General features: G+C 38.8%; 9 protein-coding genes across 9 annotated transcripts; 6 read left to right on the forward strand and 3 right to left on the reverse strand.

Annotated features, from left to right (window-relative positions):
- Positions 1 to 8,743: 8,743 nt before the first annotated feature.
- On the forward strand, positions 8,744 to 34,636 carry LOC140935607 (exocyst complex component 6B-like). The gene is made up of 31 exons (XM_073385171.1): positions 8,744 to 10,170; positions 10,297 to 10,462; positions 12,068 to 12,115; positions 12,238 to 12,328; positions 13,489 to 13,534; positions 13,648 to 13,710; positions 13,948 to 14,029; positions 14,350 to 14,409; positions 15,135 to 15,200; positions 15,462 to 15,536; positions 16,341 to 16,427; positions 17,245 to 17,291; positions 17,532 to 17,585; positions 19,779 to 19,851; positions 20,393 to 20,464; positions 21,240 to 21,289; positions 21,486 to 21,533; positions 22,122 to 22,227; positions 24,594 to 24,650; positions 25,265 to 25,317; positions 25,768 to 25,832; positions 26,099 to 26,145; positions 26,712 to 26,791; positions 27,222 to 27,276; positions 28,867 to 28,939; positions 29,460 to 29,566; positions 30,398 to 30,478; positions 31,047 to 31,107; positions 31,638 to 31,711; positions 32,353 to 32,465; positions 33,059 to 34,636. The coding sequence occupies exons 1-31, from the start codon at positions 10,079 to 10,081 to the stop codon at positions 33,189 to 33,191; spliced, it is 2,325 nt and encodes a 774-aa protein (XP_073241272.1). The 5' UTR covers positions 8,744 to 10,078; the 3' UTR covers positions 33,192 to 34,636.
- A 2,372-nt stretch (positions 34,637 to 37,008) lies between these two features.
- Positions 37,009 to 53,262, reverse strand: LOC140935608 (uncharacterized). Its single transcript, XM_073385172.1, has 18 exons — positions 52,908 to 53,262; positions 51,346 to 51,520; positions 50,647 to 50,782; positions 49,662 to 49,774; positions 49,013 to 49,073; positions 48,115 to 48,176; positions 47,161 to 47,594; positions 46,268 to 46,876; positions 45,117 to 45,187; positions 44,435 to 44,532; positions 43,080 to 43,143; positions 42,881 to 42,969; positions 42,133 to 42,195; positions 41,518 to 41,696; positions 40,859 to 40,947; positions 40,062 to 40,109; positions 39,855 to 39,909; positions 37,009 to 39,304 (listed from the first exon to the last, which is right to left on the reverse strand). The coding sequence occupies exons 1-18, from the start codon at positions 53,137 to 53,139 to the stop codon at positions 38,226 to 38,228; spliced, it is 3,657 nt and encodes a 1,218-aa protein (XP_073241273.1). The 5' UTR covers positions 53,140 to 53,262; the 3' UTR covers positions 37,009 to 38,225.
- Positions 53,263 to 53,700: 438 nt separating this feature from the next.
- Positions 53,701 to 60,971, forward strand: LOC140935609 (alpha-L-fucosidase-like). Its single transcript, XM_073385173.1, has 9 exons — positions 53,701 to 53,760; positions 54,695 to 55,056; positions 55,975 to 56,081; positions 56,438 to 56,568; positions 57,419 to 57,549; positions 58,135 to 58,235; positions 58,852 to 58,984; positions 59,455 to 59,625; positions 60,607 to 60,971. The coding sequence occupies exons 2-9, from the start codon at positions 54,725 to 54,727 to the stop codon at positions 60,848 to 60,850; spliced, it is 1,350 nt and encodes a 449-aa protein (XP_073241274.1). The 5' UTR covers positions 53,701 to 53,760; positions 54,695 to 54,724; the 3' UTR covers positions 60,851 to 60,971.
- Positions 60,972 to 64,380: 3,409 nt separating this feature from the next.
- LOC140934881 (alpha-L-fucosidase-like) lies at positions 64,381 to 70,865 on the reverse strand. Its single transcript, XM_073384443.1, has 8 exons — positions 70,478 to 70,865; positions 69,802 to 69,908; positions 69,276 to 69,406; positions 68,134 to 68,264; positions 67,001 to 67,101; positions 66,055 to 66,187; positions 65,540 to 65,710; positions 64,381 to 64,624 (listed from the first exon to the last, which is right to left on the reverse strand). The coding sequence occupies exons 1-8, from the start codon at positions 70,816 to 70,818 to the stop codon at positions 64,381 to 64,383; spliced, it is 1,359 nt and encodes a 452-aa protein (XP_073240544.1). The 5' UTR covers positions 70,819 to 70,865.
- A 680-nt stretch (positions 70,866 to 71,545) lies between these two features.
- LOC140934955 (uncharacterized) lies at positions 71,546 to 76,131 on the forward strand. The gene is made up of 2 exons (XM_073384510.1): positions 71,546 to 71,614; positions 74,869 to 76,131. The coding sequence occupies exon 2, from the start codon at positions 74,914 to 74,916 to the stop codon at positions 76,087 to 76,089; it is 1,176 nt and encodes a 391-aa protein (XP_073240611.1). The 5' UTR covers positions 71,546 to 71,614; positions 74,869 to 74,913; the 3' UTR covers positions 76,090 to 76,131.
- A 4,479-nt stretch (positions 76,132 to 80,610) lies between these two features.
- Positions 80,611 to 93,561, reverse strand: LOC140934034 (ectonucleoside triphosphate diphosphohydrolase 8-like). Its single transcript, XM_073383717.1, has 10 exons — positions 93,454 to 93,561; positions 91,136 to 91,257; positions 88,505 to 88,634; positions 87,212 to 87,371; positions 85,813 to 85,984; positions 84,526 to 84,747; positions 83,319 to 83,582; positions 82,243 to 82,353; positions 81,701 to 81,832; positions 80,611 to 80,998 (listed from the first exon to the last, which is right to left on the reverse strand). Exons 1-10 carry the CDS (start codon positions 93,506 to 93,508, stop codon positions 80,768 to 80,770), a joined length of 1,599 nt encoding a protein of 532 aa, XP_073239818.1. The 5' UTR covers positions 93,509 to 93,561; the 3' UTR covers positions 80,611 to 80,767.
- Positions 93,562 to 114,154: 20,593 nt separating this feature from the next.
- Positions 114,155 to 115,171, forward strand: LOC140934110 (melatonin receptor type 1A-like). The gene has a single exon (XM_073383793.1). It carries the CDS (start codon positions 114,155 to 114,157, stop codon positions 115,169 to 115,171), a length of 1,017 nt encoding a protein of 338 aa, XP_073239894.1.
- A 14,217-nt stretch (positions 115,172 to 129,388) lies between these two features.
- On the forward strand, positions 129,389 to 130,435 carry LOC140934113 (melatonin receptor type 1A-like). Its single transcript, XM_073383794.1, has one exon. It carries the CDS (start codon positions 129,389 to 129,391, stop codon positions 130,433 to 130,435), a length of 1,047 nt encoding a protein of 348 aa, XP_073239895.1.
- A 5,692-nt stretch (positions 130,436 to 136,127) lies between these two features.
- On the forward strand, positions 136,128 to 137,174 carry LOC140934114 (melatonin receptor type 1C-like). Its single transcript, XM_073383795.1, has one exon. It carries the CDS (start codon positions 136,128 to 136,130, stop codon positions 137,172 to 137,174), a length of 1,047 nt encoding a protein of 348 aa, XP_073239896.1.
- Positions 137,175 to 142,102: the final 4,928 nt, after the last annotated feature.

Genomic DNA, 142,102 nt, shown 5'->3' on the forward strand with positions numbered 1-142,102 from the left:
AAACAAAATGTTCTCATGCCCCCTGGGCATCCTATTATACTCCTTAAATCGAGTTAATTCAATATGGCCGCCGGAACTGCCGCGAAATAAAAAGCAACCGCTTAAAACATTGATTAACCCTTTAAGCCCCAATATCCACATACAAATTCTCCAAACTGATCTCTATATATTTGCTTAAAGAATGAGTTGAGAGAATTTGATAAAAGATCAAAGCATTTTGTCTTAGGTGATCATTTTATTAATTCTCATAACCTAGTCTCTTGACAATGTACGTATATCATTGGGAGAAAACTGATGTTGGTCACTATTGGGACTTAAAAGGTTAAAAGAAGGTATAATACGCAAGGAGGCAGGGATGGATAAACTTCAAGAAGATTACATGTAAGACGGATTGCAATTGTGAATTTGTGAAACCTTGTTACACTAAATGGAGTTAGAAAAATCTCTATACGCTCCCCCCCGGGGGCTTATCTACTTCAAGCCCATTTAAGGGAGAGGGGGAAGCTTATTTAATAAAGAAAAGACGATGGTATCAGTTCTCTGTAAAGAACTAGAATACAAATGGAAGAGCTCAAGTGCAAGAAGGTTGGAGGTCATACAGCAGAGGATCAGAATCAAATCCGAGCTTCCAGTTGGTAAATAAACCCTCACGGATAAGTCCACACGAAGTTTTAGAGTCGTGATTGATTAATAGAGTCTATCATTTATTAGTGAAGAATAATTAGGGAGGGGAGGGGAGGGGGGCTTATTAACTTTCTCCCCCTGAAAAAAGGGGCGGGGCTTATTAGAGGGAGGGGCCTTATTTGAGAGGGGGGGGGGGCTTAATACAGCATTTACGGTATTAACAAACTTAAATACACAGCCGTGACGCAGCCCCTTAATTTTATTATGTACTGCTTCTCTTAGCTGCTGTTTGTCCAAGTGGTTCTTGTTAGAATTGTTTTCTACACAATCTCGGGATGTCTTTGAAAAAAAAAAAAGCTGACTCACCTGGGCAACCCTTATAATTTGGCCCCGAAGCTGGCATAGCGCCATCTTTACAGCAGCCATGAACTGCAAAAACAAGACGTAACGTTACTACACTTTTAAATTCAGATCTAATAAGCAAGGCCGATGATGTTTCGAAAAGAACGCAACGCGTTTCGAAGAACTCAAAGGTGGTGATTTATGAGTGACTTGTTAGTCAGTTATAAGGCACCTGAATTCGTACCCTGGGGTCCAGAGGTTTTTTCTCGCGTTCGGCGAGATGCGTCGGTGTCGGCCCGCGGTCGACACATCTTCGGTCGAAGGGCGAACCGGAAACTGCGCATGAAAAGTCTCGGCACACAGGGATAATTCGTGGAGGATTGAAAATGGGGAAAATGACAATTTCTGGAGAAAAAGGAATAAATAAATGTCTGTTAAAAATGGGAGCAAAGAAGAAGGAAGAATTTGAATCGGCTCCTGACTCTGGAGCAAATTTTTGCGGGAAGAATGTTTTCGGTATCTTTTTAGGCGGGAACCTATTTTTGCGGATCGCTGGAAAAATAGCAAAAATCCTAAAAATTAGAACCCACAAAAAATTCGTGCCATACTGTAGCCAGTTAAGTGAGCGAATTACGCGCGCGGTAAAATCGTCTTTCATGCGCGCTCGCGTAATGCGTTCACTTCACTATCCCCAGGAAAATGAGGGACTACTCGCAGTTTACCTATACGGCGGATATAATCTTAACCCCCCTCTCCCGGGGGTTTCAAATGTGACTGCGTAGTCGTAATGTCAGCCCGCACAAATGGCCTGCTCATCGCTAGAGTTCTTTATAGTAGCTCAGTGGTTAGAGCATTTGGCTAGTGTCTAGAATGTCGTAAGTTCAATAGCCCACGGTTCGATATAGAAAATTCTAACTTGACTTCTAGGCTTTCTGGTCATTTTTGTGAATTTGCTTTCGTTTTCTTTGTGCCAAACGTCTCCTCTGGGAATAGCGTGATAAGGAATAGTGGAAAATTTGCAATTTGTCCCTAAAGACCTTGGAGCCGTGTTAGAATTTTAATATATCGAACTTGGGCTATTCCCATCTGAAACTTTTCTGAGTTCATCTCTTCCCATACGCCCTTCTATTTATTTCATTATAGTACGTGGAGACTCACCTGAACCGCATCTTCCTCTGTATACGAAATTAGTCCAGTTGAGGCCAACAACGTCTCTGAAACACCTTTTCGAACGCCCGTAGACATTGTAAGTTTTACAGCTCTTATCACACCAACACTCGGCGAAGAATTGGACACCAAAGCAGGGGCATCCCTCGATCTGGGCAGCCGTTGAGCAATCCATGACTACGCTGGAGAAATCCTCCCAAGTGATGTTCCAGTCGAGGTTCCCTCGTTCATTTCTGTATAGATTTTTTAGTGCACGAAGTGACTTGTTTTTCCAGGCGGCGGGACCCTTATCCTCGAAGCAACCCACCCGTGCGAACCACGCTTTTTTCTCTGACAAAATAAAAAAACAAAACAAAAATAAGCTATTATCATTTCCATGCAAACTTTTCTTCCTTTACATTGGCCAAGAGCCTTTCACGTGTGCTGCAAATAATTGCCTACACATAAAAGTATGTTCATGTGTAGTGTCGTCCAACTGTGTTTGGCTGTGCTGCTCATGCGTAAATAAAACCACGCTTTTCTCCCTCTTGAGATCGCTCCTGCCTGAAAATGGCAGATGGCTTCGCTTCCCGGAGATATTCATTAAAAACAAACTTAATTGGTGATCGAATGATAAAATCGAGTTCAATAATTGTTATTGAACTCGATTTTCGGTTCGCTCTTTCGTGATTTGTAAGTGTCTCGCGATCAATTATTTGCCTCAGCCTTCGCCTGTGGCAAATAATCATTCTGCTCGCCACTGAAAATCAGTATATTTTGCTCAACCTCGTCCAATTATAGTAAGATATTTAAATAGTGACGACGGGCTACACCCGAGTTCCAAAAACCCTTTCTTTCAAAATGGCCTAAAGTGCAAAACTTAACGTATCCTTTCAAAAACAGAAATAGAATATTATTTTCATATCAAAGACTTCGCACTCGAAAAAGGCTAGCAGCAACTTGGATATTGCTTATTAACGGCAAAATATAATTGCCCTAGAAAGTTAACTTTTTTTGCATTGGACCAGTAGGCTTCTAGCCCGCGGAGACAAACGTATTTGCGGTCGTCGCTTCTTTCAGGTGGAGAACAAAGACGACCCGAAATATTTCTAAGTCCGCAGGCTAGAGGGCTTCTTAATCCAGTGAAAACTCAACCGAATAAGGCCATTTTAAGCCCTGTAACTTGCGACTTAGTCGTATTTCTGGTCGTTGCTTCTCTCCGCCCCGAGAAGAGACAATACGGAAATACGTCAGCGTTTAAAGCCCTGCTGTATGTAATGCAAATGTACTGGAAATTATACATGACGGGAAGCTTTAGATTATGCGCGCATAGTTCATGAAGAGAACAAAAGATAACTGACGAGATGAACAAGCCAAACCCTGCCTCTTAACCAGGTGGATTGTGGGTATTTCGAAGCCCGCAAGCCACGTTGGGAAAAGCGAGCGGTTGAGCATCACAAGGTCCTTTGTGTTAAAATGCAACCGTGCCATGTTCCATTGGCTGTAGGCCCTCGGGATCTTAAAAAGGACCTAAACCTGCACTAAACGAACATTGGAGTAGTTTTTGAAGTGGCCCATTTCAAAGAGAATTATCAGCACGGTAAAAAAAAAAACTGTACGATAACTAATCAAACAATGGCAACGATTTATGATAATAAAAATCCCTTAAGACAGTTTAATGTGAGAAAAAAAATTAAGGTTATTCTTTCCTGGTTATTTTTTGATGTACAAAGCCACCTTTTTTTGGTAAGCGCCTCTGCCCCTCCACGCCGCCCCCCCCCCCCCCCACCTCCTTGGGGGTTGGGAATTCTTGGCGGGGGTGTGCCGTCCGGTTCTCTGAATCTTAACTCTACTTCAGACCAAAAAATGCCATTTTCACTTCCGTTATCAGACCTGGCCTTTAAAATCCGTACTCGTACTTAGATTAGAACGGCGATAAAATTCGAATTCGCATATTTTCCCTTTCTTTCTTATTCATCTGGAATTGAAACGAGGAATACATTCATACACTTCCATAGCTCAATCGAAAACCACACCCGATTCAAGACTAAAATGGGCAAAGTCTAAACCCGTTTTCAGACCAAAACGGTGCAAAAAGCATACCATTTGGGAGTGGCACATACGATACGGCTTATATAAGGGAGTACCCCCGGGGGCGCTGTCCCTCTTGGCCCTAGAAAGAAGTGTTTACAATCTACATCAATCTACCTTTTTCTGTATATTTCCTTGGTTTCTTTTTCTTTTTCTTGTTTTTCTTATTCTTGTTTTTGGCTTTCTTTTTGCCCCCTTTTCCTTCGCCTTTCTTTTTGTTTTTCTTCTTTTCTAACTCCTTCTCTTCTGGTATCTGGCTGGCGTTTACTGACCTCCGTTCACGTTCCGCCAGATAATCGTACACCTCCGGAGCCAACCACCTGTTCGTTTCATCGTCATCTTCCATTTCTTCGTCGTTTTCTTCTTCGAACTGACCCGCGACTTCATTGTCGTTGGAAGAGGCATCGGAGATAAGGCCACTCTCGTTTTCATCTCCGTCAGCCAGTGCGAATGTGGCAGCACAACTGAACAGTGTCATCAACAGAAAGAACTTCATGCTGGCTTCAGGCGAGGAGAAAACGCAAAGTTTTAAGGCCGTTATGAGGCTCATTTATTTCTACGCAACACTTTATTTTTATTAATTTTTGCGAAATATGTCTTCGTAGATATTGCAAATACAAGACTAACACGTAACAAACGCATTAAGCTTTGCTGGAAAGGTAAAAAACTGAAACGACGAGGCTTATGTATTACATTTCAAAAGAACTCAACAAAAACACATCAAGAAGTCAAAGGAAAAGAAGACTCAGAATAGCCTGCGTGGAATGGGAAGGGAATATATTGATTTGCGCGAGTGCATAAAGGGCGTGGGAGGAGGTTCCTTTCCCTTCTTCCTCGCGCGCAATTCCCTCTTACTCTTTCTCCAAAACAAAATACTGAACGACCTCTTTATGGGGTACAGGTTTTAATTTTACATTGTAATTAGTGGTCTCATATATACGGGAGGTTGGACGGTATTTCTTATTTTCAGAAAAAAATGGTATAGTAATTGAACTCATTGAACGTACAGTAATTGACGACTGCTTTTCACACCTTGAAATTGTAAAAATCGATAATTAACTGTTGATCATCGCAATCAGTTTTTCTACATCCTCCATCGTCCTTTTGCGTTCATCCCTGAGGGTACCTTGTTCAATATTCAATTTCCCTATTTTTTTAAACAAGAAAACCAGGCTCTAATTGTTATTAGTATTTTTTTAAAAAAGTGTATCCCTCCACACGAAATACCCACGGAAAGCTAGCTTAAAGATCATAGGGAATAGTTTATATTTTGAAGAAACGTATATTTAGCGTGCGGTCCGGCTGTGGGTGTACCTCGGAAGCTCCTTAACATTTATTTTTTTCTAATTTTTGTTTTTTTCCATTACATCTCCCAGGCAATTTGATCGCTGTGTTTTAGATGAAAAGTGTGCCGTTGACAGGATGGCAGCTTTTGTCTAGTCATCTCTACGTGAAAGTATTAGGGTTAAGCAACGACAGGGAACAACGTCGGTACTGAAAACGTCGCCAAAAAGGAATGATTTTTCGTCCTTTAAAACTTTATCGCGCCTATTTGGACTCGTTCAGTTTGTCAAATGAAGGCGATTTTCAGTCCAGGACTTGAATTCTTAAGGAGTTTATCCAGCTTCAAAAAGAGAAAGGAAAATTCATCCAACTATGTTCACGTCCTCCGTAAACGTCACATTGGGTGGTTTCGCGTCGTAGTCGTGAAGTGGACGTCAAAGAAATGTACTAAAAAGCGCCATGCACGTGTGGAGCTGTTGTTTTGACTCATAACAGCGATGAACTTGCTGTATTTTGGCATGTATCAGTACCTCGAAGGTCGAGTTCTGCGCAGTTTTTTCTTTCCCCACAAGTCTTACAACTATTACAGTCGGTCAAGTCTTTCTTAACAGTTTAGTTCCCGGAAGCCGGGCGGTTATCCCTGCTGTTCCTCCCCGTTTTATCACAAGCACTTATATAGTTTAGTTCTTAACGCTTTCTTTCTTAGGGGGAGTTAACGTCACTCTATCATTTCGCGACGATCCCTTCTTTTGAAACAGGAAAATTTGTCAAGTTGTTCATAAAATAAATAAAAAAATTCTTTGCTGATGCGCTGAAAGATTCTTTGCTGAAAATCAGTTGTATCAAAGAATGGACCTGGAATGACTATGATCACGATTATGAAAAATTCCCTTTTTCAAAGAAAAAAAGGGAGAGTTTACGTTTTAGCTAGATGAGAAACATTCACAGTTGGTTCGATCCCGCACAAGTGAAAAACCGGTAAAAAAAAAACAAATACTTTAGATCCAAAATTTCAGTGCAAAATTTGACTAACCTTTTGCTGGTCCTTTCCTGTGACCACTGACGACTATCTGCAAATGTAACGCCAAATCGTTTGCTTTAAAATTTCCTTTCGTCTCCTCGAAACTGAATCGTCCCTTCGAGGTATTTTAATAGCATCTCCTTTTGTATTATATTTCTTCACTTTACAAAAAGATTGATTAATCAGTGACAATTAATTTTGAATTGTTTTAGAAGCATGCGAACTCTGAACAATTCATTTTCTTAAGAAAAAGTAAAAATAATGCAGTTAATGTATAATAGACCACTGCTTTTCACACCGTTGTAAATGGCAATAAAAGATAATTATGACTTTATTACTTACAAAATAGGAGTAACGTTTATCACCATTTTTTGGGACGAGGATTCGTTACGTAATATTCACATTGCTCCATTTTTAAACGAGAGTTTTGCATAATATTTTAACAGAAAGTGAGTGAAACGACGTAAGGTTTAAATGACAAAAAGGATTTTGGTTTTTTACTCGAGTTAATTTCAGTTTCATAATTAAATTTTTATTTTTATTGTGAGTTTCTAATATTTCGTGCTTCACAAAGAAACGATTTGAATCATTTCGCTAGGAAATTTTGAAAATTTATATGATTAATGATACCAAAAATTAACACTTTGAAGATTGATGCTTGCAAAGAAAGGTTTTTTAATCAAATAACGGTTGTAAACAATTTTGTCATCTGGCTTAAAAAAAACCGAAAAAGAAGGTTTTTCCCGGAGGCGACGATCAATTCATTGTGGGTCCCCGGCCAAGGATAGCCTCTCTTTCAAAACGAGTTTCACCGCAAAATTTTTTGATATTAAAAGAAAATTAATTTATTTTTTCATTTGAATAAAACTCATTTTCATATGAAAGGTTTTACACTTGGCCTTATTATGAAAATGAGGATTTTTGGAACTCTAAAATGGTGTATTTTATCTCAACTTCTTGGTAATTTAATAGGTGAGAAGTGTGTCTTTTAGTCAGCATTTTTTTTTCACTAGCGAATTCTATTTTCATTGGATTTTCACACCAATGCAGTTCCTAGGCAGGGAGAACGAGTTCTGAGGACAATAAGCAGCCTTATGATCTAGGTTGATTATTACATGTAAATGTAATAGCAGCTTTTCCAAAAATTCTGATCAGAAATTGTGAACTCCATTTTTAGCAAAATTATAACTTACAGGCAGAAACATTCCAGTTTATTTGTAGCCTAACTAAAATTGGTTTCCTACTGCCTGCCTAAATGATCAAAATTGACCATCAAAAACACCTCTGACCCCAGCTTGTCAAGTTGGTGTTCACAAGGTCCCTGTGAAAAATAACACAAAGCTCAGGCTTTCTTGGTAAAGCAGAGGAGAAATAATTACTTTCATGTCTGTAAAAGACTATTTAGTACCAAAAAGCTGCCACCCAAACTCCTTCCCCTTCCCATTTCAATGCCTGCCTCACAGGGTATCTACAAAGTTTCAGAAAGGATAAACACAGTACAATTTATATGAATTATTGACCACGACTGAGGTCAAGATAACACTGATAACTAGCCGTCTCGACCAAAAAAGCTTGGTCAATAAAGCAGGGTTGTCAAAAGTAGCGGGCCGCTGGTGAAAATCGCCACCTGCTTGGTTAGTATCAGCCGGCTACTCCATTTAGCATTTCTCTACCAATGGCGTTTTTAAAATAAGATATCCCTGGACTGGACGCTTACTTTGACAACTCAGCCATCTACTTCAAAACTTTCTGACAACCTTGTAAAGGATTTATTAGATGGCAAGAGAGAATGATTCTGTCTTGTATATGGCCAAAAGGAGAAGTTATTCTTGCAGGAGTAATGCGGTGAAATCCCAAGTGGGTAAGATCGGCCAAACACCTTGCCCACTCATAAAATTCAGCCAGGTAATTATGTCTGATCTGATGTTTAAAAAATGGCTTACACTTCCAAAAGTAGCCCTCCTTAAGCTACGTGCAAACGGACACAACAACTCCCAATATTGTTGGCCTGAAAAATATTAGAATTTTATGGATAGTGTTGGCAGTGGTGTGCAAATGGATGCAACAACTCCCAACAATGTTGGGACATGCAGTGCATTATACCATAATATTGATAAATTGAAAGAATTTGCACAACTATATTGTGACACATATGAATGAAGTTCAAGGAGACCATGTGTAATGCACGTGTGTGGTCCCAACAATGTTGGCAGAGCTGTGCAAACGGATCTAACATCATTGCGCTATGCTTCGGCGATCACGCAACAAAAGAAATGTTGGGGGTTGCTGGCTCAAAAGTTTGACCGCTTTCAACAACATGCAACAGGCTGTGCAAATGGATGCAACATATAACATCCAACACTGTTGCACACATTTGCATGGGGCTTTAAGTGTAGACACCCTTTAATGTGTTACAGAGAAAATAGCTAGTATAGGAGGTGTCTGCATACATGCTAATTAAAAGTTTCCACTGAAATAAAGAGGTAAACAAAGCTGCCCATCAACCATTTGAGGACACTAAAGAAGTATTGATTTTAGATTTTCCAGAAAAATTGTGATTGGCAGCATGTAATGAGCAAAAGAAAAAAACAATTGTGAGTGCCCAACAGGATTTGAACCTTAAAATTTCCAAAATCCAGGTGGGCATTCCATTGCATTAACTTACGGAGGGCAAGCCATATACTAGGTTAATACACTAATTCAAATTTAATTGTAGATAGAAAAGTGGAGGGAACTGTACTAATTATTTATCAGTGTCAAATACAAAGCAGATAACCAAGAAATAAAAGTTTTGACTAACATCAGCCTCTCTAAAATTCAATGACAAGCATGTGCTGACTTTTCCTGACTTCTTCAATAATTTTTTCATATAAAATTAATTGCACACGTTATTTGTTCGACAAGCAGCAGTATATACATTGTTCAAAGTCATCTTGATTCCCCAAGACTTGCTGGGTCATGTTGTCAACAAAGGTGCGCTTACATGACGTAACAATTGGGCGAATTGCATCAGTATGTACCAACATCAGCTTCTACAATATCAAGTCTTGACCAAAGATTGTTGATTCTGTTCATTAAATTACCATCCATTTCAGACATTAAATCCCATCTTCCTCATGCATTCTTTATGTGCTTCAATGAGATCGCCACAATTTTCCTCACCGCGTTCGACAATGCAGGCGTCGCGCACTTTTTTCGTTTCTGGACAAGCACAGCATGCTCTCAGCTTCTTCTCCTCTTTTGGTTTTTCTTCAGGGGTTGCAGCAATTGCAGCACTCAATGCCTTCCCCGACATTATTCTTCCTTGCGTTCAAAAAATGAAAAAGACGATAGGGAATGGTTTTACGCAAACTTTCACTTTCACGAGGAAAAAAATTATGTAAGTTTTGTCGAATTCGTTTCCAAGTCTCGCGGGTATTTTAACTGGAAACGAGGCAAAAATGTAGCAGGAAACAGCTGTCACGCATGCTCATGCCTACCCTAGATTTTAAGATGGCGGATGTGTTAGTATGGGTTTTCCTGCAGCCTCATATAACGTGAGCTTGTCAAAATCAGCTCTCTCAAACTACCATGGCGGCAGAGCCAACAGTATCAAGCTCTCATGTGGAACACCTCCTAGCTGAGATTGAATCAAGTGACGGGCTCCTTGGACCAACGTTAAGGTGAACACAGTTGTTTTTTTTTTCTCGCAGAAAACTCCAGACTTTCTGTCGTGAAATGGAAACTTGTAATCGAGAAAGTGTTTCTTTGTTCATTTGGCTGAAATTCATTTTTTAAAACTAAAACAGAGCCGTGTATGATGGAGAGCAACATACAGAATTCATGGACAAGCTGGAGGAACGAATTCGAGTCCATGATAAGGAGATCGAACGAATGTGTAACTATCATTATCAAGGCTTCATTGAATCCGTAAACGAATTACTCAAAGTGCGAGGAGAAGCAAGGAAACTCAAGGTATTTGTGCATGTTATCAATGTCTTCAAAGTTTTAATCGTAATATTTATTCGCGGTAGTGAACTTTTTCACTAAGCTTTATTTCCACACCTTGTCCTTGGCGTTTGTTAACGAAAGAATTTCCTGGTCCCCTCTCCCAACTAAACAACGTTGGTTTGCAACCACTTGACAAGGCGGCCATGTCGGGGTTCAATACAACATAATTTTTTCTCTAAGAATTTACTTGAAAATAGAGTTTCGTTCCCAGAGGAGAGAAATGCTTTTGTTATTGACCACTAATATGGTCACCGTGCCCGGAGGGGGGGGGGGACTCTGCATATGAAAGGGGTGGGGATGCTCGTCGTCTCGCTTAGGGGTGTAAATTTTGGATTTTGGTCTCACTTAGGGTGTTTTGGGCAAAACGCCATCATGTTTAGCTGTGAAGGTCTTGTTTAGGGTTGCACACGAAAAAATATAAAATATATAACAATTATTCACCGAAGTGGAGGTGGCTAGTCCGGGATATTTACCGAACTGCGAAGCAGTGAGGTAAATATCCAGGACTAGCTACCGACACTGAGGTGAATAATTGTTTTAGTATATACTAAAACAGTGAGATAATTGAGCACAAAAATGACGATTTTTAACTCAAATAGTGTTGCCGATTACAATTTTGGCGCGTAATGACCGGGCGGCCGCGGCCGTCGCTTTTTCTTGCCGACAACTAAAACTTTTGAAGGCATTTGTTTAGCTCTTGCGGGGAAATTTCTTCAAAAGGAGTTGTGAATTCTTTTTGTATTTAAAATCATTCTATAAAAAAAGATTATTAAATTTAGTTTTAAGCTTATTTATGAACAACTCAACTAAATAAAGTAAGCAAGACTTAAGCTTAATTTGCATTTGTAAACAAAAAACTTTTTCACCGGTTTTATCGATAAATTCGTGTAAAAAAGACAAAGCTTTACCTGTTAAAACTTCCAATCCGAACTTCGTCACCTTCTTCGTGTATTTCGGAAACAGCTTGCTTGATTAGTTGTGAAATTTCTTTGTTTGTTTACGGCAGCAAACCGGGAAGGCATTTTGCTTGCAACTTAAGCGAGTTTGGCGTCGGTCGCTCGGAGGAACTGGAGGTGAATCAGTGAATAGTGCAGGATATTCACTGATTGAGTAGCCAATCAGAGCGCGCAAAAAACACTATCCACTGTTTTAGTATATACTAAATAATTATATATTGTCTGTGTTTTAAATGGTCCCTGTTAGGGGTCCAAAAAAGGTTGGGCCACGCCCAGATTGGTCTCCTTTAGGGGTTTAATTCAAAATTTCCAACGAGCATCCCCACCCCTTTCATATATGCGGAGGAGTCACTCTCCCCCCCCCCCCCCCGGACCGCCATGACATCACATGCAAGACAAGACAAGAACAAGCAAACCAGCAATACTGCACCTCCCTGATTAGTGATCTGTTTCTTGGAATGTATATACATAGATCCTTAACAAGTGTAGTTGTGGTAGTTTGTGAAAATATTCCTCAAACATTCTCCATATAAAATGCATGAGTATAAACTAGTAAGACTTCCTTCCATATTGTACAGTCTAATAGATTAAGAGACTTCGTCTTTTTAATCAGATGAAAGTAAAAGAAGTCAATGCAGCTATGCAGGAATCAGGACGTGAGGTCTGTATGATTATACCATGTATATTTACGTTGGTCCACTTACCAAGCATATGCTTCCTACCTACCTGTTACCATTATATCTTTCAGAGGAACTAAATGCTAATGTTCATTTTGATTTATAGCTGAGTAGCAAGTGTGAAAATTTAATTCATTGCCGCACAACTCAAAGGAACATTGTGTCAGCTATAGAAACTCTTAGCCTTTGCTTACCAGGTGAGCAGTGAATCCCAGGGGGTGGGGGGGGGGGGGTACTCCGGATTTCAAGTGACTGGGATAATCGAGTGGGTGCAAAAATTAAGACCCAAAAAAGTCCGTAGGGCTTTGAACAAAACCCCCAAAAATCTCTGGACCAAAAATTAACCCCCTTAAAAATCCCATGACGAATTTTCAAGCCTTTAAAAATTTCCAGAAAGCAAGAAAGATTTGGTTGTTCTTTATTTGCAGAATTGTTGCAGCCTGAATATGCGGGCACTACCACAAATCTTCAGATTGTTTTTAATACCCAAAAATTCCCTACTTAAATCAAGCCATCCAAAAAATACCAGCCAAATTTTCCTATCCAAAAAAATCCTGGAATCGAAAATTTCAAACCCCCCAAAATCCTTCTATCATCCCCGTCACTTGAAATCCTGAGTACTCCCCTGGGCAGTGAATAAAACAGCTAGGGAGATTTCCCTTTTTAATTAATCTCTCTTTTCACCATCAGGTTGCATAGAAAGTCGGTTTTATAGCTTGCCATCTGGGCAACCTTTAGCCAGCATGTACTAGCCCAAAAAATTTTTTGATGAGCAGGATTGATTACAGCTCTTCTGTAATTTTAATTCCCACCAAAAAAGAAAAACCCCTAAGAATTCACTAGCCTAATAGAAAAATCCAGTAGCCCCAGGCTATCGGAAATGACTTTCTTTGTACCCTGCACCATGTGGTGCATAAGGCCACACCTTGGGTTTAAAAAAGGCTTGTTTATAGTGGAAAGTGCACATAGATTATCCAGCTAGTTAACAGGCACTCTACTCTCATACTTAGAAACAAATACAAATACAACATAACAGGATTAAAAGCCCCAGCTGGCAGGAGGCAACCGGTTGGCTATTAACAAGCGAGGCTGAGGATTTGAACTCGGTATGACCCAGAGCAAATCCCAACAAGTGGCCAGAGCAGGACTTGAATCCGGGACCGCTGGATTGCGAGTCTGACATGATGATTAACTGAACCAGTTTCATTGGGCTCTTTCATAGTCATTATTATTTCATATCTTTGAGTATGTATTTATAGATGGAAGTACTTGTAAAATCTAGTATTTACATGTGGTTAAGAGAATGAATGTTTTGGAGACTTGAGTGAAAAACATGTTTGGTGTATTTCTCTTGCAGTGTTAGAGATGTATGCAAAACTCAAGGACCAGATGAAAAGCAGAAGGTTAGCCACCTCTCTACATGTATACATACTATTAAACAGTATTTTTTGCGGCCAATGAATTGTTTTAATTAAAATTGATTTTTGTGAGTACATGTACTTTCTTTTGTTTGCAGGTACTATCCAGCATTGAAAACTCTGGAGCAACTTGAACACACATATCTTCCACGGATCAAAAGGTGCCCTGTTATTAATTTTAATACTAATATTAATAGTCAGCCAAGGTAATAAAAACCTTCAGTTATTTTGTGGTACAGGTTTGTAAAAGTGAGGTCCTGTCCAGCCAGATGTTTTAGATATTCTGACAAAAACCAAAGCATCACCACTGTTTGGCCTCACTGTGACAACAATGTTTTTGCAGAATTTATTTCAATGAACTTCTATTAACCATAAGTATACTGTTGTGTGATTAACAGATTTAGATTTGCAGAGATTATGCAAAAAAGTATTCCTGTTCTACGGAAGCACATCAAAGAAGCATCAATGGCTGATCTGAGGGTAAGCCTCCTTGTAGACATACCGTATTTCAGATCAGTTCAAACTAAACAACTTGTTATTACAGTACTTATTACAAATAATTTAAGTTCAGTGATGTTAAGGAAGCGCTGTAAAATGATGTGGCATATTCTGGTGTTATTAATTAACTAAAATTCATTATTAAATTCTCACATTTGTTTGGCTTCTTCTTTATTAGTATTATTTCTGATATTGTTGAAAATAGTAAATCTGGAATAATATTGGTTGTCACAAGGATTGAGGCAGGTTTACAGATTTACCACATATACCATAATGTTGATATACATATTCTCATCTTGTAGGATTTTCTTGAGAAAATCAGGAAGGTCTCTGAGAAGTTGGGTTCAATTGCTATGAAGCAGGTTGGTTGCTAATAAACTATTTTTTTCATGAATTTCATGTCCAGAAACTGAGTGAAGCTTTTTAACATCAAAACCATGCACATTTCCAATGCAAGGCAAACCCACAATAATAGTGCTTACCCTGCCAATGGATCAATGACTGATTTCAGCTGTGTTGTTTTGCCGTTGAACATGAATTGAGCTAAATATGTGCGAACTTGTTGTCAGTGTTTTTGGCTATCCGTCAGCTGAATTTATGCTAAATATTATGCTTCCTAATAATAATTTATGCATTTAAGAATAAAACAGGACTATGAAACAAAAAAAAAGAAGAACAAGAAAAGAAAGAACGAAACAAGTAGGGGTCTTCACAACAGGATATCCACGGCTGTTCACACATCATTGTACTTCCTTACCCTGTCCAACATCCTTAACGTGCTTTTACAGTGAGTTTCCTGTGGGTTTGCAAACATATTTCTAGTCTCTGAAATACTCATATGTAGTTGTGTATTTTGGTGATGCAGCTGACTCTGTCTCAGACAGACTCCTTTGTTCTTAGTACTTCATAGGGTCCATTTTAGCCAGGTGCCTGTTAGGAGCGAATCTACTGCATTAATACTTTTTATTGAGACAAATAAAAGGCATTCAAAGAGCGTCACTACAAAAATGATTACAGCAAGCACAAAGGATTTTGTTACTTAACTAGGTTTTTATTGCTAAGTCAATGATGATCTTGTGTACTGTAGGCTATACAAAAAAACAACTTGACCCTCACGTCTGGTGTTGGCCTGAAGAAAAAAGGAGAGGATGAAGTGAGTACAGATGAATACCGAATTTATAGTAATGATATAAATAGGTTATTGCCCAAGTGTGTGGCCAAGATGGCTGGATATTTTGCCAAGTTTTTTTTTTTGCACTTCTTATGGACTAAGTGTCTTCTTTCAAGCAGTCTTATGTGGAATAAGCAAATTCTTTGGGGTTTTTCTATGACCATAATAGATAGATTATAGTTTGTACTGTCCTGTGGATTGTGGTTCCCTGTAATACATAATTATTATGTTTTTGTTTTGAAGGAGTTAGACAAGTCTGCTCAAGATTTGGTTGATTTTTCTCCTGTCTACAAATGCTTGTACATTTTTACTGTTGTTGTAAGTCAATTTGTTTATTTCTTCAATGTATAGAACAACTGGCAGCTTTTTTTCAGGACAGTGTTCAAGCAGCTAGAACTGAGAAAAATGACTTAACAAAAACTTATGTCTATGGTGTATTAAAGTTAAAATGAAATTCAGGTTAAAATGGTTGGAACCATTTTAAGAAGAAATTTTATTTTGATCCACAAAACCTACATTGACCATTATTTTGAATCTTTTTATGGTAGCCAGTTACTTTGTTGTAACAGTTAACCAGCTCCCTTGCTTTATAATGGAAGGTGGGTGCCTCTACTGGGCAGGGCCTTTACATTTGGAAGCCACCCCCTAGATAGAATCCGCCCCGATGGCTGGTAAATGCCCACAACCCAGCCATGAGCGTCCATTTCAGGCACCCATCACTCTGGGGAATCAGTGGAAGGAGACAGAGGGTAGGGAGGGTAGGGGAACACTAAAACATTTGCTTTAATTTGTTCCACATCAACACACGTACAGCCACTATGTAAACCACTCAAGAAAGAACTTGACATCCTGGCTTTGACGAAGCAACAATATTCTATGTGAGCCTAGATTTGTGAGTTTGGCTGCTGATTATGACCGCTGGAGACTGCTAAGCTCATCTGGTGGATGACTTTATTAAATTTATTATTTAACTAAATTTAAATGTACATAAGCAAAGAAATTTAGGCTGTTTACAGAGTTACATGTACAAATACATTACCTATGCATATGCAGACTACATTTTTAAAACAAAATAATATGATGAAAGATGAAAAGTTTGGCATGTTGTCTTTGTTTTCTAAGGGAGAACGAGAAACCTTTGACACTTACTACAGGAAGCAAAGAAGAAAACAAGCTAGACTAGCCTTAGAGCTCAATCATGGAACAAGGGTAGGTTTAATTGACATCAGTTATGTTTTGTTATAAGAATAATATTATAAGTCATAACAAATACTACTGTAACAGTAGTAGTACGTTGGGTTGGAGGTCAAAAATAATACCATACATTTCATGTATACTGTAAATCTGGTAGTTATGATATATGGATTTAGCCTAGGCTAAAGGCCAAGCTCCCGTTGGTAAAAGACTATTGCAAATCCACTTGGAGTTGAGCCTGCAATCGATTAAAAACTACTAACTTGTTAGCGGAGAAGTTAAAAAAACGTAACCGCGATGGGTCGACACCTGAGCCTGCAATACAGTCATGTGATACTAGTCAGTGGATACCCTGTTTTCATAGCTGGCAATAAAATTGACCACAACATGGATGTGCAATATTAGATTGCAGGCTCCCATACTAGCTAGAAAGTGTGACATTTTATATTGCTTTCCCTGTGGTCGGGACAGACAGTTGTTTGGCAGATGTATGGTCATGTGACTGGCAAATAAAAATTTCTCAGATGGATAGATTTCCAAATTTCCTTAGCTATGGGGCTCTACTATAAAGAAGATGAAATCCACAAAATCACTGTGATATTTAAACAGATGCTCAAACTAGTAGTAAAGCAGTAGGTGACCTCCGATAGTCTGGTGTTGTTCCAATTTCAATGGTTATACATCGTAAATCAAAGCATGTAAAACTCAACATTACATGTATGTTAGGGGAGTCACTTACAGTAGGCTATGACCTTATTCCACAGATCCCTTCAGTTGTATTTCACATGTCTGTGATGTGTAGAATTATTTTTCTTTGACTTTGTTTTGGCAGGATGCAAATATTGAAGCATATAAAGCTTATTTTCATCAAATTGTAGGGTAAGTCAGAGAAAAGAAAATGTCATTACATATTTTACATGCATAGCATGGCACAGCTAGTGTGTTTCTCTGGATGTTATTTTAATTTGTAATTGTAAAAAAATCGTTGATAAACAAAACCATTTTCCTTTTTCATTGCTCTGATTATTCATTTATCACAAAATGTGTGTTTTTAATTGTTTTTGTTACAATTTTATTAAATCATACTAGTACTTATTTCAGTTTTGTTTTCTTTGAAAGGTTTTTTGTTGTAGAGGATATAATTCTCCACACAACCAAAGGTCTAGTGACCAGGTATTGTAAAATAAATGATAAATATGTTATAGTTTATTTTTTATCTCAGGTAATTTTTGTTTTTCTTTTGTTTTTGGATATGTTAAGGTATGCTAATGAAGTTGAAACAAAGGAAACATAAAAATTACCTGAGATGAAAGATTAACTACAGCCTGTACGACATAAATACACAATGTATGTTATATTACTAACTGTGTATCATTACCTGCTCTGTTAAGGTATTTGCACAGGCAAATTTTCAACATTTTATTTTGCCCTCAAAATCTTTCTACAGTAAGTTCAGATGATGTAATATGCATATCTGGTGTTCTTTTTTGAATATACCTTGGCATTTAAGAGAAAATCTACTCAAAAATTGACTGATTTACCGGAAGTTAAAGAAAAATTTTCATTTCCGTTACTAAGGAAAAGGACGGCAGGAGCGCAATTTGACTCCTCTTTCCAGCATCAAGTTCTATTGATGCGCTGAACAAAATCTATTCACTGCTTGGATTCATTGACAAACTACAGCCGCTGTGTGTCCATCTTGATTTTTCTTGCTTCTGTTAAAGCTGTGATGACTAATATTACTTGCTTCTTGTCAAAATTTGTTATGTTCTTGAAATACACTCCGTTTTCCAGGGCTTATTATTGTTTTAAATTTACATTACATCGGTGTGTCTTCTCACCTGATATTTTCCGACAATTTTGCCGGGAGGGTAAAACGTTTTCTTGGCCCCTAATCCTCTGGTCTGTTTTTCTGCCAATTTCTTTCACTTTACAGAAGCAATTCTTTTCAATTTTGAATAAAACTCTTCTTCAATCTTCATACTTCGGCGCGCTTCACTGCATTAAAGCTGACACTGAGTAACGCATCTTCCGGAAATGCGTCACACCTAGCAACTGGTCACGTATCAAAATCCAAGGGGGCTATAGAGAGGTCATTTGGCATTTTCTTAGGCTTCCACGAGCATTTTACACAGCGGTGATTCAAAATGGCGGGCAAGAAGGTCTGTGATGGAAGTATCGAGGAAAAACAGTTGATTTTGAGAAGAAAATAAGCTTTTTCACACTGGAAAAGCGTTAATTACCGCGTGACCGATTTACCTTGACTTACGGGAACCAGTTTTTTGGAGGAATGGATCATTATTACTTCGTGAAATTTGGCAAATACACAAACAGCATGTTAATGAACAGATCTGTGTTTGACTAAAGGTTAGAATTGTCGTACAGCTGAGTTATTGATGTCAAAATATGGGTCAAATTACAAAATAGCAAATTGTGCCCTAGAGGCTGGATTAATTGGAGCTGTGTCGTGGTCAAACACAGAATTATTCTATCTTATGTCCTTATTTGTGTTACATTTCTCTTTTAACAATAACTCTAAGGATTCTTCTGAAATTTTGATTTTTCTCTTTCCGTGCCACCCTAGGGGGTAATTAAATTAACACCTTTTGGCTGACATGACATAGTTTATTTTGATATATTCTAGTTCCTCAAGAACTGAGGAATACTGTCAATGTAGTGACATATAGATATTATCCATAAAACAACCACTAAAAATGATGCAAAAGTGTGCAAAATTTGCCTGTGCAGATACCTTAACCCATTAAGTCCTAATAGTGACCAACAGCAATTTTCTCCTAATGATATCCATACATTGTCATGAGATGAGGTTATGAGAATTAATAAAATGATCACCTAAGAGAAAATGCTTTGATCTTTTATCAAATTCTCTTAACTAATTCTTAAAGGAAATGTATAGAGATCAGTTTGAAGAATTTGTATGTGGATATTGGGGCTTAAAGGGCATCTCTAAGACGTCCTTAATGGGGTGGAGTGGGAAGTGAGATTTGAAGTATAATAATTATTTGAACTGCGAAAAATGAGTCACTGAGACAGAATTTTTCCCCAGGAGTTGATTATAGCAAAACTTTAAAATGAAAGCAATCTACAAAAAAGTTAGACTAAGATTAAGGAAATTTGTTCCTTCTACCCTCTGGGACACACCCCTAAGTGCATGTCGTAGATCAGTTTACTTTTCCTACAGTTTGCAGGTGAGTTGCTTTGGGTTTTAAAATTAACAGAGAAGGTTTTTAAAATTTTTAATGCATTATCTTGCAAACTGGTTTTGGCACCTAGGTGATTCAAATCATGTACTGTTGTGATTTAATTTTGTTCTTAGTTTTAACACTATTTTCTGATGTTTTACAGATCAACAGTTGATGATCTTTGGGAAATGGCAGCTTCTAAAATTGCACCTGTCTTGCTTACATGTACACAGTCGGTAAGAGATAGATGTACTGTACAATGAATGTTGTGAGAACAAAGCCAGTAATTCTTAGTTTTTAATATAATTTAATCTTAGTGATAGACCACAAGCGGTTGTCCTTTGTTCCGCAGAGCCACACAGAGGGCGTGTGAAAAATTAAAGTAATGCCAATTACTGGCAAGAACGGAGGAGAGATTGGGGCGAGAGAGGAAAAAGGACTCCTCACATGTTATTGCATAAATTTTTCCGTGGCGCAAAAGAAAAATAAGAGACTGCTTGCAGTCTCTCTTAGTGTGGACCTCCGTCAAATCCACTAAATGTGATGGGGGCTTTCTCTATAGAGGTTATTTATTATTATTATTATTATTATTATTACTATTAACATGTCACTGCAACATGTCTTCTAGTGTGTCCTGGCCTTTAGATTTTTTAAGACACTGTACATGTATGCAGATGCCAATAAAATTTTTACTTGTTAAACATAAAAAGCGTGGCATATCTCTCTTCCTTGTGATAAATCCTTTACAGTGTAATCAATACACTTCTTCTTTTTCAGGCTTATTGTGAGGATCCGTCTCTGTTATTAAAAGTAAAAGAGCTCATTGTATGGTTTTGTCACACACTTTCGGTAGGTATCACACTGTTGAAGTGTTTGTTGACCTTCCATTTTTATCCTCTGAGTCTGTTCATTATTTATAGGAGGGGGTATGGGTAGGAAATTAAAAGAATTCTTTATTTTCACCTCTCCCCTTAGTTAATGTGGAGTTTTTTCTTCTCTTAGCTAATATGGGGAGGAATTTCAATATTCCCCAACTGTTAATGTGATTTCTATTAAAATTAAGTTACTGCATGCCTTTCCTCTGTAAATGGCTCGACTCTCGCATGGCTCAGATGACCTCGTAAAATGGCGATCCTGCTCCAGAAGAGATGTAAAAATAGTGTCCCCAACAGCACTTTTGTGGTAAACGCATTAACCCTTGAATTGCCTTTAACCCTTCAAGTCCCAAAAGGAACAAACGTTGATTTTCTCATTAACAATATCAATACATAATCAATAGAAAGGGTTAGTAGAAGAGCCACTTTCGAGTTCCAAAAACCCTCACTTTCAAAAAGAAGGCAAGTGCACAACCTTTCTTGTGTTAATGAGTTTTATTGGCTTGAGAATGAAAAATCATTTCCATATCAAAGGCTGAGCACTTACATGTAACCTTGTTTTGATAAAGAGGCCCGGGGGAACTCGGAAATGGCTTATTGATCACCATAGCTGGGAAAATGCTTTGATCTTTTAACAACTTCTCTCCACTAATTCCCCAACAAAATTTGCGATGAACAGTCTGGAGTAATTTTATGTGGATACTGGGACTTGAAGGGTTAAAGATGTTTTGTTTTCTTGTTTTTTTTAGGGGTTTGGATTTAATGTAAATAAAATTTTTGAAGTCCTTCTTGAAATGAGGTGAGTGAGCTTGAAAATAATGCAACAGTGTTCCAAACTCGTTGATCATGCACTCTACCTTTAACTAAAGTTTTTTTTTATTTCTGTATCCTGGTTTATTTGTTGATGTTGTGTTGCTCAAGAAAATATCCCTAATATTTCTAAACTACAGGACATGTACAGTCTGTACTAAATATGTTTCCTGTCATCTCTCTAGGCATCAGTACAATGAAACTTTATCAAAAGATTGGGAAGCTATATTCAAGTAAGTTGATTTATTGAGCAATGTGTTTTTATCTTATCTCTTGTGCTTTCATGTTCACGATCATTCTTTTATCTTATTTGTCCTAATGTCTTTATTGTAGTTCGTTCTATTTTTCTTCCCTTTCTTACTCACTCTTCTCTATTTTTTTTCTTTTTCCATATCCTCATCTTCTTTGCCCTTTAATTAATTTTAGGTGTGTCCCTCAAATTCATTTGCTCACGGTTATTTTTTGGATCAATGTTGTACATTATTATCTTTGGACTTTCAGGGAACCAACCAAAAGTCAGAACTGGTGGTTTGGACTGGTCATTTTGAAAACGAAACAGGCTTTTGTTGAGAGTTTTCATCTAAAAGCCCAGCACTCTCATGCATACTATTTGGGAACAGACAGATCTAGCTGAAGTACTTCTGATTAGTAAATGGAATTCTCTTTCCTGATTGGAGGGGGGGGGGGGGGGGGGGTCTGGCCAGTCTTTTCTGACAAGTGGAAAATGCCCGAAGTGTTTACTAGTCTGCAGACAACAAGGTGCCAGTTGATAATGCATTTTTAAATTAAACATTTTTTTGATGTTGCTTGTACTTGTGTAGGCAAATTTTTGATGAAGATAATTACACGCCAATAAGCTGCAAGGATGAAAGTGAATACAGTGCTGTTTTAAGAGAGTTTCCTTTTGATGATCCAGAGATGGCTCAGGTGAGATCTGTTGTTCAAAACAGATAACCTTGTTCCTCCAAATAGAAGACACTTTAATGACTCCAGATCAAGGTGTCTTGTGATCTAAAAACAAAAATTAAGTTAGCAATGTTAAGAGCTCGTAAGTGAAAGATCTGCAAACTTGGGTTACTACTCTTCCTTCATTTTAAGGTGGCTCGACTGGATTTTTTTGGGGGGATACCTCCCAAGTTTGAGCATTAACTACGTCGCCATAAGTAACGACATGGGAAAAAGATTACCACAACTGTATTATATAAAGATGAAAATTTCTTATGATCTGGGTTTTATTGCAATCGGAGTCGCCATAGCAACGTAAAGACGCCATTACGTTTTTTATTTATCTTTGTGTTTCTCTGTACCAAGAGTTTTTTTAAGAAATCGCTTTAGGGAGTATGTACCTGCTATAATTGCCTCAATTATATCAAAGTTTGAACAAATTCTATGAGAGCGTTTTCGAAATATTTTGAAACGAAGATTTAAGCATCATAAAAACAGTGAAATAGCATGCTATCCACACAATAAGCTATTTTTTTAAGAAAATGATAAGCTTTGGAAACGCGGCTTCATCTTATAGTGGTTTGATTCCATTGAAAACTGCGTACAAGAAAAGAGGGGAATTGTACTGGGCGATCGCGTGTAAGAAGAATTTTATTAACTTGCATTCCGCTGCTTTTGTTACAGTTTCTGTACGTAATTTGGTCCATGCCTACAATTTTCGCATTTTTCAAAAAGCCGCTCGATAAATTTTTTTTATAAATTTGACAATCCCTTGATCAATTGCCAATAAATATACCCTGCAAGTTTCAAGAACATTGAAAACAGAGAAGGCTTTTAAATAGGGCCTCAAATATAAACAATTTTTGCCCCAGGTTTTGTGTTTACAAGTGAGCGTTCTCATTATTCACTGGCATTGTTTCCAAGTTTCATATGCACGTGCACATTTAGCAAAAAGAAATAAATTTGCATCAAAAAGAGCTCTCGATTACTTTCGGAAGAAATATCCGGAATATGCTAATAATTGGCTTGTGTCACAGATAGCAGTGAGAGCCGAGACGGTGAACGTCACGGCTCATCTTGTAGGATGCAATACTTAGTTATCTTCCTCGGGTTACAACATCACAGCAACTCTCACAAACAGTTGATGTGATGTTATAATATATCACTAATTTCTTTACCTGGTATTAGCATATTCGGGAGATTTAACCGAGGGTCCTTTTTAATGCAAATTCTATCTTTTTGCTAAATGTGCACGTGCATATGAAACTTGGAAACCATGCCAGTGAATAATGAGGACGCTCACTTGTAAACACAAAATCTCGGGGGGAAATTGGTTATATTTGAGGCCCTATTTAAAAGCCTTCTCTGTTTTCAATGTTCTTGAAACTTGCAGGGTATATTTATAGACGATTGATCTCGGGATTGTCAAATTTATAAAAAAATTTATCGAGCGGTTTTTTGAAAAATGCGAAATTTGTAGGCATGGACCAAATTACGTGCAAAAACAGCAACAAAAGCAGCTGAATGCAAGTTACTAAAATTCTTCTTACTCGCGATCGTTCGGAGCAATTCTCCTCTTTTTTTGTACGCAGTTTTCAATGGAATCAAACTACTAGGAGATGAAGCCGCGTTTCCCATGCTTATCATTTTCTTAAAAATTTAGCTAATTATGTGGATAGCATGCTATTTCACTGTTTTTATGATACTTAAAACTTCGTTTCAAAATATCTCAAAAACGCTCTCATAGAATTTGTTCAAACTTTACCATAATTGAGACAATTATGGCAGGTACAAACTCCTTTAAGCGATTTCTTAAAAAAACTCTTGGTACAGAGAAACACAAAGATAAATAAAAAACGTAATGACGTCGTTACGTTGCTATGGCGACTCCGATTGCAATAAAACCCAGATCATAAGAAATTTTCATCTTTATATAGTACAGTTGTAGTAATCTTTTTCCCATACCTTTACTCATGGCGACGTAGTTAATGCTCAAACTTGGGAGGTATCCCCCCCAAAAAATCCAGTCAAGCCACCTTAAGTTGCAAGAATTTGAATACCACCGACATGTGCATTTATCAGCAAGTTAAACTGGAAAACTGCCTGCTGGACTGCACGTTGCAGCTTATATGTGGTTGCGATACCTGGTTGTTTTTTTCTAAAGAAGTTAGTTTAGACACACATTTAACCATTCACAATGTAGTTTTTATTTGGTCATTATATGCTTCTGTGGCAAAAAACTCTGTTTTTGTTCAAGATTTTTGCATGCATATTACAAACCAGCTGAGTAAGTAACATTGACTCACTAAATTTGAGACATTTCTCTAATTTTACATTCAATTTTCTAGGATAACTTTCCAAGACAGCTGCCATTTTCTGAAGGAGTGGTAAAGGTTTATAAAGAGGTAACACTGATTTTTCTTTGTTCTAAATGAGAACGAATCCAGTGAATTGTACAATCTCTCAGATGGGAGTGGGGCATGTTGGGGCTATTTTTTTGACCAGTTGTTGATCTCAAGAATGTCAAAAAGCAGTAGGCTTAACATCCATTACAAGAACTGTTCATGTTCAGCACAGTCATTTGTAAACTTCTTTAAAATGATGGTTTCTGGGGTCTTAAACGTACAATAGTGAATTTTTCTTTTTCTTTTCATTAATGGTTTTGCTCCCTAGAAGAATTCAACTCCAAGAAAATGCATCTATGCTTGAAATGCTATGCCAGTTGAAATAATCGCAATGAAATTAGCTTTAGATAACAGCCGACATTTGGCGATAGCACCAACTGTTTTCCCGTGAAATGACGTGAGAAATGAGCGCAGAAATTCCATATTGATGACGTGTCACTACCCAGATCTGAGTAGTGCTTCTGATTCGTCGTGCTTAACGGGAAATTTGTTTCAACCAATCAGGAGCACTAACCAGATCTAGGTAGTGACTTTAGTGACAGTGCATTTAGCAAGGGTATGATGTTGGGACAGATGCTTTTAGATTAACCATGGTGATTTGTTTTCTGTGACAGGTTAAAAGGTACATCAATTCATGTTTAAAATTCAATGAAAACCTCAATGTCAGGTAAGGTTGGTGCACTATGCTGCTCTGTATTCTGAAATGGAGTCATGTGGCACGTTGTTTTTGTTAATTTTTTAAACGTGGCTTTCATTGGGCAGTTATTGTGTACATTTACACAGTTGTTTTACATTAATGGGTTTGGATGAAGTACTAAAATAATTTAAAGGAACCATTTCCATAACCATGACTTAAGGACATGAAATGTTGTTACATTATTAGCATATTAGACATCATTAATATACGGTAGGCTATTAACCCCCAACCTCCCCCCCGAATTTGTAAAAGTAGGGTCTCAACGGCTTTTTTTGTACCTCAAATCACCAGGGAATCTTTCACAATGATCTTCTTTTTAATGTTGTTGAAGCACTATGCAAACTTTAAATGTTTGCTTTAACTGCAGATATGATAATCCTTTTAATGAGCCTGATTTCTATTGATTCTATTCTTTTCTAGTCAAACTGAGATTGGTGATTCAGTGCGGAAATCTACCAATTTGCTGCTAACAAGAACTTTAAATGGTGAGTGTAATTTTATGCAAAGATTATATGTGTGACATGTGTCTTATTAGCCCTTGTGTACAAAACTTTTTTTTAAAATAAGAACCTGTTTCAAATATTTGGCTAAACAGGTTTTTGTATAGAGAAGGCCTGACTGGCAAATTTAGCCTAACGGGTTCTTCAAAACTAGGTTCCTACTGGCCGTTTTTTACTGTATTTGTTAAGATAAATGATCTCATGTCTTTGTGAGAGGTGACTTTTAACTTTAAGAGTTTGTTACCTTTCAGCTTGTGTCACATCAGTTATCAGAAAACCAGGAATGTCAATTCCTCAGGTTTGTTAATCTCATTGTCTTTCGTCTGTAGTTATCATTTCTACGGCTCTCTTGATGTGAAACACCAAAGTGCACAAGTTTATGCTTTATGCTTTAGCTCTAAAGAGTATTCCAAAAGTATCGCTAGAGAATATGGTTTCATTTGAATGGTCACACCACAGTTTATTCGCAAACCCAAAAGTTACAACTGTCACTTTATAGAATTTCATCCACAGACTAGAAAGGTAGAACTACATACGTAGTAATTATTGGATGAGGCTGATTGTGATCGGAAGAATCATGCTGATCGAGTTTGGTGTTATGTGCTGAGGCCGAACGCCTAAGAATAATTGGCTGGGGGATTTGAGCCAATTAGAAACGGAGAAATATTCAGTTGAATGAATAACAATATTAAATGGCAGTATCTGAACGTCCTGCTGGAGAGCTGTCATTTGAATATTACACCACATGATTTCATCCATACAGTGAAAAGCCAGTGGTGTATGTGTTATATCAGGCACAACATGCAGTGTCAACTAATATGCATTTGCCATTGGCTCAATCAAATGTTTATTAATTTACTTCAGTTGGTTCAAATGTCCATCAACAGTATTCATTTGGAAGGAGCCTGTAATCATCTTGAGGAGTATGTCACTGCCGTCACAGGGTAAGAACGTTTTTCATCTTATGGTGTTTGGCAGCTGCTGTGGAGTAGAATAGCCAAACATTTGAGCCTCTATTAGTCTTTTCCACGGATACAGATCGTAGGGACGGCGGAAAGAAAAGTGATCTACCAAAAAAATGAGGGAGTAGAGGTAGGGAGAGTCTCGACGTCGTTCGCTAAAGGTTTGTGTTGCGAACCGAAATATCGGGCAAATATAATCCACCATTTTACTTTTGTTTTCTTTCTATATTGCATTCTTACTTTCTTACTTGCTATATGGCTATCTTTACTTTCTATAGTACAGCTGTTGTGAATACACTTGTTTAGGTGTACTGTGGGTTTTAACGATTCTTTTTGTCAGATTTATTGCTATCAGTTAAGGCAAAACTGAGCTGTACAACAAAAGTGTTTTCTGTTTTTTTTTTTTGTTCAGCACCTCCAGTGAGAGGATAAACGTTTCTCGTGTCTACGGTCTGTCATCTTTCAAGGTAAGTCTGTCCAGCAAGCTGTAAGAGAAATTCCTTTCCTATATCTGTAAACCAAAGCTTTAGCTGTTCCTCACACCAACTGAAATGAGTTACTGAACAGTTACTGCCAAAGCGCAGTGGGCGTAAGTAGAATATCCATCACTTTACCAGCACTGACGCGAATAATTGCGTGTACATACGTATACTGCACAGAGTATCAAGCGGCCCGAATATTTCCTCTTTTTATTTTCAAACTACACACAAATTGGCAAAATCTTACTCGAGTCTCCTCATCCGGATAGAAGGGTTCCTCGCTGTTCACCTTCAATCTGGGCAATCAGATTAGTTTTGTGTTATTCAATATTTATTCGTGATTCAGGGCTTGTTAGTCTAGCTTGCGTAAGCAGCGAGACTCATAATCTGCAACGCGTGTTTCTTCGTATTTAGGACACAAAATGGGGGGTCATTGTACCAGGTGTTCCTAGCGGAGACCGTGGAAACTGGGACTAAGCATCGTGGCGTGATCGAAGCCACGCATGTTTTGCTAGGAAAGCTTAGGAAAGATTAAATTTAGAGCTTTTCCGAAAGGTGTCGGTCCGCGAATTCTATCGCTTCAAAGCGTTGATTACTTTGGAACAAGTGAACACTACTGAGTTGTCGAAAAAAAATAAGAATCTTAATTAGAAAAACTGCGATGGTCGGGTGTTCTAAACTTTCTTTTTATGCAAATGGGTCTTGTGATGAGCGTGCGGTTTATTTTCGGGGATGATTGAAATGATGTGCCATGTAAATCACTTCTCTGATCTCTGGCAATGATGTAATTTCTCTGGAATCGAGGCCCTTGAATTTTCGTGTATTTATACGCGCATATGGCCTGCTACCGCAGACGTATTTCCGGTCGTCGCTAACACGCGTACTAAATCAGTTCAGAAACAAATAAAAAGTATCGACGAAGATAAAGAAGGAAGTAAAAACCTTTAGCGAGTGAGACTGAACGCTGCTCTAAGAGCGTTCTTGTTATACAGTAAAAACCCGCGACTTAGGGCCTGTTTACATGGAGTGGGGGACCCCGGTCTAGTGGGGTTGGTTTCTTTTGTTTTCACGCTCTAGGGGACACAAAACAAAAAAAAACCTACCCCACTAGACCGGGGTCCCCCACTTCATGTAAACAGGGTCTTGGAACCTGGGCCCAGTTGTTCAAACGCCAGTTAGCGCTAACCCAGGGTTACATTTTAACCCGGGCTTCTTTTTCTTTTTACCAGAAACACTCTTTCGGATAATTTTTTTTATTCTTTTTAGAGTATCCAATCATCAAATTGTAGGCAAAGAGAATTAAACTGAATTTGTTTTTTTAAGCTCTCATATCTGAGTCAAAAATTTCGCGCTGACCCTGGGTTATCTTAACCCAAAACTGGTTTTTAAGAACCTGTTATGCTAAAATTATATTCTTGCAAATGATCATCGCGTTAATTACTTCTCTCTTTTGAAGCCGTTCTCTGGTTTGTATAGAGTAAAGTAGAGAAAGAGTTCGTTTTTCAGTTGTAGTGAGATTTAATTTTTAGAACGGAAATTATCGGTATTGTTGTTAAGTTTTATGTCCTTTGATATCAGGATATGAGAGCTGAGGCTGAGCAGCAAGTTTATGACAGACTGAACATGAAAATAGGAGAATTTATCGACTTAGGTTTGTATAATAACACTGATTCATCTTGGCGCAATAACGTACAAAAAAAGCGCCCCAAGAGGCCCACCTGCCCCACCATTTCCTTGAATGATTAATAATCTTCTGTGAAACCTCGTTGTGGGAACGAGGTTGCCGTTTGTGAACTGGGAGCAAGGTCGGTGCAGTGTTGAGTGCACTCGATTGTTACTAATGCGGCCTGGGTACGAATCCCGTAGGCGGCGCCATTGTTGTTGCTTTTCGCCTCTGCTCTAAGCGGTTTATGTCCGTGTACGTCGATTTTCCTCCTGCTCAAAAACTAATTCTTCCAATTAATTGAATCAGGAATGATAAAGAACCACTATGTCGAAACCTATACCCTGTCCACAGACGTTTTTCCTTTTTTTCCGGCGAATTTTGCAACTAACTCCCGATCCCCACCTCAAGCGCTAGCGGCCAAAAAATCCCCCGTGATTTATATTTTCATACGCGCGCTCGACGATCGGTGAGGTGTACTAAAAAACGTTCTGCATATGTTTTGCAGCAAATTATAACTGGGTCCCCGAGAAGGCCAGATTGCGTGCCAGTAGCTATTTAGTAGATCTTCTGGACTATCTCCAAACCACGTTTTTAAACTTCACAACGTTACCGGTAAGTTGACCGACCACTTCTTGTTTCCTTGGTAAAACTTGGTTTCCATATAATCGTCCACCAGTCGTTCTTAAAAAGTGTTCCGGTTATGGAGACGATGCCCGGATTCCGGGAAGCAACTATAGTGTCACGCCATTTGCTGTTGTTAAAAGCAATGTCACGCTATTTGCTATGCAATTTGCCATGTTGTTAGAAGCTAAGTCACGCTGTTTGCTACGTTGTTAAAAGCTATGTCACGTTATTTGCCATGTTATTGAAAGCTATGTCACGCTATTTGCCATGTTGTTAAAAGGTATGTAACGCTATTTGAGCTTTGTCATGCTATTTGCTATGTTGTTAAAGCTATGTCACGCTATTTACTGTTTTTAAAAAGCTAAATCGTGTTGTCGAATTAAAAGTCACTGAAATTGTTTCCTGTCGCCTCTTGCTAAGGATGGCATGGGTGGACATGGATCGAAACTTGAAAAAGTTGAACCCGTGTTTTCAAGTTTTAATGCAATGCCTGCAAAAGACGCACCAAACAATATTACGGTTGGTGCTCCCTGATGAAATATGTTTGGTATCTTCTTCATGATCTACAGGAGCATTTTGTGTATGCGTAAAGTAGCCTGTGTACAGACGTCCCCTCCTCCCTCAGGAAAAAATCGGGAGAGGGTCCCCTCTCCCGATTTTTTCCTGAAGGAGGAGGGGACGTCTGTACACAGGCTAGGGTAAAGATAGCAAACAGTAACATTTCAAGCACAGAAGTGGCCTGAAAAAGCAACATCGTTGTGACATAGCTCCTTTAAACTTCAGCGTTGACATGTTTGTTGTGGTATTTGTGCCTTGCAGGGCAATGTGGCACAGACTGCATGTATGTCTTCTTGTAAATATTTGGCCACCAAGCTCAGAGAGATGCTACTGGATGAGGAGGTAAGACTTCAGTCTGTGTTCATTAGAGCGATTTTTGTATGACCTTGAAAAATGGTTTCGGTAAGTGCTCGTTATTTCTTTTATCAACCAATGGATGAAAAGATCAAAACATGGACTCTCCGTTTTCCCGCCAAAGAAAACCTTTATATGGAGAAGGCATTGTTCGATTGGCCAATCGTGTTGTAGTATGACTTCAAAGCGAAGTATCGTTTGATTTCTAGAAAGTTCTCGGGCATGAAGTTTTTTCACCCGAGCGTTCGTCTAACCAAACAAAAGCCACGCGAGTTTGTATCCGTTCGATAAACCAATCAAATCGCTCTATTTCCGTTCGCCTGTTGTTTCTGTTTTGTTCGCGCGTTTTCATTTCAAGGTTATACGAAAATCGATCTATCGTTAATTTGCTAGATCTGAGTAGATCCAATAGTTGTTTTGAAGTTTTCTCGATTGAATTGGTTGCTTCTCCTTTAGTCTTGATATAATTCTTAAGTATCAGGTTTTTTTATGGCTTGACCAAACCTTTCTTTAATTAACGTCTCAGTAACTAATTGTGTTCCTCCACTGTTTCCAGGTGAAGCACATGAATGCTCATGGCTTGGAGGGTTTCAATCAGGATCTTAGAAAGTGCGAAGGTAAACTGATTTTTACTCATCCCCTTTGGGCGATTTGGCGAGACCGTATTTCGCGGGGTTTTATTTTTGCTATTTCAATAGGCAATTATGAAAAAAGGACATTAAATTTCAAGACTCAAGCATTCTCAATTAACTATATTTTATTTTTCAAAAAGTCTGAACCTATTAAAATTTCTAGATTAAGTGGAACAAACGAAACACATATTAAAGAATCTCTACATGTAGATTCTCTCCTCCATATGTGAAAAAATATATGCCATACAAAATGGAACTTCCCAGTAGAACCAGTTAATAATGTGGAAGATGTACATTTTAAAGATGCAAAAAGTAGTAACGTTCCCAACGATTTTGACGATGATTGTAGTTTATTCGCGTTTCTTCCCTCAATGTCCCGCCCCCCCCCCCCCCCCCCCCTATTTAAATTCATACGCTGTGACGGAGCCTGGGAAAGAATTAGCAGGCTTGTACTTGAATACTCACTTAAATCAAATAAAGTGTAGATTGGATGCGTGAATAAACCCTTCTTTCAGAGTTCGTCAACTCAAATCCCGTGGAAGGAATAAGTGATGGCATCCTGCAGATGACATTTATGGAACTCAGACAGGTACCGTTGATTTCATAGTATCCTAGGATGTTTGTGTGTTAAAATACAGTTCATTGGCTGAACGGTATTGGAACATTGTTGTCTTATTTTGTTTGGTTTTACAAAATATTTTTTGTCAAAGACGCTCCATCGTTTTCTAATTATTGAGGGCTTTTAAAATGTGTTAGTGCTTTATGACATCGGGAAAAAAGTATCTCCTGGATAAACCAAAGAGAGTTACCCTGCGAGCAGAAGCTACATTTCCGCGTTATTATGAGCTCGCAGGGTGTGTTCGTATGCGAGAATTTGGTGCAAAGGGATGCATGAAAGCTCAGCAAGACTCACGCAATGTTCTAAACCGGTCAAGAACAATTTATTCGTCCAAATGTCTGGACGGATTTGAACGGTGGTCGGCAGAGGCTACTTTTTGCACGCCAGCTCATACCACGAAAATGTAGCCTCTGCTCGCACGGTACAGAGAGTTGGTAAACACAACCAAAGTGAAGGCGAGGAAAATCTCAACATCACTCTTTAACTTTTAAGACTGCCTAGAAAAAACATAACACAATGTAAAAGTTACTGGCATTGTTAAGTTACTGTCTAGTAAACTTGAGCCCAAGTAGTGATGTTGAATGGTTTGTTTGTTTTCTGTTGCTAATCAGTTGATAGATTTGCTGTTAAATGAAGACTGGTCTACATACTTTGCTGATCATGGCACTACCACCAGTAAATACAGTCGAGTTAACCCCAGCGTGGTAATAAAACTCCTAGAGAAGTAAGTGACGTAAGAATCTGTGGGGTGGATAGGGTGGGTGGGGTGTGTGGACTCAAATGTTAGTGAGGATAGCTTTGCTGATCATTGCTTTGCCACGAGTAAATACAGTCGAGTGAACCCCAGCGTGGTAATAAAATTCTTAGAGAAGTAAGTGACGTAAGAATCTGTGGGGTGGGTGGGGTAGCTGGACTTAACTTTTAGTAAGGATAGCTTTTCTAGTGCAAAGTTTTTGTTTGACCAAGAAAAAAATGTCACCACATATTTTTCTATTGACACTACCAACGAAAGGTATCAAGCAAAAGGGCCAATGTAAATAGTCCAAACAAAACTTGCTTTATCTGAGTTGTGTCCTCTTCGTTATAAACTTCCTCCCGATTTTAAAGGAACAAGATGGTCAGTGCGGCGAGAATTGAAATTGGGACCCGCTGATTTCAGATGCATCGTCTTAGTCAAGCGGATAATGGTACCCTTATAAAATGGTTGCGTGAATTTTACAAGTTTGAGTGCCGTGTTTAAGTTCCCTTAATAGTAAACAGAGATGTCATTTTAAACGCATGTTTCTTGAATCTGATTCTTATTTTTTTTGCTCCTAGGATGATGGACACGGGAAAGAAACGAATGTTAGCGATAAAAAAGGCCGACCGAGAGCGTAAAAAACTCAATGAGACAATTCTGAAAAGACTGAAAACCCTTGATGCGGAAGCTTCGGGAGCGTCGATGATGTAATGTGCTCTACACTCGGGCAACAACGATGCAACAGTCGTACCTGTCAACAAAGGTGTGAAGAATAGCTGTAAGAGATGAAAGATCGTGGCGACATCTCTTTCGAAGATGACATTTCAGCGACAAATCATGTGCAGTGCAAACAGTGACGCTTAGGAGGAAAAAATATTGCGGGGACATGAGTCCAGTTCTCGGACCAAAGAATTCTGATTGATGTCCTATGAAGCTCACTGCAGTTTACAGCAAAGTTTTATATTGATAGTTACAGAGCCCTAAGTATACTCATCAGCCCCAGTTTGACTCTCACTGTTGTCCAATGTTTGATTATCCCGGCGCAAACGTTTTGCTGGGCAGGGCTTAATGACCCCTACCCAGGGTGCAAAGAAAATCATTTTTACAGCTTGCCATTCGGGCAAGCTGAAGCTAGCATTTACTAGCCCAGACGTCATTTCAACTAGCCCCCAAAGCTTTTCGTCGAGCAAAATTGATTACACACTTCTTCTGTTATTCGAATTCCTCGAAGAACATCACTTGCCCGTCGGGCAAGTTAAAAACAGAATTCACTAGCCCGATAGCAAAATCCACTAGCCCCGGGCTATCGGACACTACTTTCTTTGCACACTGCCTACCAGAACGTTTCGCAATGTTAGTCTAAATCCCGTCTTGTGGCTGTTTCACACCACCTTACAACAACGTGAGATTTTGTAACATGTTGAGAAGAGTTTAACCTCTTTTTAAGCTTTGTCTCAGCTTTGTCACAGTTCTCTTGTCCTCGAAAAGTTGAGGCTGATCTTTGTCCACCTCGTACATGCGCAGTGTAACTAATTTAGTAGCCTGCGAACGGCAGACGTTTCTTCTCGCTCATCGCCGCTGAGGGACGTGGAGAAACGTCTGCCGTTCGCAGGCTACTATTAAATTTAGCGCATGCCGGTGTAACGTGTTTCACCCTTGATGATAAATCTGTTCATGGGAACGCCGTGATTGTTTGATCCTGCATGGTTTCAATCTTCTTTCAGCAAATATTGTGAGAATTTGTGGCTGTCTGACCTGGGCTTAGAAGAAAACGAAGCTTTCCCAAATTACAAATAATTAGTAGCAAGAGAAAATGAGGAATTTTCCACATGTTATCTTAACCACCAAATAAGTCTATGAACTTGTTTTGAATTTTTTTCGTAAATAATGAATGGCTTAAGAAGCTTAACCGGACATTCGAAAAGGTGAAGAAAACCTTACTATGGAAAACGTTAAGAGGGTTTGTGGGAATAAATTCATTTAGTTTTTGTTCAAAATTGAAATTTTAACTACTTTTGTATGACAAATTTTATAAGTTTACAAAATAATGAATATTGTGTACAGACTATTCTCATGCATATAATTAGGTTAACAAATGTTATCTGGTAATGTAAAAATAAATAGGCTGCAGTCAATTATTAAACATTTTAAGTCAGGATGGTATGTATGTGTGTTTAATGGCTTTGACCTCCTAAATAAAATGACCCTGGGAGAGACTAGAGTGGATACCCCAAATCAGTTTCGTGCCCACTCGAAAAACCATCTGTTATAGTATAGATGGCAAAGGCAGAGAACTGGAACTAGTGGTCACACGGTTGGCCGAGAGGGCTTGGTTCACTAAATCCCAATCTCTTCTTTTCCATTAGATCCCATCGAGCGTAACCCCTTCTGACACCCGCATGAAATTTACTCAAGGTAGTTTTCCCCAATACTAATTAGGGTTAAGCACTGCCTTTTAGAACTTTTACAGATTAGGGTTAAGCACTGTTTCGAAACTGGTTAGGTTCTTTTTTGGCTTGGGGTTGATGCTACATTTACTTAAATTATTCCACCTCCATCTTTCAAATCCTCAGATCGGTGCCAGGCAGCTTCTATCCGTTACAGAAAACACGCATAAATCACCGTTTTTATGTGTGAACAGAAGCCCAATCCTGTAGGGTTTTCGCGCAGGCGCAAAAGCTATCCGGTATACTGTGAACATGGCTACGCCAACGAGAATGCAAACAAAGGCTGAACGTGCGTCACACTTTTTCGTACATTTGTTTGCCTTCACTGCACATGGAGGACAAGGGGACAAATGATGGTTTGTCTTTCTTCCGAACTAGCCTGGGACTTGGCCTTGGGCCAGGCTCCGCTGTAGGGAAAAAATGTAAGAAATGAATGAAACGGCATAAAAAAAATCGGCAAGCGAAGCAAGCTGAGCGGTGGACTGGGGAGGGAGACATTTGACCAATCTGAGAAAGAGACCAGACTCTGAATTCGTGTCACTAGGATCCGCCGCCCTTTCCCCTTCCCAGTCCATCCATCCTTTCCCCCTCGCCACTCCTCATCCAATACAATGTTGAAAGGGGCTATACCAAGGGCTTCACGCTTTCAACCCTGTCGGTGGGGTGGGAAGAGAGACTGGGAAGGTTCAGTTGAAGTCGCGCGCGAATATTTATTTGGCGTGTGTTGAAAAGCGTTACAGCTGCACAAATGTCCCAAGACGAAGAGGTTAAAAAAAAATGTGATTTTGTCTAATGCTTAAAAACAAACAGAACGTGTTAAATTAAGTACTGCAAAAGAGGTTTCACTTGAATGGTCACTCCACTATTCGCACTTAGCCTGCGAACAAGCTCTACGGGGCGCTCTAGCGGGTGGGAGAGCTTGCAACTACGTCTCTCTCTGGAATTTGAATTCCACCTCCAATTCCCCTGAGGCTCCCCGTCGACTGAGCTGTCAGATTTCCGCCAATCAGCGCGATACGGAAACGAGCGCGAATGTAAAAAACCATGAAAAACACGTGCCAAAGCTAATGATGTCATTAATTATGTCATCTGCGCCAATCAGCATACGCCACTTGCACATCTCCCATAATGCACCTTATTTGCCCCCCAAAACTTGGCATAACCTTGTTTTTCATTTCTCTTGGGTATTACAGCTGTCCCAAGAGAGACTGAAAACAATGCTTATGCAAAATTTTGGAGGCAAATAAGGTGCATTATGGGAGATGTGCAAGTGGCGTATTTCGCATCGACTTTTTCGATGCAGATATTTAAGTCCCAGAGACGTCATTGACCACTCCGGAAAATACCATAACATACCATAATACTGTTAATGATAAAGGAAATAAATCATATATGAACTGAGGAAATGAAATGAAAATAAAGAAATGATCGGCGCAGTGAACGCAATTTATGCAATTGCGTAAAGAAGCCTGAAAAAAATTCAGGACTTCAACGGGGTTCGAACCCGTGACCTCGCGATACCGGTGCGATGCTCCACCAACTGAGCTATGAAGCCATTGACGTTGGGAGCAGGTCAATTGTGAGTTCATATGTTTCCGTCAAAGAAATGAGTGTAAATGAACTGCGACGATCATTTCTTCATTTTCATACCATAATACTGTTTGTTGGCCACTTCAAAACTTTGCATAAGCATTGTTTTCAGTTTCTCTTGGGGCCATTTTAACTCCCAAGAGAAACTGAAGACAATGCTTATGCAAAATTTTTGAGTGACCAACAAACAGTATTATGGTATGTTATGGTGTTCTGGAGTGGTCAATTGCAAGCTCTCCTTCTTTTTCCCGCCCCGCCTCCAGAACGCCCCGGAGAGCTTACTAGCAGGCTATTCACCCTGGGAGCGGGAAGAATTAAAAAGACAAGCTATACCCCCACCAACGAAAAACATTACAAAAAAGGAGACTGGCTGGTTTGGTTGATAGCTGAAATATCATACCGGGTCTGAGACGACTAGACTTGCTTTATTCCGGGTTGGCTCGTCTGTTTTAAAGCTGTAGCAAATTAAAGCCAAGAGTCAGTCATAAGTATTGGAAGAAAAAAACGATTTATTCCCAAAATAATTAAATAGTTACATAATTTCTCTATTTTGTGAATCAGTGGTTCTGAACGAAAACAAAATTAGATTATTTTAACCGTGAACCAGCCTGGATAGACCTTTCTCACCATGAAACGCGGTGGAGGTTTGATTGCTCATACAAATCAATGTTTTTGTCAACTCAAGCCTCGAGTCGGTAAAGTTGTTCACAGGAATGCGGGAACAGACCATTATAAATAGTTACTCCAAATATATTTAAAAACGTGATTTGGTTCAGGCCACAGCTGTTCAAAAGGTGGATAAATCTCTATCCACTGGACAAGTATTAGGGAAACCAATTGCACTATCCACTGGTTAGAAATTTATCCGGTGGATAGCGCTATCCATCTTTTGAAGAAATGGGGCCAGGTCTGAAACGTGAAACGAAGCGACGGTTTCGCACCCTCTAGGTTTTAGGGAGTTTAAGGCCATTCTCACACTATGCCGGATAGCTTCTCTTGCCGACACAAAAAGCTATCCGGCATAGTATGAACAACTATCCGTTATGTAACTGTCCACGTTAGAGTCCAGCGCGGCGCAGCTTCACTCCATTACAGAAATCGCGCTGTCATCACTGTTTTCAATACCCTATCCGGTCTGGTTTTCGCGCCGGCGCAAAAGCTATCCTGTGTGGATAACTGACGGTATGTGAACGTAGCTAAAACTATCTTTTGCCAATAAACTTGAATACACTGATGAGTCAAACATCAGTCAGAGTCATGAGTCAAACGCCGGATGGCCAGGCACGTTTTATAAATAGCAGGCAAAAAACAGGTTTTTAAACTAGGATAAAAAAACCGAGATGATGCACCGTAATGTCGGGTGGTACTGGAACACGAAGCGTTTTGCAAAACCTTATCTAGGAGGTGTTTGCAACTTAATTTGGCTGTTTGAAAAGAGCAATACCTTGCGCTATTACTCAAGTTTCTTGAACTTTTCGTTCAATAAACAACCAGTTATTTAGCTAAAATGCGTAAAGCTTCACGTTTATTTGAAAAACACTTAAACGAACGAAAATAAGAATGTCGCAAACAGTCAATGTCATAAGGCACAATAACAGGTTGGATATTGACAGCAACAAAGCCACACGTAACGGTGGTCTCCGTTAAATACGCGGTAGATTCGTTGGATAGAAACAGCATCTTCAGCATTTTTTCACGGCTTGGTCAGTCAAAAAAATAGTTTGGAGCGGTCGTTACACCGTAGATGGTCCTTACTTCCACATATCACACACGCCTTTAGTCCCCCGGGGCCGAACACCCGGTGGGGTTGTACCGGAGCGGTAGGTGGCTCGGATGAATCATCAGAACTAGAATAATCCGTAGGCTTATTGGGCGTGTCTCTACCTCGCCCACTCTCCCTTATGGGTGCAGTGCGATGGGGTTTGCTTTGTGATGATTCATCAGACCGTTGCCATTTGACAGCTTGCCCAGATTGTGCCGAATTGTTTGCTCTATGTTGTTGTTGCTGGTGTTGTGTACTACTCTGCGTACTCTGTTCATCATTCCGCCAATTCATGCTGGAGTCAGCTCGTGTTGGGTTGTTACGTGGCGCACAGCTAGCTGCAGCGGTTTGCTTTGTTTTTGACTTAGTACTCAGGACCGTCATGCGCATTTCTGTGTCCCCACCATGGGTGGGAAGAGGAGAAAATCCTGGGGGAGGACGTGAAAATATTTTGGACTGGTTAGGTGGCTTCCCGCCGGCGGGAGCGTTTTTAGGCTTCGTAGTCTCTGACGTTAAATTCTTGAGCACAGCGCTATAGGACATAGTACCGACCGACTTAATTGGCTCTGGGCTTGTTGCCACAGAGGTGCTTATATTGGAAGGTTCAATAGAAGCAGCGGGAATTGGAGCCATCCTTTCGGACATATCGCTTAAAGGGTCCGCTACTGTCTCATCAGAGTCCTCCTGGAAGTACTCTGCTGAATGCCTTCTTTCAGCCCTGCTAACAAACTTGCGTGGTCCTCCTCGACTATAAGGTGTTCCATCGTGGCCGGGTTGTTCTTTAGGGGGGCTAATTTGTCTAGTGGGTGAAACTCGTCTTGGTCCTCCTGTGTCTTGAGTGCCAGTTAGAATGAGCTGCTGCAGTTCCTGGTTGAGCTTGTGTATTTCAACGTTTTTTTCAAATGATTTGGTTGGTGACGGAGACTTTGACGCTCTCTTTGGTTCATGGGTGTGGTTAGCTGTTGTTATAGGCGCTTTCTCACTCTTCGGTTTTGAGGTCTTCTCGTTGCCTTTCTCCAACAGACCTTACGGAGACAAACACATCGCCTCAATAACAGTAATCATCTTACAACAACCACCAACTTCTTTATCTTTATAACACTGCACGATCAAGAGGGTCATTATGAGAACAGAGACGCCTTGATTTTGAATAAATTTTTCCCATCAGCAAGCCTTACACTACGTAAGTTTAACATGTACCCGGGCTCTATTCAATATTATTTTCACACTCAGAAAAAGTAGTTGCACTTGTACAATACACTTGTCTGAGTTTCATTAAATTGACCACATGATGAAACCATACGTCAGAGAAGACTCTCTACTTTCGTAACACAAACAGCAAGAAACGGGAAAATAGCACGTGGAAGAAGCGTCAGCGCGCAGTGCGAAGGGGTAGCTGAGTAGAAAATGAGCGAGCGAGAAAATAGCTCGCAATTTTATCCTGTTGAGTTAAGTGGATATACAGAATCGACAAAAAAAGGCCTTTTAGGAAGCTCCTACTGTATACCTCGCGTTTCCTCGATTACTGCTTATATTTAAAATGAAACGGAAATTATCACAAAGCACAAATCTCACCTTTATCCAAATACATTCTTATTTCTAAGATAACACCGGGAGGGAATCCTGCCTCCTGAGGGAAACATAAAGTAAAGAATTATTAATACAAAGGCAACTCTAGACAATAGAAGAACTAGGCTATTTCAGCATCTCAAACGCCTGGAGATTCAGAGGGTCGCATCCTGGACAAATAACTAGAAGTAGATAAATCGAAGTCATTCTCACCTGAAGCGTTCTCTTTAGCTCTTCCCACTCGGCTGTTAAAAGAGAGTCCTGGAAGAAAAACGTAGAAAACACATAAGGTTTCTTTGCTTTAATAAACATTAATGTAAAAGGCAACGAGCCACACCCTCGACTTGGGCTAAAATTTCACAAAAGAATTTCGACTCTTTTTACCAGCGAAAATCATAGATTATTTGTAACATAATCATAACTATAACAAAATTCTCCAATCTGATTGGTTCTCAACTGCCCTGATTTCAGCCTTAATAGGACAGTTTAATAGGACACTACGCGCCATCACGCGCGCGCTTAAATGGCTTTTTTTTCATAGCTAGCGAAAAAATCTTGGAATTTCTTGTGTTTTGATTTAAAAAGAGCCCTATATATCACAAATTTTGTTAAAGTTATGATTAATTGGTAACAGAACTTCGTGTCGTCCAATTCGGTCTGTAATCATACTCGTGATTAAACAAATCGGACTCCCGCTACGCGGTCGTCCGATTTTGTTAATCACTCGTATGATTACAGACCGAATTGGACTCCACTCAGTCCTGTTACCATTACAAAGCACTTGATTATTTTAGTACAAACCAATTAATCTAAGGTCTTTCAGAACAGCTTTAAAATCTGATAACACAGCAGCTTAGCCACTCTTGATGTCATTGCTGTGTAAAAGGTTTCACGTCAAGAGCAATGATTGAGGATATCAGTAGCAACAACAACAAATCATCTAGAAATTTTCACTCCTCAAGCTTAAGAAGAAAACAAGACAGACAATATTTAAGAGCAAAAAAACTTACCCTAATGCAGTTGTCAAAAAATTTGGGCAGCAAATCCTGAAGTTTAAGATTCTTTAGCATTGATTTTACTTTGCTGTAAGGATCCCACTCTAAAATGCGCAGGGAAAAACATTAAGTCAAATACAAATGTTAAGCACTGACACTGAAACACTGAAAAAAATTAAGGTACAGAAGACCATTTTTACTCGTTTCTCTTTAGGCTGGAAACTTAAAACATCAGGGCCGGATTTTTCAAAGCTCTCATTCAAATGGCTGCAAATTACGCCAGGTTCGTTTTCAAAACATCGGCTATATATCTGTGTGGATTTCATACAAGGTGCCTGTACTGAGTCTCTAGACAGCCAAGTCCAAGGAGCAACTAGTCACCCTCCCCACCCATGAAGCTTATGACTAGTCAATCACTTCCCCCAAGCTCTGCTAGTAGTGTTATGATCAAGAGTCATCGCATTGATTTGGCTGGCCTAGCCTGCAGGAAACACCTTTTAGCAAAATCACACAGATATACATTCACTATGACACTGAATATAACAAACTACATTTGGCACGTCAAACACAAAGTACATATTATTATTATTATTATTATTATTATTATTATTATTATTATTATTATTATTATTATTATTATTATTATTATTATTATTATTATTAAGCATATAGACCTTCATCCTCATCATTCTCTTCAGTCCCCTCTGGTTGTTGCTCTTCTGTCATGTCATCCTCAATGAACACTTCACCCTCCGTGAATTCATTCCCAGTTTCCTGCTCGTCTGAGTCTTCCTCTACCTTCCAACCTGATGCTCTTAAAAGTAAGATGTCCAACAGAGTACTTTTTACAGGTCTGTTGAGGTGAAAAGAAGGAAGCCAATCATTCAAACGAGAACCCACGGCTTGGCATGGCAGAATTGTCAATTTTTACAATCATAGCCTGAGAAAACAGCAAACATTTGGCGCAAAACAACTAGTTTCCCAGTGAAATGACGTCTGAGAAAGGAGCACAGAAATTCCATACTGTTGATGCGTCACTACCCAGATCTGGGTGATGTTTCTGATTGGTTGTGCCATGTGGGAAATTTGCTTCAGCCAATAAGAAGCACTATCCAGTTCTGGGTAGTGACGCGTCATCAGTATGGAATTTCTGCGCTCATTTCTCAGACGTCATTTTGTGGGGAAACCAGTAGAGGTATCGCGAAATGTAGGCTGTTTTCTCAGGCTATTAAAAAACCGACCAACCCTAGAAAGTTATATCTTATCTCTAGGAAGCACACATGACTTACACAGCTAGATCTTGTGACAGCACAAGGTCCTGAATGGTTCCAAAATACCTGGAGATCTCATTCCTAAGAACCACACACAGTACATAAAAGGACTGTTAGTTCAAAATTCAATTGGTTTCAACCTAGTTTTACATGTATTCACATTTTCCTTTGTCTTCTAACCCTTACAATAATTATTCATGCATAATTAGGGTTAGGAGACCAAGGAAATTGACAGTGTTTTTCACGATAATTTATACTACTACACGAGATATTTCTGCAATTTGATTGGCTTAGAGTAGTGGTATTTCAGCTTAATTTGAAATACCTACATGTGAAAATTACAAACCTTTTGCGGGTAGCAGTATAAACAAATAATAGCATGATTTGTACATGATATTTGGCATAAATACCACTCGTGATATTTCAAAAGTGTCTCAAATTTCACTCCCCTAACGGCTCGTGAAATTACATATAACAAATTCGAAATATCACTTGTGTTATTTATGCCAAATATCACTACAAATCATGTTATTACCTTTACAAACTACATTTATTCCTAGGACTACTTTAATTGGGTTACACTTCAAAACCTGAATCATGCACGTGCTTTTGAGCATTTACTTGTACAAGAGAGCCTAAAACAGTAAGAATAATGGACGAGTCTAACAGTGCAGTTGCAACAAATGTAGAAAATTATACCACAATACTATGGTGAACTATGTTGTATTTTTTGAGAATACAAAGCCTAAAAGGCTGTCATACTGACCCTTCTGTGAGGTCAATGGTTGGTCCTGTCACCATCAGAAAGCTCTTCAAACAAGCGGCATTTAGTTTGTGAATAAGTACTGAATCTGCCTACAAGGAATACACATAAAATGAAAGCAACACAGTGGTTAAGCATGAACTTGACTGCCACTTCTGAAAATCAATACTGCTGGCTAAATAGGTCACTGACATGACTTTACCTGGTCAAATGATAACCAGTTATGTAAGCTGCTGGCTATAAGGCCATCCACTGAGAATTTAGACCTGTAGCATAAAAAAGGGATAAAACATTAATTTAATAGGGTCAGATAGACACACACAAAGTATCGTAGCCCGTTCCAGGCTCTGAGATAGTCGGGTCCGCTGAATTGAGAAAGCGCGAACACAAAAAATAGAGCGAGAGGAAACTTTCCTGCCCTACCAACTTTTCCTGTGTGTTTTACTTTCGCGTTTTCCCCCAAAATCCGAGGGCCTGGAACAGAGAGACATTCCATGGAAGTGCCCCCTGCTGTCTGCAGTGAGAACACAGGTTTTGCATGACCTGTCTCCAAACTAATAACATGATTAAATAGTCTTTTTCGATAAACAAGGAGAAGTGTTCCACAAGGGTAATACTGACCCTGATATAGAAAACATGGATGAAAAAATTTGGCAAAGCTATGAATTTTAGCTGATCCTTTTGATATAGCTTCTCAACCATTAACAGTAAATAATATTACTAAAGACGATGGACAAACCATCAGCAAAAGCATGGAAAGGACATATGTTACATAAGTGTAGCTTAATGTAAGCTGGAGCAATAAAGTACAGAGCAGGGGGTTGTAGACACTCTTTTCTTGATGGGAAAGAGAGCAATAGAGGTGTTGGGAAGGAGGACAGGTATTGAAACTACCAATTCTTAGCCTGCATAGCAGTCATTTCCATTTTCACTTAGCAAAGTGAGCGAAGTGCAAAAAATGAGAAAGGGCAAAATAGGAGCAAAAGACTAGGAGCAGGGGGAGGGGTGGAGAAGGAAAGGATGGTTTGTTGATGCCGAACAGCATTTGATAAAATATCTGCAGTCAGCAATGCATTTGCTTTCCTCTCCTCCCCTACTCCTTATCTTCTGTTCGTTCCCAGCCAATGCCCTCTACTCATGCATCTTCCATGCTTCTAATCCACTTGGCTGATAGGCACTGGAGACGAAAGCTGTACAGGCTACTACCAATTCTGGCTTGCTGGATATTTTAGAACAAGTGCATGCATTTTCTATTCAAAATGATGATTTTGAAAGCATGAAGTCAAACAAACTGTAAAACTGTATTAATTTTAATTTTTATTATACGTGACCTACAGTTGGCGACAAAATTGTTGAGACATTGTACTCAAATAGGGTCACTTCAGAGAACAAAACAATCCACACCCCTACCCCCTCCCCTAGCTCCATTCAAAGTTGGGGTGTTTGTTGTTTTCTACAGGTAGCTCAAACAGCAGCACAATATTGCTTGAAGAGGATGGGGGAGGGAAAGCTTCTCAACTAGTTTTGTCACTGATGGTGTGTGTAATACTTACTCACCCTGAAGAATCATTGTCACCTAAAACTTCCAGATAAAGTTTCCCAAGAAATGATGAAAATCTCTTACATCTTTCAAGGCAATCTGTTGCACTGCATTGCTAAACAACAGACACAAAAATCGTTCAGCAAAAATTAAAATAAACATCAGACAGTGCAACAATGCAACAAAGTGGTGAATTACATGTACTGGCTGGTACAAAGCAAATAATAAATATTATGCAGAATACAATTTCCAAAAAATAATATGAGAAAAGTGATATTATTTATACATGTCTTAATATGAAAACCTACATTTTTTGCAGAAAATCCTAAATCAACACAAACCTACAGCCCCCCAGTTTTTAATGCCAAAGTAAGATTAAAAAAAGTTATACATTCAACTCTTGCCTTGAGGACACCCTATTAATATATGGACAGCAGCTAAATCGATAATTCCAGGCAAAAATATATTGCAGACATTTGACTGATATAAACTCCTGCTATTATGGACTCTCGCTAATGAGGACACTACCTTGAGGTCCGTACAGTGTCTGCTATCAAGGGAGTTGACTGTAAAACAAACTGTCACTGCTAAATCCCTAATGTATTATTCTAACACTGACAGGTAGTAATTAAGTATATAAAGAAGGGGTGATCATTAATTGACCATTTGAAATTCCCATTTTGTTTTGTACTTTGATACCTCCATTAAAGCATCTTGACATTGTGTTACTTCTTTGTTGAGAAAGTCTCCAAACTCAGGAATACACATGTCTTATAAGGAAGGAAAAAAAACATAAAAAATGATTGGCAAACATGAAAAATGCAACACTGCTAGTTTAATAATAATAATAATAATAATAATGATACCGGTAGCACTAAATAATAACTTTATTAATAGTGCTTAATCAATAATATGTTCCAAGCACTTAACAATACCTAATATAAAGAAAACAAGATTAAAGATACATGTATACAATAACTATACTATTCTTTACAAGAGTTCGAAATGTGCAGCTATCAAAGCCATTTTGATTAACCTACAACTAATATTTCAAATACTCTAAATGGAATACTTTAAAATGTACTAACAATCATAAATACTCTAAAATGTTTCAATAATCAAAAAAGAAATACAACTTATTGAATTTGTAGGCTTGTTTAAATAAGTGTGTCTTTCAGAGCCCTCTCAAAGGCAATTATGTTTGCAGACTGTCTGACCTCCAAGGGAAGGTCATTCCAGAGCTTTGGGCCTACGACGGAAAAAGGCGGATCACCATACGATTTACATGCAGTGTTGGTCTTACCAACCTCAAGATAATTCTGCACAGCAGACCTACATGTAAGTGATCTAGAAAAAGTCCTATAATTACAGCTGTAAGCAATTCTGAGATGCAAGAAGGTGATTGATCATTAAGTCTTTTGTACACAAGTAACAAAATCTTAAATATAATTCTGCCATTTATCGGTAACCAATGAAGACTACAGAACCAATGAAATATTATGAAATTTCCGAATTTAAGTAACAATTCTAGCAGCAGTATTTTGAAGTGACTGTAATCTGTTCAATTTTTAATATAAGCTGGTCATCCATAAAGTAATGAGTTGCAGTGGTACAATTTGGAGCTAACAAACTCGTGGATCAGAATCTCTGTTGAGCTCCTGTCAGGATAGACAGTTTAGGTGTGACTGTGCACACTTCAATAGGAAAGAAAACAGTCTCAAGATCACCATAGAATCTAGCCTGTTTTTCAAATATTATCTGCATTATTAATATTATTTTTAATAACTACTATTATTATTTATCTCAAACCCAATATTACTTTAAAATCTGAAAAAAAATTGACGAAATACCTCTAAACATTGTACAAACGCTCTTAGCAACACTGCCATACTTGTTTCCGTCCATCACTTGTTCAAGCAGTAATTGCAAGATTACCGACACCTCTGAAATTCCTTGAAAATCTTGTGACAATCTGCTGTCAGCAATAATTTTCTCAAAGTCATGTGAGTAGTCTTTTGAACTGTCTTCTACCATCCTGTCTAAAACTTTCTTTACATTCCGTTGAAACTTCCAGATTTTCCAGTCAAGCTCCGCTTTTATTGTCTTATCCCTTGTATTTTCATGTAATGGTTGCTGTTTGAGAAATTCTGGTTGTTGAAACTGGAAGGTTTGTTTCTGCAAAGGCTGTGAGTTTAAAGATTGATCTTCCGTTTTTGCTTGTTTAGTTTGAAACTGAGCAGCTATGTGACTCCGCCCTATTTTGGGGCTGAAGGCAAAGTTAGAAAATGGTGGATGCTGTTGATCATGATGTTGAAGAAGAGAATTGCTGTTACTTTGTGGTAATGAAGAATACTTGTCTAACTTGGGTTCTGAGTTCATAGTAGCTGTATTGCTTGTCTTTGCCCTAGCATTTTTAACATGAGGTGGCTGATACTTGGATGGCATTTCTGCCTTTGACACTGAGTGAGTAAGAAATGACAAACAAAATGAGGATAAATGAACATTTACTACTATAAAACACTCTGATACCCCCTTCCCCCCCAAGACACCTTGGTTTTACTGCCAGTAGACAAGGCAGGAAGGGGTGGGGGGTGGCAGGGAGGGGTGGGAGCTTAACAGACAGTGTGGGTGCTTATTTAAAACTCCCTAAAATTTGAAGAATGACCAGGGAGACATCAGGTTTTTTGAATTTGTAATCCTACATGTAAGTATGCATCACTGCAAACAAGAGCATCTGTCTTACCGCTTAAAATTCCTGAATCCTGCCCTTTGGAATGGCTTAGAAATTCATTTGGACTTGCCAGATGAGGCCTGGCCATGCGCAATGCTTCAACAGGTCCAGAATCAGCTCTTTTCAGATTGAAAGTTTCTAGGTGATCACTTTCCTTACTCTGTGCAAACATGTCTGGACTCGGTGGGAGGGGGACATTGTTTAATGAAATATCATTTGAATCTCGTCGTGAATCAACTGCGTTCTCAAAATACGATGACCCCCCTTGCAGAGATTGTTCCTTAGATGAAAGCAATGAGCCACTGAGAGCATTTCTTTTCATGTTAAGTTGGTCTGTAGTAGATGTGCTATTTGTTATCCATGATGGTTGCTGTGATGGCATTGGATGGAATGTGAGCGATTCCCACTGCTGGTCTAAACTGTTAGGTTCCTCAGAATGAAATAACCTACAACAACAAACACAGTTATCACTCAGATTAAACTTTGTGTCCTTGAATAAGCAGTACCCTCATTTAACCTTGATCAACTTCTTTCCCTACTCCCCCTATTGTCTTAATAGGCTAAGGGACCCCAATGATGGAGATGGCAACGAGCATGTCAATAACCCCACAGGTGTAATAAGCAAAACAACAACAGCTCTGCACATGAATCATGCTTGTTTGTCAATTCCTTTGTCACCCCTGCACATCTGTAACATGTACAACATGAAATTTTAAGTTTCCTTGAGAACGTAATTCAAAAGGTAACAAATTTTACCATACATGGTCCTCTCTTTCTTCAGCTCCAGCTTAATTTCCAATCTTTTAAAAGACTAAATTATTGGGAGAAAGTTTGAAAGGATGAAAAGATGGGTTTTCAGTCATGTTTTCATTCGTATCACATTATAAAATCATAAGATCCCTATTCATTATATATGGCAAGGATGTCACTAGGAGAGCATTTGCTAGAAGTAAACACATTACTTACTTTTCTTTGTAACTGCTCTCTTTTCCCCAAGATGCTGAACCAGCTCCTGCATCAACAGAACCCTGAATTATAGAGAAAATCGATTCACATAATTTTCCAGAGGATAGCGTTAAAATCTACCATAATTACCAGCAACCATAGAGGTCTTTTTTACGCAGCCCTGGTCTTGTGATCTAAGATTTTTTAAGTTGCCGGGTAAATACAACAAGTAGGTAGAGAACCTGTTTTTCTGTTTTTCTACATTAGAAGCCAGGGGTCATGTTCAAAGCAACCAACTAGGGAAATTCCCAGTCCCAAGTCCCTTAATGACAGCCCTTGTGAATACATGAATTAACATGCTGCAGAACCTTCAAGTGGATGAGAAGCTCATCATGAGGCCTCTGTGCAAGTAACTTTACCCAATGATTTACCAAATTATATCTGCTTCTGAAAATAAACCTTACATGTACAAGCTTTATATAGCTCTGTTCCTGTTACGAATCTTAAGACAGGTGCGGATCCAGGATTTTTTTTAGGAGGGGGTGCACTTGTCTCTTGCTCTACTTTAACACCAATAAACCACATAGTTTTTTTTTTTTTTGCAGAATGCCAGTTGTATTAGAAAACCGGAGGTCATATCAGGGGGGGGGGGAGTGCGCACCCCCTGCACCCTCCCCCTAGATCTGTCCCTGTAAGATGCTTACAGGAGAATTGCTTTTTGAAGATGCAGGATATAATATTATTATGCTTACATCAACTATACCAGCAAAATGAGCAAAAAAGCTCCACTATTATCCGGCTTTTGTACACTATCTCTTTACAACATAGGACAGTACATGTCATGCATGCTTAAGTAATTGAACAATATGCGCCATCATGCACGCACTTGTATTTTAGCTGTTTCATGCACTGTAAGTACCTGAGCAAGGCCTTCAGAAATAAGGATGTCACCAACTGAACTTTCTCGTCCATTGCTGTCTCTGCATGAGTAAAAAAAAACATGTCATTGTCGAAAAGGTAAGAAAGTCCTACACATACATGATGTACTCACTGGAAGAGCTAAATCTATGCCAGGTGAGATATTTGATGGATAAATTTAATTGTGTTTCATCTCTCATTGCCTTTGGGGCCAAAATTCATAGCTTACATATATGGCTGTAAGTGAAGGATCGAATGTGTTACAAAGTAGAAGCAAATGGCTACCAAATAAAAATGCCAGGTCACTAAACAATGAGTAAATGAAAGTGTGCATGAAATTCATAACTGCAATAGTGTTAATATAGGGTAATATTCAGGGCTTGAAAAAATAGTCCCATCCAGTCATTCAGGACAAGAAGATTTTCCCACTGGGCATTAAGTGACTTTTCACACTCAAATACCGTGTGCAACAGCTTCGTAAGTCATCTTCAAACTATTTATAAGTTAAGAAAGGGGTTCGAAAGTTTGTGCTACACTGTACTCTGAGAACAATCTGGAATTCAAGTTTTTTTCAAGCCCTGCTTTTCATTTAAAGAAATTGTCATACTACCCATGTAATTCTTTTTCATCTCACTTTTAACTAAACTAACCTTATATACAGTTTCCCTCTAATACCATCTGAAAAATGCATTCTGAGTTTGTTGCTTGATGAAACAAGTTCCCTGAACCTTTTATTGGCTTGAGTAGACCAATGTTCACCAACCTTTCAACAAAACAATAAACTTTATGAAAATGATAAGAAAGAATGAGTGAGTGAGGCCATATCACACAGATTTATAAATGTATGTACTTGATACAGTGTATAATGATTGTAACAAAATTAATCTATGGACCAGTATTGCCTGGCCAGCAGGCATGTCAGGGGAACATTTTTGTGTAACTCTCCATAGAGTTCTTCTTTTACAGTGGGAATGAACTGCTGTAGAGGCCAGAGGTCAGGTACAGTGTGCATGGGACAGATCAGATTAAAATGTCCCACCCTAAAACGAATCCATTGCTACACACATAATTGTACATCCTGACGGAGTAGTTTACATTGTGGCACACAACATTGATAGGGACAGGAACAAATAATATCAAAATAAACAAACAAGTTGTAACACACTGAAAGAATCTGGACTAGCTGGAAGCAGTTCCTGCCCTTTTAAGCTGCAATGTTGAATTCTGAGTTGAACTCAGGACTGTCAAAAACAAATTTAGCCAGAGGTTAAGGTGATGCTTGAAACTGGCAAAGAAGTCCCATTCCGTAGACCAGGACAAGTAGGTTTTCCTGCTGGGCAAGTAACTTTTATCTTTTAGGGTCCAGGCAAGTCATCACCTAACAAAATCATTATAACTAAGACAAGCAAAAAGTTGTCCTGGGCATGTAAAACATGAGAACTGCTTGCCCAAAGGAAAAGCTGGGATTGAATTTTTTTTTTTGAGCACTGTGGATCTTGAGTTGACTCCTTCTGTTTATGGCCCAAAAGGGACTGCAAAGCTAACAGCACCTAACTTTGTTCAAATGTCATAAGATTGTTGTTAATATAAACAGTTTCTTTTGTTCAACTGGATGACAAATGTAGTTTGACTTACAGGGTGAACACCTTCCAGATTAACATACTGTGCCATTGGCCGACGAGACATTATATCCCCAGGAGTGGAGGAACAGAGCTTGTTTAAAGGTACACACTCTGACTGGCCATAATCCAAGTAAATTACATCCACCACACTAGTAGAAAAAAAGAAACCACAACAGTACATGTATATTAATACTATGCAAAGAAAATAAAAAGTATTCTCCTACAGTTGTCTTATCAAATTCACATTGTACACTCAAAAAGGCCATGGTTATTAAGGATTAAGCGATTTTGCCTGGTTACAGTACAACCATGACAACATGAATGGTCTGAATGGCTGCTTTTCATAATTCCCCTTTGCATGTAAAAGTGTCACCTTCAAAAACTGCAGGGAACTGATTGTGATTTTCACTTCATTTTGAATAGATAGTATAACACTGTATGTTATAGACGAGTCAAATTTGGTTTTAGGTTACTTTTGATTTAACTTTGGTTGGATTTCAATTTCCTTTGTCTCATATCCCAAGGGGACAAAGTAAATTGAGAATCAGCATAGTTTTAAGAATATTTTAGCCTGAAATGAAATCTGACCTGTCCATGTAAAAAATGCACTAACTCAAGAGCTTAAATACGAAATTAACCTTCCTTAGAATTAAAATCCATCACAGCCAATTTTTTCAAAGGAGATCAAAATTAAAATTGCAAAGTCATTTACTTGTTGCTGAGTCTAGCAATCTGAGCTCTCCTCCACTGAGAAGTCTCTGTATGTCTGACGCACACAGGCTGGCCAGGTACAGGAGCTTGTTGAACACCAGAATGTTCTTGTTCATTGCACCATGAATTTAATGCTGTCATGTAAGTGTCAAACTGTTTCAACTCATTTAAACTGCCTGAAAATTAAAATAAAATAAATGAAATAACTACTCCTTATTTGATGTTTTGATAGCTCTGCGGCTCACGTATAACTGGTTGGTGTATTCGTTAGACCACAAACCCAAAAGTAAACGAATTAGGTTTGATTCTCAGCAGCCATTTGGGGGGGGGGGGGGGGGGGAGAGCAGACTATGACCCTAAGGGATGCATTCTGAAACATTCCACATGCAAAAAAATGAGTAAAATGTGCAGGAGGTTTAATATCTACAAAGATTCTCATTAAGAATTCTACTGTCTATTTACAAAACATTTCATTTAAGCTTCAAAGTAGTACAGTGTACTTTAATGTGAAAATACCGGGGTCAATATTAAAAAAAAATTCACAGTACACTGTTCTATGAGCTTCCCAATTATTTTTTTATTATGTCTTCTTTTCCATATCAGCTAATACTACATAAAACATTTGTTATTCAACTTTAAAAAGAAAGCAATGAGGGTCCTTGCTTTCACAGGGCTGGGAAATGGAAAGTTAGTGATCTTACAGTAGAATAGGGTACTTCAGGAGTTTCAATAACTTTTGAAGTAAGCGTTGAGACAAGCTAACATGGGTTGCCATGGGTGTTACGAAAACTAAGACCTAAGACCTAAGACCCGTCTTAGCCTCCGCCTCAATACTGATGTGTTTCCAAATTTTTAGAAGAAGCAGATCGTCAGCACGTAGGTGATAGTTTTTGATTGTTTTATGGATTACCTTTAAATTTGACCTAAAACTAGGTGGAAAGAATCAGACAGAAGATAATTTGACAGGTTAGACCTATTTCAGTTACAATTTGACTTCATACTTCGACTGATTCGATTTTAAGGGGGTGTTAGTTTCCGTAATCTCGAAACCTAAGACGGGTCTTAGGTCTTAGGTCTTAGTTTTCGAGGGTCTTAGTTTTCATAACATCCGGGATGCCATTTACATTCTGGTAAGCTATCCCGGCAAATTAAATGGTGATTTGTAACAGGTACCTGCTGGACTCTAATTGAAATCACTAGGGCAGAGAAGGTAGACAATGTCCCTGCCGACTTGGAATTGACTGAGTAAATGCTTTATTGTATCAAGAGGCAGGTTGAGCGTCTTTGTTGACAAATGGTTTGCAACCATCGTTTACTTTTATATTAGGTAATTGACCGTGAAGTGAAGGTTAACTCATGATCAATAAGCTCATCCCTCCAAGAAAGTGAACAGAGATCAAACGTAATTCTAAACTCAAGCTGTGAGTCGGAAGTTTTTCTGGTTGTGTCTAGGGGTTGTGAGACAAAAGCAAACATTGTTTAGGAATACAAAGACATTTTTTGTTCAGGATTGTCCTTCCTAGGTCACAGCTGAGTACAACTTTACGGTCCACTTAAGCTTACCTATCTGAGCCCAAAAGTTTTCCACATCGATAATATGCGTGACTCTTACGATCCTATCATCCTTGGTTGTGTCTTCCTGTATCTTTTTAATCTCATCCTCCCAACTTTCTTTGGGTGAAAGAGGGAACACCGCCGTTGAAATAGGAGAGCGGACTCGTGTAGTATTTTCGCCAACAGATTTCGAGGCTTCCCATCTTGCCAAAGCTCCCCTGCCTCTTCCGCGGCCGGTCATCGTCTATAAAATCTTTTCATAACATTGGTACATGATCGTTTCTTGTCCTTTACTGTTTAGTCGTTTTTTTGCACAATTTTATAAACTGTAAACGATCTCTTTCATCGAAGACAAACGTGACTTGCGGTGAATGTAAACCATACTGAAATGTTGCAGGCGTTCCTGGCCGCCTTCCCACGTGACACCTCTGCCTTTACAATTACCAGGGTACACTGTATTTGCAGGCACGCAGTCGACAAGCTCAACCACTCATGAAATCCAGGGAAGAATTTCCCGGTTTTGTTTAAACTTAATTTCCCACTCCTTCAACCCCACAAGCTGCATTCTGGCAAATATTTTCTAAAAATCTCGAAACCGCAACAGGTGTAATCGCTAAATTACATGTACTATTCGAAAAACCGCGGCAAATTAATAGACAGCATTATGGGTCTTTTTTCACACGATCCATTTTTTGGATTGTTCGTATTTACATTCGATTCCGCCGCGAAACCATGGTATAAATATCGTTTATTTTCTATCCTTACATGACGTAGAGATTGAATTTCCTTCCAATCTTGAGCGCGTGACATTCAGGTGAAAATTCTTTCAGGAGGGCAAATTCAGTGCAGGTGAATGGTTCAGGTAATAACAAATGTTCGCAGGAACTCTCCAGAGAGTTGAATAATGCATGTTTTATTGAGATTATTTATAAGCTTCCTCTGTTCTTGTGCATAAACTAGTTTTAAGTTTCCTGGTTTAAACCGAGACTGCATATTACTCAGCAAAATTAACTGACCTAATGTCACTATTTGCAATTCGGTCAATTGGTCTTATTATAAACTCTTCATAAAAATAGTTGCTTAGTAGTTCGATCTGTTAGTGGTCTATAAAAGCTTTTTAAGCCTATCTGCTGCTAAAAATAATTCAATCTCAACTGTAGCCTGAGCAGGTTCATACATGTATTCTGAACAGAAGGCGCCAATTTATAACAGAGAGGGAAGAATTGCGTTACAGTTGTGTGTCCCAGGATGGCCGGTAGTGCGGTTGCTTGTTGCTTTACGTGGCAGAATCTGTTTAATAGCCAGTCCCAGGCTCAAAATTCACCCAGGCCCATAATGGCAGGATCGTGGAGGTGGGGGTGGGGAGTTACCTACCCACCCTCCCATGAACCCCTCATTCTCTATTATGTTACGCTACAGGGGCGGATCTAGGGGGAGGGTGCAGGGGGTGCGCACCCCCTCCACCCCTGAGATGACCTGCTGTTTTCTAATACAACCTGGTATTCTGCAAAAAAAAAAACTATGTGGTTTATTGGTGTTGAAGTAGAGCAAGAGACGAGTGCACCCCCTCCTAAAAAAAATCCTGGATCCGCCCCTGCGCTATAATTTTATGAACCAAGCAAAATCGGGATTGCGTCATTCCATCTGATTTGGGATTAACAATGTTCTTCCATTGATGATCAAGGATAAAAAAAAGTATGTCTCAAAGGCAGTGTATTTGCTGGCTGTCATGCTTCACATGTTGCATTTTTTCAAGCTATCAAGGAACAGGTTGACTTGATTTTACTTCTTTATAGGTTTGAAACAAATACTACAAGTAACAGAAGATGTCCAAAGTGCTGCTGGCTCTCTTTGCCTTCCTCTCTGTGGTCTCTGCCCAGTATCAGCCAACCTGGGAGTCACTGGACTCACGACCCCTCCCCTTGTGGTATGATGAGGCCAAGTTTGGTATTTTCATGCATTGGGGGGTATACTCAGTGCCAAGTTTTGGAACAGAATGGTTCTGGTACTACTGGAAGACTGGAAACCCTGCATTTGTGGAGTTCATGAAAAAGAATTACCCGCCAAACTTTCAATATGCTGATTTTGCTCCAATGTTTAGGGCAGAATTTTTTGACCCAGATGTTTGGGCCCAGTTGCTAGCTATGTCTGGGGCAAGGTATAAATAAAATAAAATAAATTAATTTTTTTCTGTTACAGCCTCAAGGTATATAAATAATGTTATGTTTCTCGACCTTTCTCGAATATTTCTGTACAGCCAAAGCTCAGGAGCCTAGCTAACCACCTAGGAAATTTACTGCTATACACTTTTTTTTGCTTGTTTTCACATTAGAGCTTTTATCAGTACACTTTGAACCCAGAAATCAGAAAATTAATTTGTCAGCGGTAATAGGAAAATGGTATTTTGATGGAAAAAGAATGTTTGCCTGACTTTTCATTACCTGCAGATTGAAGGTTACATTTTTGTGGGAAAAGTAATCTGAGATTTGTATAAAATATTAAACTGGCCCATGATTGAAAATACCATGACAAAAGCCTAGTATGGGATGTGCAATTGCTCTGGGTTCTATAAACTCCTGTGCTGTGTGTAAGTACATTTATGTATAATCCAAACACTGATTAATTTTGCTAAAAATACTTACAGTAGATGGAGTGGTGTATCTCACTGAATAAGAATCTAGCAGGGGCGTAGCCAGCCCATAGACCAGTAGGTCTAGGCTTACAAATGTTTGGTTTGATTACTCTATCAACTGTAATAAATTATGCATTGTTGGGGTGAGCTAAAGCGCTTAAGAGCTCAAAGTTTAGGTGTGGTTAGTGCGAGCTAGTCTTGCGTGCAATCAAAAGAATTATAAACAAGCTTTGGTCAGGATGTGGAAATGAAATTCTGACCCAGAGTCAGCCAGGTCTACAACAAGTTGAAAAGCTAGTTATGCCCCTGTCTAGTGCCAAGGATCAGAAGTACATTTGATGTGTCCAAAACAGCAGTTGTAGTGTGTATTTTATTTCAGACCATGTACCAATTCTATACAAGGTCTGACCATTTCCATCTATTTCCTGCTTGATCATTATGTAGGTATGTAATTTTGACCAGTAAACATCATGAAGGTTGGACAAACTGGAGGTCTAATGTCTCATGGAATTGGAACTCTGTTGACAATGGACCCCACAGGGATCTTGTGGGTAAGGATCCTTTTTTAGAAGTAAATTGGTCTTCAATTATTGTGGAGTGGTGATCTGCCTTAAAAGCAGTTGCTGGGGGTGTGAAGCCCATTTCTCCAAATCCTCACCCTATTTCTAACCCCCCTAACCCGAGGAAAATAATTATCATTTTCCTCGGGTTGGGGGGTAGGGGGTTCAGAAATAGGGTTAGGATTTGGCGAAATGGGCTGCACACCTTCACCAAGAATTCACAGGAGTACCCCCCCCCCCTTTGGGGTATTCTCACTTTTTGAGAAAGTTAAAGATACTTCCAGCCTTAATGAGGATTATAAAAGAATAGATAAAAGCAGTTAACACTATTTCTTTTCTATTGACAGGTGATCTTGCCCAAGCAATTCGTAAGAACACAAACATCACATTTGGATTGTACCACTCGCTGTTTGAATGGTTTAATCCCATCTTCTTAAAGGACCAAGCAAATAATTACATGACTCAAGATTATGTTAAGGTGTCAGCTATTATTTGCATTCTCTTCCCATCTACAGACTAATTTAAAGTTCAAGTTCCTACATTTTTTGTTATAAGCTTGTTTTTTAGAGAATTCCTTTCTCCTTTCATTTTCCAAACTCCTTTATTGATGCGGTAGTTTGGTTCCTTGAAAACCACATGTCCCCTCCCCATGGTCCAAGCCCTTACCTTTTTACCTACTGGTTTTGACAGAAACGGTACCCCCTTTCCTATACCTTTAATTGACAAATGGTAGCACCCCTTTCACATACCAGCTTAGAGGTAAAATGCTGCATCCCTTTTAACTGCTCTAGGTGCACTGCAGGGTGCAAAGAAAGTCAGTTTTACAGGCTGCCATTCGGGCAAGCTGCAGCTAGCGTGTACTAGCCCACAAGTCATTGCAACTAGCCCCAAAACCCTTTTTGATTAGCAGGATTGATTACAATCCTTCTGTAAGTTGAATTTCCCCAAAAAACAGCACTTGCCTGTCGGGCTAGTTAGGAACAAAATTTAATAGCCCGATAGCAAAATCCACTAGCTCCGGGCTATTGGACACAAATTTCTTTGCACCCTGCACTGACATTTAAGTATAAATGAATCACACACAAGTTTCTTGTCTCTTTCACAGCCATAAAATGCACCTGTTAGCCCTTTTAGGTCCTATCACAGTATGCAATGACAAATTTCCGTAACCTTTCTTATACTTCACTAGTGAAATTCCTACCCTTTCGTATACCTGAGGCCTGAAAAAGTACCTCTTTCGGGTGGAGCATCCCCATATTGGCCATTATAGGGAGTACTTCCCCTGGCCGTCGTTACAATTCAGGTTTGTGACAGTCTTCTTATTTTAGGAAGTGCTTCTTCCTGAGTTGTATGACTTGGTCAACACTTACAAGCCGGAGTATATTTGGTCAGATGGAGATGTGGGACCAGATACATACTGGATGAGCAGAGAGTTCCTTGCTTGGCTTTACAATGAAAGGTGAATCAAAAAAGGTAGCCTGCTTAGCAAGCGTTTCCAATCTAGTTACTGCGTGAAAGTTGGAGCAAGTTCACTACGCAGGCAGCAAAAAAGGCGTAACACTCTTGTGAGACTTAGCCTCTCACCCAGACGTTCTTTTGGCTCGTCACGCAGGGAAGGAACACATGACGAGGTCCTTAGAACGTCCCTGTTAGGGTAAAATTTTATCAAGCGAGCTGGCATATGCAATAGCGGCAAAATGTCTAAAAATAAACGTAAAAGGTATTATTCGACATAGGAACTAATAAAAAAGTTGAGTCATATTGAGGTAAACTTGATCATCCCTGCCCCAGGGGTAAGGTGGAGCCATTAAATGGGAAGGGGTGGGCCTGTATGAGGTCAAAAATCCCCACACCTTTAACTTGTCATTACCCCTTGCCTGCCATTCAAGTAAAAGCTAAGAAATAATTTTAAAAAAACTGTTTTTGTTAAAGAACTGTTTGGTTTGGTTGACAACTTTTGTTACTTTTAAGTGATGCGAGAGAAAACAGTGGCTCCAACAAAAGGTATATAAATGGCTCCTGTTTTCGTGTGGTAAATTTTCAGCCCTGTTAAAGATACGGTGGTGACTAATGACCGCTGGTGCAGTAATGGATGTTCCTGTCATCATGGGGGTGTGTATACGTGCTCTGATCGGTACAACCCAGGTAGGTCGGCTTATACATTTGACACACCTTGTACCATTTTGACAGTTTTGCGTGGTTATATTTTTAATATGGCCTCGTCCACACGTTTTCTCTTGTTTGGTCTTCCGTCCACACGTATCCGGTGAAAACCGTCACCGAAAACGTATCTTCTTAAAAATGCTCTTTATAGTGAAGATTTTTGAAAAGGCAGGCTTCTCGCCTACCTGTACCATACGGACGAAAACGAAGATTTTCGAATACGGTGACGTCATATATCATGTACAGCATTACGCATGCTCCGTAAGGGATGCTATAGTGTTTACTTAATCGTATTTACATTGTTTTAGCTTCTTGTGGATGTGCAAAAAGGATTCGAAGATGCTACGTGTGGACGCGTATTTTTTCGTGGAGAAAAAAATCTCCGTTTTCAAAAATATCCCGATACGTGTGGACGGAGCCTAAGGCCCTTTCCTAAGGCCCTAAGGTTCATATAATTTAGCCTCTACATCTGGAAAATCCACGGACTGGTCTTTGTATGGCGCAAGTTCCTTTTTATCAACTAGAAGTTTTATGTAAATGCCGCTGTTTTTATCTGAAGATTTCTTTTCCTAGTTGTGACATTCCTTTGGTTTTCTAGGAAAGCTCATTAATCATAAATGGGAAAATGCTATGACGGTGGACAAGTTATCTTGGGGCTACAGACGCAATGCAGATATCATGGATTATTTGACAATTCAAGAACTGCTATATCAGCTTGTTTCAACAGTCAGGTAGAGGAATAGACATTACCAGCTAGCAAGACTCACGAAACAAAAATTGCGGGAAACACTGTTTGAATTTCTTTTTTCTATTTCGTGCTCCGCTGGGCGTCTTTTCATCAGTGCCTTACCATAACTATCCCAACACCTGCAAAAGTTCATTTTAATTGGAACTGAAAAACGCTGTCGAATTTAATATACGGCTGCTTTGCTGCTTACGGACCATTTTAAGGCTTTTCATTTGTGTGAAAATTTGTGTGATTGGGCCGTTTACTTTAAGCGCGCGCGCGGTTCTGCGATAACGTTTTCGAAACGTGCGTGGGTTCAGATTTCACTTATTCCACCGCGATCTTCTTAGGACCGATAGGACTTTCATGATTATCAGGGTTTGGACTGACAATGCTTGCAATAAAGAAGATACTTTCTTCGTATTTTGTGGTTTAAGTAAAAAAAAAACGTTGCTGTATCGCTGTTTTATGTAGTTGCGGCGGAAACCTACTGATGAATGTTGGCCCAACTGCAGATGGAAGAATCATTCCAGCATTCCAGGAACGACTGCTTCAGATGGGAGAATGGCTGTCTGTCAATGGTGAGGCTATTTACAGCACGAAGCCCTGGAGAGCTCAGAATGATACCATTAGCAAACATGTGTGGTAAGTTTAAAATATTTACTAAAGTATAGATTCGTCCATTGGTCTATTTGGGCACTGGAAAACGTGTATCTGTCTCGGAGTCCTGGTGGGTTCTTAAAAAAAAAGACGCAACTTGCACCGCGGGAAAACATGGAACCTCTGTCATTTTTATTTTGCTGTTACTTATAGCGCGACTTTTGCTGGAACTTACATTGCCACTTTTGTTTTCAAGCTCGAAAAACACGAAGCTCTTACTTAAAGGAAGCGCTGAAACACGAGAAAAATATACAGGGGGTGCCAGGGGAGGTTTACCAGCGAGGAATACTTTATCTATTTTTGCTCTCGAAGAGAAGAAGCGTCACTGAAGGCAGTGTAACATTTCCGTGTTGGTTAATGATCCGAGGAGATCAATACCTGGTGACGTTTGAAATCGTCTTTTGGTGCGTTTATATCCCAAATTAAGGCAAATACGTGAGATTAGTTACATGGCTGCAAAAGTGATGTTTAAAAAAAGTCTGCGTGCGTCTGTTAACCCATTCACCCCTGGGAATTTCACCGAAAATCACGTTTTGAAGGTAGTCGAGCCGTTTTCTGGTCATTGTATGGCTATAAAAAGCGAAAAATTACCACAAAATCGTTTGCAGGTCGTGTGCTTCGCGGCCTTCTGATCCAGATGCATTATATAGTTATACGCAGAAAGCCAGCGAAATTTCGAGACTGACTATTTCTTTTCGATTTTCTTGTCTCATTTCGGTGCTTAGGATTAGATGAAAGGAAAGATAATTCTGGTATGGTTTGAGAGATCTCTTCACCCTGCATAAGTTAGCTGACAAAGTTGTCCTTGACCGTTAAAACTCATGACGTCACAAACGGTAGAAGGGACGTGGATCCGTCCGCACGGGCAGTTCAGGGGCGAAAGGGTTTAGTTGAAAGTGGATTCGTTTTCCTTGATCCTTTGTTCCAGCCTTAGATTCAGCTGTTTCCAACTCTTTTTTCTTTTAGGTACACTTCTAAACCTGATGCCGTGTACGCTATTCTTCTTGAGTGGCCCTTAACTGATGAACTTACCCTCGGAGCTCCAATCAGCACCAGTGGAACTCAAGTTACCATGCTGGGTTATGAACGGGAGTTTAACTGGAAACCAGCCACTGACAAAGGCGGAATTATCATCTCTGTTCCTTGTATTCCAGCAAATCAACTCAAGTCCAGATGGGCCTGGGTTTTTAAGCTGCTAAACGTTCATTAAAGCAACAACGTGGATGAAAAATGCATGGATTAAAAGACACTGAGAACCTTTGTGGACCGACGCAACATAAACAGTAAAATTTTCGTACTGCGTTTATAGATACGCAAATGATTTTTGAATAAAGGTGTATATTGACTCATTTTCGGTGGTCTTATAATTTTGTAGTAGTAAAGAAGGGAATGACTTAGCCGTCTTTTTGTCGGGGTTGTCATAATTGTTTTGAAAGTGCATAATAGTATTGTTAAAACGTGATTTGGAAATAGAGAAAGAAAGGTGGAAAATAATGTCCCAGCTTACACTTCATATATAGCCATTAACAGTTATCACTGGCAACAAATTAATGAAGAAGAGCATGAGGATTCATTACAACTTCAAAAATCCCAAAAATCCTGAGTACCCTAAATTTCTCCCAACATGAGATCCTCTTGTTGATGCAGTACGAGCCGATCGTACAACATGACGGGTTCTCGTAATTTTAACTCACTCATGACAAAGAATTCCCATGGCTGTGACCCTTTTTGAAGTAACCTCATAAGTACAAAATTGGCCTGTTCACAGGTTCTTTGGTAGGGGCAGAGTTCGTGCTATTCCTTGAAGTGAATAAAAGCCCTTTAAAAAGAGGAATTGAATTCGCTTTTGATGATGAAAATGCTCAAAACTTGAAATTTTTGCTTGGATGGGAAAAAGTATAGCGATCAAAGTAGTTCAAAGATCAGGCGTGAATAGAGAGGAGAAATCGTTACATTACACCGCCGAAGTAGCACAGTTTCTAGATCTTAACAAACCGCGGTCCAACAAATATGGCAGAAAAAATTGTCGTGTGTGAATAGGCCATTTGCACTAAGAGGTCATGTAACATCGTTTTTATGAAAATGAAAGTTATATGATTTTGCCTCCAGAAAATGATTAGTGGGTCATATCCTAAACAAAATAAAAGTGATTTGGTTTTTCAAACCTGCACTGTTGTCTTAAAATGAGTACGTTTGTAGCTGGTCACGTGACCAAAATGTGATTTTGAAAATTACGAATTACTTCTTTCTGAACGCAAATTTTGCACTTAAACTTCAAGGAAAATGTTGAAAAAATGATGTGGTAACGTTTACAGCACATCTGAGCGTAACTATCAAAAGTTTAACAAGACGTAAGCAAAAAGTAGTTTTGGCCGCCATGTTGGAGGGCAAGAGTATGCCCTCCAACATGGCGGCCAATACAAATCGTACTACTTTGTTGAAAAATTAAAGTGCCATAAAATATCTCCCTTAAATGCTTTTCCTCTCAAATTTCGGGTGTAAGATAATTTTTATGTGCTCTGTCAATTTTTGGCATCAGCAAGATTTCCAGCTAATTGTTTAAGGGAAGTATTGGCCACGTGACCTCTTACTGCAAGTGGCCTATTTCCTGTGCATGATTGCACTCAGGAACAAAACGGTAGTCCATACTTTTCTTTCATCGTTCGACGATTCAGATGGCCGTCTCTATACGTCAAGAGAGGTTGTTGAGATCTGTTTGGAAATCTGGAACAGTTTCAGCAACAGGATCTTAAATAAAATGAGTTTAGGCCAAAGTAAACCTGTTTTCAACACTTCTTGAGAGCTCAGTTGTTCGAGCTTGAACATTGCTTTAATTCAATGATTAGGCCTGCACAAACCATGTTAATGTTTTCGCCTTCTCTCTGATTCACTCCGGGGAGCTTTAATTAAAAGAGCAGTGCATGACAACGACCTTACGTACACGCACACTCTATTGTCGATGCCTTTGTTGTGCGCCTACTACGCGGGTTATAAATACGGTGGCATTTCATTTAAGCTTGGTGAGAAGCACATCAGCGTGGTTGACTAGTTAATGCAGACACGTTCTGATTCGTTTCTTCAGGCTTGATACGTTGTTAACGAGGTGGACTGGAGACTAGGGTCGGATGGGGGAGGATGGGAGGATAGGACTTGTAGTGCGTTCTCATCATGTCCGTACCGATTGAGATATGAGAATTATACTGAAGTCGGTCGGTTAATGAGTTGTACAATGAGTTGTACTCGTTAGAGCGGAGGTTTTCTCAAGAGCAGTCTTCAGCTTTGTCGTTTTAAAGTACGGTTACCAAAAACACTAGGCTTGGATTGACTAGCCACAAAGGGCCTATTTGACCTATTTTATACAAATCACCGTGTATTATCAAGCCAAGCCTCAAAACACTCAACGGTAACTATACTATACGATGGGGAGGGGGGTGGGGGGTGGAGGCAGGGACCGCGGAGCAAGGTGAAAAGGGGGAGGGCTTACAATTGAAAATAATTTTTTCATATTGAAAATCGAAAAAAGGAATAAAATCATAGTATTTTATTTGTTTCTGTCACGTGACTTTGCATACTTTATCCAGTATTTGTTGCTCTTTATAGGTCGGCCAACATACACGGTCAGTTCAGATTCAATGCAAGAAAAGACGCGATTACAATTTTAGTATAGAAAATACTACACTGAAGTGATCTGAAAAATTTCTAACTATGGCCGTTCACTGTTCAAGTAATGTAATTCTTCTTGCCATCGAACATTTCATTGATTCGAAAGGAGAAAGACAAAATATAAAACTTTTATCAACTCAAAACAACTACTCACCTTCGTTTGGCTTGAAAAAGCTAGTAATTTTCTTCATTTTGTCTGATAAAGCTGATAAAAAAAACTCTGCCGGAGCTGGAAGTACAATACACGCTGCCGAACGAAGCGAAGGAGTGGCCAAGGCGTGGCCCTTGATCAAGGAGCAAGTCAGCCCCAGGGCACAATTACCGCGAAAAGCACAGGAGCCCCACAAAATGCCTGGCGTTTGAAATTAAAGAAAATACAGAAAATATAGCGGAATATAGACGGAAAAAAACTTGTTTCAAGTCTTTTTTTAAATTTTAATTATTTTTCTTTTTAGCGCAAAAAAGTGGTGGGGCCGCGGCCCTACCAGCCCCTCCCCCTCCGCGGTCCCTGGGAGGGCAACTCTCTTTCGGGCGCCGGATTGAGCTTAGGGGACCCCGCTGTAACCAGGAGCTACAGTAGGTTCGAGAAAGCTTCGAATTAGACCGGGTATCTATGCCTCGTTCACAATTTTTAATAGCAATCTTCATATCTCTGGTCTGCCGTTTGTCCTGACAACTGTAACTTTTGGTTGAAATCGTACAACTCTTCAATGAAAGACGAGAATCGTTAGACGCACTATCGTACTCTTTTTCATTCCGACCGAATTGACCTGAAAATCCCTGAATCAATGGTCAATACAAAGGAACAAACAAAAACAATTTTGTAAAAAGTTAGCCCATCTAATTCATTATTGATGCAGAGGTATAACAAAGGTAAAAGATTCCACATCTTTCCCTTCTATATCCTTTTCTTAAATTCAGTTAATTAACTATGTAATTAAGAATTGTTCATTCTGAAGTGTTAAAAAAGTCCCCCCATTGTCTTGATCAGTGACAACAGGCCAAATCACTCATAAATTCTACCGTTTCCCAGAAACAAGGTTGTGGTAATTTTTGAATCGACGCAACTTTGCTCGGCTACTTGACATTTTCTAGCTTAAGGGCCCACGCCCACTGACAGGGAAGCTTGTTCACAGGGATACCAGGGAACGTTACTGTTATTCCGCCTTTGTCAGTAGCTGGTTTCCAGTTAAACTCCCCTTCATAGCCCAACATGGTAACTTGAGTTCCACTGGTGCTGATTGGAGCTCCGAGGGTAAGTTCATCAGTTAAAGGCCACTCGAGAAGAATTGCGTACACTGCATCAGGTTTAGAAGTGTACCTAACAGAAAAAACAATAAAGGAGAATTGCAAATCGATAAGGTTCTAAAAAGAACGACAAGCAAAGCCATTTGTCGTATGTAATTATTAAAACGTACATTACTTATAATAACGATGATTGCAGTCACCACAAAACTTGTGGAGGTTTTCCATGATCCTGATCATTACATTCATACCCATTCACTGGTCGCCCAAATGCATGTTACGAGTAAAGTCTTTAATATAATTTACATTCTCAAATGTTAATTAAGTGGAAGACCAAAGTAAATGGGTGGCTTACGAAACGAAAGGCAGAATTTTAATTTACACAGTGTTAAGAAATTTAACTGAAAGTTTAAAAGCAGCAACCAAAAACCGTGGACCTGTCACGCTATTTGTCAAAAACCAGGAAAAACGTTTTTTATGAAAATTTGAGCTTGAGATACTCATTAAGAATATAGCTCTTTAGCTTGTGTGCTTTGGTTTTCTGATGTAGGTCATGTGATAATACTCTAGAGAACTCTTTCGTCTTATTCCGTGCATATGTACGCATGGCTTACGCTAGACTTTCTCAAAGTCCTTCGCTTCTCGTTTCCGCTTCCGGTAGTAGGCCCCACCGCTCGCTTTGCCACCGAAAGTATAAAAAAATTCCTAGCCCGCGCTTTGCGCTCGAGAAAAATTTTGCGCTCGACTTGTGGGCAAGTCTACGCCTACGCGGACAAATGGGCAAATTCCCCTGAGACCTTAACTTGGAAAACAAAACATACAAGCTTAAGAGGTCTATTGAAGAAGTGTAAATTCAGAAAAAAATGCCTACCTACACCTCCCCTAAGCCAAAGTTGACATAAACAACTACTTGGGGAAAAACGTTCTTTTAGGGGAGGGGTAGGTGGGCAGTTTCCCAGAATCTTATGCTTATGAATCTTATTGCATTTACCACACATGTTGGTTGGTGGTATCATTCTGAGCTCTCCAGGGCTTGGTGCTATAAATAGCTTCACCATTGACAGACAGCCATTCTCCCATCTGCAGCAGTCGCTGTTGGAATATTGGCACAATTCTGCCATCTGCTGTTGGTCCAACATTCATGAGCATATTTCCACCACAGCTATATAAAATGGACACCATTTCAGTTAAAACTTGAACTTGCTCCATTTTATGGAAATGAGCACAACAAAAATCAACATTAAGGGATTATCTTTTTTGGCAGATTATTAGATGTTTATTCGATAATTTTCACCATGGCTGAACAGTGTAATAGATTTTTCTCTGACAAGGAGTTAAAAGGTAGAAACAGGAAAACCTGGCCATGAATTAAACTTGCATTCCCAGGGCTTTTGTCTACCTTGGCACGAGGTTACCATGAATTAAAATTACTTAGCATTTATTTCGAAAATTATTCTTAAAATGTCAATTAAAAACAACTCTATAGTAACTGTAATGTTTGCTAACCTTACAGTGGAAACCAGTTGGTATAACAGTTCCTTCATGTCTAAAACATCCTCAAAAATCATGTTCCGCCTGAAGCCCCATGAATATTTGTCAACAGTCATGGCATTTTCCCATTTGTGCTTTTGTAGTGTTCCTGTAAAATGTTGTGAACAGTCAATCTTTGGTACCACAGGAAATTTTTGAAAAACACTGTGAAGAATTTCTATATTGACATCATACAGGGTTTGAAGGGTTTAAATGAAACATATTAGGTCCTCTTATAGACTTCCAGACTGCTTTCATTTATATAATAACTTTATTCAAGAGAAAAGTGGACATACAGCAATAACTAACTCTAGCCTTAAACTTATAGTTTATCATTATTAGTATCATTATTAACAATTTTTAATGAATTTCAGCATTCCTCCTTAAAGGATCACAATTAGCGGATGCACATGTGCATTAGATACCATTTCTTAATATAGGATGAATAAAAGAATACTCAGGAACAGATTTTCAATAAAATACCGAAAGTATCGAATGAAACACTTAATGCAAGATTGAAGCAGATTTGTGGACGTATTCAATGTGTATTTGATTTTGGGTGGAACATTTTTCAAAGTTGCAAAGGTCAGGGTGGCTCAAAAGCTGACTATGTCCCTTTAAAACCAATGTGTTTCTAAGACTTCTTGGAATCAATTTCGTTCCCAGGGTTCTCTCGCACCCATCATCCATAGGGACAGGTAAGAGAGAACCCTGGGAACAAGGTTGTCTTAGAATCAGAATGACACACATCACCAGCAGAAAGGCCAGTTATGCTGTGAGGCAAGGAAAACATTTTCTTCACATACTAATGAGTGAATTCTGGTGTCTGGGACTATGCCAAATTTGGAAAGAGATGGTTTAAAAATATAACCTGGTAATGTAAGCTATAATAGCTTAACAAATACATAGTTCAATAGTTTACCTGGATTATATCTATCTGTGCAAGTGAAAGTGCCTCCATGATGACATTTACAACCATTGTCACACCAACGATCATTTGTCACAATGGTGTCTTTAACAGGACTAAACAAGAGTATAAACAATATTCAATTCTCAACATAGCCTGCACCACAGACAGAACTAACTTCTGGTTACCGAAACCCTTGTTCAGGGCTGACCCACCAGTGTACCAGGATTTGATTGCATGCCATGATCGGCCTATTAAAAAAGCCACTGTCAATCAGGTTGAAGCAAATTTCAAAACGCATTTCTGGTAATTCATTGAGTCTGTTTGGGGCCTAGAACAAGGATATATGCGCTGCTTCGCAGACGTTACTAATCCGGGTTAGATAACATCTGCGACATGCGATGCAGGCCAAACTCCACTGAGACTCTGACAGAAAACTTACACTGTGACAAAATTGCTGTCCTTCATTCCCTTGCTGTAATCCTGCTTTATACCCACACATAAAAAGACTGCCAATTTTAGCAATGAGGAATACAGTATGCACTATTGTTGTTTGATCCATATCAAAGTCAATTGACAGCTGTCAAAAGGAAATATCTGCTGACCTTTTTAACGTAACCAGGTGGGCTCAGGAGCACTAGCTACCCAATGAGATGCCAGTGTTTTTTAAAACTTATCCTTTGACAAGTTGATAACTTTTAACTGGATCATGGTCTTGAGGCTAATATGTCTTTTATGTGTCTGAGGTTTTTTAATTGAATGGCTTGTGTGAAACTCAGAAAACTGTGTACTTGTAATCACCAAAATGCTTCTGGATGGTTATTTGTTACAAACGTTGGGAAAAATAGCCAATCAGGAATGAGAAAGCTAAGCAGGCTAAGTGACAATGGTCATTAGGTTGTGAAGGTTTCGTGGCTTGCTCGCCTGTCCTGCATGATCTTTGTTGTGATTGGTCACGACACAATAGTCATTTCCGAAATACTTTAGAACAATAAGTTGCTACTTGTTTTCTGAATTTGACTTCACAATTTACTGTCTAAACAATAAATTAATGTTACTTTCACATAACTCAGGGCCATTTCTTCACACAAGCTTAACTATAAATTACACTCTTAAAAAATTATCCATTAACACTATTTTCAGGCTACCTTTCATTGTACAGCCATGCTAAGAACTCCTGGCTACCCCAGTAAGTATCAGGTCCATGTGGTCCATCGGCATATAGATACTCAGGCTTGTATGTATTGATCAAGTCATACAGCTCCGGTTTCAACACATTCTGGTATTTATATGATGTAATATCAGTTGACATATGGTATGATGTGAGTATCACAAAACATACAGTAAATGCATTATTGTTATAGCTATGATACAAGTAAGTACTCAACAAATTTAAAAAGTTTTGTATGGGGAGGCTCCACCCAATGGTCTAACCCCCATAATAGTACCCTCTTACCAGTGGCAGATCCAGAACTTCAGATAAGGGGGGGGGGGGGTCTCCCAAAAATTTTTTTCAGCCCTTCGGGCCTCATTTTGGTTGAAAAATAAGGGGGGTGGGGCGGGCCCTCCAGGCCCCTGCCCTGGATCCGCCACTACTCTTACATACCATTTTTGACAAAAAAGGCACCCCTTTGAGTTTCATATACATGTACATTCCATTGACAAATAGTATCCCTTTCACATATCCAATTAACAAACTTTGCATCCCTGTTAAACGCGGTAAATACACTGTCTTTGAAATATGAAGAAATCACAAAACCAAAACGTTTTCTTGACTTTTTCAAAGCATAAAGTGCATCTGTTAGCCCTTGTGGGCCTTTTTACAAACTAAAATCATGACAGATTTCCCTCCCCTTTCATATATTTCAATTAGAAAAATCCCTACCCTTTCATATACCAGAAGCCTGACAAAGGTACCCCTTTCGGGCGGAGCCTCCTGTTATCGGCCATTATAGGGAGTGCCCTCCCCCCTGGGTTCTGATGCTGTTATGCAATATATTGTCACGTCGCAGGAAAAACACATTGTAACACGGTTTAAAATTCCAAAAGTAAGTCCAGCAAGCATATACTTGAAAGCACCATCAATTTAAGTAGTTTATACTTAGAGGACGCACATTATGCAGAGGGTATTAAGGAGGGCAATATCATATTCACATTTGTATTTGGAGGGGCTCATTTTTGAATTTTTATAGTAATTTATTCTCATGATAAAATAATATTTTAAACTGTTATACTAATTAATAATAAATTATAGATACATCAAATAGTTTGATTATATGTCTCCTCTCACCTTAACATAATCCTGTGTTGAAAAATTGTTTGCAACATCTTTCATATAAAATGGATGAAACCATTCATACAATGAATGGTACAAACCAAGAGTCATATTGGTGTTTTTCCTAATCGCTCTGGAAAATTCCGCTGAAAGGATGAAGGGGCATCAGTATTGTACAAGTGCTCCATGAAACTTGTAAATAATATCTATATTCCTGGCAGACTAAAAATGCTGTATTACTGACCAGTTCAAACAGTAGGCCTTCAGATATAAGCTTTGACGTCATATAAAACTGACTTGTAATTGACCAAAATCATGTAGTTATTGCATCATTTTCACACATTTGAAACAGTCTTTTCAATTAAATTACAAGTATGAAGTTGACCTTTTTTCATAAGAAAATATTTTCTTTTTGGTCACATATGACTATGGTAGGTATGTCCTTTATAAACCCCTCCTCATACAATCACCCATACAACATCCTAAAACATTTGCCACACTAGTGCTGTAAAAATTGTGATTTATAAAAGCATTTGCTTACACACAAGATCCCTGTGAGGTCCATTGTCAACAGAGTTCCAGTTCCATGAGACATTAGACTTCCAGTTTGTCCAACCTTCATGATGTTTACTGGTCAGTACTGCATACCTGACACAATTTATAAGGAAATACCATTTATAAATATAGCCTCTAGATTAAGAAAAATAGTGACAATATTATTGATGATACACAGCGTGCAAAGAAAGTTGTGTCCGATAGCCCGGGGCTGGTGAATTTTGCAATCAGGCTAGTGAATTCTGTTCTTAACTTGCCCAAAGGGCAAGTGAAGTTTTTTGGGAAATTCAAATTACAGAAGAAGCGTAATCAATGCTGCTCATCCAAAATTTTTTGGGGCTACTTAAAGGACTCTTGGTGTGGTACATACTAGCAACAACTTGCTCGAATGGCAAGCCATAAAACTGACTTTCTTTACACCCTGGATACATGTTTCATCACTTGTTCAACCTAGCCTTTTTTAACCAGGGCTGTAGTATTTAAGTATGACTTTTCTGAAAAAATAAGTTTACTTTATGAAAAACTGCCAGTCTCAGGGCCACCTTAGCTTGCTTGCACCTTCGGCAATCATAAACTTTGGCCCTGAGTAAACCAATTTAAGCTTATAAGTCTTATAACTGTTCCAAATAGCACAGTCTTTCAAATATCACAAAGCCAATTACCTTGCTCCTGACTTTGAAAGTAGCTCTGCCCAAAATTCCGCATCAAAAAATTCCGCTTGAAACATTGGTGCAAAGTCAGCATATTCAAAATTTGGTGGGTAGTTCTTTTTCATGAATTCCACGTATTCAGGTCGTTGCTGTCCTTTCCAGCGGTACCAGAACCACTCGGATCCAAAACTTGGTACTGAATATACCCCCCAGTGGATAAAAATACCAAACTTGGCTTCATCGTACCATGAAGGGAGGGGCCTCGAGTCTAGCGATTCCCATGTTGGCTTGTACTGAGCATATCCACAACATATAGAGGCGAAAATAATGCTCACTGATAACCAGCGTGTCATTTTAGCTGAATGTCATTCAATCATTTAAGTATCCCCAATGACTGATCTAGTCGCAAGGGTGACTCGTCTGACAGCTTCGCGGAGCGACGATCCACTTCTTAATTTAAAATGAAACGATTGCTGAGTACACAGTCTTCTAAATTGTTACCAGCAGCAAAAGAGATTAAGCCCAAAATGTAATAATGCCGGTAAATTAACGCATGTACTCCCAAACACGTCAAAATAACTAAGAAAGATGACTTACAGAGAGCGGAGAGCTAGCAAACGATTTGATTGCTCTGCAAGACTCGACTCCTCAGCTGGACTGGAGATATTTCGTAATTGAATTGTGAATTTACGTGAACCCGGCATCTGAACAGAAGGGGGTCTACTAGTTCTTTCAGGTAAAAGAATCTGCCCAATTATTAATAGGTGTACCTACAAAAATCATTCAATTATTGATCGCACCCGTCGATTACCAGGGCTCTAATTTCAGTGTTCTCCAGCGCTTCCAGTGCTCTGGTTTTCTCTGGTTCTCGGCCCAGTGCTTCTCCTTCGAAAAAACAAACGCGCGAAATGCGCGCGAGTCCACGCAAACCAAAATTCCCCTTCTTTCACTTTTTTTTCATTCAGTTTTCATGTTTCTCTTCGTTTTTCAACTGAAAGAGCTACAACGCGTGGGTCTGACACAAGGTCAAAAACCGTCGTTGAACTGTACTTGTCAATCAAAGTGTGAATGAAAGAGATAGCACACTAGCTACTGCAGGTGCTGAATGCTATGGGGACCGCATCCAACTTTTGAAAGCAGTAAAGCCAGGTGAGTAAAGCCTTTCTCTGAAAACAGAAAACAGTAGCAAATCGTAACCAACTTTTCAAGTTATCCGAACGATTATTGCCCACGAAAGATCTTCGCATCTGAACAAGAATCGCAAGTTACTCGGCTACAGGTACACTCGCTGCGCCATTTCTTGAATTCGCTTTGTATTGAAAGCCGCATTCAGAACGAGCAAACTTAGTACAGTTTCTAAGTTAATGAATGAGTCTGCAGTTTTATTTTTAACCGAAAATTCGTTCAGGACTAAATTACTGCACACAGTTCTGAGCCCAAGCTTTTAGACCGTAAGAAAATTGAATTAAGCTTATCTGTTGCGGTGAACTAGTTGGGCCTCGTTGTAAGCTTACATGTGTTGTACGATTCATGTCAGGTCTGTTCAAAAGTAATACAAACATACATGAATTGGCCGAATTCCGTTATATAATTTTTTTTAATTTAACAGTTCGAAACGTGTTTGAATAAATTAAATAGAAACACGCCGAAGCTCATTTAAGAAATCGGGACTCCATAGCTATAAAATGGCTTACTCGATCTGCAAGAAGGTTTGAAGGAGATTGCAAACTGTGAATTATATAAACATGTGTTGTATGCTTGACGAAATTTATAACAATAAGTTTTTCTTATTGCTATACAATTTTTAAGAGCTAGAAACGTTAACCCTACGTCAATGAACTCAAACCATTCCGGTGTGTAAGTTAAATCTCAAAACGGCGGAAAATTATTTAACTTGCGGTTACGTTCTGCAATATAAATCTTGTTTAGAGCAACAGTCTTTTTTGAAAACATTAAAATTCAAATGACGTTTTTATTTAACATAATGAGCTGGGCTATTCTGGAATTATAAACATTATATAGCTCTGATGAGTCTCAAATGTAAGCTTATGTGAACAAAATTCAGTGTCAAGGGCGGTCGGCAAGTCAAAGCATTCAGACATTTTTCTTTAGAAGTTTTAAGTTTGATCCAAAGGCGAACTGGGAAAACAACAAACCAGTGAACACCCTGCAAATATATTTGTGTTTAGTGCTCAAAAATTTTGCTTAATCTTGTGTTTCCGCGATTGTTCTCGCTATTATCTTAATATTCGTTGAAGGGTAATAGTACTGTTTTTATACTTTGTCGTGGTAAAATTCAAAATTGAGGAAGTTGTTAAGATCCGAAAAAATTCTAAGACAAACAATGTTAATAGTTGAATAGATTAAATAGTCCTAGTCGATAGCTGAATAAGAAAATACGCAATCAAGTTCATTTTTTGGAAGATACATGTGTAAACCTGTACTTCTTTAGAAAAGCTGTAATATTTCCATACTGACTTGGAGTAGTGATCCTCTGCAAGGATACCTGCGGACGTCGATTTCGTCTCGTCTTTTTCATCAAATTGTCGGGTTTTTCAGGAGAAATCAGAAGCATTTAGAGAATTCACTTTGAGTAAGTAACGCTACTAGCCGGAGCTCAGCGTAAGCACAACGAAAATGGAAACGAGAAAATAAAAGAAGCAACAGGTTCAATAACCAAAACAAAATCTCTGAACAGGCAGTACACTTTGTGGCAGATTTCTTTGCCGTCTTTGCTCGACTAAGGTTGTCAAAATTGATTGGAATCACAATGCGATCGCCTTTTTCCAAGATAGTCGCTGTATCAGTATCGATCGTCGGGACTTCGATTTCGTGGGAAATACCTATATGATTTGGTTTTTCTTTCTCCATATGATATTGCATTTGCAATTTCATTCATTTCTGCAACATAAAAGGCGACTCTAAGTTCTCATGTGACGTTCGCAGGCTTTCTTGGTCAAGTGTAAAGTAAAGCATTTCCAAACCCTTTTAAAAATCTGAAATCACCTAAAAAGCCAAGGAGTTTCAATGCGCTTTAAGTGAATTAAACTCTGAAATAGTGACTTGGCAAACTAGTTGTTGTTATATTTGTGTTGCGCTACTTTTTTGTGTCTGACTTGAAAGCACGCAAAAAGAAAAAAATTACAGGCACGCAAGGTGCGTACACGCAAAATCGCGTGCATGTAAGTTGTGAACTGAAGGTAATTTTCCTAAATTAAAAAAAAGAAATCAAATTTCTAAAAAAAAGTACGCAGGATATTGGGCGAATGAAATAAATTGTGGGAAAAGCTTTATCTCTTCAAGTACCAATACAATGACATTGTAGTAAGGATTTTTTCATGCAAGTCTTGAAAACTTTGAAGCTATTCGTCACGTTGACAGCCTCGTGTCGTTTGTTATGTTTATACATTCAGTTTCAGTTGACGAGGACTTATTTGTTCTAAAGTGCGGACAATATATATCCACATTCCTTAAAACGTTTTGTTTGTACTGAATATAATTGAGGTCTAGTCCGGTAAAAAAAAATGTACATTAGAAAGAAAGAAAAAAACAGGCAAAACAAAACAGGAAGAGGGGAAAAACAGATAGTAAAAAGGGAAGTTATGGAACTGTTCCCAACATAGCCTGACCGTGAATTTTAAGTCGAAAATTAAATTTGTTAAGTCGAAGTCTTTCGTCTTTCGTCAAAAGGCTATCAATTTTAAAAAGTTTGGCCTCAATTTTTTGAAATGGTGTTGCCAGAAGTCAGGTTTAGGGGCTTGTATAAGGTTTTTCAAGTCGTTGATGCGTTAATTACTAAAGTCCGAGGAATACTGGACGAAAACTGAAAGACCAAGACCCATTGTTTTCCGCGTGTACTATTTTTACTTAGAAATTTCGTTTAAAATTTCCAGTGGTATAAACTGAGGCTAGCTTTTCACGCGATTAGGCCATCCTCTTTTTTTCCCCGTTTCATGTCGTCCGACCGAACCAAATTTTTTGGCATTTTCAAAAAAATAAGTAGCGACGTAGTAAAGCCATTTTTCATTTGAAATAATTCTTTTAATCTGAAAACTGAGCATAGTAATAGCATAGAGAAAAACAGGAATAAAAACAGGAACATTTTTTTACAGAATATTGCGCATTTTGTTAATCCAAATATGTGAATGTTAACTTTTAACGTCATCCTGGGATATCAGGGCCTCCTATTCCAAGAAGTCTTGAGATTTTTTTTTCTAGGTTTTTTTTTTCAATCCAACCGACCGACCCAATATCAGGAAACGCATTCGACGCTAAACGAAAAAAAAAGGGGATGGCCTAATCATCGCATCCTTTTTCTCAAGCGTGGAAGAAAAGAAAACACAGAAATGACTACATTTTGTTCATTGCTTTCTAATCTATTTTTATATTTGCACTGAACGCAGAAATTTCTACAGGACAGAAAGATCCGTGAGTTATTGCAAAGCATCATGGAAAAATTCCCTCTTGGTCCCTTGTGGTATGATTTATCCACAACCATAGCTGAAGCTGCCAGTAAAGCGAGTTTAAATGCTGCTAATTCGACTTCTCCAGTAAACACCTTACTAAATGGGCGCAATATTTGGGACGCTCAGCTTCCGCTTCACAGAAGATCGTCACTGTCAAAAGCTGAAGATAATTGCGTTATGGTTTGGTCTAAGGATGCCCTACAGTCAATGCCTTGCAGTCAGCCTGTTACGCATCGTGTACCAAATATTCTCCCTCCCTTTGAAAGTCTCACAAGTAAGATGAGAGTTCCGCGTTACGTGTTTCACCCAAACGAAGCGCTGCGTGGAGTGCAGACGTTTGAAATATGCAGGGGACCGACTTTACCTTGGAATATGAATATTTTTCCACTTACGCTGCCCAAGGCTACCCCATTGGTCTACAGCTTTCAAGACGCGCCTCAATTAGGTGCAGGATCAGTTGGTCACCAGGCTTCTTCCATTCCGTTTGTTCCCGGGCTAACAGTTCCACAGTACCCGGATGCACAATACATGTTTCGCCAGGCAAATCTTTTCATGGTACCTAAACAAGTGTCTTACAAAGCGACAAGCCCTTTCTTAGAAGAAACACCCCCCAAACGGAATAATGTTCCCAAGGCTACTACTAACCAAACGTCCAATAACCAAACTGACGCCAAGAAAGAGACAGCCTGTAAGCTTGACCCAAAGAATAAAGCTATGAAATCGTATCAGTGTCGTTTCTGCTCTAAAACATACACTCGCCATTCAGCCCTCATAATCCACATGAGGATTCATACTGGCGAAAGGCCATACTCGTGCAGCGTTTGTGAGAGAACGTTTAGACAAGCAGGGGGCCTGGAGTCGCACATGCGTTCTCATACGGGAGAAAAACCATACCAGTGTGATATTTGTGATCGTCGCTTTTCACATTCCAACGCAGCGAAAAACCATAGACGAACGCATACGGGGGAAAAGCCATACCAATGTAAATACAAAGGATGCGTTCAACGCTTTGCAGACCAGTCAACTCTCAAGAAGCACCTCAGAATCCACACCGGCGAGAAGCCATTTCAATGTCCTCATTGTTGGAGAAAATTTACCCAGCTCGGAAACAGGAACAAGCATATTCACTGCAGACACAGCCAAGTAAAGCAAAAGTAGATTTTATTTTTAACATCCCGCCCTTTTCCTGAGTGTTAACCCTTTCTCTGATGAAAAATATCGCAGGCGCATGTGTTTGTCGCATGCACATATGGAGTTGAACTTACGTCACAACATGTAATTTTATCGTTTTCGAACGTTTTAGTGTGGGCAGTCAAAAACGCATCAAAACGGTAATGTGGACGAGAATCGATCGATGCGTTTTTTTATGACAACGAAAAACGCATACTTTTGAAAACGTATTTGTGTGCCGACATGGCTTAAGTATCTCTACAACTCTCAAATGGAAAGCTTGCTCGCAGGGCTAGCTCTCTATGTTTTTTTCACTGCTGGCTCCAGACGTAACGTTTAATCAACATTTAAAATGCCGCTTTTGTGTGATCTATTTAATTAACTCTCATAGTCAACTACAGAAAAAAATAGATGTTATCCAACTTTAACTTCTGTGAACAAACTGTCTTTGGTACAATCATTCAAATGAAACCAATCCAGCGGTACTTTCACAAATACTGTTTCTTTTTTCGAAATGCAAGACTTTTAATTGTTTAAATAATGCATAGCTATAGTTCAGTGCGCAAAACATATTAATATATGCCAAACCTCACAAAAAATCATATACATCATTTCTCAAAGCTAAAAAGGGAAAAAAAAATTCGAACTGGGTCTTTGAGGTAATCTCAGAACGGAAATCATTTCTTAATATAAAAAACTGTTTTTATTAAAGAGATTATTTCCCTGCTTTACCAGATTATCTAAAAAACCCCGTTCGAATTTTTAATTAAAAAAATACAGTAAAAAACCTTTTTTTTTATTGTAAGAAATAGACCGGTCTCCTTCCCCATCTATTTTATTTAGTTATTTATTTAGTTTTGCTCTTGTCAAGAAAATGTTACTACATTAATTAAAGGGAATGTAATTCAAATCTGGGCTCACAAAATTAGCTGTTCAATGCTACGTCCATTTTTGTTGAACAGGGAAAATAGCTTGTAAAAAAGTTATTATAGTCTGAGAAAACAAGAAAAATTTCGCAATGCCACCACTAGTTTCGCCGTGAAATTACCTGTTCTGAGAAACAAGCGCAAAAAAAACGCTTGCCACTACCCAGATCTGGCTAGTGATTCTCATTTTTCGAAATTGGCTTCAGCCAATCAGAAGCACTACCCAGATCAGTGTGGCAATTTTGAGCTTGATAAATATTAATTTGCGGGAAACTAGTGTTGGCGTCGCGAAACGTCAGCTGTTTTCTCAATGTTATAGCAGAGATTAGTTAGACGTTATCATACGGGCTGAAATTCAGCTCTCCTAGACTCGATCAAGATTCATATCGCGATTCGCGTTACTCTTAAAATTCCGCCATTTTGATTTTTTTTTCCGGGTCAAAATTACCCCTTTTGTTTCTAAACGTTGAGTTTGCTATTGTCAGTGGGCATTATATCGGAAATTTACCATGTGAAAGTTATTTTGGGTCAGACATGAACAGAGGTTACGTTTCTACTTTCTACTCCCGTTTTTCTGCTGTTTACCTTTTATTGCGAATTGATTTTCATCTTAAAAAAAAAAAACACGCAAACTATAAAGATCTTGTGTCCAAAAGTTTTTATGGCAGAAGGAGAAACCTCTTGGAATGAGCAAAATAGACTTTTTTCTGAAAGCAACTGTTGAGTTACGGTACGGTTGTATTAAACCGTATTAAATGCCATGTAATTATATTTAAAATAATACCAATAATTAACTGTCGAATAAATAAAAGTTGAGTTTTATGTGCAAAGTATGGTGCCTTATCAATGTAAAGACATTCCTCAGGGTTTATTCAGACATCGTTTCACTCCTTGCACAGGAAAAAGGATGGAGAGCCCAGGGAAGAGAATCCTCTTAGACTGATCACGGTTGAACTTCTGGAATTCACGAGACACATGGGGTTGGAGGGATGCGGGGATGTGGCTTACAAGATGATATGTGAGATACGAGCAATTGTAGAGGGGGGGAAGCGGGATAAGATTGGACGTCGAGACCCTGAAGAGCTTTGTTTCCAAGGCGGGATATGGGATAAACTGGATACGACAGATGAGGAGTCATCAGTTAGCTCAAGTTAGGAGTGACATGTCGTCAAAGACATTGAAAAGTGTTTATTTGCATCACAAATGAGCTTAAATGATTCCCAGAAAACTCGCGTTAATTTTATTTTCTCGGGGTAACACATGACGCGAAGTAGCCTCGTATCTTTGGCTAGACAAATTGTGGTTAAAGCTCGAACTCCTTCACACTAGTAGGGATTTAATAGCGAGCTTAAGCAAAGGCGTTTTTGAGCGACGTACGTCAACCGGAAGTGACCTCTTGCCAGTTTTGGGCAATTCTTTTACGTCAATTAGCAAGACAAATTTGGTAGCATCAAGGCATCTTTAAAGGGAAAAGACCCTACTTCCGGTTGACTTGCATGACGCCAATGAAATTTTACGTCATCTTCTAATTGTCCCAACTTACTCAGATCCTTAAAACTCTGGAGAGTGAGTTGGATAGGAGCTCAAGAGAAGGGGAGTTCAGAGCTCAGTCTGAGATGAATACAATAAATGAAGAGGATGATTTCTGCCAGAATGGGACGAACCTAATATCGTACCCGGCTTCGTCAACAGGAGATCTGGGTACGAGATTAGGACGAACCAACTAAGTTGTGCATAATTTCAATTTTTATTTAGCAAAAAACACAAGATCTCTGGAGAGTCTTGCAAGGACGAAGGAGCCCATTTGAGAGCAACTGTCTTATTAAAGCGGGCGATGATGCGGACTGAACAGTTATTAGGCATGTCGCGTCCTGTCTTAACAGAGATCTTTGAATTCCAAGACGAGGACGACTACGAGTGTGCGATTTTCTTAGTACTAAGTAGTGCTCACGTGTGATCCAGCTTCATTTTGGCGGGAAAACGCGATAGTCGTCGTCATTCTAATATGGGTTTTTTTACGGGTCTATATTAATACTGATATCAGGGCTGTCAGATTAGAGAAATTTGTTATAGTTATGGTAAAACAGTTAATCATAACTATAACAAAATTCTCAAATCTGATTGGTTATCAATTGCCCTGATTTCAGCCTTAATAGGACAGTTTAATAGGGCAGTACGCGTCATGCCTAAGTAATTGGACAATACGCGCCATCACGCGCGAGCTTAAATGGCTATTTTTTATGGTTAGCAAAATAACTCTTGGAATTTATTGTGTTTTGGTTTTAAAAAGAGCCTTATATATAACAGATTTTGTTAAAGTCATGATTACTTGGTTACAGAACTTCGTGTCGTCCAATTCGGTCAGTAATCGTACTCGTGATTAAACAAATCGTGATTTTGTTAAACACTCGTATGATTACACACCGAATTGGACTCCGCTGCTTCAGACAGTAAAAATGTACCCGGAAGCAGGGGCGGATCCAGGATTTTTTTTTAGGAGGGGGTGTACTCGTCTCTTGCTCTACTTCAACACCAATAAACCACATAGTTTTTTTTTTGCAGAATACCAGTTATATTAGAAAACCGCAGGTCATCTCGGGGGGAGGGGGGGGGGTGCGCACCCCCTGCACCCTTCCCTTAGATCCGCCCCTGGAAGTACAAGAGCCTCCCGTTCAATCGCTAGTGAGAACTGCGATTGGAAAAAATTCGATTAAAATCCTATCTAAAAATATACGCTACAATCTCTTTGTTGCAAATTACGCCATATACGCATACGTCCTTCTTGATTATCTTTTTCTAGTCTACCGACTTCAGTTAATTTCGGGTCATAAGCCAGTTAATCACTTCTACTCGTTGCCTCATTTCACCATCAATTCTAAAGTACGTGGTCGCTTCTGGATACGAATGATCCTATATTGTAAGTAATGATCAGGCGGAGAGAAAACATCTTAAAAAGGAGTTGAAGGTGAAGAACAGGCGACCTTAAAAACGTTTTTGTGTCTCCAGACATCAAAAACTATCTGTTGTAGCAAATTGTAAAGGAAAATATCTGGTCAAAAAACAAGATCAGTCATTCTCTCACTTTCCCCTCAAAATTTTATGGAGAACAGAAAAAAATCTGTCCCCCTCCCTACAATTATAATTGGTGTCTAGACAAAGGCTGCTTTCCATTATACCAAGATTATCGGAAATTTCGGTCCACCTGGGAATTTTCCGGTCGAAGTGGTCACCTCCAGAGTTGGTCTTTTTTGACCGGTCGGTCCGGTTCGACCGATACTTGCCCTTCCATTTCCAAACATTCTCGTTTCCAGTCCGACTTTGCCAAGTAGTAATCAAATTTCGGTCGAAACGCAAATGGGTCGTTTGGATTCGATTGGGAACAATAGGGCCATTTATACGAGGAAAAAGAAGACGCGTCTTACATAAGACGCGTCTTAAATGAGACGCGAACTGTACCATTTATACGAGCATGTCTTATCTAATAAGACGCGTCTTAGCTAAGCCGCGTCTTATTTTAGACGAAATGTGCCGTTTATGCGGAAAGTTCGCGTCTTATTTAAGACGCGTCTTATGTAGCGTCTTATTTTTCCTCGTATAAATGGCCCTAATTTTGTTTAACTTTCTCTTAATAATTCCACTGGCTTTTGACTGTTTGGTTTCACTCTCTTGGCAAAATGGAAAGCATCCAAAAGGTACTATGGGTTAATTTTGACCAAAAAAAGCTCAAAATTCTTGCGCGTTCATAGCACTAGTCCTCCTACTTGTAACTGTCGTCTTTTATGCACTCTGCCAGCGGACGTTATACAAATAAGCAGGCCTGCACTGATGAGTAAAGCACCCACAATCACAACAGCCAGGTAAACACTACTTTGGATACGAGAAATAGACACGGAGGTCGGCGGTAAAAGGGGAAGAAGGTTTGTGGCGTTGATCATGAATCCAAGAGCCCAACCAACAGAAAGTTTCTTTATCTGAAAACAAAGACAATAAAGTAGGCCTTAATTTTTGCCCAATGTAAGGGAATCCAGTCTTGGATTGTGGATTCCACGACATGAATTCTGGATTCTTCTTGTCAGTGGAACTTGCCTGGATTTCGGATTCCACGCGTTAGTGGGATTCCGGATTCCTTGAATTGTATTCCGGATTCCAAAGCCCAGGATTCCGCAAAAAAATTCTTAGATCCCAGACTCCACAAGCAAAAATTTGCCGTACTCCGGAATCCAGATTTCCTTCCATGGCGTTGTACGCGTGCCATAAAAGAAATAGGAGACGTCTGCAGGTAGGCGAGCTTTAGTTAGGAATCGGCGAATGTAAAAGCGCGAACCAAAGAAGTAAAAAAACGTTCAACACATCCATTCAAGTTTCCCTATTCAACCAACAACGCCTTTTGATTTTGATTTTATCAGGGCAACTGCGCTTATTCGGGGGCGGAGCTTATTAACTTTTTGTCTCAAAATTCGTGGGCGGCGCTTCATTGGGGTGGCGCTTATTCTAGTAAATACGGTAACCATGTTGAAGCGGTAGCCGCGCGAGAGAGGTAGGGCTAAGAGAGTTTTTAAAGCTTTGTATTTAGCAGTCCGCAAAAGAGAGCTGTCCGTATTATGGAGGAAGCTCAACCTGGCACCTCCGCAAAAAAAAAAAAAAAAAAAAAAAAAAACGCTCATTTTACTCACCGAACCGACAAATGTCAAGTTTGCTTTAGTGTTGTTTAAGTGATAACCGCTTGATAAAATTGTGAGGATATACTGTGCGTCAAAACAGTAAAAGGAGAGAATATCAAGGCTTGGGGAAGGAATTTCCTTAATCTGCAAAAGAAAAGATTCATACGTTTGCTATCACTATGGTAACGTTCACTAAAAAAAGGACACTCCATTAAAAGATTGGGATTTTGTTAAATTACAATAAATTACTATGCAATTACGTTTACGATTTTTCTAATGGACACTTTAAGTGTTACCTATGTCATCTGGCTGTTTGGTCTAGGAGAGAAAAAGGACCACGTGAAACGAAGAAAAGATAAAGAATTAAAGGAACAATCCTAGCAAGAAAACAAGATCACTTTTGGGAGAAAAATCAACTGCCAGGAAATCATAGAGCTCGGGACAAAAAGAATATTAATACGGGCAATTTACTAAACCACACAAAGTTCTTCGCCAGAGTGTATAAAATGACTCGAATAAATAAATAAGAAGAAAATAAAGAGCGCATTTGTTACCTCACTCCAAGACATCCTACAAACATTCATTGTCTTCGCCTGAAGTTTATCAAGTGACGGGTTGTTTGTGAGATTAAGATCCTTAACGACGGCATAGTAAGCGGAAAAAGCCTAAAGACACACACCATAACAACTAAATTAAATATATAGACTATAGAAAATTAACTCTCATGTCAATTAACGTATTTAAAATTAATGCGACATAAGTTAACACAAATTGAGGGTAGTATTACTTCACAATAAACAACGCGACTTAAATCAAAGCGATTTCTTTTTTGAAAAAAATTAGCGTTAGTTAGGACTGTTTCACTCTTTGAGAAAGCGTGCAACCAGGGTATTCTTGTTTTGTTTAGATTTACGTTCACGTGACCTTTAAAAAGGCTCTGTAAACCGCAATTGCTGGTTATGGTCAAAGGAAATCTGCCTGAACTAACACCAACCCTTACCCTAACCTTAAACCCTAAGTCTAACCTTAGTTTTGAAAATTCGTAACAATTTTCCAAGAACGGTGTTTTAACGAAAATATAATGAGGATTTCACAGTCGTAATTTTCACATTTCATTTTCAAAAAAAACCTTTCACTTTAATTTAGCCATCTGAAGCTGCTGTTAACCACATCACAGACAAAGGCTTCTCGTTCTCCTTGCCGTCGCCAACGACTTTTTCGACACATTTAGATTCTGAGACGAGAACGACTCTGAGTATGAGATATTCCAATACCAAGTAGTGCTTGCCCGGCGGGAAACGCGATAGCTGTTGCCATTCTTCTATGTCATAGTGGCGGAAACAAGTTACCAAATGTTAGAAGTTTTATCATTTTGCGATCGGGAGAGGGCTTAACCTCCTTCACTAAAGATAACAGTGCTAACTTTTCCGGATAATAAAAACATAACAATGAAGCTTTCCGGGGTGTCTATTTTTTGAGAATACGCGAAAAAACTTCCAGTCAAATCAGTCTCGTTCTCGTAGTCATTCTCGTCGAGTCCTCGAATCTAAAGGTCTCTTCTAGGTACTTTGTTTGATGGCCTCTCGTTGGGCAACAGCGCTCGTTAAAAAACGCGTGGAGAGGAACTCACCAAAAATGTATCTCCATCAGTGGGTGGCAGATAAACTCCATCAAAGGAACAATATTTGTTGCCAGCACAAGATGTAAAGTTAAACAGTTTGTTGACTTCGGTGGCGCAGAGAGAGTAGTTTCCAGTCCCTGTCACGTTGTGTAAAGTGTCATTTGCTTCTGTTCCTTTTACGCATGGGGATCCCCACAGGTATTTAGAATTGACAATCTTCAGGTAACCCCTGGGAGCACAAGGATTGTAAACTACTGCTGTGTACTTTGCATCCTTAGAGAGATTATACAAAATAGTTAGCGATAAGACACAGCCAAAGAACCTAGGGTTGTACACAATATATATGTAGGGCACTGTTTTGGGAGCTAATCACCAAAGAAGGAGAAGTATAAGTATCTAGCTGCTACACAGCCGTTTTTAGTGTCGTCACGCAACGCTTAGTGGGGAGGAGCGTTGCGTGACAAGACTAAAAACTGCTGTGTAGCAGACTTAGTAGCAGACTAGCTGGGAGAAGACATTTTTATGAGATTGACTGAGGTCAATAATAAGGTTTTCTTTTTTTTACACCGCATTTTACAAGAGACCCAGAAATGTGTGTCAGTCAGTTTAGTCTGTAAAGGACAACAAAGAAAAAACGATTCTTTTTTTTTTTAAAGCAAACCTACACTGTAAATTAGGAAGATCTGTTTTAGCCCTAAAAATAGGGCCGTTTCAGTGAGTAAAATACAGTCCTATTTTTGATTCTAATGATGTGGCTCCCTTAATAAGGGGCCAATACGGTCCCATTACCTAGGGCTGATTTGGACCCAAGGGCTGAAATGAGTCCCAGCATGGGCTGGTATAGGCTTTCGACGGGGCTGTTGAATGGAGCTCGAATGGCTGCACGAGAGGCTGAATCAGACTTTGGACTGCAGGGCTGAATTGGCACTTTGGGGCTGAAACAGATCTTTTTAATTTTCAGCGTACAATAATTGCATATTAAGTTGGACCTCTCCTTAAGAACACTTCAAAACTGCTGACACTCCTTTGTCGCAAACAGTAACTGTTCTCTTCTCTTCTGTTGCGGTGTCAAGGAGGTTGTTTAAAATTCACTGCAGTTTCTCTTGTTTTTTTCAAGGAATGAAAAACGCTGTCACATCGCAGTCATCACCTTCCTTTTTTTGGTGAAAATTGTGAACATGGTCTCGATGAGGTCACACCCTACACGTAGCATTACCTTGACAAGTTGAGCTAAAAACCTTCTCTGTGCTTCCCTCAAACCATAACACAAGAAGCTGTGAGTGTATACTGAATATTCTTTTCCATATAATGTTAATTTCACGGAATTCGGCGCAGTTGTAGTAGGAACAAAGGTGATCTGCGTGGAGGCACCTCCCATGTCTAAAGCTCCAAAAGTTTGTCTGTTCATAGACCTGCTGCTTTCGTCTTGGTTTGTTTCCTGAACGAAAAATGAACCATTAATTTCCCCGCCTTCAAACCCCAGTATTATCAAACTTCATAATGTAATGATCCATTATTTGTTTCAGCCTACTTTAGATTAAAATCTGAAAGATGTAACATACCCTTTCTCCTCTCCATAATGAAAACGCAAAAAATTAATTAGACAGAGTTTTGAAACAAATAGCCGCTATAAATCATTGCTATAGTTTGGAACTATAGCAATGTTATATCTAATAGCTCAAATACAGTAAAGTCTCTTGCTAACGTACACCCCCAAGACTGAGGGGTGTCCGGTCGTTTCCCTGCATCCTGATGTCTATTCGCTTCGTTTCTCTGCTTAAGGAAACAGACTACCTTCATGTCTGAGAAAAGGTTAGTCGGTTCAAAGAAACATTTATATCGTCATTCTACCTACTCCTGAAGCTTATCGATCTGAAGCCAAGTGAACGTCCTTGCCCATTAGGTTAATTTTCCGCAAGTGAGTTAATCCAGCGCAAGAAGTATCCGCGAAAAGAAGTATAGAGTACAGAAATGGCGCAACGGCTCTTAACCTAGTCTCCCTCGCAGCCGTTTTTTGGATGTCACGCATAAAACATCGCTTAGACCAACGTTTTCTCTATTTGTCCAAAATTGATGGGAAAAGACTCTGCTGCGATACGACTTCAATATACAGCGAAACGACCGGTAAGGAGGGAGATACCTTCCTAGGGGGTTCGCCTAGAGTTAGTTCCTGACTAATATTTTTTACTTCGTACAAAGTGGACGCCTCTCTTATGCGGATACTTTGGACCGGTATCGACGGTGTCTGTCTTATAAACTGTTGGCGAACAAGAAGCATGTAGCTTCGTCTGAGGACAGTTAATCAAACGATGATTGAATTGAAGAAACGAGGTACTCTTTTGAGTCTTTTGATAACTCTGTGGTGTATAGAAACCCAATACAATTCTCTTGTGGGAATTGGCACAGTTTCTCAAATCACCAACGATTCTTACTAAAATCAAAGAAAAAGTTCGCCTTACTTTGTAGTAGGGTAAAAAGGCACGTGCAGGCTATCATCAAATACCTTTGAATTAACCAATGCATCATTCAAGTAGTTTACAGTGACCCAAGATGAAATTCCTTCTTCTTCACCGCTGATTATTCGTGCATAATTATCTTCAAACATGAAAGGAGAACTCCCTAGTGTTTGCCGAACCGAACTGATGATTTTATTGGCTGCTGATGAATCAGTCTCACTGTAAATTGCACAAAAGTTCAACATTAATATATACTTAAAATGAACCCCCTATTTTACTATGAAGACTTTGAGTATATGTATATTACTACGGGGCGGGGGGGGGGGGGGGGGGGGGAAACTCTGCGAATTATTGGGGAAGGGGTGTGAAGGTCGGACTCCGGAACGCTTTTCCTATACCAGGCTACCAGGCCATGTTCAACTGCAGCAGACCTTATTCACGATACACGCCATCTTTGCTGATGGGATAAAGCCATGTCGCACGTGGTTTCTTAGGGGGAAAACATGTGATAAAGGTTGTTTACCATCTACACGGCCAAACCGGTCGGTTCACGGTTTGGGTGAATGATAAGCAAAATTCAAGACTGGTAAATTTCATTCCGGAATCTTGTTTATCATTTGTACGAATCAGTTCCATTTACCGAAAAACGACCGCGAAGGCCTGAAACTGGTGTCAAAGATGACTTTGAAGAAATGGACCACGAATTTCCGTTTGGAACATTCTCTCCGGAAAAAGAGGACAGCCTTATCAGACGTTCCGTTGTTGCCGGAAATTATCCCTGGAATGACCCAAATAGTCGTGTTCCATTTACTTTCTACCCAGATTTTCCGGAACTTTTTGTAAAAGGTAACTTGAACCAAAATCTGCCGATACAGGAAATCGCGGTCGAGTCTTTTTAGTCTAGACTTCAGCAAATAAAGAACATATAGTCCACCACCAAAACAAGGTCCCCCTGATGAGACCCAGGTGTTCTAGAAAAAAAATCTGAATTCTGCATCCCAATGCAAACAAAAATGCCTGTATAGTCCCACCCTTCATAGCCACACATATGTTAATTTTACCTGTATAACCTGTATAGCCATCCCCCCCGCCCCTACCTGGTCAAGGCTGTGCTTATGCAGTGTCCATGGTGGCCCCTGGTGCCTAACTTCTGCTCCTGAGCAACTAAAAAATCTTACTTTTTTTTTCATAGAAATCATATGCTGGGCAAGTTGGATTTTACTTGCAAGTTCAGAGCACAGAGCTTCCCTCAATTTTTCTTGGAGCAAAGCCTTGCAGGAATATCAGTAATAATAATAATAATGAATAATAATAATTTATTATTTGCAAGGCTCAAAATAACATTTAAATATTATCTAATGCGCACTAACAAAAACTAAATATATAAAAATAATACGTATAAATCTCTCTATAAGTACAATTAACAAGGCATTTTTTAAATCTTACTTTAACAGTCTCATCCCTGCAGTAGCTCCTAAGTAAATTGGAGACGTTTTATGTTCATATGATGGAATAAGCTTCTTTGCCGTGTTTTTAATACAATTTTCTAATGACTTCCCAGCTTTCTCAGGATTTTGCTGATAACTTGATATACCCCTCACATGTCCTGAAAGTTTTTTAAATGAGATCTCAATAAGGCAATAAATTACAACAGCAACAACATAATAAAACAACAATTCAGCACGACCATCATTCTCTTAAAAATTTTAATACTGGTTTATCTCGGTTATAAGGCCCACTTGGTTATAAGATGCTCCCTAAACATTTCAACACAATTTTTTCAAGTTAAGAAACTAAAGAACAAGTTAAAATACTCGGCTACAAGGAGCAACCACAATTTTGGCAGTGTTCACCTTAACTACAACAACATGCTTTCCAAGGTCACTAACTACGTCTTTCACCTATCTGAACAAAAGTGAAAAAGTTATTATTTTGATGAAAAGCGAAAAAATCCCCCCTATCAAAACACTCACCCTGAAATTACAACAGATTTAGAGCTATTACGCAAACTTTCATTGAAAAAATGCCGCCTCTTTTAGCCAAAAAAATATGGTACATTTATGTCATAAATCTAGCTTATTTGATTATCAAAATATTTCCTCTGTCTCCTGATTGTCATTACTCAGGATTATGAATAATGAATAAAGGGTTAGGAGTCATAGGAATTTGAGAATTAACCTTGGCTAAAACAACTTTGTAACCTAAATAGCAAGAACTGAAACATTTATTTTTCATCCTCTGTACAATTAAAGCATGAAATTTCCTGATGCAGCATTAAATTTCAAACATGACTACATGATACCGAAGAAGTAACTTTGGAAAAGACTTTTTCAAAGACAGTCATGGGGATCATCTAATATTATTATTTGCTTCCAGTGGTATGTGCAACTTGACATCTTCCCAACCAAACTGCCAGACCAATGCTTAAAATTACCCGTTTTTAAACTAACTTTTTCTTTTCTTTGTTTGAAAACATTAAATAAATCAAACACAATGCTGCTCAACTGAGTATTATTATTCAGTTGAGCAACATGTTTTTTACAACTGTTCAAACTTTGCAATGAAAAGAAAAATGTAGTTTATTCAAATTTAGGCTTAGGTCTGGCAGTCCATCTGAATGCAATTTAAATACTACATTCTGAAGTGCATTTCAGAATAACAAGTTGAGCTTTGAAGTAGTTATCCCGACACTTTGAGTGAATAAAGACTGGGACAAAACTTTGACGAGCCAACGCTTACCTTCATCATCAGTGACTGTACAATTTCCAATCTGTTTCACAAGTGCTGTACCTTTGATAATATCACTGACCTTCCACTTGTACACAAACATGTTGGTATGAGTTGACCCTGCATCCAGTACCACTCCATACTAAAGAGAAAAGAAAGTGGAATCTTGAATATCTTTGATGTTTGGAATTTTGGTATGAATCATTACCTACAAATACATGCATAGAGTGGTTTTCGTTTGAGTGTCGTAAAACCAAAACCAAAGTAATTACTCTGGCCAATCACATAGGACACAGACAATACATTGAACCAATCAAAACTCGAAGTAATTACATGTGGCTGACGCAAAGCGCGGGAAAATGCATGCAAGCGCGTCACAATTGGCTTTGGTTTTACTTCTGATTGGATGAAAAGGTGGCGCGAATCTTTTAAGCCAATCGCATCGTGTAGAAAGTGCAAAACCAATTACTTTTCGACACTCAAATGAAAACTGCTCTAGCATAATGTATATTGCCCAAATAGGGCTTCCAGCAAGTTCTTGGAGGTGGGGGAGGGGGGAGGGGGGCAGTGGTCAAGTGGAGAAAATGTTCTTTTACCTCCCCTCAAATTCCTTCCTCATAAAAGTTATCCTCTTGATGTAACATAAACCAGCCACAAATATTATCTTCTGATGTTACAGCTACATATAATCAATAGTGACACAAACTTGACTTGACATGCAGTTACTGTACGTATGTAATAAATACGTTACAGGTCAAATTTGATTTCAGATTAAGTTTTGATTTAATCTAGGTAGATTCTTAATCTCCTTTATCTCCTAGCCCTAGGAGACAAAGAACTTGAGAATCAACCTAAGTAAAAAAATTTCCATCTGAAATCAAATTTTTTATTACCTGTAACATATATTAGTCTTAGCAGCACCTCCCTCAAATAAGTGCCTCATTGACGACAAAAAATAGTACTAAGTAGCTCCCAGCAGTCATAATGCTAATGATAATTTATGACTGATTGGAGCTGACACAGACCTTTAAGACCATTTTTGATAAATTATGTTATTGCAGTGTAGCACAGTTATATATGTAGACTGATCACTGTAAGACACCAAAGTAATATTGTTGTACAGTTCTGTGCAGTGGAATCCTGATTTCTTGAATCTCTACTGGAAAAGCAATTATTTTGGTTTGAATTATTGGGAGGTTTGAAAAATCAAAGGTACAATTACAGTATTTGACTGATGAAAGGAAGTTAGGTTTGGCTCGAACTATCGCAAATTTCGAAAAAACCGAGGTTTCAAGAAATAGGGATTCTACTGTATTGTCTGTGTAAAGTTTCCTTTTGTAATGTCTGTAAGTACCGGTTTCTGGTTATAACTAATAATAAAAAACTTTTGTTATGCTTTTCTTATGCAAAGAAAAAGAAAGAAATATTTATGTACAACTGTGTCTGACTTACATGTACAAATGAGAATTTCTATATATTATTTAAGAGTGATCAGTATAAAATATGGACTACAGACTGCGGACAGGGTATAAAACACCGAGTATGTATAAAATAAGGACGACTAGAAACAACAGACTGCGTATAAAACACGGACTAGGTTTGAAACATGGACTACAGACTGTGGTTATAAAAACAGCTTTAGAAAGGTAAAGCTGAGAGAAACAAATAATCAACTAGCTTAAAACAGTAGTCCCAGCTCCTTGCCTCACACACAAACATTCCTTTGGCTGGTCATGCGGTCTACTCTCCCCAACGTCAGCCTGGAGAAGGAAAGGATGCTACACGGGCAAGGAAGGTTATAATGCTGCTACTCAAGGCAACTGAAAATGAAATGCTGAGTTTCATAAAAATGAGGAGTTTGCAGAGAATTCAATTTATAGTTTTAAACCAATAGAAGAGATGAAATTGAGAAGCACCGAATTAAAAAAATAGTATTGGTGTTAGGGAGAGTAAAATTCTTATAGATGCCACAATTCCATTTCAAAGCCTTGGGGATACGAGGAAAGAAGAACCCAGATGAGAAGGTCAATATAGGGCCAGTTCCGCAATTGCAAAAAAACTGTATTAGGCGGTAGGGGTTACTCACCTATACATGAATAATAACCAAAATATATCATCCAACGTGACCTTCAAGGCAATGATGACATAATTTACACCTTTGTAAACTTGTACATCAAATTTGTGACCCCTGTCATGGATATTAGAAACTGAGACCAGGTCTATAAAATGGGTGTAGAAATTCTCAGGATTTGGAGAACCAGGCAGCATTCTTGGAATACAACTTAAACTCATGTGTTGTGCTATTTAGTGATCTTTTGATCTTATTTTACCTTACCTAGAACCAATTAGCATAGTTTTTTCCAACCTAGTCTGCAGTCCGTGTTTTAAACCTAGTCTATATTTTAAACCCAGTCTGCAGTCCAGGGTCCGCAGTCCACAGTCCACAGTCCATGGTCCACAGTCCACAGTCCGCAGTCCATCTTTTATACTGACTGATATTATTAGTGACACCCTTGAAAAAATTCTCTCTCAAATAGGCATGGTGCACTAACAAGTCCAAAAATCAGAGAGTGCTGGTTCATGAAATAAATATGTGTATATGTTATCTTTATTATATGACAAATAAAGTGGACCAAAATTTACCTCATCTTTAACCTTCTCTTTATATACACTAATCACTGTAATGCAAGCAATTCCACATAGGATCAAGCCAATAGAGACAAGGAAGCCTACCCAATCTTGAACACGACAGTTACTGTTTCTGGCTATTAGTAAGAGAAAAAAGGAAATAATAACATATGATTTTGGTTGAGCAAATAGTTTACTGGAAAAGATTTAGCAACATGGGGAAAAAACTTTCAATTTATTGGTTTGAATATCATGCATTTAAATAAATTATAATTTTATATAATGGACAAAAATTTAGAAACTCAATTAGACCCTTAATGAAAATTAGACTGGACACCAGACACCTCCCTACAGGGGTGTCTGAACAATATCACCAAATAAGACTTTAATGGCCACTTCTGTGTCAATTGCCGACTACCTTTCTACTCTGACGCTGACATAGCTGGATGCAGTTACTCTTTCTGTATCTAATACCGCATATTCATCACCTACAATTGTGTAAGTTTAGTGTATATTGAAGTGGATCATTTATTTTTTTAAACAGCTGTAAGTCACCTAAGACCTACTCATAGAAGTTTATTCACAAAATGGCAATGGATGCAGAGTCATGGGAGGAGGATATGACCTATGTGAGTTACGATTACTTTATTAAAGACATGGATATGCTGATACATTGATCCAGTGACAGAATACTGGTATCCATGCATGGAATGTGTCCACCCATTTTAGGTTATTTTCTTCCAAGTGGCAAAAAGGATTTTCTGAAGTTAATTCCAAAATGAAACAAAAAAGAAAAAGTGTGAGCAGTTAAACATCAGTCATCAGAGTGTGGCAGACGTCAACTAGAATTCTCTGTGCACCTTCCAAGCACCGATATTGCAAAAAGTAGAAGTGGCAAAAAGAAAGAAAAGAAAACTTGTGCTGGCACTCGCCATGCTCTACGGGATGGGTTGAACAAGGGATATAATACATTAACTTAGCTTCGTATCAGAAAAAAATTAGGAGTGTTTCTTCTGGGGGGAGCACATCCTTGGAGACCCAGGGGCAGATAGTGGGGGTGAGGGAAAGTCTAAACGGGCGGAAAAATATGGCACGAAGAAAAGTAAAGAACAGCGAGAAGAGCCCCTAGGGACAATGTCTTACCAGACCAGTTCCAAACGGTCGCTGCCATTCTGGCTTCTGATTGGTGCCAGAAAACTTTTGTGTTTTTCTGCCCAATCAGAAGCCAGAACAGTGGCGACCATTTGGAACTGGTCTGGTAAGACATTGTCCCCAGGGGCTCTTCTCGCCGTTCTTTACTTTTCTTCGTACTTTTCTTCATGCCATATTTTCCCGCCCGTTAGACTTTCCCTCGCCACTATCTGTCCCTGGATCTCCGAGGATGGGGGGAGCAGGGGGGCTGCCATATAACTGGGCTATATGGTGGTGATGTGAAGGGTATAGTCTTCAAGCAGTTTACTCATGGATAGGGTATATAAATCAGAGCATCTGGGTCTACAATAAGGTATCATTTTCCAGGAAACTGATCAATTATTGGTTGAAGATTGTAGCCTAGACTAGGGAAACCAGGAATTGCCACTCACAAATAATTATATAAAAATCAAATCGGCAAGTTTAAATTTATGCAACTCAGCCTAAAAGCTTAACTCTAAGATAGGAGGGATTTGGGGAGTTTAGTCTATTAATACAAGGTAGCAAAATTCAGCTGAACTAGCTCTGGTATGGGCTAACCGTTCTAGGGTTCCAGTGGCACATCCCAACCCAAAAATTCCTAAAGAGCCCCCCCGCGCTGGTGTTTCTTTCAATGGAAACCTACTAATGGTAGTGTGGTTCTGCTAAAAGTCACTACAATATTACGAAAAGCTGTTTCACAGTGTCTTTTTAAGTATAAGATAGCTGGGAAGGAAGTGGACTTAAACTTGTCATGATGACCTGTCAAAGTTTGATGGACAATATTTGAGGACCAGCAAAAATCGAAACTGAGGATGAAGAATCACTAGTTGTGTTCCTGTGAATCCTGTGTTGTTCACGCATGGGCATTTAAGCATCTAGTGCATGAACCTTCTTAAATTATTTTTGTCTCAGACGTTTATATTTACTTGAAAGTTTTAATAATAAGCTCAAGTAAGCGTAAGTCTTCATCAGCTACTTATAAATACAATTCTTTGGATGTACACCTATTTCAATAAAGGTTGCTTTGGGAATTGTGCTTTGGTCTTTGAAAGCCATTTGATTGGTGGTCACTCAAGCAAAGCATTGCATTTTATTATACGTTTCAATGACCAAATCTCTTCATATATCGCATATTCTCTCAGCCCTTTTACAAGACATACCTTCAATAGCCCTTTGCATGAGCGGTACATTATCTTCCTCGTCTGAAGTAAGCATCTGTAGTCAAACTGAAAGTGCAGAAACCCGTCACTCAGAAAACGAAAGGGAAGTTTGTATCATGCAAAAATGTAACAGGCACCTGCCTTACTTATCCCCAGTCTCCCAGCTGAGCACTGCTGTGCAGAGGACACCAGAGATAGTTTTTTTGTCAAAAGCGCGAATGAGAAAGAACGTTGATATTCAGTTGAAAGACGGCCTTGAAATACTCGATTGAAAGCACATCTGCTAGTATTGGAATTTTGATTGCACTTCTCCAAACGACATGAATTCCTCTATCAGAAGAAGACTGGTAAGTTAGGATATGTCTATTTTGTCACCTTGTCATTCGAGTGCCAGCCTGCGAACAGCAGTCGCATTTCCGGTCGTCGCTTCTCTCCCTCCCAAAAATTTTTCGGAGGGAGAGAAGCGACGACCGGAAATGCGTCTGCTGTTCGCAGGCAACAAGGACTCTGGCTTAAATATATTTGTGCGGGCAGCACTAAAACACGGAATCCGGAATCCGGAAACGGAAACGGAATCACGAAAACGGAAACGGAATCACGGAAACGGAAACGGAAACAGAAACGGAATACGGAATCAAATATCAATGATAGAAAATTAAAGAATTTCACATTACACAATTTAGTACAATCCAAAGAGAATTTGTCTTAGTTTTCTTGGCAGTTCCCTTAAATACCGTAAAATTCCGAAAATAAGCCCCTCCATGTATAAGCCCCTCCAAAAATAAGCCCCCCAAAAAGGGCCTTTGAAAAATATAAGCCCCGGGGCTTATTTTCAGAAATTTACGGTATATTCTTGTTATTGTGTCTTGATAAGGTTTGCCGTAGTGTGGGTTACTGCACTGCAAGGCCGATCAAAGTAATTTTACGAGTAATATTTATTCACAAGTTCATGGGTTGAATAATACAGTGAAATATTACTTTTGTGGCTAATTGTCAAGAATAGTAGTAGTTAGCCTCAGACCACACCACGTGATTGTCCCCAAACTGAATACGCCAAACATGACCGACCGGTGACGCGACCACAGTTCCGGTGTTTTAGCAATAAGTTCAACTTTTTCGCCAAGCTGAATACTGATGGAATACTGGTGTACCGGTAATTGAGTTTACGTGGACGTCCGTATTTTTGTTGAAGAGGCTTATTAAACATGGCGCATTATTTTGATGTAATCGGTTGCGGAATCAAGCTAATGCATGCACAATTCTCTCTTCTCTTTGGACTCCACAATGCCATGGTTCTCTTGAGTAAGTTGTCTTGATAAATAAAACTGAACACTGTTGAAGACAACCCAGAAAAGACACTAAGAAAAACTTGACGGCGACGCCTTTCAGTTATATAAACGACGCCTCTGACGATTCAAACGAAGTCTGTCTCCATATAACTTACCTTTTTCTTAAGGCACTAGTTTTTGTCAGTAACGTTTTTCTCCTCGCTTTGCTGTCCCATGAGAATTTTTATTCATTGCCGATAGTGGTATCAAGCGTCTTTTCACCGGAATCGACTCCTCTAGTGATACAGCAGTCTCCTCTCCTCTACTCAGCTAATTTATTCATTTGTGTCTTTTTTTTATCTGTTTATTTATTTTATTGTCATTGCTAATATATTTTTTTTTCAAATCGATCGCTTGGAACCTTCTTTCACAGATTCCGTATCCGTTTCCGTTTCCGTTTCCGTGATTCCGTTTCCGTTTCCGGATTCCGGATTCCGTGTTTTAGTGCTGCCGTATTTGTGCTTATTAACTCTAGTACACTCTAGTAATTTACTGACTTAGCCCCGATTTTGCTGAGTTCTGACCAAGAAGAAGGTCAGAAGAATTTATCACAAGTGTTTAGTGACTAGGGGGTTTACCCCATTGACACCCTCTCATTTTGAAGGCATATGTTTATATGGGTAAATATCCTTCCCACCTTAATTAGTTTCGCTTGCGTAAGCAGCGAGACTCATAATCTGCAACGCGTTTTTCGCGCGGGGGGGGGGGGGGGGGAAACGGGTAGTAGTCCCCTATATAGGCTATATAGGTATGTGCTGCGACAAAGGGTTTCCTTTTTTTAGCCGTTCTGGTCTGAAATAGGGTATCAATTTCGACCATTTTGGTCTGAAATGGGGTATGGTTTGTGCACTCTAGTCTTGAATTGGGTATGCTTTTAAAACAATTAGCTACTTCTTCATCATTTGGCGTTAAGACCATTTCCTTTTTAATGTTTACGCCAACTACCGTGTACGTGCCGTAACAGCTTGTGACGCGCTCCGGGCTCCAGGGCTTCAGTTCTGAAATAGGGTATCAAATTTTTGATCAGGTCTGAAATAGGGTAGGGAAAATCACAGATTTTGGTCTGAAATAGAGGTAAGGGTTTCAGCAAGCGTGCCGCACACCCCCTCTCAATTTTTCTGGAAGTAGCCCCCCGGAATTTTTGGTCGGTTTTTTGGGACACAAAAGGAAGGTCATTGTGCCAGGCGTTCCTTGTGTGACCGTGGAAACTGGGACTAAGAATCGTTGCGTAATCGAAGCCACGCATGTTTTGCGAAGAAAGCTTAGGAAAGATTAAGTTTAAAGCTTTTCCGAAACGTGTTGGTCCACGAATTCTATTGCTTGAAAGCGTTGATTACTTTGGAGCAAGTGAACACTACTGAGTGGTCGAAAAGACAAAATAAGAATCTTAATTAGCAAAATTGCAATGGTCGGGTGTTGTAAACTTTCGCTGTATGCAAATGGGTCTTGTAATGAGCATGCGATTTATTTTCGGCAATGATTGAAATGACGTGCCATATAAATCACCTTTTCGATCTCTGGCAATGATGTAATTTGTCTGGAATCGAGGCCCTTGAATTTTCGTGTATTTATACCGCAGAGGCATTTTTGGTCGTCGCTAACACGCGTACTAAATCAATTCAGAAACAAATAAAAAGTATCGTCGTCGATAAAGTAGGAAGTAAAAAACCTTTAGCGAGTAAATCATGTTTCTTGTAGAGTTAATCGCCTCCTCATTTCTCGATCTAATCTCCAAGCAGGCGAGACCTGCATGCCGCTGTAAGCGCGTTCTTGTTAGAAATCCGTATACCACTCATTTTACTGGTCTTTTTGTTTCAGCTTTCCCTGAAGAGTTTGGCCTTTAATGTGTTAACCATGCCAGACAACGAAAGTGGTTTTAGTTGTCTCCAATCAGCCTGCGTAAAAGGAGACACCGAGACAGTCTACGCTATCTTGAATAACAGTCCAGATAAACTCGACAGTGCTATAGCTTTGAGTCTCAAAACTGGTGAGAACGTATCCCGTTTTAATAGTCAGTCAATTTTGACTGCCTTGGGTGCACTCGATTCTGAAAACCACAAGCAGATAAGCAATCTTGTTGAAAAAGTCGCAAAGGATTTTCAATCTCAACCCCTTCTACATATAGCTGCAAAAAAGGGAAACATTGAGCATATCCGAAGGCTGTTAGACTTTGGAGAGTTCGTGGACTGTGCGCCACCGGACAAGTCCGGCGAAACTCCGCTTATGTGGGCAGCCAGGTACAATGTTGAGGAAATTGTTCAATTTTTGGTCGAAAAAGGCGCTTCTCTCGAGATCCAAGATGGCAATGGTTACACGCCATTGCACCATGCTGCGATGGGTGGCAAAGAAGCTAACATTTTACGCTTAATTAAACTTGGAGCAGATATATTGAAAGAGAGTTATAGGCACTATTCTCCGGTTCACTTGGCCTGTATTGATGGTCACAAAGAAGCCGTTCGTCTTCTTCTAGGCCATGGAGCAGAAGCATCAAGAGAAGGGGGTTTTATGGTTGGGTCTCCTTTCACGTCAGCTGCACGCAACGGTCACCTTGAAATCGTTCAGCTACTAGTAGAAAGTGGAGTTCCTGTGAATAAGCGCTCAGTCGTGGGTTGGTCGGCTCTACATGAGGCTGTTGCAGGAGGCCATATTCATGTTGTGAAATATCTGCTTGAGAAAGGTGCAGATATTCAAGCCATTACCACATACACCCGAAAGGGCAAAGAATATCACCAATCTGTTCTCCACTTGGCCACTAGTCTGGAAATGTTCCGTTTACTGATTGAATACGGTGCTGACATTAATGCGCTAGAAGACTTTCAGTACCCAACTCTTCATGTAGCAGCAAAATTGGGCCATAATGACATTGTAGACTATCTTTTAAATCAGGGTGTCAATGTCAACTTACGCACTGATCACTCTAGATTGTCAGCTTTGACTTGTGCCATTAAAGGGGACCAAGATGCCACTGTTAAACATTTGATTGAGAGAGGTTGCTCTGTCGACTATTGTGATTCATGTTTATCGACATTATCAGCCGGAAAAGGCTTTATAGCTGTTTTCGAACTTCTTCTAAATAGAGGAATATCTGTGGATACAATGGATAAAAATGGAAAAACACCTCTTATTGCCGCAGCTGAGGCTGGGCAGGCCGACATGGTTGAATTTCTCCTAGATCGAGGAGCCAGCATTAATGGTACTCGTAACGAATTTAAAAAACTTAATGATGAGGGGTATGCAAGTCAGGATAAACACAAATCAAGTTTCCCTTTATACCATGCATTGAAGGCAGGTCACATTGAAGTTGCTCAGCGTTTGATAAGACGTGGAGCTGATACTGTGAACTTCAAAGAAGAAATAGACAGATTAGGTTCAGCTGATTTCGTTAAAACTACAAGGCTGAAATCAGCAGCTGAACGTGGAGAAGGGTGTGGATGTAAAAGCAAAGAATAAGTGTTCCCCTGAGGTGAAACTGCTCTTCTTTGCAATGCGAAGCATGCTAACAAATCAAATCAAATCACTGGTTTATTGTCCCTTTTGCAGTCGGAAGACTAAATTGTAGGATACCTTACGAGCTGTGATATATATACTAATACGCTACATTTATTGACAAGATTCATATTTAATACGAACAAAATTTGAGAAACGTTCAGTCCTTGTGGCTATGGGCCTGCTAGAACTCCCTGATCTTAGACACACCCTGGTAGATATACGTACCACTCTGTTGTTTATTAGTGAGTATAATGACTAACGACTAACGACTAACGTATTGTTAGTCTGTGAGCAAGCTCTCCGGGGCACTCTGGCGGCAGGGTGGGAAGTTCAAGTGCAAGTTCAAGTTTATCTATTCACACTTATTCAATTACAATACAACAACAATAAGAAAAAAGAAGAAGTAAAAACAGAGCTAACTATACATTGAATTAAACATAACAAAGGAAAAAAGCGTGTAGCAGCCAAAGGAGCCAAGCTTTCGAGTTGGCTACTACCACAGAGCGGTTACAAGTGGGTGGAGGTTATACAATACACGCGTTTAACTCTCCATCCGCTAAGAGCTGGGTAGAACTCATATCCACTGACTATCATTCGTTCACATTTAAGAATAAACGTGCTGTTTTCTCTCGTTGTTAAAAAAAGTATTCTGTGCATTGGATAGAGTACATGTTCAACAATGCGGTCATATGGTTTCTTCGGTATGGTGCTGTTGCTAACTTTAAAACATCTTTACATGTAGTTGTGATTTCAAATAATGTCCAAACAGTCAAGGTGTAAGGCCTCAGTGTACATCCCTGTAGTTGCAGCAAAACGCCTTTTTTATTTATCGCGTTTGTCAAAACGCATCCTAATCTTGGTGTTCCTGTGGTACAGAGCCACACATTTTCGAGGTATCGAAGGCGACTGCCGATTAGCCGCCCCCACTGATTTTAGTTAGTTTAAATGGAGCCAAAAAAACATAAAAGAGACTGGACAATTAATTAAGTTATTATAATAACTTAAAAAGTACAGGTAAAAGTAACTTATAACTTACGTAACTAATAACTTAAAATTACAGGTATTATTGTATAAGATAGCGTCTGAGCTTTATCTTAAATTCACTGAGTGCCTCAATCTGTCTGTTGTTTCCCGGTAGAGTGTTGTAAATGGGAGCACCGTTTATTCTAAAGCTTCCTTGGAACTTATCAGCTTTCGTAAAAAGGAGAACGCAGCAAACCATGACTTCTAACTGTAGCTATGAACTTGGTGCGCGTCCCTAAACTCCCACAATAAGCACAGTGGTACCATTCCATGAAGAAGACTAAAGGTTGAGTTCCACTGACGCGTGTTTGACTACGCACGTTAAGGCACGTAAATTTTAATCACGTAAAAAATAGAGGCAAGATATAAAGTGTTGAGATTAAACTTGAAGTTGTGCGAGGTTCAACTTTTACGCTTACGAGCAAACGTTCATGCATTGCCTCAATTTTATTTGCGAACCTAAATTTTACGCACGTAGGCAAGTAAACTGATTACGCGACAGTGGAATTCAACCCTGCACTTCAGATATATAGTCTCTAAGCGCTTGTAGGCTGAGCCAGCCAAATTGTCGACTTAAAATCGTCAGCCCTGAAAGATCGACCTTCAATAATACAGGCGGCACGTCTGTTTTGCTTATCTAGATAAGATTTGTTCCCAACCCTACAACTGTCCTAGACAGACGACAGTAGTCGAACAAAGGCAAGACTATAGTATTGATAGAGGTTCTGACAATTAGGTTTGGGAAGAACCTTTTGCGCTCGACGCAGAATACCTAAACTTGGCCTGATCTTATTACCGATCTACTGTACAAATACTTTGAATGCGCATGGTTACATTAGGACCTAAACCACTGGAAAACTTATCTAACATGATGCTATGGTTTAAAGTGTCGAAGGCCTTCTTACAAACGTCTAGGAAAATTAGGCCATTTAATACCCCTTTATTAATGTTCTCCAACAGAGTGTTTGTCACCTGAGTGAGGCACGTAGATGTAGCGGAGTGGGCGGAAGCTGGATTGGAAAGGAGAAAAAAAAAAATGAAATATCGTTTATTCCACTCTCTTGCAGATAACTGAATTAACAAGCGGTTATAACTAACAATAATGCTGGATTAAAGCTATCTATTAATTAACAATTAATGAATGAGTCCGAGTATCTTATGAAAAATTATGGAGATCGAGGACCCTCCGAGATCCCCATAATTCTTCGTATGATACGAAAGCCGAATTTAATAATCGTTTTGTTATTCATTCAAAATAATTCCTAGTTTAAAAACATAGCTAAAACAAGCTTACCTGCATCGATGTTAAGTTTATCTTAGATAGTTTACGTTTAGGTTTGTACAAGGAGTAGTTCTTTGTACGGCAGTGGACACCAAGCACGATAATGGGGTGGTCACGGGTGTCTGCCATCTCAGCCATAAATTTATAACAGCTCGCCTACGTTGGAAAGTTTAGTTTCGTTGGCTAGCGACAGTGCTTTACTGTACGAATTGTTAGGATATATGGTTTTAAGTGCCCTTTTTGCACGGACTCTATTCTATCTGACACGTAATCAGGAATGTCTTGCAACACCTGCACGGCATATTCTAAAATCGGTCTAACATTCTACCGAAGAAGAATATTGTAATCCTGTAAATATCTGTAAACCATACTGTGGACAGCTGCCCGTTCAAGTATATTGGAGAAAAGAGAAAGTACAGAGATGGTCGGTAGTTGGAGGGGTCAGATTTCGAGCCAGCTTTGTGAACCGGCGTGACGACAGCATGTCTCCAATCAACCGGTAACGTTCCTTCATTGGATGTTCTGTTCATAAGTTGCGTTACTGGTCTAGCCAAAGCTTCAGCCCCATCCTTAACTAGACGTATAGGAATATCGGGCAGGCCAGATGATTTAACCCTTTTCGGAGGGCTAGGGTCGTATATACGACCCATAGTGAACGATGTTAATACATTCCTTCCTGGACCCATTTGGCTTTCAGTTTAAGCAACGTCAGCAAAGATAGATCCTTCCAGCGATACCTCGTTTTGGATATCCTGACTAATCCTGACAGAGTTCCACTCACAAAAAGGTAACATTTTGGGGAAAAATCCACTGCCAATCTCGCTCTTTACATACTACTCTTTGAATATTAAATCTGTTCCTTTCCTAAAAAGTTAGCCAGCCACAATTCCATGCAAAAGAAAGACGATAAAGCGGGCAACAAAACCGCCAATAAACAAAGAAAAGAAGGGAAAAAAGAGAGCGAGAGAGAAAGATTGAAATAGATTCTCCAAAAAAAAAAAAAAAAAGTTCGAAATCGTCGTTTTTAGCCATTCTTATGCTAATTAACCAAAAATCAGTCCAAAGAATAGGAACTGGTGAAAAATGCGGTTTTTTCGCTACTCGCCGCGGCTGTCACCAAAGGGTTAAGGAATATTTTATATTTTGTACAGACGATTTGTCGTACTTTTGTAGAAACAGTGACAAAACGCGAAACCAACCCTCTTAACAATAACAGAATTGGTTGCAATTGCCATAGAAAGTCTTCACCATTGATGAATTCACATGCATTTCAGTAGTCAAAACATCATTGGAGCTATTAGAAACAATATCAAAGATCCAAGCCAGCAAGGGAAATAACCACTCCATTATTTAAGCGAGAAGGCAATTAGACGCTCGCCTTCCTCCTGTGGCCCGGCTTACAATTAATACCAGCGTCCACGGCACATGTGGGTAGAGTATAATGTTATTGGTTCTCTCCCTTTCACTGAGAGGCGGGTTTTTCCCCAAGTGCTTTCGACCGGTTTCCTCTCTTCTGAAAAACCAATATTTGTAAATTCCAATTCGATTTGAAATGGACGGACACATCTAATTCATGATAAAAGTTCCGTTTCAAAGAACTTCTGACTGCTTCGTTGGTAAACAAATTGCAATTTATATATATTTTTTACCAAAAAAGAAATCAAACTTTATGGAATGGAATTGGAATTTATATTTAGCCACGGTGCCGGATTGCAAGGAAAAACAGACTGTCAAGCTAGCTTTTCGTTTGAGCCCCTTAATTCTAGGCTACTCAAGGCAGGTAAGGGTTTATACCCGATGGTTTAACCACTTATTACGTTAATTTTGAAATCATGGTGATCCCTGCAATCTGATTGGCTCTTAGCAGTGTGATTTATTCACGTATCGCACTTTTTTTTGCTCTAAATCACATTTTTTCTAAATCGCATCATCCATGTTCTAAATGGCATCACTTCTGTTCTATATCGCATCACTTCTGTTTTGAATACTAAATTGGATGTAAAAGCCTTTTTGTTTCCACTTTTGAACAAACTGGACACTAGATCACTGACTGAATTCTGCGATTTCAAAATGGCTGTAATAAAGTGGTAATTGGTCAGCGGCGAAGAGCGAGGAGAAACGAATGTTTTGGCAGGCTAGACATCGTGTGGTGCAATTTTTGTCTGAAATCTTACTTGTGATTTAAAATCGAACTCGCGCGATTTTGAACGCACAAGTATGATTTCAGGCCAAATTGCACTCCACTCAATTCAATTACCATTATGAAGCTAACAGGTTAAAAAAAGACTTATGTCCACATATACTAAGAGGGTCTTAACGGTTGACATCCAATTTTGACAGCCGTTGACAGTTAAATTCTAGAGCCTTTGGAGGTTGACGGTTATCATGACGGACTTAGGCTACAAAAAAAATTCTGACCAGGAGGTCTTCTAATCTTGTACTTTACTTGTCACCGCCTTCCGGAAACAATCAATGAACCCTATTTTTTCTCTCTGTATCTTGTTTCATTTGTTAGATTTACTGAGGTCGTCGCGTGCTGCGTGGGAATATTTCGCTAAAGTTTCTGCTGCTTTATTTCGCTGGTTGCATTTGCGAAGCTATGAGCAAAATGGCTAGATTACTAATTACTCCTGGCAAGTGTTAAATCTACTTTAAGTTAACGGGAAGATGCCGCCAAAACGAATCCGTCTTAACCTACGTCAATTTCGACCACTAAACTGCTAAACGAGAGTGGGAAATTATTTCTGTACGAAACCGTTTCTTGGTTATCGATTTTGGTAAGTTTAGCTTTGTTTAGCCGAGCAGTTGCTGGTAAGTCATGATTTTTAATATTTCGGTTTTTTGTTGACGAAAAATACCGAGAAAAAATATCGAGCCAAAATTATTTTTTTCGCTCGTGTTCTCTGATGATGAATTTCACATAATATTTGATAATGTGTTACTAAAACATTCTGTCCAGATTTCTCGATATTTTATCAATTGTACTGTATCACACGCCGCCCAACAAACGATCCTATGGCCTCGAGCATTTGGCGCTTTCCTATTCTGCTTTTGTATTTTGATAACCGTCTCATGAAAGTGCTTTAAATTATTTCTGGCGGGAAATATGTACCGCGCGTGTTTGTTTGGCACCCAGATCAGTGACATCAGCAATCAAGAAAAAAGGAAGAGACTCCCGACAGGTAAGAAAACTTTCTTTTCAGTAGCATTTGATGTTAAAAATACCGTTTAAAAATTATTATTCTGGATTATTCTATTCTAGGTCAACAGTCAAGAGAGTCAACTCTCTTCTCAAAAAAATTTTGCAGACTATTAACGCCGCTGGGTCATGCTTAGACTTGCCAAAAGTCGACCTCTTGGCGAGCGGAGCGAGCCTTCTTTGGCCGCGAAGCGGGCGGCCGCGAGCGGCGAAGTCGCGAGAGGTCCCGCGCCATATAAAATCCGACGACGGACTTTTGGAAAGTCTAGGACATGCTGGGTCCCCTTGTTTCCTGAGCTTTTGTTATCTGTGTTGCATAGTATAGCGCTGTGCACAGACGACGTCACAAAAACGTGCCCCCCACCCCTTCCCCCCCCACCGAGACTCAGACAAACATTGGTCATTTCTCAGGGGCACCCAATGGATCTGTTCCTCAAAATATCTGTTCTTCAGGCACATTTTTGCTGGCTGGGAGATGTGGAAGAAATAATAGTCCTTGGAAGGATAGTGTTGCTGGGAAAAAGATAATTCAGGGTGTCAGAGGGGATTTGAAGTCTAGAATAGCTGCTACGGGTTACTTGTATGGGTTTCTTACCACTCAAGATCTGAATTGTGCCCTATGAAACTTCCCAGTAAGTCAGGTTGCAGGTTGTAAGTTTGCTGGCTGGGAACTCTTCCATCAGTCTTGCTGGGAGTGAGGAACAGATAATTTTTTTTCCAGCAATCTTCCAAAATGCTTAAAATAGTCTCAGAAAACTTTATTCACGCTTTGTTGTTGTTTTTAGGTCTTTTTCTCAAAATTTCCCGTTGGGTGCCCCTGATTTCTGCTAGACGTCCCAAGAACGCTGTATGGAAACGCACAGTTTGCGATCAGTTCTGCTCGCCGTTTTAGCGTTTTTAGGAGGGTTCCAGTTTTGAAATTCGAGGAACGTCCACGAAAATATAAAGAAGAACAAATCAAAACGTTGCTCAAGTGCAAAGGATTTAAGCAGAGCAGAAAATGAGAGAACTTTTTTAAACGCCGTATTTCGATACCTTATTGAGCTATTTTGAAAAAATAGCTCATATGTCAGTGGTGTGAGCGTCTTTGTATGTTCGGATGTTTGTTGCAAGAGCCAATAAGGTTGAAGGTACTATGAGGTGATGCTTAGGAACCAATGAGATCTTTGCATCTATTTAAACATGGCATTGCTAAAGGTCGAACAAGGGCACTTTGAGACCGCCATCTTGATTCTTCACAATTTTTTCGTCTTTTATTACGGCTACAGGTGTTTAGAAGCATTACATTAAATATCTTCATGATTCAAACGCTGTGTACAGTGATGCAGCTGTTTAAGGGTTCATATATATTTTAGTGTGGATGCTGCTTCAAGACATTTCTGACCGAATTCGGCTATCGTGAACGGTACAACGCCCGTATTTATGAGTTCTGTTTCACCTGCTCCAAGGTAGAGTATAAAAGATCATATATTTCAAAGCTCTTCCAATGAAACAATAATTGATATTTAGATATGGACTTAAATTCGGCAGTATGCGGCCTATAAATTGAGGTTTTAGATGTTTGAAAGGCAGCTTATTTTTTTTGGAAGTTGTACCGAGTATTGTTAATCCTGTAAACAAGCTTTATTCTCTCGTTTACAAAGTTCAAATGACCTTTTTCGTTCCGGCAAAAAAAAAAAAACATGAATATAAGTGAACAACATGATACATCCTTCCCGCTTACTAAAGAATTATAGTTATTGAAACGTATTTCATTTAGTAAAGATGGGTAACTTAAGCCTGGTTTCCATACGATCGCTACGATCGCTGAGAAAAAAAACTTCAGCGATCGCAGCGATCATAAGGAAACCACTTTGCAGCTGCGTCAACGATCAGCGATCGTTGTCGCAGCGATCGCTGGAAAGTGGTTTCCATATGATCGCTGCGATCGCTGAACTTTTTCATTTCTCTCAGCGATCGCAGCGATCACAGCGATGGTAGCGATCATATGGAATTTATACTAGAGACGAATTATCCGCCTCAGATGGATAATTCGTCTCTAGTATAAATTCGGTGCTATAAAGACGAAATTATGGAGCAAAATTCGTCTGAGGCAGATTCGTCTGTTAGCACGTCTTCAAGACGTGCTAACAGAGGGATAGTTCGTCTTAGACGTTACGGATAATTCGTCTTAGTTGTGAATGCCACATTATAATGCAAATACAAATCACAAAGGATCTTAACCCCGGGAGATTTGAATTGGGTATAGCTCTGAGTTAGCCGAATAGGTCTATTTAACTGCAAGTAGTATGAACGTTATAATTACTCATGCCAGCAAATGATAATTAATGCGCCCGCTTTTCAGTGATAGTGTTTATGGATACCAGTCCTTAAAAATCTTACGTAGGAGCTTACTGAAGTGGAAATCCAAGGTCTAAATTATAGTCTTAATTTAAGTGTTCCTTTTTCATTGTAGTACCTGCGTCTTGCATTGAAGACCAAGAAAAAAAGCCCTCATCCTTGACTTGCCATTGTTCACATTTCAAAAAGGGCGGGAATACGTAACAAATTTACTGTCAGCAATCATATTATTTTCATTGAGTGTTATTAAATTTTTATTACTGGGTAGCTTTCCGGCTAAAACACAATACAGGTTCTCATCTTTCCGCTATCAGCCAGGAAGAAAATAAAAGGAACAATTTGTTTTGAAGCTTGCCTTTAATAAAGTGTGCTTTAAACATGCAGCATGTTTCTCGAAATAGCTGAGTTATTGCAAAAAACTGGGTAAGTATAAGTCATATTTTGTTTAATGCCTAATCGAAGTATAGCCTATTATTTGAAATATTCCCACTTGATTTAGGGTGGCCGAAAAGGTTTTCAATTTTTGAGCAAAAACGTTCTTAAAATTCGTTTATCGCCGGTGGGCTTTTAAGAAAGTGTTAAATTACTAGTTGGACGGCAAAACTTGGCGATTTTCTAGATTGAGAAAAAAAAGTGTCTTTCTAATACCTTGATGTAGAAATTTGTTTGTAAGTGAGAATCGAAAGATGGATTCAATTCATCGTTTTTAATTAATTTTTCGTCGAAATGAAGGCGGTTCTGAACCTTGATCTCCCACAACTAGGCCTTTATATATTATGCTAGCATTTTTTTCGAACCTTATAGTCAGGCAAAAGCAGTAAGCATTATTCGAGCATTTTGGTTGTATTTTTCTGGGAAATTACGTTTTTTTCCTCAGTGAAAATAAAAATTAAAAAATGTTTTCATGAGAAAGCATAGTTAATTGAGTGGAATGGTTATGAAACCCGTCAGACTCCTTTGTTATATGTTTTTGTGGACCTGAAAGTGCACAACGTTCAAAAGAATTCCTATCATTTTGATTGTATTGACCAATAAAAACGTTGCATTAATTTATTCCGTAACAATTTGCCAACAGAAAACAAAGGATTGTGCACTTTCAGGGTGCTTCCAACATAAACTGCAGCACTGTTGTTTTTATAATTGATGTTTGCCGCTTTTCATAACCAGTCTCCTCTAATAACTATGGAGAAGGTGACTACTCAAAATCGAAGTTCAAAAAAATATTCAAATTTTGCGTGTAGAGGAACCTTTTTGCTACATAAAAAACCATTACTGTGGCCTGTGACAAATTTATCTATCTCTGAAAAGCGAGACTAAAGCTTTGTGTTCTACTCATTAATATTTTTGGAGTTGACATACCTTATTATAGGAAATTATCGATACACGTGGACGAAGAAAATTTACGTTACACAAAATTAACCCCAATTTTTCAAGAGTTAGGTTTAGATACATGAAAGTGACGCGAAATTTTCGAAAACAATGTGCGCCTAACTTTATTTTACGCGAATTTGCTGCAATACAAACTTCTTAACCTACGTATCTAAACGAAAAAACATAAATAAAAGTAAATGGACATTTTAAGAGGAAAGACTGAACAATTAAGTTAGCTATCCTCTCAATCGTGGAAACGGATCGATACGAAGACCAGACGAAAGACATTTTGAACTAAATTCCTAAAGAAGAACTGTCAGATAGTGACTCCGAGACGTCCATAGAGGAACTATGAGCAGACGAGGTTTTGTTATTGAAATAAAGCTGCTGTAAAACAACAATGATGTAAAATGGGGTGATTTAAATCCACGCAAATAAAGACCCATTAAATTAACGCGATTTTTTTAAAATCGAGTTAATTAAGTGCATCGTTAATTTCCTATAAAAGGGTACTCTTTAACGCCCGCCTTCGTTACCAGATATGGAAACATCAACGATCCATCTAACATCATTGATGACAGAAATACAAATGAATTTATGTTTAACGAGCTTCTGATAGTCATAGATAAATTTTCCTTAATGTTCCCTTCATGCGAGAAAAATTCAAAATCTGAAGATAAATATGAGAGTTTGAAGATAAAAAGCTGTTTCTTTTCATCTGGCCTAAAACTCGCAACTCAGTCGGCGGGTATTGGACTACAGGTAAGGTTGCGAGGTTTAAATGAGCACAATGCAGCACAATGAACTTCCCTACTTTCGATGGAAATGGGTTACTTAAGGTAAGTTTTTGGCGATATCTTTTGCCAGGAAATCATGCAGAGAAAATCTCTGAGGGCGCAGTATTGTGGGAATTTTCTAAAGTTCTTTCCTGAGTAGACTATGCTAGCGTTATGGTTCCAAATTGATGTGTAAAAGTGTGATGTATAGTATGCTTTTAGCAAAATCAGGCCACTTTAATGAATTTCCATGATGGGTATTTTTTATCATTACAATCCTGGTTACACTGTCGTTTTATCCTTCTAACTGAATTTCCAGGTGATGCCTACAAGCCATGACCTGTGGCAATTAAGCAGAAGAACATTAACCAGTTGACACATTTTGTGGTTGTAATAACCTCCCAAACATACGAACTGTCATGTTATGTTGACCTTCCCAAAAGCCGGTGACAAATTAGCGGAAATCCAATACCAGTTGACACATTTATGATTTTTTAACTGAGCTGCCCACATAAAAATTGTAGCATATGAAATTGTGCATGCGCTTGCTGTAAGGTAGAACTATACAACCTTTTGCCGAACAACATTAGCAATTCGTCCTCCCTTTCACAGTCAAAATCTTCTCTAAGAGACTTCTTGTCGGAAAAGTGCCTGTAAGCAAATTACTTCATTTTTGATCCAATTTTATTTGGTTACTTTTGTTTCTTATCATTATCAATATTACTGTAGGTTTAGATCTTATTGTAATTTATTGTAATTAAGTCCCTCTGTGTATACCCCGCGAGTAGTGGTTTCTCCAGGCCGTACGCTACGTTACGAAGGTCCGGCCTGGAAAAACCACTGCTCGCAGGGTACTCTGTGTAAAGCCAATAACAAATGTTATTTGTATTTGTATTTATAACCAGAACCAGAGCCCTCGAAATGTCACATTCGATTTTCACCCCCAATTTTGGGGAAAATAATTTTGGGCAGCTGAAAATTTTAAAATCCCATAAAAAAAATTATATTAAAAATAATAAAAAGTAAACTTCAATATATAGCGTCCGCGAGCTAGAAATAAAAAAAAAAAATGAGCAAACGTTTTAAGGAACATCAATTGTTACTCGGAGTACACGAATTTCGTTTGAAAAAAGTAATAAAGAAGATTTGTTTGCCAAAGGTTTTCTGCCGGAGAGACCCTCTTACGGGGAAGAGGTATATTTGTCCCTGGTCTGAATTTAAAGTAATGGCGTTTTGAGGAGCATGCCATGTTCCTGTCGGTATTTTAATCCATCTTTATGTCGTCTGTCGACGCTATTTCATCTGACTGGTCATGGGTCGCTGTTAATCTGAGAACGGCCACTGAATATTTATCATGATTAGGCTTCATCACCTTTTTTTTCTAAAAGCATTCATAATTTTGTTCGTGAAGGCTATTTTTACCGTAATTGTGCCTGCTTGCTGCTTCTAAATTCGTCCGTTGTGTAATAACTTGGTAGGTAGCTTGAAATGTAATCCCCATATTGTGGTTAATCAAAATTGCAGGCATGAAAAAAGGGATGACTGTATTACTTCATTGTAAAGGATATCGGACCAGAAGATTGAAATTTATTGGGGAGTGGTCGAAACAAAAATCATGCTTTTCTAATGGCCTGTCCCTAAGGTGATCTTTATGGGCATTTTGTACTCTTTTTTCCTAGAAATTACAGTCGAACCTCCGCTAACGGCCACGTACCTCTCTGCCACCACGGCCATTTTATTTTGTCCCGGCGGACAGTCCACATATTTACTCTTATTTAAACCTCTCTACAACGGCAACGGCCACTAACACATGTCCCCAGCTGCCGAAATAACCTCACGGCATCGGCCAGAATTTTTTGGCGACTGATGAAAAAGCCAAGAATGGTCACGAATTGATCCGTATAGCACGTTTATGATCAATAGCAGCAATCCTATTTTGATTTTTTTTGTTTCATTTATACTTTACCTGTGTTTCCACAATTCTTGTGAAATTTGAGATTTATTTTCTGGGCTCCCATAAGAATTTTTTTCTTTGGTGTTATTACAGATAACTTATTTCATCTATAGCCCTTGAAAAGTGTAAAAAAATGCTATATGGTTTAAAATATTCTGGTAAAAGGTTTCTGTCCACTGGAACTTAAAATTATTCAATTTCGTCTTGGATTCGGAATTAACTTCTTATTGCACCAATTGTGAACATATCTCGATTTCTTTCAGCCGTTTATCGTTCGGCTGCTAACAATGAAATACAGGGGAAAATAAACGGGTGAGACGACTCATTATAATTACATTGTAATTATTGTAACTCATTTTTGTTGTCGTGCTACATTGCTTTTTCGGCACTGACTCACAAGCTATTGTAGTTAGGTTGGTTTGTTTGTCTACAGTAGCTTACAGTGGAGCTGTTCATTCTATTGGTCTATGTAAACTTTTATGTCTGAGTTTTTGCGTGTTTATCACACTTGTGATTAAATAAGTGAAATGTCAAATCCTAGCTTTTCAAGATTTTGAAAGCTACAGATATCCGTTGTACTGATAAAAAACACCTGATGTTTTCGATGTTACCGAATTCTGAAAAAAGGTCAACAAATCCTAGCTTTTCAAGCTAGACAGATATCCGTTGTATTGATAAAAAACACAGATATTTTCCATGAGTTACAGAATTCTGAAAAAGGCCAACATCAGCTTCCCTGCAGCGATAATTGCTTTGGCTTTATGGGCAATAAAAAAGAAAACATCGTCGCAACATCAACAACGACTTCACAATAATATAATTTTGCCCAAGGAGGATCATATAATTGACTCATCTATAGTTTACCTTATTACATGTGGTTTTTGTAATACCCAAAATAATCAATGTCGAGATATGTGCTATCAGCCAGGGCCCGAAAGCCGAGGCTGATAACATTACAGAGACCTTGATTATTCTAGTCATCACAAAAATCGAGTGAAATGATTGCGTGAATAGTAATAATAATAATAATACTAATAATAATGATGATGATGATGATGATGATGATGATGATGATGATGATGATGATGATGATAATTTATATAATAGTGATAATGATGATGATAGTAAACTACAACACACTTTGAAATTGCTATTGGAAATAATGCATTGCGCGCGCAAGCTACAGATTAGTTGTTGGTTGCGCTGATTTCCAAAATTAACTGCATGTAGGGTCTTAGCCAGTGAAAAGACATATAGTGAATATAATGTATAACAAATTTAGTTGGGTAAGGGCACAAGGCGCACATACAATATCACCTAGAATGACCTTAGGGTTATAGGCCATTCAGGAAATAATAATCGCGAATCGCTGTAAATATTAATATTCGTTTAGTCTACCCACCATATAAGTTGTGTCTAGGCAGAACAGAGCCTCATAGTCTCTTAGTAGTGCATATGAATGTAGGTTTGATCCGGTAGAACAAAGATTACAGTCGAATGTGATATGCACGCCCACCTACAGCTATGTCAAACAGGCACAAAGAACTTTACAGCCATCTCTTGATTAAAAATCATGATTATTTTTAATCAAATTAAATAATCATGATCGGTTAACATTAAAGCCAGTAAATAGGTATTGAAATTTAATCTTTCGTATAAGAAGTTCAATATTCTCTCTTTGTAATTAACTATTTTGAATGTCGATCCCATGCTAATTATAATACAGATAATCAAGCCTGAGGATGTGTTTACGTTTTCTCCTTTTAGAGTTTATTCTCGAGATAAAAAAAAAAATATACAACAACTTGAGACCCTTTTATCACAATTTCCTTGCCTGAATCTTTTTTTTATGATTTTAAAGGTCTTATGCCGCGGGCAAGTGTTGAGACTTGCTTAGATGGCGTTATTAATGGCATGATTACCTCCGGTACTAATGAATGAAGTACATCACGACGTATACCTAGCAACTCACTATGGTTCTATACCATTTACAATCAAAACAAATTTAAACGTCACCAAGATCTAATTTAACTTAGAAATGAAATATTAATAGTAATTTTATTTTCCATCTAAAGCGGAGAGCGAGAGGAAGGTTTGTCGAACTCGTCAACTGGACAGTGACTGAGGTTTGCCGTAAGTTATATCTTTTGCTCTGATTGTCGCGTTTTTTAAATTGATATTATATCCCCTTTTAATTTTCCGAAAAATATTCACATTTTTTGTTTTTTAACTAAAACTATCGCCCCGTACAGTTTTATTTTCAAACCAGCTATAAGAACTTCAGAGAGCTTTTTTCCTGCTGAACAAACCCTCCACCGTTTTTTCAACTTTTGTCATGGATCAGTTAGTGAGAATCTGTTAAGAAGAGAGCTTAAAAATAATAAATTGACAAATTTGAAAGTGATCTTTTAAAAAAAGAATAAAAATATAGCTCTTGAAAATCGCAAAATTTTACAGACTTTGTATGGCGAGAGGGTGGAGGGAGGAGAGGAGGGCACATTCTTAGGCGTTTATTGATTTTCAGGCTGCTTTCACAACATGTTGATTGTTGACGAATCGAACTGTAATAATCCAAAAAAACTATAAACGATGCACTAAATCGCGTAAAAAAAAAGAAAAACAAATTAGAACTAGTATAGAAAACTAGACTAAGTATAGAACTAGTTTTATATCAATCTGAACGGAAAATCTGTCCATTTCCTTACTCCACGTTGTTTCGCTCTACCACTACTACTTCGATCTGACTCTATTTTTTATGTAATTTTCCTCAGCATGATTCGAAAGTTTCCAGGGGCATGAAATTGGCACTGTTCATGCTACTTCGTTAGTCCTTTTGTCCATTGATGTTAAACAGAACTTTTCTTATTGCTAGAACGAATGAAAAGAAAAAGATTTCTTCGTTAAACCTTGCCAATTTAGATTTTTATTGCTGATACTTCGTCTCGAGCATGTTCAATATCTTTTATTAATATCTGATCTGAATAATATGGCGGTAATAATTTCTCAGTCCGGGACCTCTAAAAACAATTTGGCCGAGAAATGAGAGTGTCCTCAGCTTTTACTCTTGTTCCAGTTAGGAACAGTTTTACCGTCCACTTCGCCAATCGAAGATGCGATGATTTATGCCAAATAGAAAGAGTATGTTTTTGAACAATTACTTTTAATATTGATCAATAATATAAAGATGCATCCAAGCCTAAAAGCGAAGCTTCCGTTGATATACTAGTTTTAATTTACTTAAATCAATTAAGGCCCGGTTCAGAAGCCAATCTTTTCATGAGCGGAACCTAATACATTGAATTAAGTATATGAAAAGTTCGGCGTCTCCAGGCTGAATCAATTAGGAACGCCTGTTTCAATTTGGAAGGGGTCAGCCGTTCTTTTCGCCTAGCCCGGCGGGGAATTTCGCCTTTGCAGCTTTTAATGTACCAAACCTAATGCATAAATTTTTATAACGTATTTTGCTAGCAGTTTGACCGAAATGAGCATTTTTCGCCTTTTGAACTTAGTTCAACTGCAATTAAGATAGGCGTCTGAATCAATTCAGCCGGTCTAAATAATTTGGGTCGGCGCCAATTCGAATTAGGTTCGGCTCTTGAAAAGTTCGGCGTCCGAACCGGGCCTAACTTTTTTAAAAACTTCAAGCCATTGCAAAAAAATTTCCCAATTTTATACTTTACTTTTGAAAGGGTTGGGTGCTTGCAAAAAAAAAAGGGAAAGAAAGAAATTAAATAGAGAAATCTGATATCCAAAAACTGGCTTACTGTAACTTAGCTAATTTTCTAACATCTTTATAAGGTTTCCAATTTCTGTGTCAAATGATTCTCCTCGCGGAATCCGGCAATAAATTTCTTATATTTTACGGAGTGTTTTTTTTATTTGCAGCTGAATCCTCGAGAATAAGAGTGAGTGGCCGATTGCCTTACAGAAAAACAGAAAATGACTGCTTCATTGGACGAATACCCACAGTTGATCGTGGAGCTGTCTCGCCGCAGTACTCCAGTAAAGATAACAGAAGACGCGATCCTCGTTTGTCTCATTATTTTAGCCTTTGTAGGCAATGTTTTGGTGTGCATCGCTGTCTTCAAAACAGCTCATCTCCGCACGATTCCAAACATGTTTATAACGAATTTAGCAGTGAGTGATATTCTGATGGCCATTGTTTGTATGCCTGTTTCTTTACACGTTCTAATTTCTGGAAAATGGCCATTTAGCTCGTCAGTGTGCGATATGCATGGATTTTTCATGTTTACCTTTGGTATAGTCTCGCAAGTCAACGTGTCCTTCATCGCCGTAAACCGTTATTTCGCCCTGTGTCGTCCATTTCAATGTAAAGCCATTTTTACCAAGATAAATGTTCTCTTCATGATCGCGATTCTTTGGATCTTACCAAGCGTGGCGAGCGTCCCACCTCTGGTTGGCTGGGGATATTACGCCTTTCACCCTGGCAAAGCGTTGTGTATCTACCCGTTCCACGTTAACATGATCTACACGACGATTGTCCAACTTCTCTTTATCGCATTCCCAATGGGACTGATCGTGTTCAGCTACACGAATTGCATCCTTGCCATCAGATCAAGTAATCGTCAAATCGCGGAAATGTCTGACGACCCAACTTCTGTTGGTCAAGGGTCCCGAAAAGCGCGCGAAGTTCGCGCCACCTGGACAATGCTGTTTTCCACCCTGGGTTTCAGTATGTGTTGGTTACCAGTATCTGTCATTGACTTCATAGAAACGTCCAGGGGAGGCGGGAATTTACCACGCCAAGTGTTCATGCTGAATGGCTTCCTCATTTTCTTCTCAAGCACGATCAATCCGTTCATCTATTGGCTGTCAAACCGCGACTTCAGAAAAGCGTTCCGAGAAGTGATTCGTTTTGGATTTAAAAGGAATGAGATAATGGTGGGAGAGATGCTACACAGCACGCAAAATACTGCTGTTCAATCACTGGGCTAACAAACATGCAAGCAAATGTGCAGCACGGTTTTTGACGCCATCTTGACGAGTAGGCAAACGCGTGAGAAATTACAGTGTTTGTATGAGAATCAAGAGACTATAAAGGGGACAGAGAGGCCATCCCCCATATACACCCTATTCCATAGGTAATTCGTCTCGAGTTATTTTTAGAATCGGGATAAAGTTACCTCGCGCGAGGCGTGGATGTTTCGTGGAGGTTTCGCATGACCTAACGCCGTGCAAAACATGTCGGGCGAGAGGCAATGAAAGCGTAAAAAGATCGAGAGCATTCCTGAATATTGAAGCGAAATGAGTCGGCGCTTACCTGGGAAAAAGGAATCGCTGGACTCTTTGACAACCCGTGAAATCAGTTTAACTCGAAGTTCTCGTAACCTCAGTGCTTTAATAAAATGAGAAATTTCGCCGGTCTATTGAAACCGGTCGTTTGTACAATTTAGGGAGTTTAAGATCCAACGACGCGGACGCAACTAGAACATCAAAAAAACAATAGGTTTAATTAACAAAAAAACAATTTCGCACGTGCAACACACTTTTTTGTTAATTTCTTTCCCGTTTTTGCACGACTACGGCGTGAAAATGCCTAATTTCGCGTTTTATGGAGGACGTTAATAAGCAACGACGAAATTTTATTTCTCTTTCTGAGCTTGAATATGGTCCCTTGAAATTCAGCTTTAGGAGGGTTCGCCTACAGTTGACAAAGTAAGTGGGTAGGAATAATCGCTATAAAGACTGAAAAAAATAAACATCAAACCAGAAATTGCTCTCTTCAAACTGTAAATTATAAATGATCCTGAGAGAATATTCAGTGTGTTAAGGATTTCCCTGCTCTACTGTTAGCTCTATACAAGAGAGGAAGGGCGATTCTTTTTTAATTTCGGTTTCGCTGACACAGCTTTCGCAGAAATCTCGCAGTAGTCGTTTTCGTCGACAAAAGGAATAGGAAAATCGCTCTCCGCGTCTTCCCCCATTTTGTTCTGCGTCAATTCGTGAAGGACGCGTGGCTCTCAGCGTAGGTCATCCACGCGGAACACATTCGCGCTATGTGATTGGCTGTTGTTTAATCCCCCTCGAGATCTGTGGTGTTAAAAATAACTCGAGACGAATTACCTATGGAATAGGGTGTATATGGGGGATGCCCTCTCTGTCCCCTTTATAGTCTCTTGATGAGAATCTAATGTGGAATAATTTCCGTAGAACGGCTGTTCTGAAAAAATTAAGGCTTCACTCCTAAGGATTCTACTGAAAAACATTTTAGGGCTCTTCATACGCTAAAAGACCTAGAGCCACTTTTTAAAATTTTCTATACATTTGTCTGTAAGAAAGTCCCGGCAAAAATTACAGACAAATATATGGAAAATCTAAAGCAAGCTTCTGGAAAAAATTTAAGCACAGATACGCACCCAAAATTTTGTAGTAAAATCGTTTGCTTTGTAGCTTTAGTTTACATTTTATATTTTTTTAGAAAAGCCGTTATGCGGAAATTATTCGACATTAGATTCTCATACAAACACTGTAATTTCTCGCGTTTGCTTTCTCGTCAAGATGGCGTCGAAAACCGTGACAAGGTCTATTGCACTTACAGTGTACATTGTACATTTGCAAAGAACAATATTGAAATATGCTAAATTTGAGTCTTTGTTTTTACGTTATCCACGATAGCCTTTCGTACGGAAGTGAAAAGCATTACGATGTAGTATGAACCGCAAGGGCTTGAGGCCTCAAATGAAATAAATGACCCTACATGTAATAAAGGTCCTAACTGTAACAACTTTTGGCCCTAAATGTAATAAAGGTCGTAAATGTAATAACTTTTGGCCCTAAATGTAATAAAGGTCGTAAATGTAATAACTTTTGGCCCTAAATGTAATAAAGGTCGTAAGTGTAATTCTTTCAGCTCTTATTGTGCTTAGGGTCATAAGAAGATTTCATACTGTTTGCTTTCAGCCTTATTACAGGCCGGTTAACTGAGCGAAACAATGTGTCTAGGGAGTATCAAACACCAAATACACCAGGCAGATCCCCTATAGAGCCATTTGAGTAACACCTTATTATTCATGTGGTGAAAACATTTAAAAACCCTATGGGCAAAAGAAGTTAATTTACTACGATTGTTTCTAATGAACATTAATACTTCCTTCAATTGGTAAATTACTACTGTATTTTGAAAACTTTTGTGTAGATTCCATTTGTTTATAACTAGAGTTTTACGATGTAGGGATGTAATAGGAAACACGATCGAGACGTAGTTAATTTATAAGTGTTTCTCCTACTTCTTGAGCGCTCTAGTCGCTTTCTAAGTTTATGAATATCTATGAAGACTACAATAGGGCGAAGAAAGTGAATCGCCAGCTGGCTATAACATTAATATCGCATCAGACCGTCGCATGTTTCAGTCAGGGACATTATCAAGTTTGGGGCTGATATACTACGTACATGCAGTATACTGTTAAGACTTCCATTACATTTGGGGCTAAAACCAAGAGACTATAAAGGGGACAGAGAGGGCATCCCCCATATACGCCCTATTCCATAGCGGGTAATTCGTCTCGAGTTATTTTTAACACCACAGATCTCAAGGGGGATTAGACAACAGCCAATCACATAGCGCGAATGTGTTCCGCGTGGATGACCCACGCTGAGAACCACGCGTCCTTCACGAAATGACGCAGAACAAAATAGAGGAAGACGCGGAGAGCGATTTTGCTATTCCTTTTGTCGACGCCGAAAACAACTACTGCGAGATTTCTGCGAAAGCTGTGTCAGCGAAACCGAAATTAAAAAAGAATCTCCCTTCCTCTCTTGTATAGAGCTAACAGAAGAGCAGGGAAATCCTTAACACACTGAATATTCTCTCAGGATCATTTATAATTTACAGTTTGAAGAGAGCAATTTCTGGTTTGATGTTTATTTTTTCAGTCTTTATAGCGATTATTCCTACCCACTTACTTAGTCAATTGTAGGCGAACCCTCCTAAAGCTGAATTTCAAGGGACCATATTCAAGCTCAGAAAGAGAAATAAAATTTCGTCGTTGCTTATCTACGTCCTCCATAAAACGAGAAATTAGGCATTTTCACTTCGTAGTCGTGCAAAAACGGGAAAGAAATTAACAAAAAAGTGTGTTGCACGTGCGAAGTTGTTTTTTTGCTAATTAAACCTATTGTTTTTTTGACGTTCTAGTTGTCGTCCGCGTCGTTGGATCTTAAACTCCCTAAATTGTACAAACGACCGGTTTCAATAGACCGGCGAAATTTCTCATTTTATTAAAGCACTGAGGTTACGAGAACTTCGAGTTAAACTGATTTCACGGGTTGTCAAAGAGTCCAGCGATTCCTTTTTCCCAGGTAAGCGCCGACTCATTTCGCTTCAATATTCACGAACGCTCTCGATCTTTTTGCGCTTTCATTGCCTCTCGCCCGACATGTTTTGCACGGCGTTTGGCCATGCGAAACCTCCACGAAACATCCACGCCTCGCGCGAGGTAACTTTAGCCCGATTCTAAAAATAACTCGAGACGAATTACCTATGGAATAGGGTGTATATAGGGGATGCCCTCTCTGTCCCCTTTATAGTCTCTTGGCTAAAACCTATTACACATATAATATTATTAGACCGGACCCTTAATTACATTTAGGGCCAAAAGTTATTACACTTAGGACCTTTATTACATTTAGGGTCATTTATTACATTTGAGGCCTCAACAGCTGTTGGGCTAGTCAACACATATCGAACATCAGACTACGCGGACACGCGTGCAAAACGTCTGCGCACGCGCAAGGTCTCTATTTTCAATAATTAAAATTTGCAAAATCTTCCCCATTTAAAATGAAAAACACTTAGGAATGTTTGATATGTTTAATGGTTTGCAGCCGGTTCTAGTATTAAGCACAACAAAAAATTACTTAAACTAACTTACCTCGACTGGATTTTTTCGTGGTTTGACAGTAAACTCAGGATGACTCGAGAACTGTTTATTACCTCGTGCTTTGCAGTGATAACACCATCGTGTGCCCAGGCGATATGCTGTCGTTCTAGAGCCAATCTCGTCAAATATTGGGTAAAATCTGCGAGGAATTGGCTTTGAATCCAGGCGAGAGGGGGTTTTCCTGTCGTGTGTTGGACAGGAGCAGCGCACGTCCTTTCTTCGCAACTCATCCCAATGTCGCCGGCAAACATAGGAGTTTACCGACAAACCAACAACACGGCTGAGAGCTTCAGACAGCTGGTAAAGTCGTCCAGTACAAGGTTTTTCCGTCCTTGTTTTTCCACTTAGCATGCATTGGTCGTTTTCGTTGTTCGCATTGACCGAGCTCCGCGACACGATGACAAAATAAAAAATAATAATAATAAAAATATTTATATAGCGCTTATACTTTTCAGTGCTAAGCGCTGACCAAAACAGCAACAATGGCGACGGCGAAGTGCTGCCAGAGCGAGCGTGGACTTTCAAACATAATTTTCGCCTTTGGTGCAAGGAGGAAAGTATGTGGTGCAAAAGAGAGAAACTAAGCAATTAATAAACTTTGTGTTCGTGAAATTCTAAGCTTATCTTTTGTGTGTGGAGCTTACTTTTTTGAATTTCGCGGCCGGAATCTAGTTTGTTTTGGTATCGCGTATAATTTCGATGGGGGAGGCACTGGCAAATTCGCGCCGGAAGCAGGGAAGGCACGCATGCGCACTGCGTTTTTCACGCGTGTCGACTACGCGGGTTGGCCGAGAGGGCTTGGTGCACTAAATCCTAATCCTCAATCCTGAATATATACTTCCGTCTCTGTGGGTTTCAGTCTTCGCTCTTACTCATTTACTTCTGCTGCTGTCTGTGTAGGAGACTGGTTATGAGAGTCGGCAAACATCACAGTTGAAAACAACGGTGCTGAATTTTATGTTCGGTATGACCATACAAAATCGTATGGTTTTTTTTATTCGCAAATTGTGACTGAATAAATTATTGCGATGTTTCTATTGGTCAGTAAGTTAAAAAAGATAGGAATGCTATTGAACGTTTTGCACGGTCAGGTCCAAACAAATTTAACAAAAACAGTGAGTCATATAACAAAGGAGTCAAATGGGGTTTCACAACCATTCCACTTTAATGAATATGTCGAAGATCATTCCCGGCAGAAATAAAATGCTTTCACTAGTTGTTGATCAAAATACAAAAAAGCTACGAAAGTGCTCCATGCTCCAGGCTAGCGATGGTTTGTTGTCGGTATGTGATCGAGCAAACCGAAATAACGACAAATTTGGACAGAATTTATCGAAAATACGTGTAAAACAATTGCACATTACGTGAAATATATCATTTGGAACGAGTGACAAAAAAAACTTTAAACCCATAAATTGATCTGCTTTGATTTAAATTTTCCCATCTTGCGCACGTGTCCTTTGTATTTACAGGAAATCGTTCTGACGTAAAAAATTTTCGTTCACATACCTGTTCTGTGCTAAATTTGGCAAATTTGGCGATTTTATGTCAAAAATGGGGAGCAAGGGATGGCGCAGTGGTAAGAGCGCTCGCCTTCCACCAATCTGGCCTGTGTTCCGCAAATCGTGGCGTCGACTCCATACGTGTGTAGAGTTTGTTGTTGGTTCTCTCATTTGCTCCGAGAGGTTTTTTTCCTGGTACTCCGGTTTTCCTCTCTCTTCAAAAACCAACATTTCCAAATTCCAATTCGACCAGGAATCAGGTACACGAAAGCTCACGAAAAACCACTTTGTGGATGTGCTACCTCTAAATCGTGGTTTATTTTATTTATTTTATTTATTTATTTATTTGAAGTGGTCAATATCTTCTCGTTCTAAGCTTCCTGTACTTTCCTCAGTAATGACACGTCCAAGAGACTCCCTACATTGCCTTTGTGAACTGACTTTATTTACAGCAATCAAAGTTACAAGCTATATCGAGTATACAACACTAGTAGTAAGTAGTCTTAATTGTACTGTGCGACAGTACAGTTGCATCACGTGTTACACTAATTTACGTAACTATGTAATTGCAGTAAGGGAATGAAATGTATTACGCACCACCAGTTTGGATAGTTATGGTAATCGCTCACTCCTCCTTAGAGGCTCGCGCTGGGTATCCCTAATCGAAATATGGCAAGCGCGCGGGGGACGATGGGAAGAGGGAAAAGGCCTCTCTCTCACTTTCCTTTTCCCATCGTGCCCCACGCCCTTTCTTTTTCTTTCTCCCTACCCTGAGAGAGTGGTAATCGCATTTTCAATATTAAGGCCAAAGAAAATGTCTGGGTGAATCAGGAGCGGTAATCCCATATTCAGCACATTGACAACGAACTAGTAAAAATGAGGGATTGGTAATAATGAACTAAAGACATTATGTAGATGTTCATAGCGGATGTCGCTGATAAACCCAAGTGGAATAATCTATTCCAAAAAAGTAACTGGCTTGATAAAAATAACGTCCTACTATACGTACCGCATTATACACTCAAAATTAGTTGAGTTCGGTCAACTTTTTGGAATACAAACAGGTACAAACAGCTCTCTTCGCTAAATAATAATTCTGGCAAAATTACTACTTTATGAAATGAGTTCTCATACGGTCAATAAAATGAGAGGTGCCCAGACTCTTCAAAATATTAATCATTTCATCGGTGGACATAATTTGTTTCAGACGAAAAGGACATATTTGCTGAATAAAGGTGAAAAAACGCCATTTTGCAAAATGGTAATTCTGGCAAAATTACTACTTTGCGAATGAGTTCTAGTACTGTCAATAAAATGAGAAGTCTCCAGACTCTTTATTGGTGGACACAATTTGTTTCAGACCAAAAGGACATACAGTAAGCACCAGCATATAAGAACACATGATTTCAGGGTTTAGGCTGATCTAGTTCTTATTTATCGGGTGCCTAGTGAGAAATCAGCCTGACGATGTTCTTAATATGTTTTTCTGAGGTTTAGCTAGCATATTTTATTATAAATAAATAAGTAAGCAGACAAATCAGTAAATCAATAAATAAAATAAAAATCTGTCAGGTAGTAAACTAGCAGCAACCACAGTTACATTGTACTTCTGGCAAAATTATTACTTTGCGAAATGAGTTCGAGCACGGTCAATAAAATGACAGGTGCCCAGATTGTTCGAAATATTCATCATTTTATTGGTGGACACAATTTGTTTCAGACGAAAAGGACATATTTGCTGAATAAAGGTGAAAAAACGCCATTTCGCAAAATAGTAATTCTGGCAAAATTACTACTTTGCGAATGAGTTCTGTAATGAGTAATTCTAGTGAAGTTACTACTTTGCGCAAAAGGTAAGAATCCTTTATTATCCGTCAACTAATTACTTCCAACACAAAAATCAGGGAGGCATGATAGCGCAGTATTGCGAGAATTTGCTAAAGGTCTTTAGTAGACTACGCTAGGATTATGGTTCCAAATTGACCATGTAAATAAGTGATGTACTTGTATGGTAAGCTTTTGGCAAAATCAGGCCACTCTAATGGATTTCCATCATGGTTAATTTTTCTTAACAGTACAACCCTGGTTACACTGTCGTTTTAACCTTCTAATTGAATTTCCAGGTGATGCCTACAAGCCATAACCTTTAACAATTATATTATCGCAAGAACATAAACCAGTTGACACATTTTAAGGTTGTAATAACCCCCAAAACATACGAATTGCTATATCTTGTTGACATTATAAAAGTCGGTGATAAATTAGCGGAAGTACAAAACCAGTTGACACATTTTTTGATTTCTTAACTGAGCTGCCCACATAAAAACTTTAGCATATGAAACTGTATGCGCTCGCAGTGCGGTAGAACCGACTATACAATCTTTTGCCGAGCAACATTCGCAATTCGTCCTCCCTTCCACAGTTAAAATCTTCTCCAAAAGACTTCTTATCAGAAAAGTGCCTGTAAGCAAATTACTTCATATTTGTTTCAATTTTATTTGGTTATTTTTGTTTCTTATTATTATCAATATTACTGTAGGTTTAGATCTTATTGTAATTTATTGTAAGTCCCTCTGTGTAGAGCCAATAACAAACGTTTTTTGTACTTGTATTTATATATAACCAGAACCAGAGAAACAGAAGTTTTAAAAACCATCAATTGTTACTCGGAGTACAAGGATTTCTTTTGAAACGGGTACTGCATAAGATTTGTTTGCCAAAGGTACGTTAAGTCTTCTTCTAGAGAGGCCCTCTTAAGGGGGAGGGGTAAGTATGTCCCTAGTCTAAATATCAAATACGGTCGTCTCGCGTTTTGAGGGGGTAGGCCATTTCCCTGTCGGTATTTTAATCCATCTTTAAGTCCTTCAGTCGCTATTTCATCCGGTCTTAAGCTCAAGTTCGAGTTCATTTATTCACATTCATTCAATTACAATACAACGACAATAAAAAAAAAAGAAGTAAAAACAAAGCTAACTTTACATTGAATAAAACATAAGAAAGTAAAAATGTGTTTAGCAGCCAAAAGAGCCAAGTTTTCGAGTTGGCTACTGCAGTTATCATTAGGCTTCGTACATTTTTTTTCTCAGTAAAAGCATTCATAATTTTGTGCGTGAAGGCGGTCCACGTCCGATTATATTAAAATTCTAACATGACCTCAAAGCTTTCTGGCCATTTTTTTTATATCTGGTTTGGTTTTCTTTGTGCTCAAATCTCTTCTGTGAATTGCGAGACAATGCCAAAGATGCATCTAAGCCTAAAAGCGAAGCATCCGTTTATATATTAGTAATAATTTACTTAAATCAATTAACTTATAACCAATAAACTTCAAGCCATTGCAAAGTAATCCACATTTCTATACTTAACTTTTGGAGGAAAGGGTTGGGTGCTTTCAAAAAAAAAAGAAAGAAAGTAAATAGAAAAATCTGATATAATATATCCAAAAACTGGCCTACTGTAACTAAGCTAACTTTCTAGCATCTTTAGGTTTCCAATTTCAATGTCAATTGAGTCTCCTCGCGGACTCCGGCCACAAATTTCTTATATGATACGGCGTACTTGTTTTATTTGCAGTTGAATCCTCGAGAATAAAACTGAGTGCCCGATTACCTTACAGAAAAAAAGGGAAATGGGTGCTTCATTGGACGAATACCCACTGTGGTCGTGGAGCTGTCTCGCCGCAGTACTCCAGTAAAGATAACAGAAGCAGCGATCCTCGTTTGTCTCATTATTTTAGCCTTTGTAGGCAATGTTTTGGTGTGCATCGCTGTCTTCAAAAAAGCTCATCTCCGCACGATTCCAAACATGTTTGTAACGAATTTAGCAGTGAGTGATATTCTGATGGCCATCGTGTGCATGCCTGTTTCTTTACATGTGTTAATTTCTGGCAAATGGCCATTTAGCTCGTCAGTGTGTGATATGCATGGCTTTTTCATTTTTACTTTTGGTATAGTCTCGCAAGTCAACATGTCCGTCATGTTACTGTTCAATCACTGGACTAACAAACATGCAAGCAAATGTGCAGCATAATTACACTTACAGTGTACATTATACATTTGCAAAGAACAATATTGAAATATGCTAAATTTGAGTCTTCATTGTTTCTACATTATCCCTGATAGCTTTTCGTACCGAAGTGAAAAGCAATACGATGTAGCATGAACTGCAAGGGCACGGTAACTATAGGAGCTCGTCAACACATATCGAACATCAGACTAAGCGGGTTGGCCGAGAGGGCTTGGTGCACAATCCTAATCCTCAATCCCGAATATTTACTTCTGTCTCAGTGGGTTTCAGTCTTCGCTCTTAATCATTTACGTTTTGTAGGAGACTGGTTATGAGAGCCGGAAAACATCATTGTTGAAAACAACGGTGCTGTATGCTATGTTGGGCATGACCATGGAAAATCGTATGGTTTTTTTAGTGGCAAATTGTGACTGAATAAAATATTGCCATGTTTTTATTGGTCAGTAAGTTAAAAAAAGATAGGAATGCAATTGAATGTTTTGCACGGTCAGGTCCAAACAAATTTAACAAAAACAGTGAGTCATATAACAAAGGAGTCTAATGGGGTTTCACAACCATTCCACTTTAATGAATATGTCGAAGATTATTCCCGACGGATTATTCCCGACAGAAATAAAATGTTGTCGTTGATCAAAATACATAAAAAAGGCTACGAAAGTGCCCCATGCTCCAGGCTAGCGAAGGTTTGTTGTCGGTATGTGATCGAGGAAACCGAAATAACGACACATTTGGACAGAATTTATCAAAAATACGTGTAAAACAGTTGCGCAAGATGTGATATATATCATTTGAACGAGTGACAAAAAATCTTTAAAACCCAGAAATTGATCTGTTGTGATTTAAATTTTCCCATCTTACGCACGTGCCCATTGTATTTACAGAAAATCGTTCTATCGTAAAAAATTTTAGTTCACAGACCTGTTCTGTGCTAAATTTGGCAAATTTGGCGATTTTAAGTCAAAAATGGAGAGCAAGGGATGGCGCAGTGGTGAGAGCACTCGCCTCCCACCAATCTGGCCTGGGTTACGCAAATCCTGGCGTCGACTACATACGTGTGTAGAGTTTGTTGTTGGTTCTCTCCTTTGCTCCGAGAGGTTTTTCTCCTGGTACTCTGGTTTTACCCTCTGCTCAAAAACCAACGTACATTCCCAAATTCCACTTCGACCAGGAATCAGGGACACGAAGAGCCAGTTTGTGGATGTGCTACCTCTAAATCGTTGGTTATTTTATTTATTCGAAATGGTCAATATCTTCTCGTTCTAAGGTGCCTGTACTGTCCTAAATAATATAAGTACTGACGCGTCCAAGCGACACCCTTCATTGCCTTTGTGAACGGACTTTATTTATAGCAATCAAAGTTACAAGCTATATCGAGTGTACAACACTAGTAGTAAGTAGTTTTAATTCTACTGTGCGACAGTACAATTGCATCACCTGTTAAACTAATTTACGTAACTATGTAATTGCAGTAAGGGAATGAAATGTAATACGCGTCACCAGTTTGGATAGTTATGGTAATAATTAAGGCATTATGTAGATGTTCATAGTGGATGCCGGTGATAAAACCAAGCGGAATAATCTATCTCAAAAAGGGAACTGGCTTGATAAAAATAACATCCTACTATACGTATCGCATAATACATTCAAAATTAGTTAGTTGAGTTTGGTTAACTTTTTTTGAATACTAACGGGTACTAACAGCTCTCTTCACTAAATAATAATTCTAGCAAAATTACTTCTTTTTGAAATGAGTCCTCCTATGGTCAATAAAATGAGAGGTGCCCAGACTCTTCAAAACATTTATAATTTTATTGATGGACACAATTTGTTTCAGACGAAAAGGACATAATGTTGCTAAATAAAGGTGGCTGAAACGCCATTTCGCAAAATAGTAATTCTGGCAATATTACTACTTTGCGAAATGAGTTCGAGCACTGTCAATAAAATGACAGGTGCCCAGGTTGTTCGAAATATTAATCATTTTATTGGTGGACACGATTTGTTTCAGACGAAAAGGACAAAGATAAAAAGACGCCATTTCGCAAAATAGTAATGCCAGTAAAATTACTACATTGCGAAAATGGTAAGGATCCTTCATTATCCTTAACTATTACTTCCAACACATTGTCAATGTTGTCTTAAACTGTGTTTATGATAATAAACATTTTCCTCCCTCCCCATATATTTCGTTTCGTTTCGTTTCGGAAAATAGAATAAGCCGATAAAAAGCTGTTTCTTTTCATCGGGCCTAAAACTCGCAGATCAGCCAGTTGGTCGCGGGTATTGAACTGCAGGTAAGGTCGCGAGCTTTAAATGAACAAAATGCAGCGCAATTAACTATTGACTTTCGATGGAAATGAATCATCTCAGCTAAGCCACAAAACATAATCTAAGGAAATTTCGTTTTACACGAGATATTCCCGTTCCATTTTAGGGTTATTTAAAGTAACTTTTTGACGATAGCTTTTGCCAGAAAATCAGGGAAGATCCACGAAGGCGCAGTATTGCGAGAATTTGCTAAAGGTCTTTAGTAGACTACGCTAGGATTATGGTTCCAAATTGACAGTGTAAATAAGTGATGCGCTTGTGTGGTAAGCTTTTGGCAAAATCAGGCCACTCTAATGGATTTCCATCATGGTTAATTTTTCTTAACAGTACAACCCTGGTTACACTGTCGTTTTAACCTTCTAATTGAATTTCCAGGTGATGCCTACAAGCCATAACCTTTGACAATTATATTGCCGCAAGAACATAAACCAATTGACACATTTTAAGGTTGTAATAACCCCCAAAACATACGAATCGTCGTGTCATGTTGACATTATAAAAGCCGGTGACAAATTATCGGAAGTAAGATTAAACCAGTTGACACTTTTTTTTTGATTTTTTAACTGAGCTGCCCACATAAAAAATTAAGCATATGAAACTGTATGCGCTCGCAGTCCGGTAGAACCGACTATACAACCTTTTGCCGCGCAACATTCGCAATTCGTCCTCCCTTTAACAGTTAAAATCTTCTCTAAGAGACTTCTTATCAGAAAAGTGCCTCTAAGTAAATTACTTCATATTTGATTCAATTTTATTTGGTTATTTTTGTTTCTTATTATTATCAATATTACTGTAGGTTTAGATCTTATTGTAATTTATTGTAATCAAGTCCCTCTGTGTAGAGCCAATAAGAAATGTTTTTTGTATTTGTATTTATACATAACCAGAACCAGAGCCCCCAAAAAGTCACATTTGATTTTAACCTAGCCTGTGAACAGGCTCTCTGTTTGGGGGAAAAAATAGCAAGGAAAGGAACCAAAGGCCTGTTCACAGGCTAATTTTAATCCCCAATTTTTGGAAAAATACCGTAAAATTCCGAAAATAAGCCCTCCAAATATAAATCCCCCAAACTCTTCACACAAAAAGCCCTCCGTTAAATCGCCCCTCCAAATATAAGCCCCCCGGGGGCTTGTACTTGGAAATTGCCCTCAAAAACAAAGTAAAACAAAGCAAAAACGTTACATTTCCTTTCCAACTATAAGGCTAGCCCAATCGATTTTGAAACGCAAATTTCCCCCAATAGATAAGCCCCTCCGATTATACGCCCCTCCAAAAATAAGCCCCTCAAAAAGGGCTTTTGAAAAATATAAGCACCGGGGCTTATTTTCGGAATTTTACAGTATTTTTGGGGAGCTTAAAATTAAATCCCTTAAAAATAAAAATAAAATTAATAATCATAAAAAAATTTAACCAGATAGCGTTCGCGAGCTAGAAATAAGAAATAAGCAGAAGTTTTAAAAACCATCAATTGTTACTCGGAGTACAAGGATTTCTTTTGAAACGGGTACTGCATAAGATTTGTTTGCCAAAGGTACGTTAAGTCTTCTACTGGAGAGGCCCTCTTAAGTGGGAGGGGTAAGTATGCCCCTAGTCTAAATATCAAATACGGTCGTCTCGCGTTTTGAGGGGGTAGGCCATTTCCCTGTCGGTATTTTAATCCGTAGTATTTCATCCAGTCTTAAGTTCAAGTTCGAGTTCTTTTATTCACACTCATTCAATTACAATACAACGACAATAAGAAAAAAGAAGTAAAAACAGAGCTTACTTTATATTGAATTAAACTTAAGAAAGTAAAAATGTGTTTAGCAGCCAAAAGAGCCAAGCTTTCGAGTTGGCTATTGCAGTTATCATTAGGCTTTGTACATCTTTTTTTTTTCTCAGTAAAAGCATTCATAATATTTGTGCGTGAAGGCGGCCCACGTCTGATTATATTAAAATTCTAACATGACCTCAAAGCTTTCTGGCCATTTTTTTATATATGGTTTGGTTTTCTTTGTGCTCAAGTCTCTTCTGGGAATTGCGAGACAATGCCAAAGATGCATCTAAGCCTAAAAGCGAAGCTTCCGTTTATATATTAGTTTTAATTTACTTAAATCAATTAACTTTTAACCAATAAACTTCAAGCCATTGCAAAGTAATCCACATTTCTGTACTTAACTTTTGGAGGAAAGGGCTGGGTGCTTTCAAAAAAAAAAGAAAGAAATTAAATAGAAAAATCTGATATAATATATCCAAAAACTGGCCTACTGTAACTAAGCTAACTTTCTAGCATCTTTAGGTTTCCAATTTCAATGTCACTTTGAGTCTCCTCGCGGAATCCGACTATAAATTTCTTATATGATACGGCGTACTTGTTTTATTTGCAGTTAAATCCTCGAGAATAAAACTGAGCGCCCGATTGCCTTACAGAAAACCAGGAAATGGGTGCTTCATTGGACGAATACCCACAATTGATCGTGGAGCTGTCTGGCCGCAGTACTCCAGTAAAGATAACAGAAGCAGCAATCCTCGTTTGTCTCATTCTTTTAGCCTTTGTAGGCAATGTTTTGGTGTGCATCGCTGTCTTCAAAAAAGGTCATCTCCGCACGATTCCAAACATGTTTATAACGAATTTAGCAGTGAGTGATATTCTGATGGCCATCGTGTGCATGCCTATTTCTTTACATGTACTAATTTCTGGCAAATGGCCATTTAGCTCGTCAGTGTGCGATATGCATGGCTTTTTCATTTTTACTTTTGCCATTGTCTCTCAAGTCAACATGTCCGTCATCGCCGTAAACCGTTATTTCGCCCTTTGTCGTCCATTTCAATGTAAAGCCATTTTTACCAAGATAAATGTTCTCTCCATGATCGCGATTCTTTGGATCTTACCAAGCGTTGCAAGCGTCCCACCTCTGGTTGGCTGGGGATATTACGCCTTTCACCCTGGCAAAGCGTTGTGTATCTACCCGTTCCACGTTAATTTGATCTACGCGGTGATCGTTGAAATTCTCTTTATCGCATTCCCAATGGGACTCATCGTGTTCAGCTACACGAGGTGCCTCCTTGCCATCAAATCAAGCAATCGTCAAATGAGGGAAATGTCTGACGACCCAAGTTCTGTTGGTCAAGAGTCCAGAAAAGCGCGCGAAGTTCGCGCCACCTGGACAATGCTGTTTTCCACTCTGGGTTTCAGTATGTGTTGGTTACCAGTATCTGTCATTGACTTCATAGAAACGTTCGGGGCAGGCAGGAATTTACCACGCCATATGTTCATTTTTTATGGTTTCCTCATCTTCTTATCAAGCACGATGAATCCGTTCGTCTATTGCTTGTCAAACCGCGACTTCAGAAAAGCATTCCGGGAAGTGATTCCTTTTGGAATTAAAAGGAATGAAATAATGGAGGGAGACGGTTGTCACACAGCACGCAAAGCACCGCTGTTCAATCACTGGACTAACAAACATGCAAACAAACGTGAAGCATAAATTGTACTTACGGTGTATATTGTACGGTGTGTATTGAGTGTTCATTGTTTCTACATCATCCCTGATAGCTTTTCGTACCGAAGTGAAAAGCCATACGATGTAGTATGAACTGTAAGGCACGGTAACTATAGGAACAGTTCGTTGACACATATCGAATATCAGAATACGCGGGTTGGCCGAGAGGGCTTGGTGCACTAAATCCCAATCCTCACTCCTGAGTATCTACTTTCGTCTCTGTGGGTTTCAGTCTTCACTCTTACTCATTTACTTCTGCTGCGGTCTGTGTGGGAGACTGGTTATGAGAATCGGCAAACATCACAGTTGAAAACAACGGTGCTGAATTTTATGTTGGACATGACCATGCAAAATCGTATGGTTTTTTTATTCGCAAATTGTGACTGAATAAATTATTGCAATGTTTCTATTGGTCAGTTAGTTAAAAAAGATAGGAATGCTATTGAACGTTTTGCATGGTCAGGTCCAAACAAATTTAACAAAAACAGTGAGTCATATAACAAAGGAGTCAAATGGGGTTTCACAACCATTCCACTTTAATGAATATGTCGAAGATCATTCCCGGCAGAAATAAAATGCTTTCACTAGTTGTTGATCAAAATACAAAAAAAGCTACGAAAGTGCTCCATGCTCCAGGCTAGCGAAGGTTTGTTGTCGGTATGTCATCGAGCAAACCGAAATAACGACACATTTGGACAGAATTTATCGAAAATACGTGTAAAACAATTGCACAAATTATGTGAAGTATATCATTTGGAACAAGCGACAAAAAAAAACTTTAAAACCCAGAAATTGATCTGTTTTGATTTAAATTTTCCCATCTTGCGTACGTGTCCTTTGTATTTACAGAAAATCGTTCTAACTTAAAAAATTTTCGTTCACACACCTGTTCTGTGCTAAATTTGGCAAATTTGGCGATTTTATGTCAAAAATGGGGAGCAAGGGATGGCGCAGTGGTAAGAGCGCTCGCCTTCCACCAATCTGGCCTGTGTTCCGCAAATCGTGGCGTCGACTCCATACGTGTGTAGAGTTTGTTGTTGGTTCTCTCATTTGCTCCGAGAGGTTTTTTTCCTGGTACTCCGGTTTTCCCCTCTCCTCAAAAACCAACATTTCTAAATTCCAATTCGACCAGGAATCAGGTACACGAAAGCTCACGAAAAACCACTTTTTGTGGATGTGCTACCTCTAAATCGTTGTTTATTTTATTTATTTATTTGAAATGGTCAATATCTTCTCGTTCTAAGCTTCCTGTACTGTCCTAAGTACTGACACGTCCAAGCGACACCCTTCATTGCCTTTGTGAACTGACTTTATTTACAGCAATCAAAGTTACAAGCTATATCGAGTATACAATACTAGTAGTAAGTAGTCTTAATTGTACTGCGCGACAGTACAATTGCATCACGTGTTACACTAATTTACGTAACTATGTAATTGCAGTAAGGGAATGAAATGTATTACGCACCACCAGTTTGGATAGTTATGGTAATCGCTCACTTCTCCCCAGAGGCTCCCGCTGGGTCGCTGGGTATCCCTAATCGAAATATAGCAGGCGCGCGGGGGACGATGGGAAGAGGGAAAAGGCGGGAAAAGGCTTCTCTTCTTCCTTTCCTTTTCCCATCGAGCCCCGCGCCCTTTTCTTTTCCCATCGTGCCCCGCGCCCTTTTTTTTCTTTCTCCCCACCCTCCTTACGGCACAAAGAGGCCTCTGGGGAGGAGAGAGTGGTAATCGCATTTTCAATATTAAAGCCAAATAAAATGTCTGGGTGAATCAGGAGCGGTAATCCCATATTCAGCACATTGACAACGAACTAGCAAAAATGAGGAATTGGTAATAATTAACTAAAGACATTATGTAGATGTTCATAGCGGATGTCGCTGATAAACCCAAGTGGAATAATCTATCCCAAAAAAGTAACTGGCTTGATAAAAATAACATCCTACTATACGTACCGCATAATACATTCAAAATTAGTTGAGTTCGGTTAACTTTTTGGAATACAAACAGGTACAAACAGCTCACTTCGCTGAATAGTAATTCTGGCAAAATTACTATTTTTTGAAATGAGTTCTCATACGGTCAATAAAATGAGAGGTGACTCTTCAAAATATTAATCATTTCATTGATGGACACAATTTGTTTCAGACGAAAAGGACACACTGTTGCTAAATAAAGGTGACTGAAACGCCATTTCGAAAAATAGTAATTCTGGAAAAATTACTACTTTGCGAAATGAGTTCTAGTACGATCAATAAAATGAGAAGTGCCCAGATTGTTCATAATATTAACCATTATGATTGGTATCATTTCTGATTGGTAAACACAATTTGTTTCAGACGACAGGACATATTTGCTAAATAAAGGTGAAAAAAGGCCATTTCGAAAAATAGTAATTCTGGTAATTTACTACTTTGCGAATGAGTTCTAGTACGGTCAATCAAATGAGAAGTCTCCAGACTCTTCGAAATACAAATCATTTTATTGGTGGACACAATTTGTTTTAGACCAAAAGGACATACAGTAAGCACTAGCATATAAGAGCACATGATTTCGGGGTTTAGGCTGATCTAGTTCTTATTTATCGGGTGCCTAGTGAGAAATCAGCCTGAAGATGTTCTTAAATTTTGTTTTTGAAATACTACACATAACATGTTACTAGAGGTTTGGTTAGCATATTTTATTATAAATAAATAAGTAAACAAATCAGTAAATCAATAAAATGAAATAAAAATCTGTCAGGTAGTAAACTAGCAGCAACTACAGTTGCATTGTTTTCTTATTCCGACGCCCTCTCCCTTATTCAAAGAACAAGTTTTAGTTATCAGGCTGAACTGGCTCTTATATCTATGGTGCTTTATGGGCCAAATTTCAGCCTGATGTTCTTCATCCATTTGTTCTCATATGCGGGTGTTTACTGTGTTAACTAAATAAAGGTGAAAAAACCCCATTTCGCAAAATTATAGTACCTCTGGCAAAATTACCACTTTAATTTTGCGAAATGAGTTCGAGCACGGTCAATGAAATGACAGGTGCCCAGATTGTTCGAAAAATAATCATTTTATTGGTGGACACAATTTGTTCCAGACGAAAAGGACAAAGGTGAAAAAACGCCATTTCGCAAAATAGTAAGTCCAGTGAAATTACTACTTTGCGAAAATTGTGAGAATCCTTCATTATCCGTTAACTGTTACTTCCAAAACATTGTCAATGTTGTTTTAAAGTGTGTTTAGGATAATAAGCATTTTTTCTCCCTTCCCATATATTTCGTTTCGTTTCGTTTCATTTCGCAGAATAGAATAAGCCGATAAAAAGCTGTTTCTTTTGATCGGGCCTAAAACTCGCAGATCAGCCACTTGGTCGCGGGTATTGGACTGTAGGTAAGGTCGCGAGCTGTAAATGAACAAAATGCAGCGCAATTAACTATTGACTTTCGATGGAAATGAATCATCTCAGCTAAGCCACAAAACATAATCTAAGGAAATTTCCTTTTACACGAGATATTCCCGTTCCATTTTAGGATTACTTAAGGTAACTTTTTGACGATAGCTTTTGCCAGAAAATCAGGGAAGATCCACGAAGGCGCAGTATTGCGAGAATTTGCTAAAGGTCTTTAGTAGACTACGCTAGGATTATGGTTCCAAATTGACGGTGTAAATAAGTGATGCACTTGTATGGTAAGCTTTTGGCAAAATCAGACCACTCTAATGGATTTCCATCATGGTTAATTTTTCTTAACAGTAAATCCTGGTTACACTGTCGTTTTAACCTTCTAATTGAATTTCCAGGTGATGCCTACAAGCCATAACCTTTGACAATTATATTATTGCAAGAACATAAAGCAATTGACACATTTTAAGGTTGTAATAACCCCCAAAACATACGAATCGTCATATCATGTTGACATTATAAAAGCCGGTGACAAATTAGCGGAGGTACAATTAAACCAGTTGACACTTTTTTTGATTTTTTAACTGAGCTGCCCACACAAAAACTTTAGCATATGAAACTGTATGCGCTTGCTGTGCTATAGAATTATACAACCTTTTGCCGAGCAACATTCGCAATTCGTCCTCCCTTTCACAGTTAAAGTCTTCTCTAAGAGACTTCTTATCAGAAAAGTGCCTGTAAGCAAATTACTTCATATTTGATTCAATTTTATTTGTTTTTTTTTTTTTGTTTCATATCATTATCAATATTACTGTAGGTTTAGATCTTATTGTAATTTATTGTAATTAAATCCCTCTGTGTAGAGCCAATAAGAAATGTTTTTTGTATTTGTATTTATACATAACCAGAACCAGAGCCCCAAAAAGTCACATTTGATTTTAACCCCCAGTTTTGGGGAAAATACCGTAAAATTTCGAAAATAAGCCCCTCCCGAATATAAGCCCCCCAAACTCTTAACGCAAAATTCCTCCATTAAATCGCCCCTCCAAATATAAGCCCCCCCGGGAGCTTGTACTCGGAAATTGCCCTCAAATACAAAGTAAAACAAAGCAAAAACGTCAAATTTCCTTCCAACTATAAGGCTAGCCCAATCGATTTTGAAACGCAAATTTCCCTCAATAGATAAGCCCCTCCGATTATACGCCCCTCCAAAAATAAGCCCCTCAAAAAGGGCTTTTGAAAAATATAAGCCCCGGGGCTTATTTTCGGAATTTTACGGTATTTTGGGGGAGCTTAAAATTAACTCCCTTAAAAATAAAAAGAAAATTAATAATCATAAAAAAAATTTCACCAGATAACGTTCGCGAGCTAGAAATAATTTGCCAAAGGTACGTTAAGTCTTCTACTGGAGAGGCTCTCTTAAGGGGGAGGGGTAAGTATGTCTCTAGTCTAAATATCAAATACGGTCGTCTCGCGTTTTGAGGGGGCAGGCCATTTCCCTGTCGGTATTTTAATCCATCTTTAAGTCGTTTGTCGCTATTTCATCCGGTCTTAAGTTCAAGTTCGAGTTCATTTATTCACACTCATTCAATTACAATACAACGACAATGAGAAAAAAAGAAGTAAAAACAGAGCTAACTTTACATTGAATTAAACATAAGAAAGTAAAAATGTGTTTAGCATGCAAAAAAGCCAAGCTTTCAAGTTGGCTACTGCAGTTATCATTAGGCTTTGTACATCTTTTTTTTTCTTAGTAAAAGCATTCATAATTTTGTGCATGACGGCGGCCCACGTCCAATTATATTAAAATTCTAACATGACTTCAAAGCTTTCTGGCCATTTCTTTATATTTGGTCTGGTTTTCATTGTGCTCAAGTCTCTTCTGGGAATTGCGAGACAATGCCAAAGATGCATCTAAGCCTAAAAGCGAAGCTTTCGTTTATATATTAGTTTTAATTTACTTAAATCAATTAACTTTTAACCAATAAACTTCAAGCCATTGCAAAGTAATCCACATTTCTATACTTAACTTTTGGAGGAAAGGGTTGGGTGCTTTCAAAAAAAAGAGAAGAAATTAAATAGAAAAATCTGATATAATATATCCAAAAACTGGCCTACTGTAACTAAGCTAACTTTCTAGCATCTTTAGGTTTCCAATTTCAATGTTAATTGAGTCTGCTCGTGGAATCCGGCCATAAATTTCTTATATGATACGGCGTACTTGTTTTATTTGCAGTTGAATCCTCGAGAATAACAAAGAGCGCCCGATTGCCTTACAGAGAAACAGGAAATGGGTGCTTCATTAGACGACTACCCACAGTTGATTGTGGAGCTGTCTGGCCGCAGTACTCCAGTAAAGATAACAGAAGCAGCGATCCTCGTTTGTCTCATTCTTTCAGCCTTTGTAGGCAATGTTTTGGTGTGTATCGCTGTCTTCAAAAAAGCTCATCTCCGCACGATTCCAAACATGTTTATAACGAATTTAGCAGTGAGTGATATTCTGATGGCCATCGTGTGCATGCCTATTTCTTTACTTGTGCTTATTTCTGACAAATGGCCATTTAGCTCGTCAGTGTGCGATATGCATGGCTTTTTCATTTTTACTTTTGCCATTGTCTCTCAAGTCAACATGTCCGTCATCGCCGTAAACCGTTATTTCGCCCTTTGTCGTCCATTTCAATGTAAAGCCATTTTTACCAAGATAAATGTTCTCTCCATGATCGCGATTCTTTGGATATTACCAAGCATTGCAAACGTCCCACCTCTGGTTGGCTGGGGATATTACGCCTTTCACCCTGGCAAAGCGTTGTGTATCTACCCGTTCCACGTTAATTTGATCTACGCGATGACCATCCGAATTCTCTTTATCGCATTCCCAATGGGACTCATCGTGTTCAGCTACACGAGGTGCATCCTTGCCATCAAATCAAGCAATCGTCAAATGAAAGAAATGTCTGACGACCCAAGTTCTGTCGGTCAAGAGTCCAGAAAAGCGCGCGAAGTTCGCGCCACCTGGACAATGCTGTTTTCCACTCTGGGTTTCAGTATGTGTTGGTTACCAGTATCTGTCATTAGCTCCATAGAAACGTCCAGAGGAGGCGGGAATTTACCACGCCATGTGTTCATTTTGTATAGTTTCCTCATCTTCTTATCAAGCACGATCAATCCGTTCATCTATTGCCTGTCAAACCGCGACTTCAGAAAAGCATTCTGGGAAGTGATTTCTTTTGGAATTAAAAGGAATGAGATAATGGAGGGAGACGGTTGCCACACAGCACGCAAAGCACCGCTGTTCAATCACTGGACTAACAAACATGCAAACAAACGTACAGCATAAATTGTACTTACGTGTCAGTGTACATTTCCAAAGAACAATATTAAAATATGCTGAATTTGAGGCTACATTGTTTCTACATTATCCCTGATAGCTTTTCGTACCGAAGTGAAAAGCCATACGGTGTTGTATGAACCGTAAGGGCACGGTAACTATAGGAACAGTTCGTTGACACATATCGAACATCAGACTACGCGGGTTAGCCGAGAGGGCTTGGTGCACCAAATCCTAATCCTCAATCCTGAATATTTACTTCCGTCTCAGTAGGTTCCAGTCTTCGCTCTTACTCATTTACTTCTGCCGCGGTCTGTGTAGGAGACTGGTTATGAGAGCCGGCAAACATCATAGTTGAAAGTAACGGTGCTGTATGTTATGTTGGGCACCAGGGCGGATAAAGGTTGGGCGGTGAAACGAGCGCTCCGCTCTTCATTTAATGTGTGATGCGGAGTAGGACTAGCACGAGCGCTCTTTCCGCGCTTCCGGTGCGCTTGAAAGCCGGCGAAATTTTCCTTCATGGAAACCGGAAATCCTTTTTTCTTTCTGTAATTTCAGGCTACAATGTTAAATAGATAAATTTGTTTCATAACAATATCAATAAACAGTTTCATATGTTTGTGTCTGTACGTCTATAAGTCAAACTTGTTGCTCGTATAATGCCAAAATTTGAGTTTTATTTGAAAGTGTTGAATACCTCCCCCTTCCACTAAATATCACCTAATCGTCTTTCACCGTTTCGTTTGCAAAAGCTTAACACTTCTTAACCTCAATTTTTACATATGTTAGAGGGGGATAAATTTTATATAACATAACAAAAAATTAGATTGATATATATTGATATAGTGGCGTTGTACTTCTTCAAACTTTGCTTCTCGGGTGCAACGCCCCATGGCGATTCGCGCAATGCGTTGCAAATCACGGCAGCAACCGCATGTAAACAAAATTTATTGAGGTTAGTTGTAAGGTTTTTTCTCCGTTTTTCTCTCTAAAACAAAACAAGGTAAACAGTAAAAACTGAGGGGAAACTAATTTGAAGTTTCGAAGTAACAGAAAGACGTATGAGATGTTTTTTCAAAATTAAAAAGAAGGATGATGGTGATTGAAATTAGCATAATTTCACCTTGCACGAGCTGCACGCATTTATAAAATACACGTCATCTACTGCTGTCTTTTAGTTTTGCTTGGGATGACATGGATGAGATTTTCCTTCGTGTTTTAGACAGTACTTAGTTGTTTTAGTTTTGGAATAACATCGACATTGGCGAGTAGCAGAACGAAAATATAATTCAGTGGTAGAGTCATGGAAGTAATAAAAGAAACCCTTTGAAAGAGATGTTTGTCTATTCCAACTAAACCTCCCGCAAAAAAATAGCAACACTTGCCTCTCGGAGGCAGCGTACCGGCATAAAGTAACGAGGAAGAAGTGCAAGAAAACAAATCAAGCTGCCATAATTCAGTGACAGCGGCAGTGTCTAATGTACAAACCACATCGCAAGCCCTGACCGAAGTCGAAAACAAGCGACATTTCTAAGCAGAGTCCCAGTCCACTACATCACACCTTTTTGCTCGGACGCGCTCGTTTCACCGCCCAACCTTTATCCGCCCTGTTGGGCACTGATGACCATGCAAAATCGTATGGTTTTTTTATTCGCAGGTTGTGACTGAATAAATTATTGCGATGTTTCTATTGACAGAATTAATCAAAAATACGTGTAAAAGAATTGCACAAATTATGTGAAATATATCATTTAGAACGAGTAACAAAAAAAACTTTAAAATCCACAAATTTATCTGATTTGATTCAAAAATTTCCATCTTGCGCACTTGTCCATAGTATTTACAGAAAGTCGTTCTAACGTAAAAAATTTTAGTTCACAAACCTGTTCTGTGCTAAATTTGGCAAATTTGGCGATTTTAATTTTAAAATGATGAGCATGCATGGCGCAGTGGTGAGAGCACTCGCCTCTCACCAATCTGGCCCGGGTTCAAATCCTGGCGTCGACGCCATATGTGTGTAGAGTTTGTTGTTGGTTCTCTCATCTACTCGGAGAGGTTTTTCTCCTGGTACTCTGGTTTTCCCCTCTCCTCAAAACTAACCCTTTCAAATTCCAATTCGACCAGGAATCAGGTAGACGAAGAACCACTTTGTGGATGTGCTATGTCTAAATCATTATTTTATTTATTTATTTATTTACCTAAAATGGCTAATTTGAAACAACCTAGCAATTTACATGCTTTAGTTATATTGTCTCGTTCTAAGGTCCCTGTACTTTCCTAAGTACACACATCCAAGTGACACCCTATATTGCCCTTATGAACTGACTTGATTTATAGCAATCAAGTTACACTGGCTATACTTAGTGTACAACACTAGAGCGATTTTACTTGACCCGTGAAACAGATACTCACAACTAGTGCAAAATAGCCACAAGAAAACAAAGGGAGACAATGTAATTAGTGCAAAATAGTGCGTAGTATTCTACTACTTTCCGCGGGTTAAGTGAAATCACTCTACTACGAAGTAGTTTTAATTGTACTGTGCGTCAGTGGAATTGCATCACGCATTACACTAATACGTAACTGCGTAGTTGCGAATGTAATGTCAGCAGTTTGGTAATGGGATATATAGTTTTGGTAATCGCATTTTCAATATTAAAGCCAAATAAAAAATCTGGGTGAATTAGGAGCGGTAATTCAATATTCAGCACATTGACAACGAACTAGTAAATATGTAGGAATTGGTAATAAATTACGACATTATGTAGATGTTCATACTTCAAGGCAGTTGTATTAAACCCTTCATTTATCTATAATTATTTAGCTTATGGCATTACAAGGTCGAATAGTGCCTGTACGATGGAGGTTACAAAAGATTAAAACTAAAAAGAATGATAAAATATAGGCAATAATTTTGGAGCTGCTACTTTTCTTTTGTTGCATCTAAAATCTGGGAAACTATTCCCACTAAATTTAAAAAAAAAGTTCTTTTAACCACTTTTACAAGCAATACAATCTGTGATAATAGGAGGTTTATAGTGAACACCCGTACAGATGATTAATGTTGTTATCGCTGATCGAAAGTTTGACGTCTAAACAAGCGAATGAAGTTTCAGAATCAGGTTGCCGTGGTCGCAAAATCGTGGTCGCTGTCTCGTGAGTCAGCATCAGTAGGAAAAATCTTTTTTAACGGGTGTTCTTGGTCAGTTTGCGATTTGGTTCATCTAATATCAAGTACTATTTTTTTTTGCAAGAGATCGAGACTTCTATGTTTTGAAAAATCTACAGAAAAAGATTAAGTGTTTAACAAATTTATGTCTATATAAGTTTTAAACCGTCTTCACACTTGCCTTAAGCTTTTTACGTACTTTATCAACATAAACATGTTTTTGGATGAGATGGGGGAATATATTTTTTCTCCATTTCAATTGGCCTGCCTTCACTCTGTTCACTGATGAAATCTGGGAATAGAAGAACGTCTTCCTTAAAGTTACATTAATTCAATGTATATTTGATTTAGCATGAACTGCAAAGTTTTATTAATTAGTACAGAAAGAAAGACTTTTTCTCTTAATTTCTCGCGTAATTTTGTAAACCACTAAACAAAGTCGGGAGATTGTACGGATTCGCTGAAAGATTTTCAAGAACAAGCCTTTTCCTGGCTTTCACAGATACCTGAGATATATAGTATAGTGGGATTCACATTCCACTGTCTGAACGGAACAGGCTCTCAAACAAGAGTGACTTGAAAACCATCCATCAGGCAGGAAACTCTGCTTTGATTATTAATCTAATAAGGACTAATAACATAATCCTAATGAGGAGAATAATAAATGATAATGGCATGTGATCGAAGAAAAAGATCATTGTTTCTTTTGCGTACATTTTAGGAAACAAGGTTTTCGGAATCGATTCAGAACGCAATCTCATTTGACATAGTTTGAGGAAGGATTGTTCTCGACGGTTGAGTCGCGAAGGTAAAAGAAGGTTACTCAGTAGAATTTCATTTAAAATGTTGCGAATCCATAAAAAGAGGACGGACGAACAGAAATTATTCCTCTTCATAGTGTATAATTTCGCCTTTTCTTAAAACTGACATAAGGAAAAAAATTGCATGATTTCAAAACGAGAATAATACTCACCAGAAAGCCTACGTCATGCAATCACCGTTTTACGACATTTACCCGCAAGTAGAAATGTAGTTTTAATGAGGTTCCGCTACATTATAATGTTAGATCCTTTACTTGATTGAAATAAAATCAGCGCAATTTTGCGGGAATATCTTCCTCAAGCAGCAATTACCAACAAGCTCAAGGAAATCTTCCTGCTACCAGTCTTATTTATAGAAATCCAGTTGTTGCTGATCGTGCGGATGTATGTTAGAGGGAATAATTTTTTTTTTTTAAATTGTTAGTTACAATTTTTACCTATACCATCTTGGATGGTAATGAAGGTTAAAAAAGAAAAAAAAAAAACAGGCCTCATATTAGAACCAGATGTACCTTTTAAACACAACTCGGAAATTGTTTTCGTCTCCTAAAAAGGACGGAAACTACAGAAGAACGGCCGCATAATACAAGTGGCACCCGGATAATAATTGAATCATTAATTAAGCATCTTTTATTTCCTATACGGTAATTTCCATTTATTCTTATTGAGTGCTTATTAAAGCATTTGTACGCCTCCTTAAAGAACGGTTAACTGAGCACAATAGGAAACCATCTGTGCTGACGCGGCAATCGGCCTGGCAAAATAAAAGAACGATATAGTTTAAAGTTTGATTAAAGAAGCATATTGGCCAAACCACTTATTGCTACGAAACTGGGTAAGTACAAGCCACTTAGAGAAATAACGCTTACTTAAAACCACAGTAAGAGTTTATTGAAGCTCTCTATCTCTACATGGAAGTTTTTAAAGGAAATAGCAAAGTTCCTATT

Source organism: Porites lutea, chromosome 4 (assembly GCF_958299795.1).
Source record: "Porites lutea chromosome 4, jaPorLute2.1, whole genome shotgun sequence".
Taxonomy (NCBI): domain Eukaryota; kingdom Metazoa; phylum Cnidaria; class Anthozoa; order Scleractinia; family Poritidae; genus Porites; species Porites lutea.

Excerpts from the sequence above, each read along its gene's own strand:
- LOC140935607 (XM_073385171.1), top strand. The coding sequence starts at position 10,079 with ATGGCGGCAGAGCCAACAGTATCAAGCTCTCATGTGGAACACCTCCTA. Across the intron at positions 12,329-13,488 it reads TCTTAGCCTTTGCTTACCAG|TGTTAGAGATGTATGCAAAA; the intron begins GTGAGCAGTGAA and ends TTTCTCTTGCAG. Across the intron at positions 30,479-31,046 it reads AGATGCTACTGGATGAGGAG|GTGAAGCACATGAATGCTCA; the intron begins GTAAGACTTCAG and ends CACTGTTTCCAG.
- LOC140935608 (XM_073385172.1), bottom strand. The coding sequence starts at position 53,139 with ATGACCGGCCGCGGAAGAGGCAGGGGAGCTTTGGCAAGATGGGAAGCC. Across the intron at positions 46,877-47,160 it reads GGATTCAGGAATTTTAAGCG|TGTCAAAGGCAGAAATGCCA; the intron begins GTAAGACAGATG and ends TTACTCACTCAG. Across the intron at positions 42,196-42,880 it reads ACCATTGACCTCACAGAAGG|GAATGAGATCTCCAGGTATT; the intron begins GTCAGTATGACA and ends TGTGGTTCTTAG.
- LOC140935609 (XM_073385173.1), top strand. The coding sequence starts at position 54,725 with ATGTCCAAAGTGCTGCTGGCTCTCTTTGCCTTCCTCTCTGTGGTCTCT. Across the intron at positions 56,082-56,437 it reads ACCCCACAGGGATCTTGTGG|GTGATCTTGCCCAAGCAATT; the intron begins GTAAGGATCCTT and ends TTCTATTGACAG. Across the intron at positions 58,236-58,851 it reads CTCTGATCGGTACAACCCAG|GAAAGCTCATTAATCATAAA; the intron begins GTAGGTCGGCTT and ends TTGGTTTTCTAG.
- LOC140934881 (XM_073384443.1), bottom strand. The coding sequence starts at position 70,818 with ATGACACGCTGGTTATCAGTGAGCATTATTTTCGCCTCTATATGTTGT. Across the intron at positions 68,265-69,275 it reads CAACACAGGATTATGTTAAG|AATGTGTTGAAACCGGAGCT; the intron begins GTGAGAGGAGAC and ends TATAAATACCAG. Across the intron at positions 65,711-66,054 it reads CAACTGGTTTCCACTGTAAG|CTGTGGTGGAAATATGCTCA; the intron begins GTTAGCAAACAT and ends CATTTTATATAG.
- LOC140934955 (XM_073384510.1), top strand. The coding sequence starts at position 74,914 with ATGGAAAAATTCCCTCTTGGTCCCTTGTGGTATGATTTATCCACAACC.
- LOC140934034 (XM_073383717.1), bottom strand. The coding sequence starts at position 93,508 with ATGCTTACTTCAGACGAGGAAGATAATGTACCGCTCATGCAAAGGGCT. Across the intron at positions 91,258-93,453 it reads CATGCAAAGGGCTATTGAAG|CCAGAAACAGTAACTGTCGT; the intron begins GTATGTCTTGTA and ends TCTTACTAATAG. Across the intron at positions 81,833-82,242 it reads GTAGGATGTCTTGGAGTGAG|ATTAAGGAAATTCCTTCCCC; the intron begins GTAACAAATGCG and ends TTTCTTTTGCAG.
- LOC140934110 (XM_073383793.1), top strand. The coding sequence starts at position 114,155 with ATGACTGCTTCATTGGACGAATACCCACAGTTGATCGTGGAGCTGTCT.
- LOC140934113 (XM_073383794.1), top strand. The coding sequence starts at position 129,389 with ATGGGTGCTTCATTGGACGAATACCCACAATTGATCGTGGAGCTGTCT.
- LOC140934114 (XM_073383795.1), top strand. The coding sequence starts at position 136,128 with ATGGGTGCTTCATTAGACGACTACCCACAGTTGATTGTGGAGCTGTCT.